At 44.6% G+C, this 107,500-nt stretch overlaps 5 protein-coding genes across 6 annotated transcripts; 2 read left to right on the forward strand and 3 right to left on the reverse strand.

The window, feature by feature from the left end:
• Positions 1 to 35,384: 35,384 nt before the first annotated feature.
• Positions 35,385 to 38,550, reverse strand: cUnh3orf38 (chromosome Un C3orf38 homolog). Its single transcript, XM_084180142.1, has 4 exons — positions 38,330 to 38,550; positions 36,956 to 37,131; positions 36,597 to 36,835; positions 35,385 to 36,451 (listed from the first exon to the last, which is right to left on the reverse strand). Exons 1-4 carry the CDS (start codon positions 38,454 to 38,456, stop codon positions 36,085 to 36,087), a joined length of 909 nt encoding a protein of 302 aa, XP_084036268.1. The 5' UTR covers positions 38,457 to 38,550; the 3' UTR covers positions 35,385 to 36,084.
• A 67-nt stretch (positions 38,551 to 38,617) lies between these two features.
• LOC311144145 (uncharacterized protein) lies at positions 38,618 to 44,855 on the forward strand. The gene is made up of 11 exons (XM_084180140.1): positions 38,618 to 38,823; positions 39,560 to 39,799; positions 40,007 to 40,130; positions 40,856 to 41,008; positions 41,113 to 41,292; positions 41,808 to 41,881; positions 41,973 to 42,170; positions 42,259 to 42,396; positions 42,565 to 42,654; positions 42,767 to 42,910; positions 42,986 to 44,855. Exons 2-11 carry the CDS (start codon positions 39,560 to 39,562, stop codon positions 43,112 to 43,114), a joined length of 1,470 nt encoding a protein of 489 aa, XP_084036266.1. The 5' UTR covers positions 38,618 to 38,823; the 3' UTR covers positions 43,115 to 44,855.
• A 98-nt stretch (positions 44,856 to 44,953) lies between these two features.
• On the reverse strand, positions 44,954 to 64,795 carry LOC311143791 (uncharacterized protein). Its single transcript, XM_084179673.1, has 14 exons — positions 64,667 to 64,795; positions 54,401 to 54,546; positions 52,376 to 52,457; positions 52,143 to 52,278; positions 51,821 to 52,023; positions 51,565 to 51,701; positions 51,307 to 51,448; positions 50,886 to 51,167; positions 50,112 to 50,702; positions 49,212 to 50,012; positions 48,268 to 49,040; positions 47,713 to 48,129; positions 46,497 to 47,461; positions 44,954 to 45,679 (listed from the first exon to the last, which is right to left on the reverse strand). The coding sequence occupies exons 1-14, from the start codon at positions 64,787 to 64,789 to the stop codon at positions 45,675 to 45,677; spliced, it is 4,803 nt and encodes a 1,600-aa protein (XP_084035799.1). The 5' UTR covers positions 64,790 to 64,795; the 3' UTR covers positions 44,954 to 45,674.
• A 177-nt stretch (positions 64,796 to 64,972) lies between these two features.
• On the reverse strand, positions 64,973 to 72,475 carry LOC311144144 (coiled-coil domain-containing protein 93-like). 2 transcript variants are annotated; one of them, XM_084180138.1, is made up of 22 exons: positions 72,375 to 72,475; positions 70,846 to 70,959; positions 70,628 to 70,722; positions 70,420 to 70,531; positions 70,226 to 70,324; positions 70,027 to 70,083; positions 69,476 to 69,576; positions 68,848 to 68,884; positions 68,498 to 68,599; positions 68,329 to 68,379; positions 68,135 to 68,221; positions 67,878 to 67,994; positions 67,615 to 67,751; positions 67,412 to 67,493; positions 67,177 to 67,251; positions 66,991 to 67,062; positions 66,733 to 66,841; positions 66,514 to 66,596; positions 66,366 to 66,403; positions 66,168 to 66,252; positions 65,891 to 66,004; positions 64,973 to 65,548 (listed from the first exon to the last, which is right to left on the reverse strand). In XM_084180138.1, the coding sequence occupies exons 1-22, from the start codon at positions 72,456 to 72,458 to the stop codon at positions 65,492 to 65,494; spliced, it is 1,908 nt and encodes a 635-aa protein (XP_084036264.1). In that variant the 5' UTR covers positions 72,459 to 72,475; the 3' UTR covers positions 64,973 to 65,491. The 2 variants fall into 2 exon arrangements, with proteins under 2 accessions (XP_084036264.1, XP_084036265.1); XM_084180139.1 differs by having other exon boundaries at positions 66,991 to 67,059; positions 72,375 to 72,473.
• A 10,025-nt stretch (positions 72,476 to 82,500) lies between these two features.
• On the forward strand, positions 82,501 to 90,976 carry insig2 (insulin induced gene 2). Its single transcript, XM_084180144.1, has 7 exons — positions 82,501 to 82,630; positions 83,418 to 83,685; positions 83,796 to 83,889; positions 86,373 to 86,497; positions 86,870 to 87,036; positions 87,457 to 87,556; positions 87,710 to 90,976. Exons 2-7 carry the CDS (start codon positions 83,512 to 83,514, stop codon positions 87,749 to 87,751), a joined length of 702 nt encoding a protein of 233 aa, XP_084036270.1. The 5' UTR covers positions 82,501 to 82,630; positions 83,418 to 83,511; the 3' UTR covers positions 87,752 to 90,976.
• The last annotated feature ends 16,524 nt before the right edge of the window (positions 90,977 to 107,500 follow it).

Consider the following 107,500-nt stretch of genomic DNA (forward strand, 5'->3'; position numbering starts at 1 on the left):
CTCTGCCTTTAATCAGAGACCAAAACAGATCAGGGTGTTACAGACCCAGTCACCTGTCATCACTATGGTCTATACCCCATGCTGCTGCCGCAGTACTAATACCAACCATTATGAGTGTTCCTCAAACTCTCCAGTATAATAACAGTAGTTGTCAAAGCAAGGAGTCTGTCAGCTACAGCTTTATACCAGTCTCTAGGCTTAGAGAGCCTGGCACCACAACATAATCTATCCCTGACTGAATCGAACGTGATTTGCCACATGCACCGAATACAACAGGTGTAGACATTACAGTGAAATGCTTACTTAAACAACAATGCAGTTTAAAAAAAAAGAAAATAGTAAATAAAGTGTTAAGTAAAAAAAATGTAAGCAAATAACTAAAGAGCAGCAGTAAGGTAAAAGAACAGTAGGGAGGCTATATACAGGGGGGTACCGGTACAGAGTCAATGTGCGGGGGCACCGGCTAGTTGAGGTAATTGAGGTAATATGTACATATATAATATAATATATAATATGCCATTCATGTGGTAGAGTTAAAGTGACTATGCATAAATAATAAACAGAGTAGCAGCAGCGTAAAAGAGGGGGATGGGGAAGGGTGGGGGGGCAGTGCAATTAGTCTGGGTAGCCATTTCATTAGCTGTTCAGGAATCTTATGGCTAGGGGGGTAGAAGCTGTTGAGAAGCCTTTTGGACCTAGACTTGGCGCTCCGGTACAGAGAGAACAGTCTATGACTAGGGTGGCTGGAGTCTTTGACAATTTTTAGGGCCTCTGACACCGCCTGGTATAGAGGTCCTGGTTGGCAGGAAGCTTGGCCCCAGTGATGTACTGGGCCGTACGCACTACCCTCTGTAGTGCCTTGCGGTCGGAGGCCGAGCAGTTGCCATACCAGGCGGTGATGCAACCAGTCAGGATGCTCTCGATGGTGCAGCTGTAGAACTTTTTGAGGATCTGAGGACCCATGCCAAATCTTTTCATTCTCCTGAGGGGGAATAGGCTTTGTCGTGCCCTCTTCACGACTGTCTTGGTGTGTTTGGACCATGATAGTTTGTTCGTGATGTGGACACCAAGGAACTTGAAGCGCTCAACCTGTTCCTCTACAGCCCCGTCGATGAGAATGGGGGCGTGCTCAGTCCTCTTTTTTTTCCTGTAGTCCACAATCATCTCCTTTGTCTTGATCACGTTGAGGGAGAGGTTGTTATCCTGGCACCACATGGCCAGGTCTCCGACCTCCTCCCTATAGGCTGTCTCATCATTGTCGGTGATCAGGCCTACCACTGTTGTGTCGTCGGCAAACTTAATGATAGTGTTGGAGTCGTGCCTGGCCATGCAGTCATGGGTGAACAGGGAGTACAGGAGGGGACTAAGCACGCACCCCTGAGGGGCCCCCGTGTTGAGGATCAGCGTGGCAGATGTGTTGTTACCTACCCTTACCACCTGGGGGCGGCCCATCAGGAAGTCCAGGATCCAGTTGCAGAGGGAGGTGTTTAGTCCCAGGATCCTTAGCTTAGTGATGAGCTTTGAGGGCACTATGGTGTTGAACGCTGAGCTGTAGTCAATGAATAGCATTCTCACGTAGGTATTCCTCTTGAACAGGTGGGAAAGGGCAGTATGGAGTGCAATAGAGATTGCATCATCTGTGGATCTGTTGGGGCGGTATGCAAATTGGAGTGGGTCTAGGGTTTCTGGGATAATGGTGTTGATGTGAGCCATGACCAGTCTTTCAAAGCACTTCATGGCTACAGACGTGAGTGCTACGGGTCGGTAGTCATTTAGGTAGGCTATCTTAGTGTCCTTGGGCACAGGAACTATGGTGGTCTGCTTGAAACATGTTGGTATTTCAGACTCAGTCAGGGACATGTTGTAAATGTCAGTGAAGACACTTGCCAGTTGGTCAACACATGCTCGGAGTACACGTCCTGGTGATCCGTCTGGCCCTGCGGCTTTGTGAATGTTGACCTGCTTAAAAGTCTTACTCACATTGGCTACGGAGAGCGTGATCACATAGTCATCCGGAACAGCTGATGCTCTCATGCATGCCTCAGTGTTGCTTGCCTCGAAGCAAGTGTAGAAGTGATTTAGCTCATCTGGTAGGCTTGGGTTAGAGTCCCACTCCTTGAAAGCGGCAGCTTTAGGATGTGTCTGAAATCTACCCTTTAGCTCAGTGCGGATGTTGCCTGTAATCCATGGCTTCTGGTTGGGGTATGTACGTACTGTCACTGTGGGGACGACGTCATCGATGCACTTATTGATGAAGCCAGTGACTGATGTGGTGTACTCCTCAATGCTATCTGAAGAATTCCGGAACATATTCCATTCTGTGCTAGCAAACCAGTCCTGTAGCTTAGCATCTGCGTCATCTGACCACTTTTTTATTAACCGAGTCACTGGTGCTTCCTGCTTTAGTTTTTGCTTATAAGCAGGAATCCGGAGGATAGAGTTTTAGTCAGATTTGCCAAATGGAGGGCGAGGGAGAGCTTTGTATGCGTCTCTGCGTGTGGAGTAAAGCTGGTCTAGAGTTTATTTTCCTCTGGTTGCACATTTAACATGCTGGTAGAAATGAGGTATAACGGATTTAAGTTTCCCTGCATTAAAGTCCCCAGCCACTAGGAGTGCTGCCTCTGGATGAGCGTTTTCCTGTTTACTTATGGACTTATACAGCTCATTGAGTGCAATCTTAGTTCCAGCATCGGTTTGTGGTGGTAGATAGACAGCTACGAAAAATATAGATGAAAACTCTCTTGGTAAATAGTGTGGTCTACAGCTTATCATGAGATACTCTAACTCCGTCGAGCAAAACCTCGAGACTTCCTTAGTGTTAGATTTTATGCACCAGCTGTTGTTTACAAATATACACAGACTGCCACCCCTTGTCTTACCGGAGTCAGCCGTTCTATCCTGATGATGTAGCATATATCCCGCCAGCTGTATGTTATCAATGTCATCGTTCAGTCACGACTCGGTGAAACATAAGATATTACAGTTTTTAATGTCCCGTTGGTAGGATAACCTTAATCGTAGGTCGTCCAATTTGTTTTCAGATGATTGAACATTGACTAATAGGATTGATGGAAGAGGCAGTTTATTCACTCGCCGTCTGATCCTTACAAGGCACCCCGACCTACGTCCACGATATCTCCGTCTCTTTCTCATGCGAATGACAGGGATTTGGGCCTTGTCGGGTGTCTGTAGGATATCCTTTGTGTCCGAATCATTGAAGAAAAAATCTTCGTCCAATACGAGGTGAGTAATCGCTGTCCTGATGTCCAGAAGCTCTTTTTGGTCATAAGAGACGGTGGCAGAAACATTATGTACAAAATAAATTACAAATAACGCGAAAAAACACACATAATAGTCAAATTGGTTAGAGGGCTGTAAAACAATGGAATAATGCATAGTCAAGAGCTTGTTTGGTAAAGAGTCGACTGCTCTAAAGTTCTCAGCTGCACTTCTCAGCTACGGGTCGCAATGCCTAGCTGCAGATGTTCCATCGATGTCCAATATATTCACCAGCTTCCGGTGGAGACTCTCTTAAAATGCCACCGTATTCTGCACTACTAGTATTACGGGAGGAATGATGAGAATGTGTTTTTAAGGACCAGATGGTTACAATCCAGGCTGTGTTAACTAAACTAGAGTCTCAGTGATTAAGTGGGATGATAAGTTGCCTCTCGTTAGTGAGAGTATCATTAGTGTGTTAATTAAAGAGGTAGCCAGGGTCTGTCTGTCTGTGACATGACTGTCTGCCAGCTTGAGAACAGATCCTGACAGGGGCCTGATTCTCTCTCACACCCTCTCGCTCTCTCTCTGATACACGGTTCACATGTGTGACACATGAGTCTCTTTATCTCCTCGTTAGGGTGCTTTACAGCGCACACACACACACACACACACACACACACACACACACACACACACACACACACACACGCACACCACACACCACACACACACACCACACACACACACACACACACACACACACACACACACACACCACACACACGCACACAGATGGCAGGCCCCCTGATCGGTACCAACGTCGCCCTGTGTGGTCGAGCGTCTAGACAAAAGCATGGCCTGATGGTGGCATTTACAGAAGCAGTGGTGTAAAGTACTTAAGTAAAAACACTTGAAAGTACTACTTATTTTCTTTTAAGGTATCTTTACTTTTACTCAAGTATGACAATTGGGTACTTTTTCAACTGGGTAGAGTGCTGTGATGTGCAGGGAGAAGAATTGGAGAAGCTGTTGACTGTGGTTCTACACAACCCTGCCAAGCTAATACCACACATATATCACTAGCACATTAGACGCTGCTGCTGCCTATTGAAATCACTGGCCACTTTAAGAAATGGAACACTAGTCACTTTAATAATGTTTACATATCTTGCACTACTCATCTCATATGTATATACTGTATTCAATTCTATAATATTCTACTGTATCTTAGTCCATGCCGCTCTGTCATTGCTTGTCCATATATGTATATATTCTCCAATTCCATTCCTTACTAGATTTGTGTGTATTGGGTATATGTTGTGAAATTGTTAGATATTACTGCACTGTCGGTGCTAGAAGAACAAGCATTTCGCTACACCCGCAATAACATCTGCTAAACACGTGTATGTGACAAATAGAATGTGATTTGATTTGATATGCTCATTATTAGGACTGGAAAATGGAAGGGCATTGTCATATTTCTAGCGTTGCACAGCACTTACTGCACTGTCCAATATTCATATGAGCATATTCTCAGCATTACACAATGTGTACCCATTGCCCAGTTTATAGTGCTTTGTCCCGAAGGCAAACCGAGGAAAATAGTAATTTTTCCTCTTCTAAATTGCTCGGAGGAACCCAATTTCTTTGCCTTTGTAGCAAGCACAAAAATACATTAATACAATGCACAGGCGGAGTGGAGAGGTACGTAACTGGTCTAGTGTTGGGGAGTGAGTGGATTAATAAAACATAGGATGTGTCTGAAATGGAACCCTATTCCCTATATAGTGCACTACATCTGACCAGAGCCCCATGTGCCCTTCGCCCTTAATGGGGAAGTTTGCTGTCTGCCAGCCAAGCCACAGACCGGCTCAAACATAGCCAATGGAGACAAGTCTATACTCATGGCTTCAGTGGGCTCCCTGCAAACATTTCACATTGGCACAATGTGGGCCCAATGCAGGCTAAAATATTGGCCCCACGTAGGCTGCCCACATTGGGCCAATGAGCCTTTGCGTATCGGCGCCACATTGCCTGAAATAAGTCCATATTTTCCCAGCAAACATGCCCACATTGGCACGATGTGGGCCCAATGCGGGTTAAAACATTGGACCCATGTAGGCTACCCACATTGGGCCGATGCGCCTTTGCTCATCAGCTTCACATTGGCCCCAAGGCAAGTGGCCCCAATGGCAGCCCTCACTTCACCTGAAATAAGCCCACCTTTTGGATTGGCTTCCAGTTCCATTGTATCAGAAAGACAACAAAGTTGTTGCTATCATATATACAGTGGGGGAAAAAAGTATTTAGTCAGCCACCAATTGTGCAAGTTCTCCCACTTAAAAAGATGAGAGAGGCCTGTAATTTTCATCATAGGTACATGTCAACTATGACAGACAAATTGAGGAAAAAAAATCCAGAAAATCACATTGTAGGATTTTTAATGAATTTATTTGCAAATTATGGTGGAAAATAAGTATTTGGTCACCTACAAACAAGCAAGATTTCTGGCTCTCACAGACCTGTAACTTCTTCTTTAAGAGGCTCCTCTGTCCTCCACTCGTTACCTGTATTAATGGCACCTGTTTGAACTTGTTATCAGTATAAAAGACACCTGTCCACAACCTCAAACAGTCACACTCCAAACTCCACTATAGCCAAGACCAAAGAGCTGTCAAAGGACACCAGAAACAAAATTGTAGACCTGCACCAGGCTGGGAAGACTGAATCTGCAATAGGTAAGCAGCTTGGTTTGAAGAAATCAACTGTGGGAGCAATTATTAGGAAATGGAAGACATACAAGACCACTGATAATCTCCCTCGATCTGGGGCTCCACGCAAGATCTCACCCCGTGGGGTCAAAATGATCACAAGAACGGTGAGCAAAAATCCCAGAACCACACGGGGGGACCTAGTGAATGACCTGCAGAGAGCTGGGACCAAAGTAACAAAGCCTACCATCAGTAACACACTACGCCGCCAGGGACTCAAATCCTGCAGTGCCAGACGTGTCCCCCTGCTTAAGCCAGTACATGTCCAGGCACGTCTGAAGTTTGCTAGAGTGCATTTGGATGATCCAGAAGAGGATTGCAAAGGGACCAGGACGACTGATCCGTGTAAAGGAAAGAATTTGAGTGAAAACCTCCTTCCATCAGCAAGGGCATTGAAGATGAAACGTGGCTGGGTCTTTCAGCATGGCAATGATCCCAAACACACCGCCCGGGCAACGAAGGAGTGGCTTCGTAAGAAGCATTTCAAGGTCCTGGAGTGGCCTAGCCAGTCTCCAGATCTCAACCCCATAGAAAATCTTTGAAGGGAGTTGAAAGTCCGTGTTGCTCAGCGACAGCCCCAAAACATCACTGCTCTAGAGGAGATCTGCATGGAGGAATGGGCCAAAATACCAGCAACAGTGTGTGAAAACCTTGTGAAGACTTACAGAAAACGTTTGACCTGTGTCATTGCCAACAAAGGGTATATAACAAAGTATTGAGAAACTTTTGTTATTGACCAAATACTTATTTTACACCATAATTTGCAAATAAATTCATTAAAAATCCTAAAATGTGATTTTCTGGATTTTTTTTTCTCATTTTGTTTGTCATAGTTGACGTGTACCTATGATGAAAATTACAGGCCTCTCCCATCTTTTTAACCCTCCCGTTGTCCTAGGGTCAAAATGACCCGCCACTGTGTTGAACCAACTTTATTTAATTTGTATATTTATATATAAAGAAAGTCTCACTGCCTCCTTCTCACAAATGATCCCAAAAATATACAAATTAAATAAAGTTGGTTCAACACAGTGGCGGGTCATTTTGACCCTAGGACAACGGGAGGGTTAAGTGGGAGAACTTGCACAATTGGTGGCTGACTAAATACTTTTTTCCCCCACTGTATATACTGAACAAAAATATAAATGCAACATGCAACAATTTCAATGATTTTACTGAGTTACAGTTCATATAAGGAAATCAGTCAATTGAAATAAATTCATTAGGCCCTAATCTATGGATCTGACATGCCTGGGCAGGGGCAAGGCCCACCCACTGGGGAGTCAGGCCCAGCCAATCAGAATGAGTTTTTCCCCACAAAAGGGCTTTATTACAGACATAAATACTCCTCAGTTTCATCAGCTGTCCGGGTGGCTGGTCTCAGGCGATCCCGCAGGTGAAGAAACCGAATGTGGAGGTCCTGGGCTGGCGTGGTTACATGTGGTCTGTGGTTGTGAGGCGTACTGCCAAATTCTCTAAAATGACGTTAGACAAAACTACACATTTTAAAGTTACTTTTTATTGTCCCCAGCACAAGGTGCACCTGTGTAATGATCATACTGTTTAATCAGCTTCTTGATATGCAACATCTGTCAAGTGGAGGGATTATCTTGGAAAATGAGAAATGCTCACTAACAGGGATGTAAACAAATTTGTGCACAACATTTGAGATAAATAATATTTTTGTGCGTATGGAACATTTCTGGGATTTTTTATTTCAGCTCATGAAACATGGGACCAACACTTTACATGTTACGTTTATATTTTTGTTCAGTGTAGGACAAAAATACTTCACGACCGGGTCGCGACTGCCCCCTGAAAGGTCTGTGCATGACCCTGCCTGTTTGGGCTGATGAGACAGTGGATTGTGCAGTAATAATATGCCATTTAGCAGACGCTTTTATCCAAAGCGACTTACAGTCATGCGTGCATACATTTTTGTGTATGGGTGGTCCCGGGGATCGAACCCACTACCTTGGCGTTACAAGCACCATGCTCTACCAGTTGAGCTACAGAGGACCAGTGAGATGGAACAGTAAATGGGCATTTCAACGTCATATCCTCCCACAGGGAACAGACATCAGTTACATGTCTATTCTACGTTGGTTCAACGTAATTTCATTGATTCAACCATTGATTCAATGTTGATTCAACCAGTGTGTGCCAAGTGGGATTAACCAGTGGTAACCGAGGCCACGTGTAGCTCAGTTGGTAGAGCATGGCGCTTGCAACAGCAGGGTTGTGGGTTCGTTTCCCACGGGGGGGCAGTATGAAAATGTATGCACTCACTAACTGTAAGTCGCTCTGGATAAGAGCGTCTGCTAAATGACTAAAATGTAATGTAAATGTAACTTGTGGAATAGACACCAGCTGGAATGAGGTTTAACCAATCAGCATCCAGGTTTATACACACCCGTATAAATAAATAAACGCATATGTAAGTATTTTTACAGACTTAATCATTGGCAGTGAACAACATCATTTTGTTTTTACATGACACAATAGAACAATTCAACTGGAACGACACTCTCTGTAACAGTTGCACAAAAATAACTATAAGGTTCTATCTGAAAAAAAGATGATTCCGAGATAATTGGCTTTAAAGTTCTGAATGATGTCAACAATCTTGTTTTATTTTTTAACTTAACAACATGAATTGGGGTAATTTCAAACCACGCTCCCAAATATTCTAATGAGCCCCCGCCTCTAGATTATGAAGTAGCTGGGCTTAGTGTGGGCTAGCCTGTGTTGGGCTGATGTGGGGTTGGTGTGGGCTAGCCCGTGTTGGGCTGATGTGGGGTTGGTGTGAGCTAGCCTGTGTTGGGCTGATGTGGGGTTGGTGTGGGCTAGCCCGTGTTGGGCTGATGGGGTCATGTTTGGGCTGTGCCTAGTCTGTCTTTTATATTAGGAATATATGTTTTTAACAAGAGTAGACATCCTGATTGGGGGCATTACTGCTTTCTGACCATTCCTTTCTCCGTCCCTCTTAGGCCCTCTCTCTGCCCTCCATTTCTGCACTCTCTTAACCAGCACTCAGAAAACATCAGGCACCTGACAGCGTCTTTATTAAATTAATCTACCGCTAAATTAAATGCCATCAATACCTCTAAATTGCAGGTGCTGTTTAAAATGTCAATCACTGTCCTTGAGGACTTGATGTGGATGGCCATTTTGATTACCCCTCACTTTGTTAATGTCCTGTGATTTACAGCGCCTCCAAGGACAGTTGACTTTATATCACCGTCTGATTTAAAGACACTACAAATAATACTGTGTGCCTGGCCTGGCCCCCCAGGATCCATTTATATAGCCTAGCAGCCATTTCACAACATCCTGTGGCCAGAGAGCCTTTCACTTAATCACTACAGCCAAACTCACCTTGAGTCTCCCTCATAGCGTGTCTCACCTCCATTGACTTCTCAGTTCTTCTGGTTGTTCTTAGATGCTGTTGACACCTGTTAAATGCCATTCCTCAATGTCCCTCTTGATTATTCTCTGGCTAAAAGAACAAGAAAACATTTCATTAACTGATTAGAACCTCTGGAGGGAAGGAGGGAGAGAGGTATGGAGAAATAAGCCTACATAGCACTCCTCCACTCACTCTACACATTTTACATTACACACTCCATTGTTATAATATAATAAATATAATATGCCATTTAGCAGACGCTTTTATCCAAAGCGACTTACAGTCATGCGTGCATACATTTTTGTGTATGGGTGGTCCCAGGGATCGAACCCACTACCTTGGCGTTACAAGCGCCGTGCTCTACCAGCTGAGCTACAGAGGACCAATTGTTCCAATTAGCGGTAGCCACGGTAAAGGCCTTTTAGCGCCTTACCTCTTTAGAATCCAAGTGTGAAATGTATTTTCTCACTCGACTCTACCTTATACAGCCAAACATTCCAAACAAGTCAGAATGTTGAATAAACTTCATTTGAACTTACGCTACCTGTTGTCCGTTGATTTCGTCCTTATTCGGGTGGAAATAATACTTTCCTGTGGATATTTCTTCTCAGATTTCGGAAGAGAAAACCAGAAGAGTAAGTTCAAATGTAATTTTATTCAACATTCTGGCTTGTAAGGAAACTTTCCACATTTCTCAAATGTTTTACACAAATTTGTTTACATCCCTGTTAGTGAGCATTTCTCCTTTTCCAAGATAATCCCTCCACCTGACAGATGTTGCATATCAAGAAGCTGATTAAACAGCATGATCATTACACAGGTGCACCTTGTGCTGGGGACAATAAAAGGTAACTTTAAAATGTGCAGTTTTGTCACACAACACAATGCCACAGATGTCTCAAGTTTTCAGGGAGCGTGCAATTGGCATGCTGACTGCAGGAATGTCCACCAGAGTTGTTGCCAGAGAATTGAATGTTAATTTCTATAACATAAGCTGCCTCCAACGTCATTTTAAAGAATTTGGCAGTACGTCCAGAAATCTGGGATTACAGTCTGATTTATTAGGCAAGTTAACGCCATGCAGCCTTGTACTGTTTGTTTGGTCAAAAGTTACAAACACTGTAGGCTATCAGTAAATAAACTTCACGGAGCCTGATCAACTATTGACTGTTTAGAAATACAACTGTTTACATTGTTTATAAATTAGGCCTACCATTAACTTGCATCTTGCTATTGTTGTTTGAGATTCTTGCTGAGTAGCAAACTGCAGGCACTGGGCTTCGTTCCAAGACGAATGCGCGCACGCCTGATCAAGTGCGTTTTCACTGCACAGTCCCTACATTTATCTGTCCTTGGAGAGATTTTTTTTGCAAGTCATGAAAACGATTGAATAAGTATTCTAAAATGCATATTTAACGCGTAAAGATTTTTTAAAATGCGTTCTATGCTTTCAAAATATTCATGTTTAAAAGATGTAGCCTAATCATGTGACTAATTTACCTACCTATAGTATCTTCCAAGTATGGGCAGGGCTATTTAAAACATTGCTTTTTGTGCAACTACTTTATTCATTTTAATATTTTTCTGGACTTGCAAAAAAAAAGAAACTTTAATTCCTGGTGCCATGACTCTCTCCTTCCACTCCACAAACACACACACACACACACCATGACATCTAGTTGCTAGTGCCATTCTTTAGACTGAGGCCTAGGTCTCTTTCTTACGAGAGGAGAAAGAGAGAGAAAAAGAGAAGAAAAAAGAGAGAGAGTGAGAGAGAGAGAGAGAGAGAGAGAGAGAGAGAGAGAGAGAGAGAAGCTTATACTCTACTAATCGTGTTTGATTGATGGATGTCATTCCAGATAGTTTTCTGTGATTAGGCCAGTTCAGTAAGTTACCAAACACTGCAAGCTGTTTGACTTGCTGTTATGGTGTAAAGTAATGGACAGGGAGAAGATGAAGACAGATGAGGCTCCCTTTGGAAAAAGCCACGCAATCCAAGTTGTATCATAGATCTAGAAAGCATTGTGAGCCAATGACATATCCATAACTTTATTAGAATCTATTTCACTAATATGTTGAACATGCATTGATGTCAATGGGAGATTTGCGGGAAACGCCTATCTCAAGCTGGATTGGACCATATATGTCTATACTGCTGTCTACCCACTACTGTAAGAAACATGGCTTCCATTACAACCACAATGTTTGAAAAACAACAGCGATGGGATTAAGTGAGCCAACTCGGCTAAGAGGAAGCAAACAAAATATATTCAATCCAATTGTTACTGACATTATCACAGTCATTACATTTTACATTTTAGTCATTTAGCAGACGCTCTTATCCAGAGCGACTTAGTTAGTGAGTGCATACATTTCCATACTGTCATCACCTCTGTCATCACCGCTGTTTTCCTCCAATGAAATCTACTATAATGTTCCTCCCCATTCAATGTGCATTTTCATCTATAGTCTACAGAGGCTGGGCCAACATGTGTGCTGCTCTCACTCCGTTCTCCTGAATACACAAAATTAATTCAGGAGAACAGCAGCAAAGTTGCAATTTCCTGTAATTTAGCAGGAAGGGGGTAGCTGCTGGGCATTCTGCAGGGAGGAGGGAGAATTCTCCAAGCTTCCCCTCGCTCTCTTCCCTCTCCTAATCCCTCTCTCTCTCTTCTCTTCTGAACTGTACAGTGAGGGAAAAAAGTATTTGATCCCCTGCTGATTTTCTACATTTGCCCACTGACAAAGAAATGATCAGTCTATAATTTTAATGGTAGGTTTATTTGAACAGTGAGAGACAGAATAACAACAAAAAAATCCAGAAAAACACATGTCAAAAATGTTATAAATTGATTTTCATTTTACATTTACATTTTAGTCATTTAGCAGACGCTCTTATCCAGAGCGACTTAATGAGGGAAATACGTTTTTGACCCCCTCTCAATCAGAAAGATTTCTGGCTCCCAGGTGTCTTTTATACAGGTAACGAGCTGAGATTAGGAGCACACTCTTAAAGGGAGTGCTCCTAATCTCAGCTTGTTACCTGTATAAAAGACACCTATCCACAGAAGCAATCAATCAATCAGATTCCAAACTCTCCACCATGGCCAAGACCAAAGAGCTCTCCAAGGATGTCAGGGACAAGATTGTAGACCTACACAAGGCTGGAATGGGCTACAAGACCATCGCCAAGCAGCTTGGTGAGAAGGTGACAACAGTTGGTGCGATTATTCGCAAATGGAAGAAACACAAAATAACTGTCAATCTCCCTCGGCCTGGGGCTCCATGCAAGATCTCACCTCGTGGAGTTGCAATGATCATGAGACCGGTGAGGAATCAGCTCAGAACTACACGGGAGGATCTTGTCAATGATCTCAAGGCAGCTGGGACCATAGTCACCAAGAAAACAATTGGTAACACACTACGCCGTGAAGGACTGAAATCCTGCAGCACCCGCAAGGTCCCCCTGCTCAAGAAAGCACATATACAGGCCCGTCTGAAGTTTGCCAATGAACATCTGAATGATTCAGAGGAGAACTGGGTGAAAGTGTTGTGGTCAGATGAGACCAAAATCGAGCTCTTTGGCATCAACTCGACTTGCCGTGTTTGGAGGAGGAGGAATGCTGCCTATGACCCCAAGAACACTATCCCCACCGTCAAACATGGAGGTGGAAACATTATGCTTTGGGGTGTTTTTCTGCTAAGGGGACAGGACAACTTCACCGCATCAAAGGGACGATGGACGGGGCCATGTACCGTCAAATCTTGGGTGAGAACCTCCTTCCCTCAGCCAGGGCATTGAAAATGGGTCGACAATGACCCAAAACACACGGCCAAGGCAACAAAGGAGTGGCTCAAGAAGAAGCACATTAAGGTCCTGGAGTGGTCTAGCCAGTCTCCAGACCTTAATCCCATAGAACATTTGTGGAGGGAGCTGAAGGTTCGAGTTGCCAAACATCAGCCTCGAAACCTTAATGACTTGGAGAAGATCTGCAAAGAGGAGTGAAACAAAATCCTTCCTGAGATGTGTGCAAACCTGGTGGCCAACTACAAGAAACGTCTGACCTCCGTGTTTGCCAACAAGTGTTTTGCCACCAAGTACTAAGTCATGTTTTGCAGAGGGGTCAAATACTTATTTCCCTCATTAAAATGCTAATCAATTTATAAAATTGTTGACATGCGTTTTTCTGGATTGTTTTGTTGTTATTCTGTCTCTCACTGTTCAAATAAACCTACCATTAAAATTAGAGACTGATCATGTCTTTGTCAGTGGGCAAACGTACAAAATCAGCAGGGGATCAAATACTTTTTTTCCCTCACTGTACACAAATTGGCACTTCTCTGTGTCCTAACCCTGACACATTGGACTCAGATGACAAACTGTGAGATTGATTCTGATTCGGTTTGTCACTCAGACTCAAATAAAGACCTAGAGATTCCTCTCAGCACATATGGCATACAGTAGCTTATAGCTCATATGCAGCCCTGCTATACTGCAGAAGACTCAATTTACAGTATGGTACATCACGTCTGGTTTCAATGAATGGATTATTATTGTTTACATGCACACACCATAACACTTACAGAATGTGTTGTTGAAAAACAGTACTAGCAAAGCTGAGTGCTGGCTGGGAAGTATTCTAAAAGAGCCATCGCAGCACATTCAGAGCAGAGTTCAAACTCACAACAAACATTTGTCTGTTTACAGTTTTTTACGATTGCTTACACACTAAAATTAAACTTTTCCCACAATTAGCAAAACCTTACACTCAAGGAGCAAAACACAAGGCTAGATTTGCACAACTGTAAGCACATTGTCAGCTTCACACTATTTGCAAAACATTACACACAGTGATTTACAAAACATTACACACACTTGTATACATCAGACACAGAAGTATATCATGATGTCACTCCCTTGCAATTCCAAAGCACTGACTGTCAAATTACCACACCTATGAGCCAATCTGTTAAACACAGCCATCAGGTGCACAAACACATGATTGCTAAATTGTAGACACACCAATCAGGTTTAAGCACTATAAAAATGCAGCAGGTAGGTTCACCTGCCTTCAACCAAAATGGAAGGAGTCAGAAGAAGAGTGAGGGTGAGAGGAGGAGTACACAGACGAGGAGAAGGAGGTAGAGGAAGAGGCAGAGGCCGAGCCAGAGGTCAAGGAAGACCTGAAGCAGGAGGAGAACGTGCACAAAGAAGAAGAGGACCAAACTTATCAAATGACATTCGTGCAACACTAGTGGACCATGTTGTGAACCACGGATTGACGCTGAGGGAGGCTGGACTGAGAGTTCAGCCAAATCTTAGCAGATATACAGTGTCATCTGTCATAAGGACTTTTCGACAGGAAAACAGGTAAAAGAAGATCTGTCTACAGTTACAGTAATCAGCCGCTTATTGTATGCACCATGTCAGCACTTGTGATACCCCTTCCTGTGACATTGTACAGTAAGTTACATGTATTATTCTCTACATAGGATTGAGGGTCGGGAACGACAAGGAGGAAGGGGGCCCATATTCACGCAAGAACAAGAGAGAGAGATAATAAACATAGTTTTGGCCAATAATGCTATCAGGCTCAGAGAACTACAAGCCAACATTATCGGTGACCATGCCATTTTCAATAATGTCCATCAGGTCTCTCAGTCAACACTGGCACGCATCCTGAAAAGACATCAGGTTCAAATGAAACAACTTTATCGAGTGCCTTTTGAGCGGAATTCAGAGAGGGTCAAACGGCTGCGGCATGAGTATGTGGAGGTTTGTATTGTTCACTTTAGCACTGTGGTGTTGCATACTGCACACATTACTTTTTTACATTGACTGTATACTAGACCTATCCTGAACTATACAATCTTGTCTTTCACTGTATTTCAGAGAGTTTTGCAGATGGATGCTGAGGAAATCCTGCATGAATTCATATATATTGATGAGGCAGGGTTCAACCTCACAAAAGCAAGAAGGAGAGGCAGAAATATCATTGGCCACAGGGCTATAATCAATGTCCCAGGGCAACGTGGGGGTAACATCACCCTTTGCACTGCCATTTCACAGCATGGGGTTCTCCTCCGTCATGCCAAAATGGGCCCTTACAACACACCTCACATTCTCGCATTTTTGGACCGATTGCACCACATCGTCACAGCAGGTAATGAAATGCACCAGATGCAATACACTGTCATCTGGGACAATGTGTCATTCCACCGCTCTGCTTTGGTCCAGAACTGGTTTCAACACCATCCACAGTTGACAGTACTATACCTTCCACCATACTCTCCGTTTCTAAACCCTATCGAATAGTTTTTCTCTGCATGGCGGTGGAAGGTTTACGATCTCCAGCCCCAGGCTCAGGTACCCCTCATTCAGGCCATGGAGGACGCCTGTGACCAAGTCGACGCCGCAGCTGTGCAAGGATGGATTCGACATTCAAGACAGTTCTTCCCGCGTTGTCTTGCTAATGAGGATATTGCTTGTGATGTTGATGAAATTCTCTGGCCAGATCCAGCTAGGCGAAGAGATAATGTATAGTATGTTTACTGTAGTATTTTCTGTACAATATTGTCAGTTTTTTGTTGTTGTTGTTATTTACAAAATTGTGCTTAAACAATCGAAAAGTGTAAATGTTTGGGGCTTGCACTGGATGCTCCTACAGGCCCTAATGTGTGTAGTTCCTTTCAGCATCCAAAGGGCTTGAGTGATGTTGTGAATAAAGATAAAGGATGAGTTTAAAGAGGCTAACACAGAGCCAACCCCAGCCTATTCCCTCATAGCAAGCTGCTGCACCACAAAGACACACAGGTGAATTATTGATATCCTACATTTCTATTGAAGAGGTATCATCTGAGGAATCCTCTGGTGCTCCTCTGCTAGCTGAAACACTGTTGTCAGCACACTTAGTTTAGGCCAGAAGTGCTTACTACTGCTGTATGCACCCACACAGCTCTCTGTGTCTTACTGCTTCCACACACACACACACACACACACACACACAGCTGTCTGTGCCTCAGATGGCCACATATCTGTTCATCACAAATACCTCTCCATTACAGGTACAGAGTTGCTGAACAGAGACAACCTCATCATGAGCGCAACTCCACCAGGACCCGGCTGAATTATATGTTGTGTGCTTGTGTATGTGTGTGTGTTTGTGTGTGTGTGTGTGTGTGTGTGTGTGTGTATGTGTGTGTGTTTGTGTGTGTGTGTGTGTGTGTGTGTGTGGAAGCAGTAAGACAGAGAGCTGTGTGGGTGCATACAACAGTAGTAAGCACTTCTGGCCTAAACTAGGTGAGAGAGAGAGATGAATAGATCTGCTGACACATCTCTGCTGCTTACAGCTTTGTTCCTCTCTCCTCCTCTCTGTTCCTCTTTGCTCCTCTCTGCTCCTCACTGCTCCTTTCTGTTCCTCTCTGTTCCTCTCTGCTCCTCTCTGTTCCTCTCTGCTCCTCTCTGCTACTCTCTGTTCCTCTCTCCTCCTCTCTGCTCCTCTCTGTTCCTCTCTCATCCTCTTTGTTCCTCTCTGCTCCTCTCTGCTCCTCTCTGTTCCTCTCTGCTCCTCTCTGTTCCTCTCTTTCCCTCTCTGTTCCTCTCTGTTCCTCTCTGCTACTCGCTGTTCCTCTCTCATCCTCTCTGTTCCTCTCTGCGCCTCTCTGCTCCTCTCTCATCCTCTCTGTTCCTCTCTGCTCCTCTCTGTTCCTCTCTGCTCCTCTCTGTTCCTCTCTGTTCCTCTCTGCTCCTCTCTGTTCCTCTCTGCTACTCTCTGTTCCTTCTCTCATCCTCTCTGCTCCTCTCTGTTCCTCTCTGCTACTCTCGGGTTCTCTCTGCCCTTCTCTGCTTGCGGTGCCAACTGGCTTATATGATGACATATTGACAGAGGCTTCATGGAGGCACACAGCTCCCTCACTGCTTGCTGGGGCGGAGAGGTCTGATTTTGGGGGTCGTCTGGGGAAATAAAGAGGGGGAGCCCAGGGATCTGGTGGAGGAGATGAGGATGAATGAGAACATTCCTGGATGTCAGCAGCAGCAGCATGTTGATGTATAGCCAGAGGAGAGGAGAGGAGAGGAGAGGAGAGGAGAGGAGAGGAGAGGAGAGGAGAGGAGAGGAGAGGAGAGGAGAGGAGAGGAGAGGAGAGGAGAGGAGAGGAGAGGAGAGGAGAGGAGAGGAGAGGAGAGGAGAGGAGAGGAGAGGAGAGGAGAGGAGAGGAGAGGAGAGGAGGCCCGGTGGGCAGCATTCTGGTCTCCAACATAAACACACAGCAGAAGACCAGAGGGAACACAACTCACAGCTCCCAGCCCAGCCAAGGGACGAGCTATAAATCAATATGACCATCTTCTACAACACAGAACACAGATCCTTCCTTCTAACTGGCTACATCTCCCAGTATCCCCCAGAAGGCCCTCCAGCCCTGAGGACCCCAGGGTAATGGAGTATTGTACTACCCACACTGCTGAGACAATCTGAGCTCATTATCTGGTGTCTTTTAGAGAGGTACTGGAGGGTGACAGATACAGTATGAAAACCCTTGAATCGATCATTGAAGTGTAATAGAGGTGGTTCAGTGGTGATTAACCTTGCCTGAGACCTGAAGAGATGCGTTGTCTCCCACTAAAACAGTTTTGTGGTAGGCAGGAGACCCGGGCTGTGTTCGAGAGGATCAAAACCGCAATGTATCCTTGATAAATTGTGACTGACTGACTGATCTACAAATAATAATGAGTCATTATTTATGATGCAAGGTGATTTGGAGGTCAGTCGCCTGCATTCGTTTTGATGCTCTCGAACACGGCCCCAGTCTAGGATGTCACCCTCACATCCACTCGCTAAGACATTCATCTGGTTTGTTGAGTCACTACATGGTGACATGCCGAAACAACCCTTGAAAATCACAAAGGGAAATGATTTAATAAACTAATATTGTTCTCTTGGGAAATCTAGAGCGGAACATTTTCATTTTTCCGTCCAAGCTCTGTTCTCTAATTGGCTTACAGTGCGTGGGTTGTGTTGTGTGAGGAAGTCAGTCAGGATGCAGGGGGTTTGAGCAGAAAGCACTGGCCCCTGAGGTGTCGCCCCCTGGAGGCCTGTTAGGGTACAGCTGCACAATAAATCACTCCTGCAGACTCATTTTCCCAGAATCCCCTAGGCTGTAAGAGGACTGAGTGAGAGGGAGAGGAGCAGCAGCTGGGTGGGAGTTGAGTCTTCCACTGCCCCTCTGGTAGGCCAAATACAGTGAGTAAGGTTCCACTGGTAGGCTTAGTAGAACAGGGCTGGGGCCTGTAGTTGAACAGTTCAGCAGTTGATGGTACTGTAGTAGAAGTAGCAAGGCAAGGCAGCTGTAGAAGAACAGTACCTACCCCCACACCTGAGGCGACTGGTGGCACCTTAATTGGGGAGGACGGGCTCATAGTAATGTCTGGAACGGAAGGAACACATCAAACACCTGGTTTCCATGTGGCTTATATCATTCCATACACTCCATTACTAGTAGCTGTCCTCCCCTCAGCAGCCTTCTGTGCCCCACACACTCTCATAGGAACTTCATCCTGCTTCTGTATCATCACTTTTATAACTTTCAGCTGAGTTATTTGTTAAAACCTCCAGAGTTTTCCCATTGTCCTAATCTCTCCTCTACTCAGCAGGAGAGAGCTGATGCTTTCTGGGTTTAGTCTCTCCATAGGGGTCTGAAAGAGAGAAAGAGAGCTATAGGGAGAGGGAGAGGGAGAGCTATAGGGAGAGGGAGAGGGAGAGCTATAGGGAGAGGGAGAGGGAGAGCTATAGGGAGAGGGAGAGAGAAAGGGAGAGCTATAGGGAGAGAGAGAGGGAGAGCTATAGGGAGAGGGAGAGAGAAAGGGAGAGCTATAGGGAGAGAGAGAGGGAGAGCTATAGGGAGAGGGAGAGGGAGAGCTATAGGGAGAGGGAGAGAGAGAGAGAGAGGGAGAGGGAGAGGGAGAGGGAGAGGGAGAGGGAGAGCTATAGGGAGAGGGAGAGAGAAAGCTATAACACTTCTGATTGCTTTACAGTGAATAGCTCTCTATGTAATCTAGATGAAGCATGGGACCAGATCTGATCCACCTGCTGGGTATCTGGAGGCTGGGCTATAGGCAAAGGGACATAAGGTCATAGGGTCAGTACCCACATCTTTACCCTTCAAACTGGCAGTCCACTTCCAGACAGACGGACAGAGGTGGGGAGTGGACATTGCTGCTATGAAGAGCTATTAATAGCATCCAAATGTGCAGACACTGATGTCATTGTGTGTGTGTGTGTGTGTGTGTGTGTGTGTGTGTGTGTGTGTGTGTGTGTGTGTGTGTGTGTGTGTGTGTGTGTGTGTGTGTGTGTGTGTGTGTGCGTGCGTGCGTGCGTAAAGTGGCGGCGGCTGGGTTCCCTGGGAATTGAAATTAATGAGTGTAATCAGAAGCAAACAGCGAGCAAGGCAAGGGCAATTAATACAAACAGGCGGGCAGCGGGCTGAGGGTTGGAGGCTGGAGAGAGATGGGGATTAAGATGCAGCGTGGACAGGCAAGCAGCTCTCAGCAGCAGATGTCCTGGAGGACGGTGCTGGGAGGCTGGAAGCAACACACATCCGCCAACTGGCCGCTCTGGTCGGGGCAGCCAGCAGGCCCAACGCGAGCTGACAACCTCCTGGCAACGTTCTGATAACGTGATCATCTCTATTTAGAGCCAAGCTAAGAGAGCTGTCAGGGCCTTGGGCTGCTTGGTGAAGGCCTGGCTATTAGAGAGTAACACTACAGTATGGAGGCTATACAGTGAGTATGTTTATAGAACTCTGCAGTTGTTCTAAAGGGCTGTGTGTTTATAGAACTCTGCAGTTGTTCTAAAGGGCTGTGTGTTTATAGAACTCTGCAGTTGTTCTAAAGGGCTGTGTGTTTATAGAACTCTGCAGTTGTTCTAAAGGGCTGTGTGTTTATAGAACTCTGCAGTTGTTCTAAAGGGCTGTGTGTTTATAGAACTCTGCAGTTGTTCTAAAGGGCTGTGTGTTTATAGAACTCTGCAGTTGTTCTAAAGGGCTGTGTGTTTATAGAACTCTGCAGTTGTTCTAAAGGGCTGTGTGTTTATAGAACTCTGCAGTTGTTCTAAAGGGCTGTGTGTTTATAGAACTCTGCAGTTGTTCTAAAGGGCTGTGTGCAATGTTCCCTCTAAGCTGTAGCCCGAGACTACCGCGCAGAAACATCAGCCCACAGAGAGAAGCACAAGATTGAACTTCACTCAACTTTCTAGAGTAGTGGTCAGCAACCGATCGATCGCGATCGACTGGTCGATCTCCAAGGCATTCCTAGTCGATCGCCAAACATTTCTGTAAAAAACCCAACGATAAAGCCTTCCTATTTTTTTTTATTCGTCTCGGGCTGTTGGCGGTAGGTGCACCAGATTCAGCTGCCCTGCGCGCCTGGTAGGCGAACAGTTGCTATTTTGAATCATTTCATGTGTCTGAAGGTACAAACTCTGCCTGCCCGGGGGGCCCCAGAGAGCAAATCAAGTGCACTATAGGCCTACCGTTGGCCAATCGGATGGCTCAGATGACCATGTCTGCAGTAATGTAGCAGGCATAAAAGAAAGCTAGAGAAAAGTTGATACTGTGAGATTTCAAAACGTTTAAAACCATGACCAGAGAGAGACTATCAACTGTCAAAAAATGCTGTTTTTATGAGTGAGTTCATGTTTAAGTTCTTACTCAGCACTGTCAACACTTTGTATTCAACACTTTTATAAGCCATAAAATGTGTGTTCTTCCTATTTCCACTAAGTGCTAAAACACGCACTGCAGCAGTAATGAATGAGTTGGAAAGTGTATCTATAGGCTTGCGTTGTTGTTATTTTTAGTGGCTTGGGTCTTTTTTAATATTGAGGAATATTTCACTTTCTCTGTTCATAGGAGTAGCAACATGAATTTGCGCATGTGGCAAACGGTGTCCCTTTTTGGTCAGTGTCAGTGGAGGAAAGGGAGAGCGGAGGGAAGTTGAGAGGCGGACCCTCAGTCTGTTCCTCTCTCCCTCAGCTGAGACTGACCATCAGATGCAGGCACCATCAGCCCAGTAAAATAAAAATAAAAAGCTACTTATTTAAATGTATGCTCACTCAGCTGTGCCTCACAAGTAATACAACAACGGATCTATTACTGGTGTGATTTTTTTTTAAATGGCCCCAACAACATAGCATTGGCAATTCAAGCAAAGCCAATATGCTGTGATAATGTATAGGGCCTATAGCTTACTGCACTAACCTCATTGCTAAAGTACTGTTTGTAATTGGTTAATGTTGCATTGGCTAACGTTTTTTAAGTACTGTTTTTAAAAAATCTGAGTGGTAGATCTCAGCTGGCATTTTGACTCAAAGTGATCTTGACTCAGAAAAGGTTGGTGACCACTGTTCTAGAGTTTTCCCTGTTAACACTATCAATGTTTCCCTTTACTGTGGCAATTGTGATCGAATCAACGCAACATTAGCCACTTTCAATGCAACATACCGAAACAAAACAAACTACGCAATAGATTTTATTGTAGGCAGAATGCATCGGAGTAGGATTCTATTGCATTGACACGCACTACTCAGCCCCTACTCTACACAGACCTATGCGGCATAAACAATCAGAGCTGCAGTAGGCCTATATGCAAATAGACCATTGCCATATATGGATCTGTGCCATTTACTTTGAACTTGACTGTGTTTACAGCATGAGCGGTTGTGTGTAGATTTACATTTACATTTACATCATTTAGCAGACGCTCTTATCCAGAGCGACTTACAAATTGGTGCATTCAACTTATGGGACAACCACTTTATTTTTATTTTTTTAATTTTTTAATGGGGGTGGGTGGGTAGAAGGATTACTTTATACTATTCCAGGTATTCCTTAAAGAGGTAGGGTTTCAAGTGTCTCCGGAAGGTGGTCAGTGACTCCACTGTCCTGGCGTCGTGGGGGAGCTTGTTCCACCATTGGGGTGCCAGAGCAGCAAATAGCTTTGACTGGGCTGAGCGGGAACTGTGCTTTCGTAGAGGTAGGGGAGCTAGCAGGTCAAAGGTGGATGAACGTAGTGCCCTCGTTTGGGTGTAGGGTCTGATCAGAGCCTGAAGGTAAGGAGGTGCCGTTCCCCTCACAGCTCCGATGCACTTGTTTTGAGACCAAAGCGAGAGCTGCACATTTTGTTCATTTTCTTTGCTAGTTATTGAGTTATAAGCAAGTTATAGCTCATTTGTAGTCAGCAATAGGGGAGTGATTGCTTCCTACAAGAGCACAAAACGTATAGACATCTTTGAAAAGCGAGACAGGTAAAGAGCTTGTTTTTGTCTTAAAGGGGTAGTGTTGTATTTTGAGACAGGCTTGAACAAGCTAAGTAGCCAATAGGCAGAGGGTAGCATAATATGTCTGATTCTCTGTAACAATGGTATGGGAATAATAATGCTTTTTATTTTGTAAAGTGGCTTATTGCATCAAACACCACAACAACATTTCCAGTCACCTCCTTGTCTGATAGATAAACAGGTTAATGTCAAGCCCTGCATGTTTTTTTTTTAAAGTCTCATGGATTGTAGGCCTACATTGAACACCACACATTGCCTGCTACTGTAGGCTGAATGATAGAACAGCATTTACATTTTAGTCATTTTAGCAGACGCTCTTATCCAGAGCGACTTACAGTTAGTGAGTGCATAAATTTTTCATACTGGCCCCCCGTGGGAATCGAACCCACAACCCTGGCGTTGCAAGCGCCATGCTCTACGAATTGAGCTACAGGAGGCCTATTTCCATGTTAAAAGGTTATGGGATGCATATCTCCATTGTTTCTGATGGTAGGCCACTCTGGTAGGCGTACAGTGCATTCGGAAAGTGACTTGACTTTTTCCAAAGAAAATTATGTTACAGCCTTATTCTAAAATAGATTAAATCGTTTTTTCCTCATCAATCTACACACAATACCCCATAATGACAAAGCAAAAACAGGTCTTTAGATATTTTAGCACATTTATTACAACTTAAAAACTGAAATATCACATTTACATAAGTATTCAGACCCTTTACTCAGTACTTTGTTGAAGCACCTTTGGCAGTGATTACAGCCTTGAGTGTTCTTGGGTATGAGACTACAGGCTTAGCAAACCTGTATTTGGGAAGTTTCTCCCATTCTTCTCTGCAGATCCTCTCAAGCTCTGTCAGGTTGGATGGAGAGCGTCGCTGCACAGCTATTTTCAGGTCTCTCCAGAGATGTTCGATCGGGTTCAAGTCCAGGCTCTGGCTGGGCCACTCAAGGACATTCAGAGACTTGTCCCGAAGCCACTCCTGCATTGTCTTGGCTAAGTGCTTAGGGTCGTTGTCCTGTTGGAAGGTGAACCTTCGCCCCAGTCTGAGGTCCTGAGCACTCTGGAGCAGGTTTTCATCAAGGATCTCTCTGTACTTTGCTCCATTCATTGTTCCCTCGATCCTGACTAGTCTCCCAGTCCCTGCCGCTGAAAAACATCCCCACAGCATGATGCTGCCACCACCATGCTTCACCGTAGGGATGGTGCCAGGTTTCCTCCAGATGTGACACTTGGCATTCAGGCCAAAGAGTTCATTCTTGGTTTCATCAGACCAGAGAATCTTGTTTCTCATGGTCTGAGAGTCCTTTAGGTGCCTTTTGGCAAACTCCAAGTGGGCTGTCATGTGCATTTTACTGAGGAGTGGCTTCCATCTGGCCACTCTACCATAAAAGCCTGGTTGGTGGAGTGCTGCAGAGATAGTTGTCCTTCTGAAAGGTTCTCCCATCTCCACAGAGGAACTCTGGAGCTCTGTCAGCGTGTCCATCGGGTTCTTGGTGTCACGCTCTGGCTCCGGGACTGTGTAGTTTGAGCCAGGGTGTATTCATTTGGTTGTGTTGGGTATAGGGTGTGTTCATTTGGTTGTGTTTGGTTTTGGTTGTAGTGTCTTGTCTCGTCATGTGACTCCCAATCGGAGGTAACGAGTGTCAGCTGTCGGCTCGTTATCTCTGATTGGGAGCCATATTTAAACTGTCAGTGTTCACCTTAGGGTTGTGGGTTTTTGTTCCATGTTTCAGTCTGTGTACTGAGGACTTCACTATCCGTCATTGTTTATTGTTTTCTCGTTCGTGCACTTTAACTTTAATAAAGTCATGTTCGCTACAAACGCTGCGCTTTGGTCCACTCCTTCCGTAGACGGCCGTGACAGAAAAACCCACCAAAAAAAGGACCAAGCAGCGTGTCCAGGAGCAAGGAGACTGGACATGGGAGGAAGCGCCGGGTAAGGAGATCGAGAGGCTGGCGATGGCCCAGGTGGGCAAATCGTGGTCCTGGGAGGACATGCTCGGGGGCAAGGGACCTTGGGGGAGGATCAAGGCCCTGGCGAGAGAGGAGCAACGGCGTCAGCAGGGCCATCGTCGGAAGGACGAGAGGCAACCCCAAAAAGTTTTTTGGGGGGGGCACATGGCTTGGGCGGCTGGGCAGCAGGAGGCTGCCACAGGGAGACGTGGAGAGAAGGCTACCGGATTACGGGAGCCATTGGCGAGTAGAGGGAGGGAAGTAGTGGAGGCACGGCGTGAGAGACTGAGGTGTGTTACCAGTCCGGTCCGGCCCGTTCCTGATCCCCGGTTAAGGCCAGTGGTGTGTGTTCCCAGTATGGACCGGCCTGTTCCTACTCCACGCACCAAGTCCACGGTGTGCGTCGCCAGCCCAGCCCGGCCTGTTCCTGCTCCACGCACTAAACCTACGGTGTGCGTCGACAGCCCTGTCCGGCCTGTTCCTGCTCCACGTACCAGACCTACGGTGTGCGTCGCCAGCCCAGCCCGGCCTGTTCCTGCTCCACGCACTAAACCTACGGTGTGCGTCGCCAGCCCAGCCCGGCCTGTTCCTGCTCCACGTACCAGACCTACGGTGTGCGTCGCCAGCCCAGCCCGGCCTGTTCCTGCTCCACGCACTAAACCTACGGTGTGCGTCGACAGCCCTGTCCGGCCTGTTCCTGCTCCACGTACCAGACCTACGGTGTGCGTCGCCAGCCCAGCCCGGCCTGTTCCTGCTCCACGCACTAAACCTACGGTGTGCGTCGACAGCCCTGTCCGGCCTGTTCCTGCTCCACGTACCAGACCTACGGTGTGCGTCGCCAGCCCAGCCCGGCCTGTTCCTGCTCCACGCACTAAACCTACGGTGTGCGTCGCCAGCCCAGCCCGGCCTGTTCCTGCTCCACGTACCAGACCTACGGTGTGCGTCGCCAGCCCAGCCCGGCCTGTTCCTGCTCCACGCACTAAACCTACGGTGCGCGTCGCCAGCCCGGTCCGGCCTGTTCCTGCCACCCGCACCAAGTGTACGGTGTGCGTCGCCAGCCCGACCCGGCCTGTTCCTGCCACTCGCACCAAACCTACGGTGCGCGTCGCCAGCCCGGTCCGGCCTGTTCCTGCCACCCGCACCAAGTCTACGGTGCGCGTCGCCAGCCCGACCCGGCCTGTTCCTGCCACTCGCACCAAACCTACGGTGCGCGTCGCCAGCCCGGTCCGGCCTGTTCCTGCCACCCGCACCAAGTGTACGGTGTGCGTCGCCAGCCCGACCCGGCCTGTTCCTGCCACTCGCACCAAACCTACGGTGCGCGTCGCCAGCCCGGTCCGGCCTGTTCCTGCCACCCGCACCAAGTCTACGGTGCGCGTCGCCAGCCCGACCCGGCCTGTTCCTGCCACTCGCACCAAACCTACGGTGCGCGTCGCCAGCCCGGTCCGGCCTGTTCCTGCCACTCGTACCAAGCCAAGGGTGCGAGTCGTCAGCCAGGTCCAGCCCGTTCCTGCTACTCGCACCAAGCCAGGGGTACGAGTCGTCGGCCTAGTCCAGCCCGTTCCTGCTACTCGCACCAAGCCAAGGGTGCGAGTCGTCAGCCTGGTTCAGCTCGTCCCTGCTACTCGCACCAAGCCAAGGGTGCGAGCCGTCAGCCTAATCCAGCCCATTCCTGCTACTCGCACCAAGCCAGGGATGCGAGTCTTCAGCCTGGTGAGGCCTGTTCCGGCTCCACGCACCAGGCAAAGGGTGCGTATCGTCTGCCAGTTCCGGTCCATTCCTACCTCACGCGCCAAGCCAGGGGTGCGCGTCGGAGGTCCTGATCCAGCAAGCTGGGTCAGATCGGACCGGGGGCACTACGGGGGGAGTGAAGTGGGGTGGTGGTCAAGCCCGGAGCCGGAGCCGCCTCCGAGGAGCAACACCCACCCAGCCCTCCCCTATTTTGGGGTGTAGGCGCGGTCGGAGTCCGCGCCTTTAGGGGGGGGTACTGTCACGCTCTGGCTCCGGGACTGTGTAGTTTGAGCCAGGGTGTATTCATTTGGTTGTGTTGGGTATAGGGTGTGTTCATTTGGTTGTGTTTGGTTTTGGTTGTAGTGTCTTGTCTCGTCATGTGACTCCCAATCGGAGGTAACGAGTGTCAGCTGTCGGCTCGTTATCTCTGATTGGGAGCCATATTTAAACTGTCAGTGTTCACCTTAGGGTTGTGGGTTTTTGTTCCATGTTTCAGTCTGTGTACTGAGGACTTCACTATCCGTCATTGTTTATTGTTTTCTCGTTCGTGCACTTTAACTTTAATAAAGTCATGTTCGCTACAAACGCTGCGCTTTGGTCCACTCCTTCCGTAGACGGCCGTGACACTTGGTCACCTCCCTGACCAAGGCCCTTCTCCCCCGATTGCTCAGTTTGGCCAGGCGGCCAGATCTAGGAAGAGTCTTGGTGGTTCCAAACATCTTCCATTTAAGAATGATGGAGGCCACTGTGTTCTTGGGGACCTTCAATGCTGCAGACCTTTTTTTGGTACCCTTCCCCAGATCTGTGCCTCGACACAATCCTGTCTCGGAGAGCTACGGACAATTACTTCGACCTCATGGCTTGGTTTTTGCTGACACGCACTGTCAACTGTGGGACCTTCTGAAAGGTTCTCCCATCTCCACAGAGGAACTCTGGAGCTCTGTCAGCGTGTCCATCAATTGCTCTGTCAGCGTGTCCATCAATTGAATTTACCACAGGTGGACTCCAATCAAGTTGTAGAAACATCTCAAGGATGATCAATGTTAACAGGATGCACCTGGGCTCAATTTCGAGTCTCATAGCAAGGTCTGAATACTTATGTGAATAAGGTATTTCTGTATTTTTTTTAAATATATAAATTAGCAAAAAATATTTTTTTTATCAATTTTAGAATAAGGCTGTAACATAACAAAATGTGAATAAAGTCAAGGGGTCTGAATACTTTCTGAATGCACTGTACATTATGATCAAATAGCCACAGTAGCCTACATGGCCACTGTTAAAACTGTAACTGAAAGCGGGTACAGCCTCAGTGTTCACAGTAAGAAGTTACGCTGGAGGTTGCACAGAATTTTCACAAAGTTCAAGTTTGTGCTCAGCAGACCTGAAATTTGCTCAGTGCAGAAAAACATTACAGGGAACATTGGCTGTGTGTTTATAGAACTCTGCAGTTGAACTAAAGGGCTGTGTGTTTATGTGTGTTTGAAAAATAAAGTTGTACACTCTTATCTTTAATACTCCATTGATATGTATTGTGGATGAACCAAGCAATAGAAAATCTGAGTTACTGGTTCACTGTACCAGCCCCATGTCAACCACTGTATAGGATGATGGAGAGCAGTGATTGTTTCCTGGTTTATTTTAAGCTCTTCTGATTGAAACATCCTAGTTGGCTTCATTTATGTAGGTGTGCTTATCCTTGTGTTTTCCCCTTGTATAAATACACACAGTTATTTTCCTGTAGAAAGTGTTCTGGTTGTTGTTTGGGTTAATTGATGCTAAACTAGACTGTCACAGCCACAGGATCCTATCACGCTCTGCCTGTTTGTTTCCTGGGATCCTGTGTATTCCCCTGTGGTATAATGTTTCCAATGTTTATGTGAGCTAATTATGTGAGTGTAAAACTACACCGGGCCGGAGCACAGAGCACTGTCAGAACCTCTGAAGCCTGCCTCTCCAGTCCACATCAATTTAGCTTGAAATGGAACAATGATGTCAGCTGTAAATAGATGCATTTAGCTTACGTAAAGGGAAGGAGGAAGAGAGAAGGTGACATCATGTGTCAATCGAAAGAGCCCTTGCCCAGAATCTAGTTTACCATTCCCCTCACTTTTCTTATACAAGTTTTTTTCTATATATTTTTTAGATAAGTCTACTCAACAATAGTAAAAGCTTGTATGTGTTAGAAATGCTCTGACTGAATAGCACTTCTGAGATTCCAATCACATTGATTGAATTGACCTCTTAATGTGTTTTGTCAGTCAATGTTGAGGATAAATATTATTGCCTATTGATTGATTATAGCTCCCAAACGTAAATCCAGTTTATATTGTCTTTCCTCTGTAACAGCTGATGCTGTCTCTGTCGCCTTCATGTGCAACCATAAATTACTGCCACTTCCATAACTAGTGAAATATGTGTTTTCATACCTTTGAAAGGGAATAGTTTAATGTGTCACTCTTTTAGAACACTATTAATTTAATGGCAGACAATTCACAGTAAACTACAAAATGTACTGTTTTGTTCACGACCTAGGCTACAAGAAACTGCCAGTTTACATAAAGTAGCCCAGGCTGTGTTTAGGAACTGACGACTTTCCTCACATAATTGCTTTAAAAGCTTTTCATTTGGCCAAGGATCAAAATATCACTGCTCCCTGATGTAGCATGCCTGCCCCCTTGTGGAATGATGGGACAATGTCACTTTGAAAGTCATAAAAACTTGAAATAGAGGAAAACAGATCAGTGTCATTCTTTCAGTATGAGATTATTTCAAATAATAGGAAATCATTATCTGGTATTTAACGTTTTATTATTTCATATAGTATACCATCATGAAACAGTAACCCAGTTCAAAAACAGACAGGATAAGTTTTACTATATCTAAAGAATAAACCTGGGTTTACAATGCACCAGTAAACCCATCACTTTTGGCAGAGTGTCTGAGAAGGGATGATGGTTCCACCATACAGACTTTCACCAAAATGTTCTCTCACTAATATGCTCATTCATCTCTATACAAAAGCAACTGTGTAACATAATGAGAAAAAAATAAAAAATAAATCTACTTGGCAATTAAAGCTGTTTCCATGGTTCACCACCCGAAAGCTATTTCAAAGCTCCTGGGATCCAGAGTTTAGAGTTTAACATTTCCTTTATGAGAAACACACTTCTCCATTAAAGAAAAACTCCAGAGTCACAGTGATCAGTAGACACCACACACACACACACACACTCAGACGCCAATGAGTCGTATTTTTGAAGCTGTGCGTCAGAGCTGTGCCATGGGCCAAACCGCTTATTAAACGGAGGAAAGCCAAGTGCCATAAAGGCAGGAGGCGGGCAACTTGTTATTATTCTTTCTGTGAGGTGAACAGCCAGAGATCAATGACCATGGTGGTTTCCTCTGCCACAACTATGGCCTAGTAAAGTACAGAGCCCCGACCTACAGAGACATATATTAACTAGCTCAGTTCCTTTGAAGGGAATGCCAAGAATAATTTCCCACATGTAACATTTCCCACCAAAACCACAGTCAGTGCTGCATTCTCTACCCCACCACACAGAGCCAGGCCTATAGGCTACACACACACAGAGTGAGAGACGAGAGAGTGACGGAGAGAGAGATTGAGGGCGAGAGAAAACCAGTGAAAAAGGGAGTTGACCCTTTTCATTTCTGTCATGAAATTGTCTTTGTGAAAGTACATACAGTGCCTTCAGAAAATATTCACACCTCTTGACTTTTTCCACATTTTGTTGTGTTACAAAGTGGGATTAAAATGTATTTCATTGTCATCTACACAAAGTACTCTGCAAAGTCAGTAGATCATATTTTTATGAATGGAAAATAAAACATGAATATATCTTTATTAGATTATTGCCCCTGAGTCAATACATGTTAGAATCACTGTTGGCAGCGATGACAGCTGTGAGTCTTTCTGGGTAAGTCTCTAAGAGCTTTGCACACCTGGATTGTACAATATTTGCCCATTATTCTTTTTAAATTCTTCAAGTTCTGTCAAGTTGGTTGTTGATCATTGCTAGACAGCCATTTTCAAGTTTTGTCATAGATTTCCAAGCTGATTTAAGCCACTCAGGAACATTCAATGTCATCTTGGTAAGCAACTCCAGTGTAGATTTGGCCTTGTGTTTAAGGTTATCATCCTGCTGAAAGGTGAATTTGTCTCAGAGTGTCTGTTGGAAAGCAGACTGCACTAGGTTTTCCTCTAGGATTTTGCCTGTGCTTAGCTCTATTACGCTTATTTTTTCCTAAAAAACTCCCTAGTCCTTGCCGATGACAAGCATACCCATAACATAATGCAGCCACCACCATGCTTGAAATATGAATAGTGGTACTCAGTGATGTGTTGTGTTGGATTTGCCCCAAACATAACGCTTTGTATTCAGGACAAAAGTTAATTTCTTTGCCACTTTTTTTGCCAGATAGGTCACCCGTGATGCAAGTCAGTATTCGACTTCCATTCACGCCTGAGGACTTCGGGAGATGACGTGGAAACCGGCCACTAGGGGCAACAATGAGCACTGTTTCCTTCAAGTAGGCTTTGGTTTTGCTAAGGTGTTGTGGAAAGGGGTGGTGGATGGTTGTAAGTTCCTGCATCTGGTTGCATGTTTGAATCCAGTGATAGAAAGTTGTTTTTGATATTTTGGTTTTAAGCCTTTCCCAAACCTTAACCTTTACCTTAACGTTTCGGAGTTAATGCCTAACCTTAAGAATTTGTAGTTAATGCCTAAACTTAACCTTTGAACTATACAGAGAAGTAAACCAAAACTTTGAAATTTGAAGTTTGAGAAACATGGATGAACGTCTCATTCTGACATGAGGCTGTGAGAGCTTGTTGTTGTTGTTTTTTTGCAGTATTATTTAGTGCCTTATTGCAAACAGGATGCATGTTTTGGAATATTTGTATTCTGTACAGGCTTCCTTCTTTTCACTATGTAATTTAGGTTAGTATTGTGGAGTAACTACAATGTTGTTGATCCACAGTGGCGTGTATTCATGGATGCCAAGGGAAGCCAGGCTTCCCAAAATAAAAATATTTCGTCTCTCTCTCTTTCGTCTGAATGTATCTCACAAGAGAAAGCATCCGAGCGAGCGAAACAGCGCCCCTCTGTCTCTCTACGTGTAGGCCATCTATCTGATGCTGTCTGGTCCAAACGAGTATGACATTGTTGCCCGTTGCACTGAAGGCAAGGCAAGCCAGCGAGCATCTAGCCTGCCTTGACAAAAAGTATACAAAATTAGCCAATCACCGTTGAGCTAAACTGAGCGAGCTCAACTGTGAATGGCCCTTGCGCTCCAAAAAAAAGTGTCAAGGGAAGCCATCTTGGATTTGGCCATCGCTCTTATATTTTAGTTGTCACTATATTAGACTAAGCAGAAGTGATTTGATAATGTTGAAATGTTGAAGTTGAAATGGTGCTGGAATACTGGAGGCAGCTCCTGTTTTCTTTGCGACTTGCGGTAACTCTGTGGTTCTAAATCAATAGCTGTTTAATGGTCCAAAACTGTCGGAAACATTAACTTGCTTGACCATGCTGTAGGACATGTAACTGTCTGTTACTGAACATGCAATATGCTTTGTGGACTTCATTGGACGAAGGTTGCTATCCGGTTTTATGATAAAACAAAGGTGTGGTTGAGTTTATTCTGCCACTGTGTCTTCTTAATGTCTCAGCCTATATATCACGGTCGCATGGCATATACATTAACAGGTTAACCCTCCCGTTGTCCTAGGGTCAAAATGACCCGCCACTGTGTTGAACCAACTTTATTTAATTTTTATATTTTTTGGATCATTTGTGAGAAGGAGGCAGTGATACTTTCTTTAAAGCCTCACTGCCTCCTTCTCACAAATGATCCCAAAAATATTAAAATTAAATAAAGTTGGTTCAACACAGTGGCGGGTCATTTTGACCCTAGGACAACGGGAGGGTTAAAGAGCAAACAACGCAATTATCACAACACATTGGCTTCCCCAGTGATTTTACCATCCTAAGTGTAATTAATAACTACATGGCCACTGTTAAAACTGTAACTGAAAGCGGGTACAGCCTCAGTGTTCACAGTAAGAAGTTGCCCTGGAAGTTGCACAGAATTTTCACAAAGTTGAAGTTTGCGCAATGTCATACCATGCTCTAAGTGATATTCAATGTCTGTTTTTTTATGTTTACCCATCTACCAACAGGTGCCCTTCTTTGCGAATCAATGGAAACCTCCCAGGTCTTTGTTTGAAATTCATTGCTCGACTCAGGGACCTTACAGATTGTTGTATGTGTGGGGTACAGAGATGAGGTAGTTATTCAACAAATCGTGTTAAACACTATTATTGTCCATGCAATTTATGTGACTTGTTAAGTACATTTTTACTCCTGAACTTATTTAGGCTTGCCACAACAAATGGGTTGAATGCTTATTAACTCAAGACATTTCACCTTTTGTTTTTTATTAATTTGTAAAAAATGTAGAAAAACATATAATTCCAAGTCAAGGACTGTGAATACTTTCTGAAGGCACTGTAGCTACCTAGACTATCTGCATTGACACTTTTTGCACTAATTTTGACTAATCACATGCGCTGCTGCTACTATTTATTATCTTTCACTTTATTCTGAATAATATGTACATGCAGTATCTACCTCAACTACCTTGTACCCCTGCACATCGACTCGGTACTGGTACCCTGTGTATATAGCCAAGTTATCGTTAATCAATGTGTATTTATTATTACGTGTCTTACTTTTGTATTATTTCTCTATTTTCTCTCTCTGCATCGTTGGTAAGGGCCCGTAAGTAAGCGTTTCACTGTTAGTCCACACCAGTTCACGAAGGCGAAGCATGTGGTGTGCTGAAACCTTTCATAGTAACTTGATGTCAGATCATGCCAGCAATATATGCCTATGTAACTAGTTCCATTTCAGCAGAGCATATCTGGGAGCTTTCGGTTTCAATTATGCAAAATAGAAACACGTGTAACCTCTGTAAAAAATCAAATTAAAACGATAAACATTTAGTTCATTAACCAATGTTTTGATGGTCTACTGCAAAATTATTGTGCAAAACATTGAAAAGTAATGCAACTTCAGTGAATTATAAGCCTGCACAGGTCGAAAGAGAACATATGGCCGGTGTAGGCCGTCATTGTAAATAAGAATTTGTTCTTAACTGACTTGCCTAGTTAAATAAAGGTAAAATAAAAAAATAGGACTAGGTAAATACAGTGCATACGGAAAGTTCAGACCCCTTGACGTTTTCCACATTTTGTTACGTTACAGCCTTATTCTAAAATTGATTAAATTAATTTTTTTCCCTCATCAATCTACACACAATACCCCATAATGACAAAGCGAAAACAGATTTTTAGAAATTTTTGCAAATGTATAAAATATTAACAGAAAAACCTTACTTACATAAGTATTCAGACCCTTTGCTATGAGACTCAAAATTGAGCTCAGGTGCATCCTGTTTCTATTGATCATCCTTGAGATTTATCTAGAACTTGACTGGAGTCCACCTGTGGTAGATTCAATTGATTGGACATGATTTGGAAAGGCACACACCTGTCTATATAATGTCCCACAGTTGACAGTGCATGTCAGAGCAAAAACCAAGCCACGAGGTCGAAGGAATTGTCCGTAGAGCTCCAAGACTGGATTGTGTCGAGGCACAGATCTGGGGAAGGGTACCAAAAACATTCTGCAATATTGAAGGTCCCCAAGGATACAGTGGCCTCCATCACTCTTAAATGGAATTAGTTTGGAACCACCAAGACTCTTCCTAGAGCTGGCCACCTCGCCAAACTGAGCAATCAGGGGAGAAGTGGTGAGGGAGGTGACCAAGAACCCGATGACCACCCTGAAAGAGCACCAGAGTTCCTCTGTGGAGATGGGAGAACCTTCCAGAAGGACAACCGTCTCTGCAGCACTCCACCAATCAGGCCTTTATGGTAGAGTGGTCAGACAGAAGCCACTCCTCAGTAAAAGGCACATGACAGCCCGCTTGGAGTTGAGCACCTAAAGGACTCTCAGACCACGAGAAACACGATTATCTGGTCTGATGAAACCAAGATTGAACTCTTTGGCCTGAATACCAAGTGTCACGTTTGGAGGAAACCTGGCACCATCCCTTCGGTGAAGCATGGTGGTGGCAGCATCATGCTGTGGGATGTTTTTCAGTGGCAGGGACTGGGAGACTAGTCAGGATTCAGGGAAAGATGAACGGCGCAAAGTACAGAGAGATCCTTGATGAAAACCTGCTCCAGAGCGCTCAGAACCTCAGACTGGGTTGAAGGTTCACCTTCCAACAAGACAACAACCGTACACAGCCATGACAATGCAGGAGTGGCTTCGGGACAAGTCTCAATGTCCTTGAGTGGCCCAGCCAGAGCCCGGACTTGAACCCGATCGAACATCTCTGGAGACCTGAAAGTAGCTGTGCAGCGACGCTCCCCATCCAACCTGACAGAGCTTGAGAGAATCTGCAGAGAGGAATGGGAGAAACTCCCCAAATACAGGTGTGACAAGCTTGTAGCGTCATACCCAAGAAGACTTGAGGCTGTAATCGCTGCCAAAGGTGCTTCAACAAAGTACTGAGTAAAGGGTCTGACTACTTATGTAAATGTTATATTTCAGTTTTTAGACAAAAATGTCTAAACCTGTTTTTGATTTGTCATTATGGGGTATTGTGTGTAGATTGATGAGGGAAAACATGTTTTAAATCCATTTTAGAATAAGGCTAACAAAATTTGGAAAAAGTCAAGGGGTCTGAATACTTTCCAAATGCACTGTAAGTCACATACCTGATCAATATCTGACTGTTGAAGCTAGGAACACAATAATTTCGCTACACCCGCAATAACATCTGCTAAATATGTGTATCTGACCAATAAAATTTGATTTGATTTACAGTTAATATAAGCCTAACAGGATGATACAGAGAAGCAAACAGTACACAGGCAATGGTCTAAATTGGTTTTCTTTTTAGTACAGGTATGATACATATTTACAATATAATATACTTCAAGTTTCACCCATATACAGTTACCGATGATAGAGGCATGCTTCTGCTTGCTTAGACTATTCTACATAAGGCACAGTCATTGAGGGGAAAACGCCTCAAATGAGAGAACGAAAGAATCGTGAAAACCACACATTCCTACACCAACCAATAACTTTTCGCATTACATTAAGAGTAAACCTAAACATACCTTGGAATATGGTATTAATAGCAAAATGTTACATTTGTCTTCTTGATACAGCAGTAAATAATACCTCACTATATAGTATTGAAGAAAACAGAGCATGAAATGTATATTTATCCCATCGTGACAATTCCATTACTTGCATAATGTATTGAGTGCACTTTGTCTTTCATTCTCACATCTATCACAGGTATATCTCTAACCACTGCCCCCTTATGGTCTACAGAGCAGAGCCCTTCTCTTGGTGACACCAAGTGTGAATTTCAATAATCTGAAGTGGCTCTCTCTCTTCTTCATCTGCACTGACCTGAGAACCGAAGATAGGTGAAAACAATATGGTGGATGGCGACATTGGCAATGTACTTTCACCTGTCCATGTTTTTCATGAATGCAGATAAAGGAAAGGAAGCAAGGAGAGGAAGCCCCTTTAGACTATTGGGATACACCTCAGGTCCCTCATCTGCAGAGCAGCTGTAGTTCAGAGGAGCTGCAGGTCAGTGCAGGCGAGGCCAGCTCCTCTGCTCCTCCCAGGGCATCCTGACCCCTGATCTTCAGGTTGACAAACTTGATCTTCCAGCTGTTCTGTTCCAGCGGTGAGCGGATGAGGCCAAACACCTGTTCATAGACTCCTAGGCAGATATCGTCTCTGTGGATGGTCCCTGCCACTGCCACCAGCACCAGGCCGTGGGGGGAGGACAGGACCTTCAGGCCAGGAGGGTCAAGGTTGGGGCTCAACAGGAGCCTCTCGTCCCTCGCCAGGGCTAGGAGACGCAGGCTGGTCAGCTCAGAGCCATGGAACTCCTCCATCTGTTGGCTATCAGCACTGAGACAGAGAGAGGTCCTATGAATTAATATGGTATTTAATACTGTATGTTCATTACAAAATAAAATAGTTACTCAAGTTACTCAAAAACAATACTTAGTCCCTAAGAGAGTAAAAACTATATAATTTGTGTCCAGATTATTACCTGGAGAAGAGGCGTAGACGGACGTCCTCCCAGAAGTGTTGTGGTCCCCAGTCCTTAGGAGGCTGGCCCAGGGAGGGGTTCTGACTGTTGAGGAGCTGGAAGAACCACTGACAGAACTGTCTGGCCAAGGCCAGGTGGTCAAAACCAGGACTGTACCCCGCCTCAGAAGAAACAGAGACACTCTCAGCTGGTTTCAGACTCAGGCTGGTCTCAACTGCTGGAGCTTGATAGTCCAATTCCTACAAAGAAGATGACAGACACAAGATGACAGACATGGTTAGATGTTCTTGCCAAATTCAGCCTCTATGAAACACAGAAACAAGAATGTGAGGTGAGATGTTGACTGGCTGTGTCTATACCTTCCCCTTAGACCAGAACTCTAGAGTCCGCTTCACTAGCTGGTGTTTCTCACTGTTGGGGGGCATCACCACCCCCTCCTTTGCCAGGTACTTGAATATGACATCACGGTGCACTTTTTTTCGTTTCAGCAGCTCCTCCGTATCCTTGGTGTATGAAAGAATGGCCTCGACTGCTTCTGTAACAGACAAAGACGACCCCAAGATTTTACTATGGTATCCCATCTACAGATCAAAACTTGCAATGCATCCATTGGTTGGCAGCTAGCTAGTTAGCTAGCCCAATAATGGACTAAAGGAGCCTAATGTTACTCCTTATAGTCCAAGGACCTTACATGTTCTGTTTAGAGGCGAATTGGCTGTCAGCCAAATACCCCATCTAAATGTGAATCGATTCTCAATTGCGGTATGGTTCTAGAAACATAAAGCCCTTTACTTTCATATCACAAAATAATTTCACAAATGCAAAATATACACTTACTGTACACTGTTTTAACACAGTTGCAGCCAACAGTGCTGTAACTTGGAATTATGTGTGTAGTAATTGAACCTTTTATTTTTTGAAAATTATTTCTCGATGATATGAAAGATGTTTCCAAAACCGTACCACAAGCGATGCGTTTAAACGTTCAGAACAAGCGTCGGGCCTCTTAACAAAATGCCCTGGCCAGAAGATAACGTTACTATCATCAATAGGCGCTAAAGGTAGATAGCGTCTATGAGTGGGTTAGCTAGCCCTTGGTCATGACTCTTATTACACATAAGAGTCATTGGATGAAGGCGTCTTCTGTATGGGGGTGTTTTGTTTTTCAATCTGAACATTAACAGCATGGCTTGCGGTATGGGTTTGGATGCATGAAAGGTCCTTATCTTTCATATCTGGGAGAAATCATAAAAAGGGGATACATTGATACACACATTTATAGGGATTGGGTTCCCACACATATTTCCATGTTACAGCGCTTGTTTGCGGAAAATATACGGAAGACAGTGGATGGACTAGCTACATGTGCTAATTAGCTATCTGCGTCTCCGAACACCTGTATGTAAATAAACTGAAGACTGACGCCAAAAACATGTTGTCACTGAAACATACGGCAGGCTGCAACTGTATTAAAACAATATATAACAATGTGTGTATTTTGCATTTGTGAAATTATTTCGATGTGATATGAAAGTAGAGGGATTTATATTTATAGAACTGAACCGCAATTTAGAATCGATTCACGTTTAGATGGAGTATTTGGCTGTTTTTGCTTCCAGAGCCAATTCGCATTTAAACAGAACATGTAAGGTCCTGGGACTATAAAGCCGTAACGTTAGGCTCCTTTAGTCCATTTTTATTGGGCTAGTTAACATTAGCCGCTAAGTTCTCACCTGTCATGTTTTCCACTGCAATCATTTTGTTGGTGACTGTATCGCTAAGCGAGAGTATGTCGCCCCTTGACATGATACCCAACATCTTTTTACAGCCCTTACGCTCTGTATCGGACAATACAGGCATATTTAAAACAATAACATACAACTTTTCACCCAGTAAACACCTGCAACGGCTGTGGTTGTACTTCCGTCATCCACCACTCGAAGGTACCAAAGGGAACGTCCGGCAGGAAACAACGCATCCTTCATCAAAGCACAAAGGTTCCGCGCGTGTTTGCAAGCTGCAGACAGAAGCAGAAGTGACAGCGCAACAATATAGAGAACGGAACGGACAGTGCCATCTATAGTGAGCTATCTAATCATTTGCAGGATGTACTAGGTAGTAGTTTTATCTTAATAATGCATACTAAGGCATTATTATCGCGACAGAAGAACATAATTTATTCCGTGCATCTCTGAGATTTGGCAATAACGGTTGTGGCTTAAACAAGGTAGGCAACGATGATAGCTAATTTAACTAGCTAACGTTACCTAGACTATGCTATGGTAAGTATCATTAGCTATCTATGTCAAAGCATATGCATTTTATATGATAGCTTATTGTAGGTCAGTGTCCAGGTGATAGTACACTATTGTACTGCTGGGCTTCGCAATCATTTAGCGATTCAGTAGCTAGCTAAATGGGACTTGCTAGTACAGTATGATGACGTTCATTAGCTAAGGGTGTTCCTAGCTAACGGTATGTTAATAGCCCTAGTAACCCAAACAACCCCAACCCTAAACTAACCCTATTACCAGAGAGGATGAATCTCTTTGCAGTAGCGTGGACAAAGTGGACGTAATCAGTAGCTAAGTGTCCCATACACTAGCCTGAATGACAAATGCACACGCAATCACCAATAGTTTTTTTTTATTTCTCATGATTGCTCTACCTTGTCAGATTTATTATCAGGAAGTTGTTGACAATGTTTAAACTACAAAGTCCTTCAACAGTGTGTTAAATGTCATAATGGAGGTAAAAATATACTTTATCCAGTATTGATTAACTCTTCAGGTAAGCTTGTTTTGAGGAGGAAGTTGATAGTGTACCATGATTTCATCAACCCAGTGAACCCATATTGCAAATCACTGTAATTACCCCACAAGGAACTTGGTACATAATTATTGCTACACCTCCTCAAGGAAGTGTTGTCTCTTCTCTGTTTCTCCTCTCCGGTGGCTGTTTAGATGGGGGAGACTGAGGGCAGGGTGCTGGGCAGGGTGACGGTGTACTCTGTGCTGGGCTGTCCCCACTGTGTGCAGGCTAAGACAAGCCTGGGCGGTCTGGGCCTGCCTGTGTGTGATGTAGACATGGGGAAGCACCCAGAGCTCCGGGGCAGAGTGAAGGAGCTGACCGGTCGGAGCACAGTTCCTCAGATCTTCTTCAACAGTGTCCACGTCGGGGGGAATGATGACATGCAGAAACTGGTGAGAACACTGTCTCTCAGATGGATGGATACATTGTCTCTTTGACTGCTGTATATTCAGTCACTCACTTGAGTCATTCAGTTGAGTGAGCTTTAGGCACTTTACCAAAACATTTACAAAAGGCGGGTTTGTTATTGTAGGAAGTAGAGGCTTGCTTCTGAATGCCTTGCCTGGAAATATAGGTGAAATAAACACTACTCTCTGCAGCCTCCAGAGGAGTTGGAGCGTCTGGTGCGTTTGGTGAGGGAGGAGCCTGTCTCGTTAGACGCCCTGCCCCTGCCCAAGGAGAACCAATCAGATGGCTCAGACACAGCTGGAGAGGCTGATGGAGGTCAGTGGACACACACAAGAAGCCATGTGCCTGATTAGATTACGGTCAATTTAGAGTTGGGCCCTGCTCTATAGAAATGTTTGCACCTTAGAACTGGAATGGGTAGACTGGAATGGCTGCAAAGACACATTCAGTCAAATGTGTTTATTAGTGGGAAATAACCATTTTCTCCTATTGCAGTTCTAAGACTCTAAAAGACAGACCTCCTGTAGCGAGACTAATCTAGTCTTCCTCTAGTTATAAACATGAGCTCTGATTCGACAGGGTTATTTGGACATGCTACTGTTGGAATACCAGCTGGAATATCAGTATCATAAGACCTGGGGAAGAAGTGTCTGTCTGTCTGTCAGTGTGGAATGTTGGCGTCTGCTGCATGAGAGACAGGCTGGTTTTGTTTCACTGTGGGTGTGTGTGCGTGCGTGCTCATCTCCTGTCACCACGGCAGACAGAGGCCCATGCAGAGACAATGGATCAGTGTTACCTGATAGCCCCAGACCAGCCAACACCTGGCCTCTCTGCCCAGCTCCAATATGTGTCTCTGAGTTATAGGCTCCTCTGCTACCACTCAGGTTCATAAAATACATTCATATGGACTAGAGTAAGAAATAAATATTGTCAATTGCTCCAAACATTTTCTCTTACACATTCCTGTAGTACTGATGTCTGGTGAGTGGCATCCATTCACACAGTAGATGATTGCCAAGCCTTATGTGCATTCTCTGCAGAGTTTAAGTGTGAGAGGGATGCATTAGCGGACGTGGTAGAGGATCTCAAGCGGAGCGATGTGATTGGATGTCAGTGGAGGAGACTGAGCATGTGCAGAAACAGCTTCACAGGAGCACAGCTGGTTGGCTGGCTGCAGAAAGAGAGGGGCATGGGTAAGGAATGAGAATGAGTAAACAGACATTCCTAAATTCTACATACAGATTCTAATTCTATTATTCTATGATTCTAACTGATTCTAATTCTCGGATTCTGGCAGAGATGACTAAGGCATGCGAGACTGGGCAGGTGTTACTGGACAGGAAGTACATGGTGGGCGTGGCTGGGGCAGGGAAGGGGGAGGGGTTTGGAGTGAGTGACAGGCTGTACAGGCTGATGGAACATGACCCTCACTCGGCCCTGAACGCAGGACAGACCGCTGCATGCTCCCCTTTACAGGGTAGGTAGGGAGGACTCCCTCTTCCGAATCTGATTCTTCTTAAAGTTTCTTCCTACTAGAGAGCTTTTCCTTGCTACTGTTGCCTCTGCTTGCTCTTTAGGTGGTTTAGGCACTTTCAGATAAATCCCACTGTGTAGGTGGGGGCTTTCCTGCTTGGAGCTTCTCTTTCTACTAGTTAAACACACAAGTGTAAGAGGCAATCCCACACCTGGTGTGGGCTATTACATTAAATCCCTGATACGATTAACTGGGATTGCAGTAGGTGTCCTTAAAAGCAGCTGATCTGTCTGTGTTTGTGCGAACGTGGGTGGGTGTGTGTGAATCTCTGTCATTGCATGAGTTTGGCCTTTCTGCAGGCCTCTTCTTGTCTTGCATAAGAAGTAACCTGGATCAGAATGTCTTTCCTAGTTAGGACATCTGATCATTATCTGGTAAAAATAGATGATTAATGATATAATTATGTCTGTATTCTGTCGCTCCCTCTGTCTCTCTCTGTCTGTCTTTCTCTCTCTCAGCTGCTGAGTTGTCTGCCATTCTAAGGGATATGATCCTGAAGTTGTTCTCTGAGTACCTCTCTTCTGATGGAAAGGTAACAGTCACACTGAACTAACTGAACCCTCCACTACAGCAGATCTATTATGACATGACAGTTGTACTACAATATGTGTGTTTCCGTACAGTGTGTGGACTACAAGGCCATGTCCCTGAGCCCAGTGTTTGAGCGCTACTGTGAGCTAGCTGTTCAGCTACAAAGAGTGGAGCTGCTGTCGCTGACCAGAGAGGAGAAACTAGCCTTCTTCATCAACACCTACAACGCTCTGGTCATCCACGGAAACCTTCGGATGGGAGCCCCAACCAACATGTGGCAGAGATACAAGGTAAGGGAACCATCTAGGATTGTGGAAAGACAACAAGTAATACTCTGTTTAGTAGTGACATTAATTTGTTCCTGTGTGTTGTTTGTAGTTCTTTAACTACGTGAGCTACCTGATTGGAGGAGAGGTGTTCACTCTGCAGGACATAGAGAATGGAGTTCTGAGAGGGAACAGAAAGGGCGTCGCACAGCTTCTCAGGCCCTTCTCTAAGACTGACCCTCGCCTACAGGTAGACTACTCCTCTGGACATGGAAAGCTATTCAACTTATTATATTTTTTGGTTGTTTATTCACATCTCTAATTTACTGGTGCAAATGTATGTTTTTATCTGAAATGGAGCGCAATCTGTGGCAGTGGTTGAAGTGGTGATAGTGGCTGTTCTCTGTTTGTCCACCAGGTGGCTCTCCCAGACGCTGAGCCTCTCATCCATTTTGCTCTGAACTGTGGAGCTAAGGGATGTCCACCCATCAAAACATACACTCCACAGGTAACACACTGGGTTTTTACACTGCAAATACTGCACATGTAGTGACACAGTATTTTCTGAATCTGGAGTTGTTTGAGTAAAGTCACATGATGTGTCCTCTCTGACCGATCAGGACATCGACAGTCAGCTGCGCACCGCGGCCGAGTCCTTCCTGGAGAACGATGACGGCTGTGTGGTGGATTCTGAGAAGGGGGAGGTCTGTCTCAGCCAGATATTTAAGTGGTACAAGGCAGACTTCGGAGGCACAGATGAAAAGGTACCTCAACACTGACCTTTCACTGAAGAGTACTGTCTCCTGTCCTAACCCAGCCTTGCCCTTTCTCTCCTTCAGCTGCTGAACTGGATCCTGGAGCACATGGGGGAGTCTCCCAAGAGGTCCAGCCTGCAGCGTGTTCTCTCCTCTGGGAAGATCAAAGTCAGCTACCTGCCCTATGACTGGAGCACCAACAGCTCTCACTGAGGCAGAGCAACAAGCCATAGGAACACACTGTTCTGTCAGCAACACAGAGAAACACACAGCTCAGCCTGCAGACATGTCTATCCTCAGTAAAGAGGTCTGTGTGTCTAACTCTAATCCTTTCTTCCCCCCTGCTCCCCTACTCTCCCACAGCATGTGAACCTATACTTTTAACCTGGTTTTACTTTCTCTTCTAACTGGGTCTTCCATTTCAAGCCTTGAAAGTGCTAATGATGCATTTTAGCACGCACCTACTTATTATAAATTTGTTTTATCATTGATTATGAATATTTTTCTTAATACTGTATGTTAGGAAGGCTTAATTAATTCCATGCATGTTTATGATCCAATTCAACACGTACAGGACACATTTGTACTTTTTCTAACAAAATTTAAAAAGTTAGCTATTTATCTATAAAAAAAGATCTAAAACTGTTTAGTAAAACTTTTATCCCAAATTGTTTGTTCATCTCCTGTTTTATGCACACCACATTGTGCTGGTCTCTGTATAGCCAGGTACCAGTTCATTGTCAGAAATCTGCTCTCCAGAAAGAGCTTTGCACTGTGTAGCACACCAAGTCTCTTCTAGCCCATCTGTTTCTAGAACTCTCCCACGGTATGACAACAGAGGGGTATGTCTCCCTCTTTACCCATAATGCACTTGTGTGTTTATCTCAGGTCAGCTGCCCCATGATGCAATGGGAGGAGAGGACTTCTTGTATGAGCGAAATCTGGAAAACTGTTGTCATATCACTATAACATGTACTATCTGTACCATTCATATACCTGCAGAGTGTAGTGTACTATTTTTGTCAAATCCTGATGTAGCTTAACCATTTGCTCTGTCTCCCACTCCTATGTTTGGCTTTGTTTGTTGGGTTTCTGTCTGTGAGAGACTGGCTGTACCTCTAGTGAAGCAGATTCTCCAGTGAGAGGAAAGCGCTCCTGCTCCAAAGGCTAAGCCAACCTTAGATACTGTTTATAAGTATTACTAGGCATTACTATGTTTACTGTCTCATTCACTGAAATGCATGTTACAATGACTGGAATGCGTTAGTTTGATGCATGTACTACTGAATGCCTGGGATACTGTATCCTCTGATCCTGAAGCCTGTAGTTAGAATATGATATGACCCTGTTCTCTAGCCAGTGCCTTCTAACCCTGCATGAGAGAGAGTACCTCAGACCCTGGCCACATCTATAGCTAGCACTCCTATTACAACTACTCCTAACCCCTACTGCCAACCACAGGGCCTATTGTAGCACAGGCACTAGGACTCCATACTACCAGTTATAACTACTAGTAAGTAATACACTGGTAGACAAGTTGCTGGGAAATTCCAGTTGGGCAGTGTTCTTTACTCCTGTTCCTGGATAGTCACAGTATGTGCAGGCTTTTGTTCCAGCCCTGCACTAACATACCTGTTTCAGACCTTGATTAGCTCCAGGACCAGTAATGAAGAATACTGCTTTAGTAAGGTTTCATGCATCTGCAACAGTAAGAGCTTGTACTCTGAATGATACCCTAAAAGTTGGAGAGAGCTCAGTCTGCTCTGACGACTACTGTACTTCCCTAAACTTACCTCATTTCTCTTTGTAATTGTCAGGAAGAAAAAACATGTCATGCAAACCTGTAGAGAACAACACTGTCATGGCTTTTGCCTGGATCCAACTCTGAAGCAATACTTTTGTTATGATGGAAATTATGCAATTTGTCATCTGAAATAAATAATTTCTTATAGTTCACTGGTTGCGCTCTCCCTTGTTGACCCATTGCAGTAAAGCACTACATTGGTTCATACTGTAAATTGTTTATTGAAAACAAAAGTCTGACATTTTTCTTTAAGAAAAATAGAGCTGAATTGAGGATATTTACATTGAGTACAAACTTAAATATATCAACATTTGTACATATAAATAAACGACCAATGCAGGTAAGTGCACATCGCTATATTCATCCCATTATGGGCTCAACAGTGATTTTTATTCTCAAATGCATTTTGATTCTCTTTTACAAAATATTTATTTTAATTAAATGCATAGATGATCAATTTCTAATACATTGTGAAACCGTTTCATTTGTCATTAGAACAAAATCAGTTAAAATACTGAACTAAAATATACATTTTATGTGCCAACTAAAACTTATGCCAAACAGAATATAATTAGAAGTACTTTTGAAACACTGTACCTACAGTGTGATTCTTCATACTGATTTTAAAGCAAATAAGAATTGAACAAAGTATTGTAATGACTGAAAGGCAGTACTGTTCGGTCCAGACTTATGTACAGTGATTCCAGAGGATTGTGTGTGTTGTATTTTTAGTGCCCGGCTCTTTAGTGCCATGAGAATCTGGCCCTACAGCTCTCAGAGCTGATTGTCTGTTAGTAGTGCCTGTATTAGGCCCAGTTCAGAGAGTACAGATAAAACACAGAAGTGGAGACACCTGTCTGAGAGGAGCATTGTGGTGCTTCATATGGTCTCTGTAGTGCTCGAACTTTAACAGAAAATCATTCTCCGCTGGCACCATGAAGAACATTTCACTCCCATTCCTCTTCACCACTAACCTGAGAAGGAAAATATCAACATTTATATTTGCATAAATAAATACTTGCTTTACAAAACAGCTGTCACATTACTATGCAAATGTTTTTTGTATAAGCAGCTGGGACAAATGAGAGAACATTTTGAAAAATTGTTGATCAAGTTCATGTTGTTTCAAAACATTCTCCCTTTTGATATTCAGTTGTAAAAATGTTGATTTCTTGTGCAGAGCCGTGGTGTAGAGGTAACGTAGGACTGGCACAATAATTGTATAATTGTGTAACCAACAATTACACATGACTGTCAGTCGCTTTGGATAAAAGCGTCTGCTAAATGGCATATTATTATTATTATTATTAACAGTCATAATCGTCTTAATACTTTGTATTAGATCGTTTACGCAATAGCAAATTATATATTTTTTTCATACAGAGGGTAAGGTTTGTAATCATTTTACGAGCAGAATGGCATGGTCGAGAGGAAGAGCTTCATTTGTGTTGAGCTGTGCTGTATTCATTAAGTGTAATTTTCAAAGATGTATTATGGTACATTACAACCTCAAAACATGTTTCAACAAATTACACTTATGATAATAAGTTTCCATTTGCATGACAATTAATCGTTACCCAAAATGTAATAATCGTCACAGCCCTAGCTCCCCGTTACATTTGCAACTCCCTTCCCTCTGTTTCTCCCACTTCGCCCATCTCCACATGTCATTTCCTTACTATCTGAATAAAGTGTTAAAAAAAAAAATATATATATATATATATACACTTTTAAAAATGAATTTAGATTTGACAAATTCAGTGAACACAAACTCCCATGTCCGCTACTCACTGTCATCATCTGAGTCGAAGCTGAAGAGGGAGGAGCAGGTGTTTTGGGAGAGGTGTTTCTCCAGTTCCTCTGGGCTAGTGAAGGAGGAGAAACACTTGGAGCAACGCTGTCTTTGAGGAGGGGGGGCCTCCTTCTCAGCCAACACCTCCTTCTTCCCCACCACACTCCTCTTTACCGCAGCCTTACTCTTTTTGCCAGGCCCGCGGGAAGTGACCTCGCTGGGCTTCCTGCGCTTGCGCATGCTGAGGGCTGCCTCGGTCAGGTATGTAGAGGGGGGCGGGCGGATGAGGGGGGCTTTGGCCAGTGGTAGGTAGGAAGGATCCTCTGGTTTGAAAGTCTTGTGTTCCGCGATGACTGGTTCCTCTCCGCCTGGCATCACCTGAGCCAAAGTGACGATATTGTCCACGTCCCTCATGGTCATTGGCTCAGTGAGGTTTTGGAGGATTCTGGGATGGGGGTGTGTGGGTGTGGTGGTTTGGGATGGGGGTGTGGGAGAGGTGGTAGTAGTGGCAGGGACGGCTGTCTGGGGGGCTTGGTCTTTCCTATCCTTTTCATCATGGCCGTTGATGAGTTTCAGTGTGCAGTCACTAGGAGGGGTGGTGACAGCACCATGAACAGTGTCTGGAGTCTCCATAGGGCCGTCATAGTTGTTACCGTTGGTGTCTGACTCCGGAGTCTGCCCCTCCTCTTTGGTAGCACTCTGCTTCTCTGTCGGCTCGTCTTTAGGCTGGCCCTGGATGTAATGCCTCCACTCGTGGTCGTGGAGAGAGGGGAGGCGGGAGAAGATCAGGTCACAGCCGGAGTACCCACAGGGGGCCTGGAGAGGCAGGTGCGTATCCATGTGCTCCCAGAGTAGTTGGGTTCTGGAGAAGCGCTGGCCACAGTTCAGGTGGAGACACACCTGTTTCAGAGGAGCATCATGGATCTTCATGTGTTCTAGGAAGTGCTGGTGGTTCCACAGGTACCTGGAACAGAAAAGGATAGGGACATAAGCAACACCATTTACACCAGGCCTTAATTAATTTACCAGCTCAACCATCTACGGGCTGGTTCCCCAGACCAAGATGAAGCCTAATCATGGAGAGCAGTAGATTTGGTGTCCTCACTAGCTTCTGCAAGTCGTGTCTCAGGCCTGGCCTGATGAACACCTCATGGTTGAAATGTTGTTTTGATAGAAATAATTTGACAGCAGTGTGTGGAGTCTCCCTCTTTTCACCTGTTACAGTGAAGGCACTTCTCATGAGGATCAGAGCGCCTGCTTTTGGGAGTAGGCATTTCCCTCTGCCCCCTCCACCCGTGCACTGGCACATCCTGGCTCTTCGCCCTCTGTTTCCAGGGGGCCTCGCCCTCAGGGCTCAGCTCTGTGGTAGCGCCCTGCTCCAGCTCGTCTTTAGACTGGGGCTGGGTGTAGTGCCTCCACTCGTGGTCGTGGAGAGAGGGGAGGGTAAAGAAGATCTTCCTACAGCCAGAGTAACCACAAGGGGCCTGGAGTGGGCAGTGGGTGTCTATGTGGTCTTTGAGCTCCTGGGCAGTCTTGAAGCGCTGGCCACAGTTCATATGGAGACACGCATGTTTCAGAGGAGCATCGTGGAGCTTCATGTGGTCTCTGTAGTGCTCAAACACCAACAGGAGCCTGGGGCACAACAAGAAACAGATGGAGACATAAGTGACACCATAGTACAGTCGGAACCCCGCCCCACCTAGATACATTTTGGTCTAGGTGGGGCCTAACTGACCTGGGAAATAATCTGTGGGGAAAGAAACTTCTTACCTCTGGCAGATCTGGCACTTCCCCTTCCCCCACTGGAAGGTCTTGTCCAGGACGGCTGCGTCCTCCATGTGGTAGGTGACAGCGTGTCTCAGCAGCGATGGGCCGATCTTCATAAAGATGCTGTCACAGCCCTCTGAAGGACACAGGTGGTACTGCTTCTGCTTCCCCTCCTCTCCTCCCTCACTCTCTTTGTCCTCTCCTCCCTCGGTCTCCTTCCCAGGCACCACCTCTCTCACGATCACCACTTTGTCTCTCACAGTCACCTGTTCATCAGTCACTTCCACAGACTTCAGGTTGTCCATGTCCGTTTTACACTTCTGGTTCTGGGTCTTTCTGATCAGGTTTCTCAGGTTCTGGATGATTCTACTCTGCTTGCTCACCACCGGCAACACTTTAACACGTTTGGGTTTAGGAGGCTGGTCCGTCAGAGTCGAGGGCTCGGTCACGTTCTCACTGGGTTTCGCTTCGTTCTCTGAGGGTTGATTAATATTCTTTGAGGGATCTGTGTCTCCATTGACAGCGGGTTTGACCTTAATGTTGGCCGTGGAAGTTCTCAGTTCCTCTATGTGCTCTAGAACATGTTCCTTGGCGCGGTTGTACCTTTGGAAGTGTTTGCCGCAGAAGACACAGCTGAGCCTGGTCTTTCTCAGCTTCAGGTGGGCCAGGGTGTGTCTCACCACGTTACCTCCCTTGTAGAGCTTCTGGCAGTGGCTGCAGTTGAAGCGCAGGTGTTTGGAGCGTACTGGAGCCTTGCCTGGCTCTGTGTCCTCACCCTGCAGGAGCAGAAACAAGCTGTTATGCTGTCAAAGTGGAGAGGTGACATTCACAGAACCGGGTGTACTAGATAAACACTAAAGAACTCTGGAGGACAGTTATGAATACATTATAGATTAACATTATAGATTAATGAATCACTAGATTTGTTTGCTCTATATAACACTAACCTGAGTGTTTGAGTCTGGTCCCACCTCTGTCACTGTGAATTTACTCTCTCTCGAAAGTAGTTCCTTAGCAGCCGTCCCTTTCGAAAGTTTGGCGTAGATGTGGAACAGTTTCAGTGGACACTCCTCCATCTCCAAGGCTGGACCATCCAGCTCTGGGTCAGTCTGCTCACTGGGACCTTCTAAAACCTTCACATCTGAAGGATCCACGTCTAAAGGCTCCACGTCTAAAGGCTCCACGTCTAAAGGCTCCACGTCTAAAGGCTCCACGTCTAAAGGCTCCACGTCTGAAGGCTCCACGTCTGAAGGCTCCACGTCTAAAGGCTCCACGTCTAAAGGCTCTATTTCTAAAGGCTCTATTTCTAAAGGCTCTATGTCAGAAGGCTCTACTACTGAACGTTTGGAGTCTAAAGGCTTTACGTCTGAAGGCTCCACCACTGAAGGCTCCACCACTGAAGGCTCCACCAGTGAAGGCTCCACCACTGAAGGCTCCACCACTGAAGGCTCCACCACTGAAGGCTCCACCACTGAAGGCTCCACCACTGAAGGCTCCACCACTGAAGGCTCCACCACTGAAGACTCTACATCTGTCTCTGGTTTATACTCAAACGGTCTCTCACCATATACACCATTAGGCTGTCCCATGTTAACATATTTCTCAGACTCACTGTGCTGTTGTTTAATACGAACACTGGGTTCTAGATGATTCTCTACCATTTCCTGGTCAACAGGCACTTCATTTTCAGGGAAGGAGAGCTCCATGCCAGGTATAGTCCTATGGTAAGGTCTCTTACTCCCCCTTCCCTGCCTCATCTCTCTCTTATCCTCCTTTTCATGCCCCCCCTCTTTCCTCCTCTCTTTGCCCTCCCCTCCCTGTCTCTTACCCTCTCCTCTCTCTCTCATTCCCTCCCGTCTCTTCTCCCTCGTTCCCCCCGGGGACACATTCTCCGTCTGTCTGGTCATCTCCAGAAGCAGCCATCTTGGTTTCCTGCTGCGTCTCTTCAGGATCTTGTTCTTCACATGCCTGGCCAGGTATTCCCTCTGCCGATTGGCCGGTAGCTTGGTGGAGCTTTCAGAACTGTGATTGGGAATGAGGGAGTACTTAATGTCTGGGTCGTCAGCATACTCAACATCTGACCTACACTTCCTTCTCCTCCACCTCCTCTTCCTCCTCCTCACAGGGAAGTCTGTCTGTGACTCAGGAGCATCCCCATTCAATCCCTCTTTAGGTTCCTGGCCTACAGTCTCAGAGCTCTCCAGTGCTGTGTTGGTGTGTGGGTGGAGGTGGGAGGCGTCTGTGTGTATTCTGCATGTCTCCTCCTCCATCCAGTAGCTTGGTATCCACTCCTCCTCCACCTGCTCCAACTCCTCTTCCTCCTTCAGGTCATTGAGAGCATCCCTCATGGCCTTGTCAGTCATCAGCTCCAGACAGTGTGTTCTCAGGGTCAGCAGATTCCAGAACTCTGGGTCAAAGAACAGACCTTCCTTCAGCACCTGGACCAGGACAGAGTTTTCAATTATAAGTATTACATTATTATTACAACATGTATCCTCAATGAGGAAATCCACCATTTCTTACATAGAAAAAAATGTAATAGCCCTATGGGCTTTCATAATGCCATACAGTACAATTAAATACTTTTTTAACAAACGTACTCCCTGGTGCCCTTCTCTGACCTGTAGGATATAGAAGCGGATGTTGGTTCTGACATGGGTGTGGTGGGGGTGTGGCTCCTCATCAGGGTGTGTGTAGAGCAAATACATGGTCTTGTAGGCCTCCATGCTGCGCTCCAGACAAAACACCAGCAGGGCACAGAGGCGACACACCTCCAGGTCCCTGGGGAGCAGGAAGGCGATGGTCTTACACAGCAGACAGCGTGTTACAGGGTCAGACTGGAGGTCTGTCTGTAACGCTGCAGCACAAAGCTCCACACACAACGGCACTCCCTCACTACCCATCTGGCAAAGAAATAAGAACAATGTGTTACATTTAATTATGGAAATAGCAGAACAACAAAGTTGATTTCTAAGTCAGGGTAAACTAGGACTACAAGCAAACAAGAGTGTCATATTTGTTGGTGGTTGGCTGTACATCCACCTCTGCTGTGATGATTTTGATGAAGGGGAAGATGGCGCTGGCGTTGATGGCGGAGAGCATCAGCTGGCGACACTCAGACAGGAAGCCCTGCTTAGAGGGATGGGCCCTGAAGTATAGTCTGCTCCACAGGAACACCAGATCCCTGTATGAACACAACATTCTATTATGTTACAGTCCTGTATTATTATGAAGCCCTGTTTATAGTGGTGAGCCCTGACCAGATTTAGCACATTAAGTATATATCACAGTGTTACTGACCAGATGTAGTACATGTCTCCGTTGTGTAGCTGCTGGCTGAGGAAGGCTTTGCACAGAGACAGCAGCAGCTCATCTTTCTCCTGGCTCTCTGCGTTACAGATTATCTCTACTGCGCCTCTACCATCTATCTCAGCCATCTGAGGGAGGAAACAAAACCATGAGTCCACACTGATGATGCTCATTGTCCATCAATCTACTCTAATTAGAGAGTCTGTCTGAAGATAGAGTGAAAGGTAGTTATAGATGGTTGCTGGACCTCCTTGTGCAGGTGTTGGTGTAGTGAGGCCTTGTACAGGCAGGTGAGGTAGGCCTGGTGGAAGAACAGGTGCCTCCACACCTCTGGGTGCTCCAGGCAGCACTTAGCCAGGGCCATGGCCTCCTGCACTCGCTCACAGGCCTGCAGGTAGCGCACACGCAGCTCAAAGAACACTGGCTTCTCCGAGCTCAAATACTTCTCCACTGTACCATGGAGAGAGAGAGGGAGAAGGAAGAGAGGAGAAGTAAGGCGATAAGAGACAATAAGAAATGCATAGGAACCTCACAAACAAAACAAAAAAACAGAGAATGTGTGTGTGTACCTTCTGTCTGTGTGAGGGCTGTGTCTTTCAGGATGGCCTGCAGAGCGGGTCTCTCCCAGGGACCGCCATCTTTGATGACCTGCCTCACCTGCAGCAGGTAGACGTTCCTGTGTCTCAGAAGGCGGCGGTGACAGGCCTACAGAGGAAATGGAACACACATTAACACACTTTACATGGATCATCATGATGATTGCACTCAGTGATAATAAATACATGACACTTTCTTGCCTCACCTGAAAAGAGGCTAATATGTCCTTCAGGGGGGCCTCCAGGAACTCCTCTTTCCCAAAGAACAGCATAAGCTCAAAGAAGCTCCTGAAAATGACATTAATACATACATACAAACGCACACATATAGTGCATTTGGAAAGTATTCAAACCCCTTCCCTTTTTCCACATTATGTTACAGCCTTGTTCTAAAAAATATTAAATACATATTTTTACTCATCAATCTACACACAATACCCCATAATGACAGGTTTTTTTATTTTTTGTGTGCAAATGTATAAAAAATGTAAAACAGAAATACCTTATTTACATAAGTATTCAGACCCTTTGCTATGAGACTCAAAATTGAGCTCAGGCGCATCCTGTTTCCATTGATCATCCTTGAGATGTTTCTAGAACTTGATTGGAGTCCACCTGTGGTAGATTCAATTGATTGGACATGATTTGGAATGGCACAGACCTGTCTATATAAGGTCCCACAGTTGACAGTGCATGTCAGAGCAAAAACCAAGCCAAGAGGTCAAAGAAATTGTCCGTAGAGCTCAGAGACAGGATTGTGTCGAGGCACAGATCTGGGGAAGGGTACCAAAATATTTCAGATCCTCTCAAGCTCTGTCAGGTTGGATGGGGAGTGTCGCTGCACAGCTATTTTCAGGTCTCTCCAGAGATGTTTGATCGGGTTCAAGTCCGAGATCTGGCTGGGCCACTCAAGGCCCTTCAGAGACTTGTCCTGAAGCCACTCCTGCGTTGTCTTCGCTGTGTGCTTAGAGTCGTTGTCCTGTTGGAAGGTGAACCTTCGCCCCAGTCTGAGGTCCTGGGCGCTCTGGAGCAGGTTTTCATCAAGGATCTCTCTGTACTTTGCTCCATTCATCTTTCCCTCGATCCTGACTAGTCTCCCAGTCCCTGCAGCTGATAAACATCCCCACAGCATGATGCTGCTTTACCGTACGGATGGTGCCAGGTTTCCTCCAGTTATGATGCTTGGTATTCAGGCCAAAGAGTTCAATCTTTGTTTCATCAGAACAGAGAATCTTGTTTCTCATGGTCTGAGAGTCCTTTAGGTGCCTTTTGGCAAACTCCAAGCGGGCTGTCATGTGCCTTTTAGTGAGGAGTGGCTTCCGTCTGGCCACTGTACCATAAAGGCCTAATTGGTGGAGTGCTGCAGAGATGGTTGTCCTTCTGGAAGGTTCTCCCATCTCCACAGATCAACTCTGGAGCTCTGTCAGAATGACCATCGGGTTCTTGGTCACCTCCCTGACCAAGGCCCTTCTTCCCGTGATTGCTCAGTGTGGCCAGGCGTCCAGCTCTAGGAAGAGTCTTGGTGGTTCCAAACTTATTCCATTTAAGAATGATGGAGGCCACTGCGTTCTTGGGGACCTTCAATGCTGCAGACATTTTTCGGTATCCTTCCCCAGATCTGTGCCTTAACACAATCCTGTCTCTGAGCTCTACGGACAATTATTTCAACCTCATGGCTTGGTTTTTGCTCTGACATAAACTGTCAACTGTGGGACTTTATATAGACAGGTGTGTGCCTTTCCAAATCATGTCCAATCAATTGAATTTACCACAGGTGGACTCCGATTAAGTTGTAGAAACATCTCAAAGATGATAAATGGAAACAGGATGCACCAGAGCTCAATTTCGAGTCTCATAGCAAAGGGTCTGAATACTTATGTAAATAAACTATTTGTTTTTATTTTTTATAAATTTGCAAAAATTTCTAAAAACCTGTCTTTGCTTTGTCATTATGGGGTGTTTTGTGTAGATTGATGAAAAATGTAATTTAATCAATTTTAGAATAAGGCTGTAACGTAACAAAATGTGGAAAAAGTAAACAGGTCTGAATACTTTCCGAATGCACTGTGTGTATATATAAAAAATTTAAATTAAATAAATAAACAGGCCAGTTCAGCTCATTTTCAGAGAACAGAGTCGTGCTGGATAGTGCATTGTAGAAAGATAATATTCAATTCAGCACAGTACAGTGTGGGTCAGCATTACATAATGAAAACCATACAAGTACTTACAAAGCCAGGCTGCTGAGAGCATAACAGACGTGCTGACAGTCATCGGGGTAGGCAACAGTGGCTCTGGTGAAGCAGGTCAGAGCCGTCCGCAGCAACTTCAGCTGGGGCAACGGCACCTGCCATCTCCCTGTGTGCACCTCCACCAGCTTTACAGGGAGACAGTCAGACAGAGATAAAGGGGGTGTGATTGAGATACACAGGCCTGTGCAGATTATTGGATCCGTATGTCATTACATTTTACATTTTAGTCATTTAGCAGACGCTCTTATCCAGAGCGACTTACAGTTAGTGAGTGCATACATTTTTCATACGTTGTCATGTCATGTGTTGATCTGGTTCCTGAATCCTGAAATGTTCAAACCTTTTTCCAGGTGAAGTATTGTAGAGATTTCAGCATCTGTGCAGTCAAGACTTGTGTAGCTGGCTAGCTATCTACATGTTAAACCATATGGCAAGGGAATGATTCAGGGAAGAGTGGTGCTCATCTGAAATGTTTTACAGTAGCTAGCTGAAATTGGGTTTCATTGCTTGTTGCTCGTTAGCTAGATAAGTGCGGATGTCAACCGGTCCTCCTGAGTGCTGAACTCATAACTAGCTAGCTACACAAGCTAGTTAGCGCTCTTTAGGGTGAATACATGTCCCAGATTGTGCGAGACAGTCCCGCATTTTGGCACTTCGTCCCGCAACCAAACAATCATGTCCAGAATTGTATCAACAAATTCAAACACAACTAATTTAGAAAAAAGGTTGATTTGTCCCATATTTCAGTCAGACATTCCAACCTGTCTCTTGCAGTCACGTTGGCTTATGCATATATATATACAGTGGGGGAAAAAAGTATTTAGTCAGCCACCAATTGTGCAAGTTCTCCCACTTAAAAAGATGAGAGAGGCCTGTAATTTTCATCATAGGTACACGTCAACTATGACAGACAAATTGAGGGGAAAAAATCCAGAAAATCACATTGTAGGATTTTTAATGAATTTATTTGCAAATTATGGTGGAAAATAAGTATTTGGTCACCTACAAACAAGCAAGATTTCTGGCTCTCACAGACCTGTAACTTCTTCTTTAAGAGGCTCCTCTGTCCTCCACTCCTGTTACCTGTATTAATGGCACCTGTTTGAACTTGTTATCAGTATAAAAGACACCTGTCCACAACCTCAAACAGTCACACTCCAAACTCCACTATGGCCAAGACCAAAGAGCTGTCAAAGGACACCAGAAACAAAATTGTAGACCTGCACCAGGCTGGGAAGACTGAATCTGCAATAGGTAAGCAGCTTGGTTTGAAGAAATCAACTGTGGGAGCAATTATTAGGAAATGGAAGACATACAAGACCACTGATAATCTCCCTCGATCTGGGGCTCCACGCAAGATCTCACCCCGTGGGGTCAAAATGATTACAAGAACGGTGAGCAAAAATCCCAGAACCACACGGGGGGACCTAGTGAATGACGTGCAGAGAGCTGGGACCAAAGTAACAAAGCCTACCATCAGTAACACACTACGCCGCCAGGGACTCAAATCCTGCAGTGCCAGACGTGTCCCCCTGCTTAAGCCAGTACATGTCCAGGCCCGTCTGAAGTTTGCTAGAGTGCATTTGGATGATCCAGAAGAGGATTGGGAGAATGTCATATGGTCAGATGAAACCAAAATAGAACTTTTTGGTAAAAACTCAACTCGTCGTGTTTGGAGGACAAAGAATGCTGAGATGCATCCAAAGAACACCATACCTACTGTGAAGCATGGGGGTGGAAACATCATGCTTTGGGGCTGTTTTTCTGCAAAGGGACCAGGACGACTGATCTGTGTAAAGGAAAGAATGAATGGGGCCATGTATTGTGAGATTTTGAGTGAAAACCTCCTTCCATCAGCAAGGGCATTGAAGATGAAACGTGGCTGGGTCTTTCAGCATGACAATGATCCCAAACACACCGCCCGGGCAACGAAGGAGTGGCTTCGTAAGAAGCATTTCAAGGTCCTGGAGTGGCCTAGCCAGTCTCCAGATCTCAAGTAGTTGATACACTGCCGATTTTGCAGGTTTTCCTACTTACAAAGCATGTAGAGGTCTGTAATTTTTATCATAGGTACACTTCGACGGTGAGAGACGGAATCTAAAACAAAAATCCAGAAAATCACATTGTATGATTTTTTAAGTAATTAATTTGCATTTTATTGCATGACATAAGTATTTGATACATCAGAAAAGCAGAACTTAATATTTGGAACAGAAACCTTTGTTTGCAATTACAGAGATCATACGTTTCCTGTAGGTCTTGACCAGGTTTGCACACACTGCAGCAGGGATTTTAGCCCACTCCTCCATACAGACCTTCTCCAGATCCTTCAGGTTTCGGGGCTGTCGCTGGGCAATACGGACTTTCAGCTCCCTCCAAAGATTTTCTATTGGGTTCAGGTCTGGAGACTGGCTAGGCCACTCCAGGACCTTGAAATGATTCTTACGAAGCCACTCCTTAGTTGCCCTGGCTGTGTGTTTTTCGGGTCGTTGTCATGCTGGAAGAACGAGCCACGACACATCTTCAATGCTCTTACTGAGGGAAGGAGGTTGTTGGCCAAGATCTCGTGATACATGGCCCCATCCATCCTCCCCTCAATACGGTGCAGTCGTCCTGTCCCCTTTGCAGAAAAGCAGCCCCAAAGAATGATGTTTCCACCTCCATGCTTCACAGTTGGGATGGTGTTCTTGGGGTTGTACTCATCCTTCTTCTTCTTCCTCCAAACACGGCGAGTGGAGTTTAGACCAAAAACCTATATTTTTGTCTCATCAGACCACATAACCTTCTCCCATTCCTCCTCTGGATCATCCAGATGGTCATTGGCAAACTTCAGACGGGCCTGGACATGCGCTGGCTTGAGCAGGGGGACCTTGCGTGCGCTGCAGGATTTTAATCCATGACGGCGTAGTGTGTTACTAATGGTTTTCTTTGAGACTGTGGTCCCAGATCTCTTCAGGTCATTGACCAGGTCCTGCCGAGTAGTTCTGGGCTGAACCCTCACCTTCCTCATGATCATTGATGCACCACGAGGTGAGATCTTGCATGGAGCCCCAGACCGAGGGGTGATTGACCGTCATCTTGAACTTCTTCCATTTTCTAATAATTGCGCCAACAGTTGTTGCCTTCTCACCAAGCTGCTTGCCTATTGTCCTGTAGCCCATCCCAGCCTTGTGCAGGTCTACAATTTTATCCCTGATGTCCTTACACAGCTCTCTGGTCTTGGCCATTGTGGAGAGGTTGGAGTCTGTTTGATTGAGTGTGTGGACAGGTGTCTTTTATACAGGTAACGAGTTCAAACAGGTGCAGTTAATACAGGTAATGAGTGGAGAACAGGAGGGCTTCTTAAAGAAAAACGAACAGGTCTGTGAGAGCCGGAATTCTTACTGGTTGGTAGGTGATCAAATACTTATGTCATGCAATAAAATGCTAATTAATTACTTAAAAATCATATAATGTGATTTTCTGGATTTTTGTTTTAGATTCCGTCTCTCACAGTTGAAATGTACCTATGATAAAAATTACAGACCTCTACATGCTTTGTAAGTAGGAAAACCTGCAAAATCGGCAGTGTAACCAATTCTTCTTCTCCCCACTGTATATATCATAAGGATGTGGTACTGGTGATGTTAAAGAGTAACTTTAATTGTAAAACTTTTTTTTTTAAGATGGTTTAGGCTTAGTTATAGTCAAACATAATTTCTAGTCTTCATTTTGACAGTTCGTTACAAAAGTGATATAGTTTGGTCTTTTAGTAGTAAATCTAGATATTTTTGCTCCTAGCGCGACGTAGAGGCCTCTACGTCATCTCAAGGGAGGGGTCAGGTATGAAATACGCTCCCTTCTAGATGTGCAGGGTGGTACCACCTCAAGGCTTACTATAAAATCAAGTGACAGCGCGCCTTATTTGTCAATGGTATTGGCAGGTGGAGTGTGCCAATATAATTTTGCATTATGCTTATTTGACTAGACTACTGACGTTACACAAAATTCAAAAGGCAGTAAGTCACATTTCCGCATATGAACAAATTCAACGTTTTTGCTTCCCGTTTCATACACATCTATGTGCTTTTACGAAGAGAATAACCATGTAGGCTATGAGGATTATACGTTTATATTCGTAACTACATCCATCATAACAAGAAATAGATTACAATCGTGGTCATCATGTCAACTAGATCTATTTTTTCCCACCCGTTATAACTGATTGGTGGCGCAGTCCGTTGAAACAGTTGGCTCATAGTTCTATGGTTGCGAGTTCTAATCACACTTTATTTACAATATTCATCCTGTGCCTACACACTTCTAATTCTGAAAAGTAAACACATACCTGTGAGAGGGGTCGCCCTGGTAGTAGTTGTAGGTTTTTATACAGTACCAAGCCATATCTCAGACTGTCCATCTTAATCTTTTATTTTTATTGGCCAGTCTGAGATATGGCTTTTTCTTTGCAACTCTGCCTAGAAGGTCAGCAACCCAGAGTCGCTTCTTCACTGTTGACATTGAGACTGGTGTTTTGCGGGTACTATTTAATGAAGCTGCCAGTTGAGGACCTGTGAGGCGCTTTCTATTCTGGTTAGAGCCAGTTTGTGCTGTTCTGTGAAGGGAGTAGTACACAGCGTTGTACGAGATCTTCAGTTTCTTGGCAATTTCTCGCATGGAGTAGCCTTCATTTCTCAGAACAAGAATAGACTGACGACTTTCAGAAGAAAGTTATATGTTTCTGGCCATTTTCAGCCTGTAATCGAACCCACAATTTCTGATGATCCAGATACTCAACTAGTCTCAAGAAGGCCAGTTTTATTGCTTCTTTAATCAGCACACAAGTTTTCAGCTGTGCTAACAAAATTGCAAAAGGGTTTTCTAATTATCAATTAGCCTTTTAAAATTATAAACTTGGATTAGAAAACACAACGTGCCATTGGAACACAGGACTGATGGTTGCTGATAATGGGCCTCTGTACGCCTTTGTAGATATTCCATTAAAAATCTGCTGTTTCCAGCTACAATAGCCATTTACAACATTAACAATGTCTACACTGTATTTCTGATCAATTTGATGTTATTTTAATAGACAAAAAAATTGCTTTTCTTTCGAAAACAAGGAAATTTCTAAGTGACCCCGAACTTTTGAACGGTAATGTACCTCTGCTGCAGAGGATACGTTCATTAAAGTTACCAGCCTCAGAAATTGCAGCCCAAATAAATGCTTCACAGAGTTCAACTAACAGGCACATCTCAACATCAACTGTTCAGAGGAGACTGTGTGAATCAGGCCTTCAATGTCAAATTGCTGCAAAGAAACCACTACTAAAGGACACCAATAAGAAGAAGAGACTTGCTTGGGCCAAATTAGAGATTTTTGGTTCCAACCGCTGTGTCTTTGTGAGATGCGGTGTGGGTGAACGGATGATCTCCACGTGTGTATTTCCCACCGTAAAGCATGGAGGAGGAGGTGTTATGGTGTGCGGATGCTTTGCTGGTGACACTGTCTGTGATTTATTTAGAATTCAAGGCACACTTAACCAGCATGGCTACCACAGCATTCTGCAGCGATACGCCATCCCATCTGGTTTGGGCTTAGTGGGACTATTGTTTTCAACAGGACAATGACCCAACACACCTCCAGGCTGTGTAAGGGATATTTTACCAAGTAGAGTGATGGAGTGCTGCATCAGATGACCTGGCCTCCACAATCCCCCGACCTCAACGCAATTGAGATGGTTTGGGTTGAGTTGGACGGCAGAGTGAAGGAAAAGCAGCCAACAAGTGCTCAGCATATGTGGGAACTCCTTCAAGACTGTTGGAAAAGCATTCCAGGTGAAGCTGGTACTGTATGTGTACATTTATTTTGCGGGCGGTGTGGTCGGTGGTGGTGTGGTCAGCATGTTACACAGCAAGTGGCAATAGATTTCAGGAACTCAACGCCTTACCACTGTGAGGTAACTGTCCAGAACCACATTTGTACACGATGGACATTATGTTATTATGAGAGTGTGCCAGTGGACTTCTGGTAAGTATGCTTTAGTGAGAAAGTGTTGAAACCACCCACAACTTCTCACCTGAATGCATTATTATTAATTTTTTCTTTAAGGGGCAAAAGCTTAAATTGGGGTTGAGAGTTAACCTTTAAACATGTCTCCAATCGTTGTTGAGATCTGATTCTGCGCAGCGCAAGATGAGACATTGGCCAATGTCATAGGCATATCATCAACCAATCACATTTCTCAAATCCTTTTGTGCTAAATTCCAGCCAAACTTTGGAGAAGGTTGCAATTGTAGCCTGCAATTCGGGGCGTTCCTACATGTGGGCATTCCTGCACAGTGTTGCCAACTTAGCAACTTTGTCGCTATATTTAGCGAGTTTTCAGACCCCTCTAGCGACACATTTTCAAAAAAGTGACTAGTGACTTTTTCTGGTGTTATTGGAGACTTTTGGAGACTCTGACGTGAAAGCACGTATCGTTCTTACTCTTCTCAACGAGCAGCAGGTGCTGCCGTGGGCCCCACCCGGGCAACACCCCCGTCCCAAAGCACTCACAGGCGGCCCAGTCCTCGCGCAGCAGTCCCTCCCAGCTGCAGTCAGAGCAGGAGATGTTCACCCCTCTGCGTCCAGACTGCAAATGAATCGCGCATGCGGGAAGCTGCCGCTGGCTGTTCCCGCCCTGGCTTACATTCAGGGCGGGGTGTAAATGTAGGGTGTTTTTTACTCACTTTTTGTCTCTCCCATGACTTTATTCCTCTCTCCTCCAGCGTCCATCACAATTACATGCACATGGCCAATTATGCAAATTAGGTGATGACAGCCAATAGCTACTTTCCTTACTGAGGAGTTGGCAACACTGTATCCTGCATCTGCAGGAACCCGTCTTTATACTTCTATTGGTAAATGTTTAAGTTAGGATAGGAGGGAGCGCTCAAGTGCAGTATGTAGTGTTAATGCACAATAACGTTGGATGCCAGCTGCATTTAAACTCCACTGAAGAAGGGGCGGGGGCGACAAAAGTAGCTCGCTAGCCATACACCAGTAGACAGTGTCCTTCACCCCCGCCTGTCGGGCATTGTTTTCTCGCAGTTCTGTTAACGACAGCGAGGGCAGGTGTTCGGCAGGCTGGAGCAAAGCACACTGTGCTAGCTTAGCCAGCTAGTCCGGTACACAGCAGGCGGGGGCTACCCCTTCTGTCTGTGGCTACACCGTGTGCTAACTAGCTATGTGTGCTAGCTAACTAGCAAGCTAGCTAACAGCAAGCTAGCAAACCTCTACCTTACCTGTCACCCTAGACCCACTTCAATTTGCTTACCGCCCCAATAGATCCACAGACGATGCAATTGCCATCACACTGCCCTATCCCATCTGGACAAGAGGAATACCTATGTAAGAATGCTGTTCATTGACTATAGCTCAGCATTCAACACCATAGTACCCTCCAAGTTCATCATTAAGCTCGAGGCCCTGGGTCTGAACCCCGCCCTGTGCAACTGGGTCCTGGACTTCCTGACGGGCCGCCCCCAGGTGGTGAAGGTAGGAAACAACATCTCCACTTCGCTGATCCTCAACACTGGGGCCTCACAAGGGTGCGTGCTCAGCCCCCTCCTGTACTCCCTGTTCACCCATGACTGCGTGGCCAAGCACGCCTCAAACTCAATCATCAAGTTTGCAGACGACACAACAGTAGTAGGCTTGATTACCAACAATGACGAGACCGCCTACAGGGAGGAGGTGAGGGCTCTGGGAGTGTGGTGCCAGGAAAATAACCTCTCACTCAACATCAACAAAACAAAGGAGATGATCGTGGACTTCAGGAAACAGCAGAGGGTGCACCCCCCTATCCACATCGGCGGGACCGCAGTGGAGAAGGTGGAAAGCTTCAAGTTCCTTTGCGTACACATCACCGACAAACTGAAATGGTCCACCCACTCAGACAGTGTGGTGAAGAAGGCGCAACAGAGCCTCTTCAACCTCAGGAGGCTGAAGAAATTTGGCTTATCACCTAAAACCCTCACAAACTTTTACAGATGCACAATTGAGAGCATCCTGTCGGGCTGTATCACCGCCTGGTACGGCAACTGCACCGGCCACAACCGCAGGGCTCTCCAGAGGGTGGTGCGGTCTGTCGAACGCATTACCGGGGGCAAACTACCCGCCCTCCAAGACACATACAACACCCGATGTAACAGGAAGGCCAAAACATATGCACTCACTAACTGTAAGTCGCTCTGGATAAGAGCGTCTGCTAAATGACTAAAAAAAAAGAAACAAAGAAAAAGAAGATCATCAAGGACATCAACCACCCAAGCCACTGCATGTTCACCCCGCTATCATCCAGAAGGTGAGGTCAGTACAGGTGCATCAAAGCTGGGACCGAGAGAATGAAAAACAGCTTCTATCTCAAGGCCATCAGACTGTTAAATAGCCATCACTAGCACATTAGAGGCTGCTGCTGCTGCCGCCTATTGAAATCACTGGCCACTTTAAGAAATGGAACACCGGTCACTTTAATAATGTTTACATATTTTGCACTACTCATCTCATATGTATATACTGCATTCTATTCTATAATATTATTCTGTATCTTAGTACATGACGCTCTGTCATTGCTTGTCCATATATGAATATATTCTTAAATCCCATTCCTTACTTTTTTGTGCGTATTGGGTATATGTTGTGAAATTGTTAGATATTACTGCACTGTCGGAGCTAGAAGCACAAGCATTTCGCTACACCCGCTAAAACATCTACTAAGCACGTGTATGTGACAAATAAAATTTGATTTGATATGTGACAGCTAGCTAGCTTTAGCTAGCTTATCATTAGCCAACTGGCTAAATGTAAACACTGTATAAGCATGTTAACGAAGAAAAACGTATTAGAGCACAGCTAGCTACATGCCCGCTTATTGTCATTTTAGCTAAACTTGTGGACACATAATCAGTAACATTGGGCTTCTTCACACTGATAGACAGACAGTTTTGCATGGGCATGCTAGCTAGCAATCCTAGGTTGTGTTCGTAAATTCACTCTAGAGTGCCAGAGTGCAGAGTGCGCCACAGCCAGAACAATGAGCCAGATATTTTACCTGATGTATAAATATGAAGCATCCGGTTGCCGTTTCCACTCACTACCAAATATGACGAGACGAAGCCCAGTGGCTGGCAGTGGGAGAAGATGGAGCGAGATGGATTTTGGCCGACATTCTGCACATTTTCTCATCGATTAAACATTTGATCTCCATACTGTTTTGTGTTTCCAAAAATGTAATCTTTAACAAACAAAGTGGACTGCGTTTTGTATACTATTTTTTTTTTAAAGGAGTGCAAGGGCGAATCGAGTTAATACACAAACGCACTTTAGAGTAGGCGTTCCCTAACGGAAATATGCAAATAAATGTTAGAACGCGCCAATAGGATCTCACTAGCTCGTTCTTGGCTCTGCCCAGCTCCTCGCTTGTTCTGCCCACTAGGATTTATTTGCTCCCATTGGAAACGACAGGTCTATCTTGGGTTAGTTATAAAAACATCTTTGGTTTCGCTCTCGCAGCGTTCACTGGATGCTCTGGCCGAGGAGTAGTTGATCAGAGCGTTCTGACCTCACAACAACAGCAGTCAAGCTAAGTTAGCTTGCTAACTAGCTACTTCCAGACACAAATGAGAGAACACCTCACTCTGACCATTTTAAATCACCCTAACAGAGCTGGTTAGGCTATTTTCATGTTATGTAGAGCGTTGGTGACTAATTGTGCTGCTGGCAACAATTTAATTGCCGACGTTTACACTACTGACACCGGTCATATTCAACGGGTGTTGCGCGTTCGTAAATTCCTCATGTATTCTTCGCTCTCCCAGACGAGGGTGCTCTGAATTCGGAGTAGATAGCCAGAGTGAATTTACGAACGCACCCATAGTTACCGTGCAACTTCACATTGTGGTAGCTAAAGTTAGCTAGCTAGCCAACTCAAAGAGTAACAAAAGGTCTGTGGAGTAACGTTATAGTTAGCTAGGCCAGTATGGGCTGACTGCATTTGTGATGAATGCTAGCTAGCTAATTAACGCAATGCAATGTAACGTTAGCTTTTAACTAGTAAGTTAGCTAGATAGCTAATAAATTACTTTACTAGCTATCTAACGTTACAGTAGCTGTCCTGCCTTGCTTTGTACTGCAAGCAACTGGCTAACTAGTAGCTAGCAAGCTTGGCGTAAGCACTCGCCTCTCTCCCAACTAAAACCAGGAATTGGCGTGATTTAGCTTACCTTACAAAACTCAGAACAATATTCTTTGCTTTGTACCGAACAGTTGTCGTTAGAGTATATGTACAAAGTCTCCAGTTCCAATTCTAGCCTGTCTGTTTCCAAATCACTTTTCCCCTCCGCCATACTGGCAAGTTTACCTTGCACATATCAAAGGGCCTACTAGCGGATAGGTTGACATACTACAACAACTCATATCCTGGATCTAGATGGGATAAAAGCTACATCAATATGAAGGGATATGAGAATGCAAGAAAGTTGCTCATAAGTTTTTTTTTTTAATGACCAGGCATTAAACAGCAGAAAATCTTACGGAATGTGCATGGTTTATTTTATTAAGTGCCAAATTGATGGTAAACTGCTGGAATGGGTAGACAACAGAGATCAATACACATGGGTAAAGCCAGTGCTTGACTTGAGCAGGAGCTCACTGGAACCGAGTACCAGCACCTCAAATGTTTTTCTGCTTGAGTTCCTGCATCTCCTAGCAAATTAGCTCAAAAGTATTGAGTTCCTGCACCTAAATATAAAATGGTACGTAGAGAGAACATTCCTCATGTCACCGTGCACCGTGCAAAGGGCAGTTGATGTCCCTCTCAAGAATCTCTCTAACCTGCCAGGAGTGACATCACTACCCACATACTGCAAAGCAACGTGAAATGTCAAAGCACAATACAACAGGTAGAATAAGGCAATACAATGCAAGTGACCCCAAATAGAGGAGAATACATTATTAAAACAGCAAGACATCCAGTCGTTGATTGATGAGATTTGTTTTGAGATTTGTTTTTATAAACAGTGAGAAATGATTTGAGGCAGTGATTTGGGTTATGAAGCACCCTTGGTTCTCAGCTTGGATAGCAGCATTTCATTCTTCCGACACTCCTGTAAGAAAGAGTATTGGATTAGTAAAACAACGTCAGTGATTTACATTTACATTTTAGTCATTTAGCAGACGCTGTTATCCAGAGCGACTTACAGGAGCAATTAGGGTTAAGTGCCTTGCTCAAGGGCACAGACAGATTTTTCACCTAGTCGGCTCAGGGATTAGAACCAGCGACCTTTCGGTTACTGGCACAACGCTCTTAACCACTTCTTTATCAGTTTAGAAAACAAAACAAAAATCAGCTCTGGGAGACAACAGTAGAACACATTCATAAAACAGTTAACTAGTTCCATCATGTTTTACCATACAGACCCAGAATGCGGTTCTCTCTCAGGCCTCACCTCTTTGAAGTCCTTGACAGTTTTGAAGTAGAGCCTCTGTTTGTCCAGCAGCTCCAGGTACTCATCATTCAGCTGGTCTCTCCTCATCTTATTCTCCTGCTTCTTCTTCTCCATCTGTAAACCAGGAGAAGACATCACCAATATGCATCACACATCACTGTCATTTTTAAGTGTTTTTCACTAGGGCCAGGGGGTAAGCACCTGGCGTCTTCAGCTCAAGCTGTCATTAGGCAGCAGACGGTGAAGATAATAAGAGATGGTTAGTTACTGTACTCACCTTGATGCAGCTTTGTTTGATTCCCTCCACTATCTGCTCCATCTGTCTCAAGAACTGCTCCTTGGCCCCCAAAGACGCCATCGCCCTGAGCAAGACAGGAGACCACAGCTTAGACAGGAGGTAAACCTGCTGGACTCCATTACCCATAATACCAAAAGCAGGATATGTTTAGAAAGGGTAAATTGTGAAAATACTCACTGTTGGAAGTTGTCATGGATAGAATTCAGCAAGTTCACCTACAGAAACAGATCAACACAGAGGAGGATGACTATCATGAGTAAACCAGCTGATTTCAGCTGCAATGGCTCTATGAAACTGATTGACATAGTATGCCCTCTCCTCTTACCTCCTTCTCCAGGTAAACCTTCTTGTCATCTAATGTGTTATACAAGGTGAAGAACTGCTTTGTCTCTTTATGTGTTGCTGAAACTAGGGGACACACACAAAATGAATGTTTCTTTGATGCAATAACTTGTTAACTTAACAATTCAATAAAAACAAGTGATTGGGTTACTATTATAGAAAACAATCACTGTCTCCAGGTGGTTGAGGCTAAGATACCTACCTTGGCCATAGAGCTCAATGAACCTCTTCTGATACTGGGTCAGTTCTGCCCTGCTCGGCACCTCGTCTATCTTCCTCTGCAGGATGGCGATCTCACGGTTCCTCTGAGCCTATCAGAGAGTAGACCTCAGGTCATGAGCAAATAAAGGACGTGGTAAGAGGACCACTATTTGCATGCTCAAAACAGAATGCCTAAGTGAATTCAAATTGATTAAGCAGGAATTAATCCTGCTACAGCAGTGTGCATTGGCGCTTTTACCATCAGTAGTCTGATCTTCTGTAGCTTCTCTCTGTCTGTGTTGTACTGCTTGTCGATTAGCTGACACTTCTCCTTAGGGAGAGAGAGAACGAGAATGAGAGAAAGAGGGAAAGACAGTGAGTCACAGTGTAACATTTGTTAAACACAGACATAGAAAATAGTTAGTTGGTCTTGGGAGTGTGTTACCTTCTCGTCCTCCGTATCATCTCCTGACTCCATCTTCAGGTCCTCAATGTTCTGCTGCAGGCGAACCATCTCCTCCTGGAAAGAAATTGCGCTCCATATTAGTTGTGGTGCTCTTACCAGGAAATAAGAGAATTACATCACAAATACACCTGTGAAGTAGGTCCATTTCAAACTTAAATCTTACAAGTCATATATGGATGGACTATGACGTATTGGGGAAAGTATGCAGACTCACTCTACAGTGTGTCCGGAACTCCTGCTCCTGGTGCTTCAGGTTCTCATTCATGCCTACCAGAGCCCTCAGCTTCTCCAACAGACTGTGGCACACACAGGGAGGATGAGAAAAGTCCAAAACACCTGTATAATTTCAGGGGTTTTATATACTAACAACCGCTGAATGAATGCCCTAATGGTTTGGTCTGTATGTGCAGCACTCACCCAGTGTCAGCCTGGCTCTCAGCCTCTTCCAGGGCACTCAGCTCTTTCTCCAGTCTCTCTGTCTGCTCTGTGGCCTCCATCAGTTTGCTCTTAGCTTCCTCACACCCTGATTTTACCTCCAAGTGTTTGGCTTGTAGCTGAAAACACAAAATGCACATACTTTTAGTTACTTCTGACAGGAAAAGAAAGTGCATCGTATCCTTAAAGAAATGCATGGCTATTTTACACAAAGTTCTGTGAAGTTCACAAAGTCCAGTCGTCACCTCCTCCAACTGCTTGGTCTTCTGTTGGATCTGTTTGTTCAGAGAGGTCACTATCCTACGGTGCTGCTGGACTGGCCCGTACCGCTCTGGAAGATCCTCTGCAGACCGCTCCGACTGCTGGAAATGTGTGTGTGGAAACACATTTAACTACACACTGTGGCATTGACTTATCCTTTAAATTATGACAAACATTTTATTGATTTATTTATTGATTGCAGTTAACCATTTAGGTGAACCCTGAGGTGGGAGTCGCTCACCTTCTCAGCGTACTCAGATGCTATCTGTTTAATCTCCTCAGACTGCAGGCCAACTATCTGGCCCACGGTGCTAGCCATTAGCCTCCCCTGCAGGTAAACACAATATATTGATGTTACATATTAAATAAAAAACCTTTACATAAATCAACCACACAGTAAAGGCTGGCAAAGAGAAGAACTAAAGTCATGCCTACCTCCTCAGTCGCCATGGCAGCCATGCTGGTCATCAGTGTTTTAATGCGCAGCTGAGAGGATATATGACAGGGAGTCAGGGACATCATCACAAAGAGGGATGCATTTCTGAAGTATTGGACATGGGGCTACGGTTGGGTTTAGAGCGATACATGTGTGATGTGACCTCACCTCCTCCGCTGCCTGCAGGTCCTCCTCCTCCAGCAACCCCTCTGTCATCCCTGGGGGTGTGGCCTGAGAGCCTGGGGTCAACAAGGCTTTCCGCTCCTCTGCCTGTAGGGAACAGGGGGATACAATCTTTCATCATGGTTTCACTTTCTACTTTCTACTATAGCAACAGTTCACAGAACACCTATGATCCACCAGTCTCCATCTCTGTAATAATGGTTATAATGATCAACCTCCTGTCCCCATCTTTCTGTAGAAGGCTGTAGTTATAGGCTTTGAATTCATATAATTCTACAATTAACTTCACATAGATGACAGTAATGAAATATATTTTTTATTTCAATAAAGCTCACCTGGTCCTGTTTTGTCTGCTTGCTGAATCCATAGCGTCTAAAACACAGGAGTAATAAGTACTTAAGTCACTGTTAGGCACAGGAGGTTGGTGGCACCTTAATTAGGGAGGACGGGCACATGGTACTGGCTGGAGTGGAATGATGGAAAGGTATCAACAACATCAAACACATGGTTTCCATGTGTTTGATGCCATTCCATTCGCTCTGTTCCAGCCATTATTATGAGCCATCCTCCCCTCAGCAGCCTCTACTGCTGTTAGGATACTGGTCCATGAAAGGAGCACATAACACATGCATGCACCCACCCACCCACTCACTCAATGCTTATTTGAAGTTTTCTTTATTAAAACACACACATAACAAGCATTCATGTGAAACACTCCTTGCAGTGAACAAGTCCATTCACATACTTACAGAAGGTAATCTGACATTCTAATACAAGGATGGATGAGACGCAGGAAAAGGATAGGAAAATGAAAGGGACACAATTGTCAAATGGGATGAGATCACATTGGTTCTGATTCTCAATGTGAACATGTAACATGAACTGTGGAGAAAGTTGGATATGGAGGACTGAATATGGAGAGATGGAGAGAAAGAAAGAGAGAGAGCGAGACAGGCAGCCTACCTTCCGTACTCCAGCAGAGTAGAGTGAACCCTGGACTCCTCGTCCAGCAGCTCTCCTGCTTCAACCTGTCTCTTGTATTTCCTCTGAGGTTTATACACTTCCTGTCAATACCAGAGGAGAAAAACAACATGCTGTGTGCTTTGAATGTTTCTATACTATTACAAAGGGGGCCTTTAAATCAAATCCAATTTAATTTGTCACATGCTACGTAAACAACAGGTGTAGACTAACAGTGAAATGCTTACTTACGGGCCCTTCCCAACAACGCAAAGACCAAAATAGAAAAATATTAGAAAATAATAACACAAGGAATAAATAGACAATGAGTAATGATAACTTGGCTATATACACGTGGTAACAGTACCGAGTCGATGTGCAGCGTGTACGAGGTAATTGAGGTAGATATGTACATATACGCAGAATTGGTCAGGAGCCCGTAAAATGTCTGCTATCCACTGCAGCGCCATCTTTATGCCATCTTTATTGTAAAGGCTCATGGAATAATTTGACCCAGACATAGCATGTCAGCTTCATGTCACGGAGTCACTAACCGATACATCTAGGACTGCTTTCACAGCCTTCTCCTTCCTCTGCAGGAAGTCTTCATCCTAGGATGGAGGAACAATACAGGGTGCATAAGACAGGGGTTTATTCAGCGAAAAGTTCAGAACGTTGCACTTAGAAATGTAATGAGTAGAGTTGGAGTTGAATATCCCTGCCATGTAGCCACCCTACAATAACAGCACTCACCTCAGGGAAGCTGTGTGTCTTCTGGAACTGAGAAACAGAGTAGGCTCTCACAGAGTCTCCCATCTCCTCCCTCGTCTCTATGGCCCTCTTCACTAGCCACTGAAGATCATACAACACAGGCAATGAATCAGACATGAGGTCACAAACCAAATACGGTACTCTACTACAAAACTCTAATGTCTAGGAATACACACCTGTATCACTGGAAATATATGGATGAAATCCAGCCCTTGGATCTGATGGGGCTCCAGGCGATGAGGGCACTTCATTTTGGGCAGAACAGACACAATCTTCTCTGTGAGAGCTCTGCAAGGAGATTCACAAGGTCATCCGACATCAGTTACACTGGTCCAGCAACATCACTAACAGTAAACACAATAATGCTGTCTGTTAGCTACTTACATTTTCTGTCCAATTGTTGAATTCTCCTGGAACAGCAGATCCACGTCAATGTCAAAGTTACATGTTGTAATGCACCATGTCATCCCTCCAACCACCTATGAAAAGACATGGTTCAGGGAATGGAATTAGAAAGGGTAACTTAGCAAGGAGATGGTAAACCAGGAATCAAAAGCCTGCAGATCTTCAGAAGGAGGGTTGTAATGTAAGTTGGTTCTCACCTTGTCAAAAGGTCCCAGTCCTTTGATTCGGGCTCTGAAATATCCAGCAGCAAGCAGAAGTTCCAGGATTTCTGCTAGCTTGACACTCTGCTCCTCATCCTCCCTTGTTTCAACCTGCTAGCCACAGTTGCTAACATCAGTTGCTTTACAGTGCCTTCGGAAAGTGTTCAGACCCCTTGACTTTTTCCACATTTTGTTAAGTTACAGCCTTATTCTAAAATGGATTGAATAAATAAATACCCTCAGCAATCTACACACAATACCCCATAATGAGAAAGTGAAAACAGGTTTTTAGAATTGTTTGCAAATGTATATATATATTTTTTTAAAGGCACACACCTGTCTATATAAGGTCCCACAATTGACAGTGCATGTCAGAGCAAAAATCAAGATTGTGTAGAGGCACAGATCTGGGGAAGGGTACCAAAAAATTTCTGCAGCATTGAAGGTCCCCAAGAACACAGTGGCCTCCATCATTCTTAAATGGAGGAAGTTTGGAACCACCAAGACTCTTCCTAGAGCTGGCCGCCTCGCCAAACTGAGCAATCGGGGGAGAAGGGCCTTGGTCAGGGATGTGACCAAGAACCCGATGGTCACTCTGACAGAGCTCTAGAGTTCCTCTGTGGAGATGGGAGAACCTTTCAGAAGGACAACCATCTCTGCAGCACTCCACCAATCAGGCCTTTATGGTATAGTGGCCATACAGAAGCCACTACTCAGTAAAAAGGCACATGACAGCCCGCTTGGAGTTTGCCAAAAAGCACCTAAAGACTCTCAGACCATGAGAAACAAGACTCTCTGGTCTGATGAAACCAAGATTCAACACTTTAGTGAATGCCAAGCGTCACGTCTGGAGGAAACCTGGCACCATCCCTACAGTGAAGCATGGTGGTGGCAGCATCATGCTGTAGGGATGTTTTTCAGCCGCAGGGACTGGGAGACTAGTCAAGATCGAGACAACGCAGGAGTGGCTTCGGACTTGAACTCGATCAAACATCTCTGGAGAGACCTGAAAATAGCTGTGCAGCAACGCTCCCCATCCAACCTGACAGAGCTTGAGAGGATCTGCAGAAGAATGGGAGAAACTCCCCAAATACAGGTGTGTCAAGCTTGTAGTGTCATACTCAAGAAGACTCGAGGCTGTAATTGCTGCCAAAGGTGCTTCAACAAAGTACTGAGTAAAGGGTGTGAATACTTATGTAAATGTGATATTTATATAAATTAGCAACAATTTCTAAAAAGCTGTTTTTGCTTTGTCATTATGGGCTATTGTGTGTTGATTGAAGGGAAACATATATATTTAATCAATTTTAGAAGAAGGCTGTAACCTAACAAAATGTGGAAAGTCAAGGGGTCTGAATACTTCCCGAAGGCACTGTATTTAGCAAACAGTGAATTGGCTAGCTCCAGTACCTAGCGAACTGGCAAACAAAGCAATGTTTACATTGCAGTGTTGTTATATCATGACACAAACTGCACCATATTTGGAAAAACGACAGACTAAAACGTATTAAAGAAAATTATGTTACCTGAATAAGATTGCCCTCTTGATCATATTGAGCTCCTATTTTAGACCCTGTTCTCACACTGTGGAAAACAGAAATGGCCGCCATGTTGGACTGTGTATAGTGTTGCCAACGCCTCAGTAAGGAAAGTAGATATTGGCTGTTCTAAAAGTCACTAAATTACGTCATCACTTAATTAGCATAATTGGCCATGTGTGATGGACACTGTAGGAGAGAGGAATAACGTCGTGGAGAGACAAAAAGTGAGTAAAAAGCTGCGCGAGGATTGGGCCGCCTGTGAGTGCTTTGGGACTCCCACGGCAGCGAGTAAGAACGATACGTGCTTCACATTTACATTTTGCAGACGCTCTTATCCAGAACGACTTACAGTTAGTGAGTGCATACATAAAAAATAAAAAATAAATCACACTGGCCCCCCGTGGGAATCGAACCCACAACCCTGGCGTTGCAAACGCCATGCTCTTCCAACTGAGCTACACGGGTCCCTGCTTTCACGTCAGAGTCTCCAATAACACCAGAAAAACTCACTAGATTTGTCGCTAGTTGCTTTTTTGAAAATGTGTCACTAGAGGGGTCTGAATACTCGCTAAATATAGCGACTTGGTCGCTAAATTGGCAACACTGTCACATGACGAAAGCATATGACTTTGGTCATTCCATGAAAAATTGTGCGTTCAAGATGTTGTTGTAATTTTTATACAAAAAGTAAGCTAACCACACGTAGATGCAGACTGCACCACGGCCACGGTCGAGAAATGAGAGTCGATAAAGTGAGTATTGAGTTAACATTTAGAAAAACTAAAGGTCACAATGTTGCATGTGAATTGCTGCAGCGGTTCTAAACGTTGCAATTCCACTTCTGTCCACTGGAAGGAGCTCTAATGCCACTAAAGATTATATGGAAAGGCTAAAATGATGAAGCTCTCTAGGTCTGAAGCCAACATCATTGCATCTTTCATTTGAACAGGGTTGTAAATCTTGTTGGCGACAAAGAAATCATGCAAGTTCTGATTAATGATCCTCAATTGTTGAAGTGATGCAAGGAAGCAGCACCATCAAGTACACATCCAGTCCAATGATCCTGCCATAGGCCTATAATGCAAACCATCAGCCAATCACATAAAACGTGAAATCTATTTGCAGTGTGTGTGTGTGTGTGTGAGAGAGAGAGAGAGAGAGAGAGAGAGAGAGAGCAAGTGTGAGAGAGAGAGACACTAGAGCGCTCCCATTTAACAACTTGTGTTTGAATTCCTTCTGCCTTTGTCTTAAGTGTGCTTTTTGTTACAAATAATATAATCACCATATTTCTAAGCAATACTGCGCCATTGTTTAAAAGAAAAGCCATTACAGAGCGGGTTAGACCTTCACATAAGTGCGAGTGCTCTGGCAGGCACCTGATGTCTTTGTATTTCACATGATGGACACTATTAAAGTGGAGGATCCCATAATGGTATATGCATCAGTGCAGGTAATAGTTGCCAGGTTGAGCACCCAGGAGGCAGTGGAGGATTCCATTAGAGACTCACAGTTCCTAAATCAGTCATTCTCTCTCTCTCTCTCTCTCTCTCTCTCTCTCTCTCTCTCTCTCTCTCTCTCTCTCTCTCTCTCTCTCTCTCTCTCTCTCTCTCTCTCTCTCTCTCTCTCGCTCTCTCTCTCTCTCTCTCTCTCTCTCTCTCTCTCTCCCCCTATGTCTCTCTCTGTGTGTGTATTGAACTGCCTCTTTCAGGTAATTACTACAGCTTCATAAACTCTCTACTCCTCAGCCTCCTCAACAATGAAAAGAGACCTAGTCCTTGGACTTATCCATGCCCACCTGGCTGAAACCATTAGACAGTGGCTCTCACTCAAACCTAAGAGGCTTACAACAGTACATCACCTGACAAGAGTGATGGGCTATAGATTTTTCTTATAGGTTGAAGCCATATTGCAAGGTTTTTCTTAGGGTGATTACAATATTTTTATTACAATATTATAGCTTACTGTGACCCCTATTGTATCATATATGTATACTATAAATACATATATATATAACCAAAAAAGTGTTAAACAAATCAAAATATATTTTATATTTCAGATTCTTCAAAGTAGCCACCCTTTGCCTTGATGACAGCTTTGCACACTCTTGGCATTCTCTCAACCAGCTTCACCAGGAATGCTTTTCCAACAGTCTTGAAGGAGTTCCCACATATGCTGAGCACTTGTTGACTGCTTTTCCTTCACTCTGCGGTCGAACTCATCCCAAACCATCTCAATTGGGTTGAGGTCGGGTGATTGTGGAGGCCAGGTCATCTGATGCAGGACTCCATCACTCCCCTTCTTGGTCAAATAGCCCTTACACAGCCTGGAGGTGAGTTGGGTCATTGTCCTGTTGAAAAACAAATGATAGTCCCACTAAGTGCAACCCAGATGGGATGGCGTATCGCTGCAGAATGCTGTAGTATCCATGCTGGTTAAGTGTGCCTTGAATTCTAAATAAATCACTGACAGTGTCACCAGCAAAGCAACCCCACACCATCACAACTCCTCCTCCATGCTTCACGATGGGAACCACACATGCGGAGATCATCCGTTCACCTACTCTGCGTCTCACAAAGACATGGCGGTTGGAACCAAAAATCTCAAATTTGGACTCATCAGACTAAAGGACAGATTTCCACCAGTCTAATGCCCATTGCTTGTGTTTCTTGGCCCAAGCAAGTCTCATTTTCTTATTGATGTCCTTTAGTAGTGGTTTCTTTACAGTAATTTGACCATAAAGGCCTGATTCACGCAGTCTCCTCTGAACGGTTGATGTTGAGACGTGTCTGTTACTTGAACTCTGTGAAGCATTTATTTGGGCTGCAATTTCTGAGGCTGGTAACTCTAATGAACTTATCCTCTGCAGCAGAGGTAACTCTGGGTCTTCCTTTCCTGTGGCGGTCCTCATGAGAGCCAGTTTCATCATAGCGCTTGATGGTTTTTGCGACTGCACTTGAAGAAACTTTCAAAGTTCTTGAAATGTTCCGTATTGACTGACCTTCTTGTCTTAAAGTAAAGATGGACTGTCATTTCTCTTTGCTTATTTGAGCTGTTCTTGCCATAATATGGACTTTTTTACCAAATAGGGCTATCTTCTATATACCACCCCTACCTTGTCACAACACAACTGATTGGCTCAAACTCATTAAGAAGAAAATAAATTCCACAAATTAACTTTTAAGAAGGCACACCTGTGAATTGAAATGCATTCCAGGTGACTATCTCATGAAGCTGGTTGAGAGAATGCCAAGAGTGTGCAAAGCTGTCATCAAGGCAAAGGGTGGCTATTTGAAGAATATCAAATATATTTTGATTTGTTTAACTTTTTTGGTTACTACATGATTCCATATGTTTATTTCATAGTTGTGATGTATTCACTATTATTCTACAATGTAGAAAATAGTGGGGGGAAAAATAAAGAAAAACCCTTGAATGAGTAGGCGTTCTAAAACTTTTGACTGGTAGTGTATATATATATATATATATATGTACAGTGCCTTCGGAAAGTATTCAGACCCCTTCACTTTTTGTTACGTTGCAGGCTTATTCTAAAATTGATTAAATTAATGTTTTTCCTCATCAATCTACACACAATACCCCATAATTTCAAAGCAAAAGCTGTTTTTATTTTTATTTTTGCAAATGTATTAAAAATAAAAAACAAATACCTTATTTACATAAGTATTCAGACCCTTTGCGATAAGACTCAACATTTCCAAACGCCTGAGGGTACCACGTTCATCTGTACAAACAATAGTACGCAAGTATAAACACCATGGGACCAAGCAGCCGTCATACCGCTCAGGAAGGAGACGCGTTCTGTCTCCTAGAGATGAACGTACTTTGGTGCGAAAAGTGCAAATCAATCCCAGAACAACAGCAAAGGACCTTGTGAAGATGCTGGAAGAAACAGGTACAAAAGTATCTCTATCCACAGTAAAACGAGTCCTATATCGACATAACCTGAAAGGCCACTCAGCAAGGAAGAAGCCACTGCTCCAAAACCGCCATAAAAAAGCCAAACTACGGTTTGCAACTGCACATGGGGACAAAGATCGTACTTTTTGGAGAAATGTCCTCTGGTCTGATGAAACAAAAATAGAACTGTTTGGCATTAATGACCATTGTTATGTTTGGAGGAAAAAGGTGGTGGTTGCATGCCGAAGAACACCATCCCAACCGTGAAGAACGGGGGTGGCAGCATCATGCTGTGGGGGTGCTTTGCTGCAGAAGGGCCTGGTGCACTTCACAAAATAGATGGCATCATGAGGAAGGAAAATTATGTGGATATATTGAAGCAACATCTCAAGACATCAGTCAAGAAGTTAAAGCGTGGTCGCAAATGGGTCTTCCAAATGGACAATGACCCCAAGCATACTTCCAAAGTTGTGGCAAAATGGCTTAAGGACAACAAAGTCAAGGTATTGGAGTGGCCATCACAAAGCCCTGACCTCAATCCTATAGAAAATGTGTGGGCAGAACTGAAAAAGTGTGTGCTAGCAAGGAGTCCTACAAACCTGACTAAGTTACACCAGCTCTGTCAGGAGGAATGGGCCAAAATTAACCTAACTTATTGTGGGAAGCTTGTGGAAGGCTACCCGAAACGTTTGACTCAAGTTAAACATTTTAAAGGCAATGCTACCAAATACTAATTGAGTGTATGTAAACTTCTGACCTACTGGGAATGTGATGAAAGAAATAAAAGCTGAAATAAATCATTCTCTCTACTATTATTCTGACATTTCACATTCTTAAAATAAAGTGGTGATCCTAACTGACCTAAGACAGGGAATTATTACTAGGATTAAATGTCAGGAATTGTGAAAAACTCAGTTTAAATGTATTTGGCTAAGGTGTATGTAAACTTCCGACTTCAACTGTGTGTATATATATGTATATATATATATATATATATATATATATATATATATATATATATACAGTGGGGAGAACAAGTATTTGATACACTGCCGATTTTGCAGGTTTTCCTACTTACAAAGCATGTAGAGGTCTGTAATTTTTATCATCGGTACACTTCAACTGTGAGAGACGGAATCTAAAACAAAAATCCAGAAAATCACATTGTATGATTTTTAAGTAATTAATTTGCATTTTATTGCATGACATAAGTATTTGATACATCAGAAAAGCAGAACTTAATATTTGGTACAGAAACCTTTGTTTGCAATTACAGAGTTCATACGTTTCCTGTAGGTCTTGACCAGGTTTGCACACACTTCAGCAGGGATTTTGGCCCACTCCTCCATACAGACCTTCTCCAGATCCTTCAGGTTTCGGGGCTGTCGCTGGGCAATACGGACTTTCAGCTCCCTCCAAAGACTTTCTATTGGGTTCAGGTCTGGAGACTGGCTAGGCCACTCCAGGACCTTGCGATGCTTCTTACGGAGCCACTCCTTAGTTGCCCTGGCTGTGTGTTTCTGGTCGTTGTCATGCTGGAAGACCCAGCCACGACCCATCTTCAATGCTCTTACTGAGGGAAGGAGGTTGTTGTTCAAGATCTCGTGATACATGGCCCCATCCATCCTCCCCTCAATACGGTGCAGTCGTCCTGTCCCCTTTGCAGAAAAGCATCCCCAAAGAATGATGTTTCCACCTCCATGCTTCACGGTTGGAATGGTGTTCTTGGGGTTGTACTCATCTTTCTTCTTCCTCCAAACACGGCGAGTGGAGTTTAGACCAAAAAGCTCTATTTTTGTCTCATCAGACCACATGACCTTCTCCCATTCCTCCTCTGGATCATCCAGATGGTCATTGGCAAACTTCAGACGGGCCTGGACATGCGCTGGCTTGAGCAGGGGGACCTTGCGTGCGCTGCAGGATTTTAATCCATGACGGCGTAGTGTGTTACTAATGGTTTTCTTTGAGACTGTGGTCCCAGCTCTCTTCAGGTCATTGACCAGGTCCTGCCGTGTAGTTCTGGGCTGATCCCTCACCTTCCTCATGATCATTGATGCCCCACGAGGTGAGATCTTGCATGGAGCCCCAGACCGAGGGTGATTGACCGTCATCTTGAACTTCTTCCATTTTCTAATAATTGCGCCAAACAGTTGTTGCCTTCTCACCAAGCTGCTTGCCTATTGTCCTGTAGCCCATCCCAGCCATGTGCAGGTCTACAATTTTATCCCTGATGTCCTTACACAGCTCTCTGGTCTTGGCCATTGTGGAGAGGTTGGAGTCTGTTTGATTGAGTGTGTGGACAGATGTCTTTTATACAGGTAACGAGTTCAAACAGGTGCAGTTAATACAGGTAATGAGTGGAGAACAGGAGGGCTTCTTAAAGAAAAACTAACAGGTCTGTGAGAGCCGGAATTCTTACTGGTTGGTAGGTGATCAAAAGCTTATGTCATGCAATAAAATGCAAATTAATTACTTAAAAATCATACAATGTGATTTTCTGGATTTTTGTTTTAGATTCCGTCTCTCACAGTTGAAGTGTACCTATGATACAAATTACAGACCTCTACATGCTTTGTAAGTAGGAAAACCTGCAAAATCGGCAGTGTATCAAATACTTGTTCTCCCCACTGTATATATAGTATACTATTACCTTAACTATAATGAAAACAGAAGACATTCACAATGGTGTCCTACATATAAAATAAAGCCTGTTTCATAGAAGAGTCTTTCCTGTTTGCCCGGGATCCAAGGCCCTTGCCTGCCCTGACAGTTGTAAGATTAACTTAGTTAGGTGCTAACCTGCTCATGCTCACCAAATTAAATTAATGGAACAAATTTCCCTCCTAATTAAGATTAAAATTTGTGTCAGTTGTAACCTTGCTGAGCACTAATTATGTACAAATGATTTGTCATCTGTTTGGTCCTGAATAGCAATGGTCTCACCTCACTGATAGCCATGGCCGCTGTTTAAGAGATGGCTGCTGATTAACACTGACAGTTTTGCTACCGAGGAGCAGCCAATGAGAACAGATGCACTGAATCTCCCTCCTTTCAATTCACCTATATTGGATGTGTAGATGAGTTTCACTGGGCTCAGCTCTGACATGTTTCTCTTTCCTGAATGAAAATAAAGTGTCTGCTGACTGATATTTATGGATGAGTGTCTCTCAGTTTGTAATTGATCGTGAATCCATGTAGGGCATTTCAAATTGAGAGTGCACTGATGATACCTGTATGATGACTGATAAATATAGGTAGCGGTGAATAAACATCCTGGTTCGAATCCAGGCTCTGTCATAGCCGGCCGCGACCGGGAGACCCATGGGGCGGCGCACAATTGGCCCAGCGTCGTCCAGGGTAGGGGAGGGAATGGCCGGCAGGGATGTAGCTCAGTTGGTAGAGCATGGCATTTGCAACGCCAGGGTTGTGGGTTCGATTCCAGTATAAAAAATAAAAATGTATGCACTCGCTCTGGATAAGAGTGTCTGCTAAATGACTAAAATGTAAATATAGCACTCCTAATATATTCTCTTCACTTTCCTCCCGTTAGAAACAATGGGTTCCATAAAGCACATCTGAGCTTGTGCATTTGACTTGAAAGGTCTGACCAGGCTAGTTCTATGATGATGCCAGTAGATGGTGCAATAGGTTAAGATTGGCAGTGAACAAGTGGGGTATAAAATGCAGTAGGGCTGAAAATGCCAAAACACTCAGAGCTCTGTACAATAGTGTAACTGGTGTACTCCATTTTATTTCCCTGCTTTAGAGCTACATGGGAAGATACATTTCAATGGGAGCCAACAGTGATTAGCATTAGAATCCTGGTCCTCATGGGGGTGAGGACACACTGGCCAATCTGTAATCAGCGTTCCGCAGACTTGCTCACAAGAGATACAGCGTGCTTTGTCATTATCATTCAAGATGCCACACACATGCTGGTATTGGTGCTTCCGTATGGCCAGCTAAATTACATTAGCATTTTGCCTCATAGTCTTAAGAATTCTCATAGACAATGATGAACTAGTAGACTTGGAACCACAAATATCTACCCTCTGTTTCTAAAGCTCCAGTATATATTATTTTCCATACTGTGTTTCTTTCTAATTTATTTTGAATTATAGACATAAGTGTGTGTCACTGTGTGCCTGCATGCTGTGCTCCTTAAATACCACACGGAATGTCTAATCATGCAATTATGGACCATTTGCCTTTCCATTATTACTCATTGAGCAATACCATGAATGTGATGGTTGGTATTATATTGTTGTGGTAAATGCCAATGTACTTTCTGAGGGAGGTACTTGCACGGTTCTTTATTCATTCTTGGCTTGTCTTCTGCTTGGCCATCCTCTGCTGCTGTAAACACAACACATTACAGATGTTCATGCAGATTCACAGCATGTCAGTCAGTCACAGAGAGAGAATAAATATGTCAAGCCCCCCTGATCCACCCTGTGAGCCCTGCGGACCTGGGGGCACACTGGAACGTGCAAACATGTAAAAAATATAAATAATAAAAATAATAACATACAAAATATCATTTTCTGGAATTTCAAATAAGGCATTTCATTAATATTATGAGTTTATGTTAGAAAACTATTCTTAATTCTCTATGGCATTTAGACAACAGCTTTAGTAATGTTATGTTTTAAATGATTGAAGACTACCACCGTCGTCCCCCACAGAAATGACACGTAACGGCATAAAATATGTTACAGGTATTTATTGGTCATGATGTACAGGCAGCCCCAGTGAAACACATACTCAGCCATTTTCCTTTGTTGGCCTCAGTGGTTGTCGGTTTTAAATAACACCTCTGAGAGGCTGAGAGTTCCAGTGGCACTGCAAAACGCATCTATTATCCCTGTCTGGGGATTGGTGGGCGAGTCAGAGAGGGGAGGGGTTTAGGGGTTAATTAGAGACAACAGAAAGGTCAGGGGGCCTAGTATGTGTGAGCTGAGACCTGTAACAGGCCAATAGGGGGTGACTTTAACGAGAGCCCACCTCACCCTGCACCTTCCCCATCAGTCACATTTATACCAGGGTTGTGTCTGACTGGGACACACAGGGCTGGTAATGAAAAGGCCCTTAACATTGAGCCAGTCAGGATGATGAATTGGGTCCCCGGCCATTTTCTCTTAGCGTCAGGGGGCCTCCAAATAGTCCTTGACAACTAATTGAAACCCCCTCTGTATCCTGCCTGTACCTAGCAGGTTCCCTCTACCATTCTGATTATTAGGGTTAAGGACATCTCCCCTGGGATTATTGGTACTGCTGTAGTGGATGGGATTCGCAGAGTGTCCAGATTGAATCCAGAAACAGTTCTAACTTAATTCACCACCTCTCTTCTTCTTCTCCTCTATGTGATTTTATGTCCTAGCCATCCAGTGTAAATGGATACTAAGGTGTTTTCACTGGTGTGTTGGAAAGTAGTTTAGTGACAGTTCTTCCTACTGTATGTCAGAAGAAATGGAAATATCCCTTATTAGTTTAACTATCTCTGTGCCAAATAATTGTCCCTCAAAAGTACAGCTGCCCAATATCCCTGTCCTGCTTCTCACTGTATACTCAAACAGAAAGGTGACCCCATTCTCTCTCCTGTCATCTTTCATTCATGATGGCTGCACAGCTTCTCCTCTCAAGTCTCTTACAACTGTTCAGTCAAGACATTCCATTTGCTCCAGCATGTGGTCTAATAGGCTTATGCTATGGAGGTGAGGCAGTTACAGTGTGGAGTAGATCACAGATCATCCCCATTCCCATTTACACTTGATTTGGTATTCAGTATTCAGACTTTTGCCTTCTCAAAGTCTTACAGACAATCCACGCTCTCTCAGTCTATTAGGATTTGTTGTTATGTTTACAACAACTCTGGATTTCATCCAATGGATAGACCAAAAATGACAATAGGCCTACACTTTGACAGATTTGATCCATATTAAAGACATTCTTATATAATTATCACTGCTTTGATATACAAATCCAATTATGCCTGTTCACAATCAATAGCCAAACAAGTCAACCATTTTATCAATGTGTTTATAAATTAATGTATTTTAATTTAAACCACTTTTGTGCATTTTATAATGTTTTACATTAAAGTCAATTATGCATTTATTCTACTTGGGCAGAGCGTGGGCTTTGTGCAATGAGGTTACGTCAGGGTTTAATAAGCTGATTGGTTGGCCACGTAGCCAGTGCATCGGAAGTTAGCGATAAGGGTAGTTTTCATTTTTTTGTCTCAAACTCCTGCTACTACATTAAAAAAAATAAGCGAAATGTGTCTTTTACAGTTTTAGAAAGGGACTTTATAAACATTGAAGGTAATATTTATTATTTAATTCAAGGCAAATAGTGTGTGGCTGTCAATATCAGCTGACGAAGTTTGCTGGCTAGCTAGCTAGGCTAATAAACAAGATGTGTTTGTTGATTATCATCAGTCAACTGTTGCTAGCCTATATTTAAAAAAATGCTAATTCGTTTTATGTAGCACTACACTATATAGTTAGATAACGTTTGGTAATTATTGTTTGTATTCAACAGTGTATTCAAAGTATTAATGTTAGCTATTATGCTAGCTGGCTGGCTATCTTCTAACGTTAGCTAACTAGTGTCAATGACCTTCGCTAGCTAGTTAGATAACGTTACGCTGCTCTGGCAGTGCCAATACTGCCACACGTTGCTATTATATCAGCTCCCAATCTCGAAGTAGATGACACGTCACTGTAGATAGATAGCTCGCTACTTTTGACCTAGTTATCTGGCAAATGTGATGTATTCATTTGCTGAGGCTGAGCATAACGTGGTTTGGTCAAATGACTGAAGAGTTATTGTTTCTTCCTGAGACAAAGAAATCAACATTAGACATAGCTAGCTACTCTTAATTATTTTACTAGTGTTTGTAAGCTGAGACATGAACATTGACTAACTAGTTAAGGGCTGGGGCAAAAGTGTGACACCAATCAGGCCCCAGAGGACTGGAGATGCCCATCCCTGAACTAGACAAACATATATGTGGTTGTCCACTGACTTCACACCTCTGGGCTGTGGTTGTTTGTTGGATGATCATGTAGCCACACTTGTATACCTAAATATATTATTGTGTTTCAGGGTATAAGTGATGTCAGTGGACAGCGCGATCACTGGAGGATAGAGTTAGTGTTTCCCCTTTCCTTCTGTCCTGGCGTCCACGGTTGCCGCAGCCATGGCCGACTCCACAGTAGTCAGCGACCAGCAGCGTTCTGGGTCCGGTCAGACCACTCCTTCCAGAGGACCATACATCGCAGTGATCACCAACAGAAGCACCACCCTGGTGATCCGTGGGTTCATGCTGTTCTCTATAGGAGTTTTCCTGGCTCTGGTGCTCAACCTGCTGCAGGTGAGCTATGTTTGTCTTTTAATGATACATCTCTTGAATGGGAAAACATTTAAGGGGTAGATATGACTAAGAGTACTGAAGTAGCTAATGTTTGTTTTCTCTCGCTGCAGGTACAGAGGAACGTCACTCTGTTCCCGCCTGATGTCATTAGTAGCATCTTCTCATCAGCCTGGTGGGTGCCGCCCTGCTGTGGGACCGCCTCAGGTAGGACACACATACATTTACATTTTAGTCATTTAGCAAACGTTCTTATCCAGAGTGACTTACAGTTAGTGCATTCATCTTAAGATAGCTAGGTGGGACAACCACATCACAGGCATAGTAAGTACACTTTTCCTCAATAAAGTAGCTATCAGCAAAGTCAGCGCTAGAAGGGACACACACACACAGGTTTTTGCCGCCAGACTTGACTACTAGCATTATTGAATTGTTGTCCCCTGGGTCTACAGCACTGAGTGTAGATGTAGCTGCTGATCCCTAGTGGACCAGTAGAAAAGCACAACAGCCCCAGGCCTGTATCCCCATGAGACTGAGACTGCCGTGCTCCACTGCTCAGCTTGGGGGAGATGGACGTTTCCACTGTTACTGCACACTGGGCTGTTTGCATCATGCAGTAGCTACAGTTGAAGTCGGAAGTTTACATACACCTTAGCCAAATACATCAATTCCTGACATTTAATTCTAGTAAAATGTCCCTGTTTTAGGTCAGTTAGGATCACCACTTTATTTTAAGAATGTGAAATGTCAGAATAATAGTAGAGTGATTTATTTCAGCTTCTATTTCTTTCATCACATTCCCAGTGGGTCAGAAGTTTACATGCACTCAATTAGTATTTTGTAGCATTGCCTTGAAATTGTTTAACTTGGGTCAAACGTTTTGGGGTAGCCTTCCACAAGCTTCCCACAATAAGTTGGGTGAATTTTGGCCCATTCCTCCTGACAGAGCTCGTGTAACTGAGTCAGGTTTGTAGGCCTCCTTGCTCGCACACGCTTTTTCAGTTCTGCCCACACATTTTCAATATTATTGAGGTCAGGGCTTTGTGATGGCCACTCCAATACCTTGACTTTGTTGTCCTTAAGCCATTTTGCCACAACTTTGGAAGGATGCTTGGGGTCATTGTCCATTTGGAAGACCCATTTGCGATCAAGCTTTAACTTCCTGACTTATGTCTTGATGTTGCTTCAATATATCCACATTATTTTCCTTCCTCATGATGCCATCTATTTTGTGAAGTGCACCAGTCCCTCCTGCAGCAAAGCACCCCCATAGCATGATGCTGCCACCCCTGTGCTTCACGGTTGGGATGGTGTTCTTCGGCTTGCAAGCGTTCCTCTTTTTCCTACAAACATAACGATGGTCATTATGGCCAAACAGTTTCATCAGACCAGAGGACATTTCTCCAAAAAGTACCTGTTTCCTCCAGCATCTTCACAAGGTCCTTTGCTGTTGTTCTGGGATTGATTTGCACTTTTCGCACCAAAGTACGTTCATCTCTAGGAGACAGAACGCGTCTCCTTCCTGAGCGGTAGGACGGCTGCGTGGTCCCATGGTGTTTATACTTGCGTACTATTGTTTGTACAGATGAACGTGGTACCTTCAGGTGTTTGGAAATTGCTCCCAAGGATGAACCAGACTTGTGGAGGTGTACAATTTTATTTCTGAGGTCTTGGCTGATTTCTTTTGATTTTCCCATGATGTCAAGCAAAGAGGCACTGAGTTTGAAGGTAGGCCTTGAAATACATCCACAGGTACACCTCCAATTGACTCAAATGATGTTAATTAGCCTATCAGAAGCTTCTAAAGCCATGACATCATTTTCTGGAATTTTTCAAGCTGCTTAAAGGCACAGTCAACTTAGTGTACTTCTGACCCACTGGAATTGTGATACAGTGAATTATAAGTGAAATAATCTGTCAATAAACAATTGTTGGAAAAATTACTTGTGTCATGCATAAAGTAGATGTCCTAGCCAACTTGCCAAAACTATAGATTTTTAACAAGAAATGTGGTTGAAAAACGAGTTTTAATGACTCCAACCTAAGTGTATGTAAACTTCCGACTTCAACTGTATTTAAGCAATAAGGCATGAGGGGCTGTGGTATATGGCCAATATATCATGGCTAAGGGCTGTTCTTAAGCACGACTCAACACTGAGTGCCTGGATACAGCCTTTAGCCGTGGTATATTAGCCATATACCACAAACCCCTGAGGTGCCTTTTTGCTATTATAAACTGGTTACCAACGTAATTAGAGAAGTCAAAATATTTTGGGGGGCATACCTGTGGTATACGGTCTGATATACCACGGCTGTCAGCCAATCAGCATTCAGGGTTTTAACCACCCAGTTTATAATGGGTTTTATTGACTAGTCAAGACCAGAGCAGCACTTCTTGTTTACTGTACGTAGTTACCTAAACTTGCACAGCAATCTGTATAGTTATTGTATAATATTGAACCTATAGCTTTCAAAGGAGGCAAACCTCAACAACAGTGTCATCAGAATAGCATTGATGCTATGTGGTGGGCTGACATGGCAGCCTTTCTCTCCACAACCATACTAACAGGAATGTACGGCACGGGTTGTGCTACTGCAGCAATAAAGCTGATTGTTGATCTCTGATCCCCTCTCCCTATTTCTGCACCCTCAATCCCCTACCTCTATCTCCATCTACTTCGCTCTCTCAGCAATGATCGGTCTGTTGTATCCGTGCATTGACAGTCGGCTCGGCGAGCCCCACAAGTTCAAGCGGGAGTGGTCCAGTGTGATGCGCTGTGTGGCCGTGTTTGTGGGAATCAACCATGCCAGCGCTGTATCCTCTATGTCCCTCAAACTCAACTGTAAACCATGGGGCAAAAGCATTCCATGTTGACATTTCTACGTGCAAATCAAACTTGATTTAAATTGTATTTATAATCGCAACACACTTTACAATAAAATGAAAGAATCTGTAGATGTGCCTATGAGCAAGGCACTTTACCCTAATTGCTCCTGTAAGTTGCTCTGTATAAGAGCATCTGCTAAATGACTCAAATGTAATGTGTAAAACAATAAGATCAGAGACTAAAGGCTCAGCTAAAACGGTAGTCTGTTTACAAGAAAGGACCTTACTGAGTAGAACCCATGGTTCCTGTGTGGACTATCCTACTACATGATCAGCTGTCCTTAACCCAGGCCCTCTCAGAAAGTGGACTTTGCGAACAACGTGCAGCTGTCCCTGACGCTGGCGGCCCTGTCCATCGGCCTGTGGTGGACATTTGACCGGTCCCGCTCCGGCTTTGGCCTGGGAGTGGTCATCGCCCTGCTGGCCACTCTGTCCACTCAGCTCCTGGTCTACAACGGAGTCTTTCAGTGAGTACTACTATAATACCATTTACAGGACATACATGTGTTATAATTAAGCAATAAGGCCTGAGGGGGTGTGGTATATGGCCAATATACCACGGCTAAGGGCTGTTCTTACGCACGACGCAACGCAGAGTGCCTGGAAACAGCCCTTAGCCGTGGTATATTGTCTATATGCCACAAGCACCCAATGTGCCTTATTGCTATTATCAACTGGATACAACATAATTAGAGCAATAAAAATAAATGTTTTGTCATAACCGTAGTATACAGTCTAATATACCATGGCTTTGAGCCAATCAGCATTCAGGGCTCGAAACACCCAGTTTATAATATTTTTCAAGATACAGGAGGGATTTCTGTAGATTTTCATGCTCATTTGGGGATTGTCCTACGTTTAATACCTGTTCTATTGTTTTGTTTCAGGTATACCTCTCCAGATTTTCTGTACATTCGCTCCTGGTTACCTTGCATCTTCTTCGCTGGTGTGATAACCATGGGGAACATAGGACGGCAGCTAGCCCTGGTGAGGATAACTTTATTATGCTGAATTAAAGTGGCATAGGTTTATAAATGTCCTACATACGTGCATGTATACATTCATTCCAACCAGAGCTTTTTACTGAATATTCAACTGGCACATTACATTATCCCTTGTCTCCTGTGTTCTCTTTTCCAGTATGAATGCAAACTTATGTCAGAAAAGACTCATCAAGACTGAGAGAATTTCTGGCTATATCAAACTTTCGCTCAAAATTACATTTTTGTAGCAACGAAAAGCCAAAAGGGGATGTAAAAGGACATCTGTATGCAGCGTTGATGGGGATTGGTGAACCTTGGAGGAAGCAGAGCAGTCACCCACAGACAACAAATTATGTGCTTCTGCTTTGCTGACGAGTGCTTTGCTGTGGAAAAGACAGTGTTTTGATTGGTTCTTATGTGCCCATTCTGGGCCTAGGGGGACAGACACCAGCTCGCTTTATTATAAGCATTCAATGGATGGTCTAAGGAGAGGAATAACAAGAACTGCCAATGTGATGTCGTGTGTGGTAGGTACACTACTGTTCAAAAGTCTGGGGTCACTTAGAAATGTCCTTGTTTTCGAAAGAAAAGCAATTTTTTTGTCCATTAGAATAACATCAAATTGATCAGAAATACAGTGTAGACATTGTTAATGTTGTAAATGGCTATTGTAGCTGGTAACGGCTGATTTTTAATGGAATATCTACGTAGGCGTACAGAGGCCCATTATCAGCAACCATCAGTCTTGTGTTCCAATGGCACTTTGTGTTTGCTAATCCAAGTTTATCATTTAAAAAGGCTAATTGATCATTAGAAAACCCTTTTGCAATTATGTTAGCACAGCTGAAAACTGCTAATTTTAAATAGGCAATAAAACTAGTTGAGTATCTGGAGAATCAGCAATTGTGGGTTCGATTACAGGCTCAAAATGGCCAGAAACGAGTAACTTTCTTCTGAAACTCGTCAGTCTATACTTGTTCTGAGAAATGAAGGCTTTTCCATGCGAGAAATTGCCAAGAAACCGAAGATCTCGTACAACGCTGTGTACTACTCCCTTCACAGAACAGCACAAACTGGCTCTAACCAGAATAGAAAGAGGAGTGGGAGGCCCCGGTGCACAACTGAGCAAGAGCATAAATACATTAGAGTGTCTAGTTTGAGAAACAAACGCCTCACAGGTCCTCAACTGGCAGCTTCATTAAATAGTACCCGCAAAACACCAGTCTCAACGTCAACAGTGAAGAAGCGACTCCTGGATGCTGACGACCTAGGCTGAGTTGCAAAGAAAAAGCCATATCTCAGACTGGCCAATAAAAAAGAAAAGATTAAGATGGGCAAAAGAACACAGACACTGGACAGAGGAAGATTGGAAAAAAGTGTTATGGACAGACGAATCGAAGTTTGAGGTGTTCGGATCACAAAGAATAACATTTGTAAGAAGCAGACCAAATGAAAAGATGCAGGAGGAGGGCTTGATGCCATCTGTCAAGCATGGTGGAGGCAATGTGATGGTCTGGGGGTGCTTTGGTGGTGGTAACGTGGGAGATTTGTACAGGGTAAAAGGGATCTTGAAGAAGGAAGGCTATCACGCCATTTTGCAACGCCATGCCATACCCTGTGGACAGTGCTTGATTGGAGCCAATTTCCTCCTACAACAGGACAATGATCCAAAGCACAGCTTCAAACTATGCAATAACTGTTTAGGGAATTTGTCTATAATGGAGTGGCCAGCACAGTCACCTGATCTCAACCCTATTGAGCTGTTGTGGGAGCAGCTTGACCGTATGGTACGTAAGAAGTGCCCATCAAGCCAATCCAACTAGTGGGAGGTGCTTCAGGAAGCATGGAGTGAAATCTCTTCAGATTACCTCAACAAATTGACGGCTAGAATGCCAAAGGTCTGCAAGGCTGTAATTGCTGCAAATGGAGGATTCTTTGACGAAAGTAAAGTTTGAAGGACACTTATTATTTCTTTTAAAAATCATTATTTCTAACCTTGTCAATGACTACAATTCCTATTCATTTTGCTATATTTCCTATTCAAACTAATTTCATGTATGTTTTCTAAGTGACCCCAAACTTTTGAACGGTAGTGTAGGTCCCATCTTCAACGCAATCTGTGATTGCAACTCAACGGGCACCAATATTAGTGTAGCTGTGCTGTTGTTCAGAGCACCATGGTGTGAAACCTTTGGCTCCATCGTGCCAAACAGGATCATCGAAATTCTTTTCTTTCTTCATCCATTCTTTATATTCTTTATATATTGGTAGAACCTACAGTATATAGCCCATTTCATATGTACAGAGATACATGTATTCCATGCTTTTACAATGTACAATTATATACAAACATATAGTCGTTTATTTTTATGTCGATAATGTCTGATTGCTGGCAGTCATGAGTAGGGGTGAAGTGTTCAGTGTTGCACTTATTTGTGCCATCCCAGCGTTATATCAAGGCAACCAGCATCCTGGGTCCAGTTGGTATTTCATCCAGCCTTACCAGACCCTGCTTTTCTACACCTGGCCATTATGTGTACATTCAATGTTCAATTAAATGTCATTTAAAGTAACCTTTTTGTAAAAAATAAAATAAAAAGCTCATAGAAGTTTATGGGAAAATTTCACTTCATTAACTTAATTTTGGTTAATTTCCTGAATTGAAAACTGAATTGATCCAATCAGAGACCAGGCTTCCCATTTCATTGTCCAACCACCAGGTGCACACAAGTATCCACATCATCAGTGGGTCCTTGGGTCAGAGGTGTCCTTGGGTTTGTAATGCCAGATCTGCATTTTTTTAAATAGAAAAATTAGATTCATTATAAGGATATAATACAGTGTTACATTCCTGGGTGCAGTTGGACTTACATACTGTTGGGTTAGGAGGAACCTCACTTCTCGTCGTAAAGATGGTCTTATTGGAAATAGAGGCCAAGATAAAGGGATGGCTTTCTATATCTAGAAAATGTTGCAGGACTGCTAAGTGAAAGGAATTTTATTCAGATGTTTTTTAAAAACTTTTGCTAAACTTTAACATTCATAAATTAACATGACTTGTTGAATTAGAGGAAGCTCAAAATGTGTTTAACTGTCTCAAGTGTTTTTGTAAAATATTGTTTGTCATTTCACTGTGCATGATAAGGCAAACAAACTGCCAATGACAGCAGAGGAAAGAAAATGAAGAACCTATAATCAATATTAAAATAACTAACTTGGATATCCTAGCATGTCAGTGTTATAGCTATTGTGAATTATTCTAGAAATATGATGAACTAGTTTTATTTCATGCATCTCTTCAGGAAGTAGAGGATTTAACTGGTTGAACTGGGACATTTTCATCCTCTCACTATAACAGAAACTCTGGAACTTGAACATGTGCAATCTCTTTCAAAAAAATAAAGAACATGCCTTTTGTTGATGACAGGTTTATGTTGTTTCTCCCTGGTCACACGCACACAGCTCTGAAAGATTTTAAGGAAAGACATTGTACATTTTGTTGTTAGAGAGCCTCTTGGTCATGATGCTTAGGCTACTCTACATGGTTAGATTAACGTGTATTGGCATGAATATACCAGTGCTGCAGTCCAAATGTGCAGTGCCTGTTATGGCAGGTTTGGCCTATCTAACTGGTGTATTCTACTAATGTGGATTAATGTTGCCCGTCTTCACCTGCCTCCCACAATAACAGGCTTCTATAGACACATAATTAAGATGAATAATTTGAAGTTGACTCCTTTGTTTGCGTGGTTGCTAAATTCCAGGATATGTGGATGTTTTTTTCTTTGGTTTTACGGTCCTGTATGAGGCAATTTACTGTGTGAATGTTATTGTTCAAGACTAACTAGCTAAAACAATAGGCGTGATGTGTCATAGCAGGAAGTGGTGCTGCGAAGAGCTAAACTCCCTCCTGCTAATGAATTCATTAATCTCTCTATTTATTCCTGACAAGTAATTATCTCCTCTTAGAGACTGAGGGTCCGGAGGCAAGGTTGAGAGCACTCAGATACACTGCAAGGAAAAACTAAGATGGGCTCTTTTCCCAACCAGCCAACCATTCCACAGGCTCCTTAGCATAGTCGTGGATTGTGGGTAGTAGAGATGGTTGTTGTCATAACACGTTCCTTTGGAACATTCACCTTGAGCGGCCCACATGTTTGCTATCCCCACTTCTGACACCAGTGTAGCAGGTAGATAGCTAGTATTGAACCCAGTAGTACCCTATCGGTACAGTTGTGTCCAACACCTCTCAAAGCAAGTCTGCTGTTAACTGTGGTCACTGCATTTGCTCATCACATGAAAACTCTGGTAGGAATTTGACCTTGCCCACTGAGGTGTTTTCACACATGGCAGGGCACAAAATCCATAAAGTCTCAGTGAAATTGAAAGGGAGGTGGGTCTTCATACAATGAAATGGATGCTCCACTGCCACGTTGCCTGCAAGTCTCTAAGGAATGACCATCTAAATCGGAGCAAAATCCTGTTAAACGGTGTCAACATGAATCACAGACTCCAAAGACATCCATCAGGGCTAAGAAGTTGACCACAAATGACCTGTGAACCACTATATGTTGATTACTCATGTACGGCCAGTGTCAGGTTTAATGTTGTGGCTGCCTGAGAGTGGTGCCTCTGACAGCCCCTGCCCTAACTCTCCTCTAATAGATTTTAATGGTGAGATATTGATTTCTCTGTGGCCAAGGTCTCCCATTGAGGATCATTTGTTGGGGTAATGCAGAACAACCCATGCATCCGTCACAATCTATCACTTTGACAGGGAGCACCAGATATTATCCACGACTGAGATGGTTGAGCAGAGAGCTACAGTACATGGCTGAGAGCTCCTGCAGAGAACTGAAACTCCAGCTAGATAATATGAATACTAAGATGTGTTTATTGAGTGGGAATGCTCATCAAATCAGCGCTGACGTGAAAGCAGCTAGTCGGAGTGCCTGGAGCAGAGAATGAGGATCTCAGTGAGAGGGTCTATATTTTATTTCAACGTCTGAGGCTGCTGGAGACTGCAGCAGGGAATGTGTTGTGTTACAACCCAGTGGCTGTATGGTTCTCTCCACCCACAGCGATAACACACTAGCAAATGGGAGCCCATCAATCACAATCACACTCCTATTCCACCAGTGTCTCGATCTGCTCTTCCCTCCTCCCTACCAGCTCTGTAGCAGGAACAGCACAGGTAATAGTGGCGTTTTGTAGCCTAACACATTCCAGGATCATATTTACAGCTAAGGAATAAAACGGCTTTGCCAAGTCAGCATCTCTTTAACAAGGTAACAGAAAAGTCAGTGAAAGAATCATGAGACCTTGAACCAGAGGAAGGAGATGATGAAAACCAGCCTTGTGTAAAGTGGGACATTATAGGTGGATGTTTGGTGCTGAATACAGCTAGTTGTTTTGGTTTCATTACCCTGCAGATGCAAGGGTGCTAATCAGTCAATCTGAGCACAGAATGGACAAATGAACACATTGTTAGGATGATTTTCTTACAATATTCTACATCGGTTGATATATTTTAGGGCCTTCCATTAGTATTATAGTGATATATTTTGCTATCACAAAGGCTGCGTATAGACAGGCAGCCCAATTCTGATCTTTTTCACTAATTGGTCTTTAGACCAATCAGGTCAGCTATGAAAAAGAGCTGATGTGAAAAGATCTGATGTGATTGGACAAAAGACCAATTAGTGGAAAGAATATCAGAATTGGGCTGCCTGTCTAAACGCAGCCCATGTGTTGTGAATGGGACCTGGATGACCAGAAGGGGGCACAAAATTACAGGACTGTTACAAGAAACCTTGATCTGTGTAAAACTAAATTGCTCTGTGATGGAGTTCCTGTATGTATTATTGTTTCCCTGTAGATATCGTTTTTTATTATAGATGTATATATGTATAAAAATGTTAACTACATTTATTTTTAAATGGCACTTAAAATTGTTCAGCGCTACACAATTTTTACTTTGGTAAAAAATAAAATAAAATAAAAAGCTTAGGTGACCCAACTACCTACCCTATTGCACCTTTAACATATTTCTCGGTAAATATATTACATAACAAAATGTATATTTAGAACGTATATGAATAACAATTTCCAATGGTGTGTGTATTGAAATATATAAAGTCATTCTCCCTCTCCTTCCCCTCACTGTCGTCAACATTATCAATGAATTTCACATCCACTCTGGTATTTGGGCTGATGTCATATAATATAGCTTACCAAAAAGTCTGTGTTGCTCTTAACACACACACACACACACACACACACACACACACACACACACACACACAAACATAGCTAGACCTAAACATTGCATCCCCAGAGGGATCAATAAAGACTTGTAACCAGACTAATGGCTGACTTCCTCCCTGTATTGTTTTGTGGCTTCTAAGCCGTCGGCAGGGAGCATGTCTGTCAATCAAAGGTTTTCTGTGTGTGCCAACATGTTGTCATGGCAACAGGGTAGCATCTGGAACGATGTAGGGGAGAGGGGGGCCCTAGCTACCCCACCCCTGTAGCTGAAACCAATCAGAGGCCTTTGAATGAATTGAATGTGTTTGCCCAACACAAATCAACATAGATGATCCAAGTTGAGTAGCTCTTTGGTGTGTGTGTTTTTTTTAATCCACCCTAACATTTCACAGAGAAGCAGCCCTTTAATATCGATTGAATTACCTTAAGTTCAGCAGGGTCTCAGCGTAGCATGGAGAGCCCAGTTGGTTTTGAGAGGGACACTGAGCAGAGAGGATCGCACATCAAAGTGAGCACTTTGTGTGAGAGGAACAATGGTGGAGTCACACATGAGGGGCTGTGTATTGTGCTGGATGTGAATCTGGATGTGAATCTCCACGGGAACCCAGTCACTAGAGGCCAACACTTTGACTAAGATCAAGACCAAGGCTAACAGTCGTACTAAGATGGGAAACCAGTCGTACTCCTTGGGAAATTCACAATCCAAACACTTTACACTTACTCTGTAACCAGGAGCATGTAAATCATTATTTATACTATTATTTTAATGTGTTAATAAAAGACACATACCACCCATGATAACAGTCAATAATGTTACAGTCTGAGGACAAGGCTGTATTCTGTAGCTCAGAGACAGTGAGTTTATGTGTAATCACATATGGCGTTGTCATCATACAGTGATTTCCTGCTCTGACACAGACTCTACATTGATTCTGTCACGGGGTCAAACAGAATTTTCCGAAGAAGGGTCTGAAGATTCAAATCACTGTCATGGTCCCCTTGGTGATATGACATCTCCCTCAGGAAAGATCCAAAATACATTTCAAAGGAAAATAAAGCTCTCCATTGTAGGAAAGGCATGTGGGGTAGTGGTTAGTTTAGTCTTAAAACCCAATAGGTCGACATGAGCAGAGGGATATTGGAACCGAACCACACATGACAAACTAGAATTACAACACCATTTCAAATTATAATTTTTTCCACACCAGACACTTACAATATATCCTGTAAATTGATGTATATTTCTAACTTCATCTTGACACTATATTGTTGCTTTCATTCCATCTTTGACTTTTTTTCGGTTAGTAATTAGCACCGCCTTCAGGTATAGGCTTTCATCATGAATCGGTATCGCTAACTGTCTTCGATATAGCCTACTTGTCACACCCTGGCTCTGGGACTCTATATGTTGAGCCAGGGTGTGTTCATTCTATGTGTTCTGTTTCTATGTTGGGAGTTCTAGTTTGTTTATTTCTATGTTGGCCTGAGTGGCTCCCAATCAGAGACAACGAGTGTCAGCTGTGGCTGGTTGTCTCTGATTGGGAGCCATATTTAAACTGTCTGTTTCCCCTTAGTGTTTGTGGGATCTTGTTCCAGTTGGTTGTGTTTAGACTTAGGACGTCACGGTATCATTTGTTGTTTTGTTATTTCGTGTGTGCACTTTAATTAAAGAAAGTATGTTCGCTCAACACGCTGCGCCTTGGTCCTCTACTCGATACGACGAACGTGACAGAAGATCCCACCATACAAGGACCAAGCAGCGTGTCCAGGAGCAGGCAGCCTGGACGTGGGAGCAGATCTTAGACGGGCAGGGGTCCTGGACCTGGGAGGAAATCCTGGCCGGGATGGATCGCCGGCCATGGAGTGAGACGGTAGAGGCGCGACGGAGAGAGGAGCAACGGCGTGATCAGTGTCGTCGTCGGACGGTCGAGAGGCAACCCAAAAAAAATTTTTTGGGGGGGGCACACGGCATGGGCGACTGGGCAGCAGGAGGCTGCCACAGGGCGATTAGGTGAGGAGGCCACCAGGTTAAGGGGGCTATTGGCGCAGAGGGAGCAGGAGTTAGTGTTGCAGAGGATGGAGCTATTGGAGGCGATAAGGGAGAGGGTGAGAATTGAGGCACGGCGAGAGGAACTCGGTAGGCAGCTGAGGGAGCGGAGGGTTATGACGAAACCCAGTCCCGCTCCCCACACCAAGCAAGTGGTGTGCGTCACCAGTCCGGTCCGGCCCGTTCCTGCTTCCCGCACTAAGTGTACGGTGCGCGTCGCCAGCCCGGTCCGGCCTGTTCCTGCCCCTCGCACCAAGCCTACGGTGTGCGTCGCCAGCCCGGCCCGGCCTGTTCCTGCCACTCGCACCAAGCCTACGGTGTGCGTCGCCAGCCCGGCCCGGCCTGTTCCTGCCACTCGCACCAAGCCTACGGTGTGCGTCGCCAGCCCGGCCCGGCCTGTTCCTGCCCCTCACACCAAGCCTACGGTGTGCGTCGCCAGCCCGGCCCGGCCTGTTCCTGCCACTCGCACCAAGCCTACGGTGTGCGTCGCCAGCCCGGCCCGGCCTGTTCCTGCTACTCGCACCAAGCCTACGGTGCGCGTCGCCAGCCCGGCCCGGCCTGTTCCTGCCCCTCGCACCAAGCCTACGGTGTGCGTCGCCTGCCCGGCCCGGCCTGTTCCTGCCACTCGCACCAAGCCTACGGTGCGCGTCGCCAGCCCGGCCCGGCCTGTTCCTTCCACTCGCACCAAGCCTACGGTGCGCGTCGCCAGCCCGGCCCGGCCTGTTCCTGCCCCTCGCACCAAGCCTATGGTGTGCGTCGCCAGCCCGGCCCGGCCTGTTCCTGCCACTCGCACCAAGCCTACGGTGCGCGTCGCCAGCCCGGCCCGGCCTGTTCCTGCCACTCGCACCAAGCCTACGGTGTGCGTCGCCAGCCCGGCCCGGCCTGTTTCTGCCACTCGCACCAAGCCTACGGTTCGCGTCGCCAGCCCGGCCCGGCCTGTTCCTGCCACTCGCACCAAGCCTACGGTGCGCGTCGCCAGCCCGGCCCGGCCTGTTCCTGCCACTCGCACCAAGCCTACGGTGCGCGTCGCCAGCCCGGCCCGGCCTGTTCCTGCCACTCGCACCAAGCCAGGGGTGCGAGTCGTCAGCCTGGTCCAGCCCGTTCCTGCTACTCGCACCAAGCCAGGGGTGCGAGTCGTCAGCCTGGTCCAGCCCGTTCCTGCTACTCGCACCAAGCCAGGGGTACGAGTCGTCAGCCTGGTCCGGCCCGTTCCTGCTACTCGCACCAAGCCAGGGGTGCGAGTCGTCAGCCTGGTAAAGCCCGTTGCTGCTCCACGCACCAAGCCAGGGGTGCGAGTCGTCAGTCCGGTGAGGCCCGTTCCGGCTCCACGCACCAAGCCAGGGGTGCGCATCGTCAGCCCGGTCCGGCCCGTTGCTGCTCCACGCACCAAGCCAGGGGTGCGAGTCGTCAGCCCGGTCCGGCCCGTTGCTGCTCCACGCACCAAGCCAGGGGTGCGCATCGTCAGCCCGGTCCGGTCCGTTCCTGCCTCACGCACCAAGCCAGGGGTGCGCGTCGTCAGTCCGGCACAACCGGTGTCTGGGTCACCGGTGCCTAATCAGGTACCGGTCAACTGCTCCACAACGGAGCTGAAGCTATCCGCTCCTACGACGTCCAGTTCAGCTCCAGCCAGCGGGGCCAGACCGGACCAGAGGCGCTATGGGGGGATTATTGGAGGGTGGTGGGCAAGCCCGGAGCCAGAACCGCCGCCGAGGAGGAATGCCCACCCAGCCCTCCCCTGTTTTGTTCTAGTTGAGGCGCGGTCGCAGTCCGCGCCTTTAGGGGGGGGTACTGTCACACCCTGGCTCTGGGACTCTATATGTTGAGCCAGGGTGTGTTCATTCTATGTTTTGTATTTCTATGTTGGGAGTTCTAGTTTGTTTATTTCTATGTTGGCCTGAGTGACTCCCAATCAGAGGCAACGAGTGTCAGCTGTGGCTGGTTGTCTCTGATTGGGAGCCATATTTAAACTGTCGGTTTTCCCTTAGTGTTTGTGGGATCTTGTTCCAGTTGGTTGTGTTTAGACTTAGGACGTCACGGTATCGTTTGTTGTTTTGTTATTCGTGTGTGCACTTTAATTAAATAAAGTATGTTCGCTCAACATGCTGCGCCTTGGTCTACTCGATACGACGATCGTGACACTACTGTCAGTAGCCTGTATGAGTTTTTCATACTGACTCTGTCTTCGAGCCACATCACTACATCTGGTGTCAATATTGAACTGAAGACCAAACCAGACCAGAGCATTTTAACTCGACCTCCCTCAGATTTAGTTCATATTTCTCCAGTTGGTCTCTCTCTCATACAGTAGACAGTACACAGTCTCTATCTATCCCACCCTGTTGGTTTACATGCTGACAGACATGCTAAATCACCCCACCATTAGCCATGGTCGCTGACCAAACGGATGACATGCTAGAATCCTAATCCTGGGTTTGAATTGCTGTGCGCTCCGTGACTAAATGCTTTTGGTCAAACACAAATCATCAGTGTGTAATCCACTTAGCTGTGTGTGTGAGACTGTGTGTGTGGTCCCACATAACACAGCCTAGCAGAGGTACTAAAGCAGCCATACATGAGCAACCGTGGGTCATGGGACAAGTTAACCCACAGCAGAGAGGAGCAGTCAAATCAAATCAAATCAAATTGTATTTGTCACGTGCCGAATACAACAGGTGTAGACCTTACCGTGAAATGCTTACTTACAAGACTTTAACCAACAATGCAGTTTTAAGAAAAATAAGAGTTAAGAAAAATATTGACAAAATAAACTAAAGTAAAAAATAAAAGAGCAACAATAAAATAACAATAACGAGGCTATATACAGGGGGTACCGGTACCGAGTCAATGTGCGGGGGTACAGGTTAGTCGAGGTAATTGAGGTAGTATGTCCATGTAGGTAGGGGAAAAGTGACTATGCATAGATAATAAACAGCGAGTAGCAGCAGCGTAAAAAAAGAGGGGGGTCAATGCAAATAGTCTGGGTAGTCATTTAATTAGCTGTTCAGCAGTTTTATGGCTTGGGGGTAGAAGCTGTTAAGAAGCCTTTTGGACCTAGACTTGGCGCTCCGGTACTGCTTGCCGTGTGGTAGCAGAGAGAACAGTCTATGAATAGGGTGGCTGGAGTCTTTGGCAATTTCTAGGGCCTTCCTCTGACTCCGCCTGGTATAGATGTCCTGGATGTCAGGAAGCTTGGCCCCAGTGATGTACTGAGCCTTACGCACTACCCTCTGTAGCGCCTTGCGGTCGGAGGCCAAGCAGTTGCCATACCAGGCGGTGATGCAACCAGTCAGGATGCTCTCGATGGTGCAGCTGTATAACGTTTTGAGGATCTGAGGACCAATGCCAAATCTTTTCAATCTCCTGAGGGGGAATAGGCGTTGTCGTGCCCTCTTCACGACTGTCTTGGTGTGTTTGGACCATGATAGTTTGTTGGTGATATGACACCAGGGTCCACAGTAGTAGTTGAGCTCGTGTACATTTGATTAGGTCTGCTTATTTTGCAGTCAGAGGCCTGCAATTTACAGTGCAACACTGATTTGAAATTCATAGTTATATTTTCTTAAAACCTCTAAATGAAAAATATGGACAATGTTACTATTGCAGTAGTAGTCTTATTTATTGCTTACTGTGACCATGTTGTTATATGCCATTTAGCAGACGCTTATATCCAATGCGACTTAAAGACATGCATGCATACATTTGTACATATGGGTGTCCCCGGGAATCGAACCCACAACCCTGGCATTGCAAGTGCCATGCTCTACCAACTGAGCCATACAGGACCATTCTATTATTACATAGTTATAAACTAGTAATTAGCTGTGTATAATCCAAAGGATTACCCTCTATAGTCCCCTGTAGCTCAGTTGGTAGAGCATGGCGCTTTCAACGCCAGGGTTGTGGGTTCGTTTCCCACAGGGGGCCAGTATGAAAAATGTATGCACTCAATAACTGTAAATCGCTCTGGAATAGAGCGTCTGCTCAATGACTAAAATGTAAAATGTATTCCATTCATACATTCCAATCGGATGGAATTATATTATTAAGAGCTACTAAAGTGTGTGGCTCACCCTCACAACAACTAGCAATATTTTAAATACGTCCCAAGATTGGAATTCCCAGAAAATTAATTTTCTCAAATACAACTGTGAATGTGTGTCTGTGTGCATGTACATGTTTATCTGTGTGTGGATATGTATGTCCTGCATTCATGAATATCATGGTATTCGTGAGCATTTAAAGGATTCATCTCCCATAATCCTCCAGGAAAACAAATGTAGCTTCCCTAAAAGAGCTGCCTTTACCTTTCTGTATCCACACGCACACAAACACACATGCATGCACTCGTGCGCAAACACACACACACACACACACAGACCCTCTGATAATGGAGATTGGGTTATTAGGATAGTTTTTTGTCTGTGGTGTCATGGATACCAAGTGATTACATACCCCATGGCTGCTCCTCCTCTGTTCAGGTTCAAACCTCTGGGGTATCTTTCGCTGCAAAGTCAATGCAATTATTTTTCACATTCACCTCTGATATTGTGGTGCAACTATGGTGCACTGTGCCATCGACTAAAGATATGGTGCACTGTGCCATCGACTAAAGATATGGTGCACTGTGCTGTCAACTACAGATATGGTGCACTGTGCTGTCAACTACAGATATGGTGCACTGTGCCATCGACTAAAGATATGGTGCACTGTGCTGTCAACTACAGATATGGTGCACTGTGCTGTCAACTACAGATATGGTGCACTGTGCTGTCAACTACAGATATGGTGTGGTACACAAAATATTGGAGGGACAGAAACATGGTGAAAGGTGGCTTATAGTGGACTTTGAGAGGTCATATTCTATAAACAAATATAACAGACATGTAGCCATGACCAAATGTGCAGGGGTAGATTATGGGCCACACATTGGGAATCGATGAAGGAGTTTCCCCCATCAAATCTAAAGCACTTTGAGCATCTAGTGGAAAAATGCTATATATATATATATATATATATATATATGATCATTATTATTTGTATATAATCTATTGATATTGTCCAAAGAGTATTTAAGTAACCCATTGACAGACAGGGCTATAAAGTAGGTGGTGATTTGTGTTCTCCTGGAAGCTCCATGCAGTCCCAGCAGTGTTTCTAAACCCAGGACATTAAGCCCCATGTGTGCCTCTGTACCGTCAGGAGATCCACTGGTCTTGTCCCAGGGGCCCGAGGGCTTTAGATGTTCCCTTTGCAGCTATGGCACTTGACCATGGCTGCCCTGAGAGCACCGGTTCAACAGTGATGTCATGTCACACTGTTTTCAGTACTGTGAGTATTTCAAGGAGGCTGAGACTTAGAGGGCAATAAAACAATGAGCGCAGAAGGCCTTGAATCCAAACATATGGGAGAGCAGTTTGGCTTTAAGTCTCACTTGGCGTCCAAACACCTTTTGCAGGTCCCACAAATCATCAGGCGGAGAGTGAAATTATCACAGGGTCAAAATAGGTCACATTTTCCAGGATTTAGTTGTTGTGTGGATGCGTTTGTTATGGTAACGTATGTTCTGTATGTGTGGGAGGTGTGGGATGGCCCACATTTGCAGAGTCTGAGTCAGCGTTCCTAATCCTCTGGAACTACTGCAGCGCCTGCTCTAGATCCCCCTCACACCAACCAGGTGCCACCGCAGCCATAACTTGTCCACATAAATGTGAGGTATCTGAAGGGAACAGATTGACTGACATAGAACAATGAGCTGTGGGCTGTGAAACCCCCAACACCTCAAGTAGCACACATTTGTGTAATAAAAAGTGTAATAAAATCAATAGCTTCTAACTGTGAGCTCGGGCGTCAGGGCTCTAAAGTGCGACCAATTTGGTAGCATATGCGACAAAATCTTTTGCTGTGTAACCAGGAGTTTTATATTGGGAGCACTGTGCTACTATGAAATAAATCTCCCAGATAATAATTGTTGTAATGATAAGGCTTCGCGTGTACCGTTGTTTCCAAGTGTCCTAGGGAAACAAGCGAGTGCAGATTCGTTAGCGTCATGGTTACACCATTACTACAGCGAAAACGGCTTGCTTCTAACCCGACCAGGTAAAATAAATCGGGGGCAAAATTTTTATCTTCCTATAGCGGATCTTTACCAGTATATCCATACATTTGGGGGCACATAAAGTGTTACATATTAGTTTCTAGGGCACACCATGTTCTTCAAAAGTAACTGGAATTCATATAGGCCCAATATAGGCTGTATCTCAATCAATTTAAAAAATCTTATTTTCTGGTGCTCCTAAATTTAATGTGGTGCTCCTACCTTTTTAAAGTCGGGAGCACCAGTGCTACCAATGACATTTTTTTTATTTAGAGCCCTGGAGGGTGTCATGCCGATCTTTACTGATGTTCTTGTGATTTTTGGCTCCACCTTGACTGCACCTCGTTGGTTGAAATGCTGTCTACACCCCTCTGAGAAATGAACAATTAAGAATGTTTGTTGAGATAGGAGAGAGAGAATCTGTATAATTGAGGTTATGACAGAGACAGGTTATCATCTCCAGTCAATAGATCTCCAACACAAAGGTGCTGCTCTGTATGTGTGAAAACAGCAGCGCCAGGGGACTTGGGGTGCGACCAGACAGGGAGGTCTCTAGCATCCAGAGACCAGGCCACTGATAGGCTGATAGGCACTAAGCAGGCCTCTTCAGCCGGTTAGCGTTGACATAATTAAAAAGATAAACCTTTTGAGCAAGGCTCAAAGATAAGGCTGTAATGAGAGGGAGATGTGGGATGAGACAGTGGAGAGGAGGATTGGGGGGTAAGAGGGGGCTTGGAGGGGGGTACCAACCCCCAGGGAAATAAAGACCCAACCTGTCAATCATTTTCTCCAGATAAGTGTGGATGGATGGATGAACGGACAGACCTGTCCCCGAAGAAGATCTCTGTCTGCTAACTAGGCTTGATCTGTACCTTGACTCACAGAATGTACGGATGATTGCAATGCCTAATTTTGAAACAAATCAGCTAATCTTGGTGCCTGATCATACCTAAGACATACACCCTTCAACAGATGTTGCCAATAACGAGGCATGAGATCAGATAATTTGTTCAAAATGGCAGATGACTCAAGAGCATTGATTCGCATGATATTTTGAACAACAACATAATGTAGTTTACAGGACTATAAGCGTCAATACAGGACTAAGATCGAATCCTACTACACCGGCTCTGAAACTCGTTGGATGTGACAGGGCTAGCAAACTATCACGGATTACAAAGGGAAACCTAGCCACGAGCTGCCCAGTGACACAAGCCTACAAGATGAGCTAAATATCTTCTATGCTCACTTCGAGGCAAGCAACACTGAACCATGCGTGAGAGCACCAGCTGTTCCGGACGACTGTGTGATCATGCTCTCTGTAGCCGATGTGAGTAAGACCTTTAAACAGGTTAACATTCACAAGGTCACAGGGCCAGATGGATTACCAGGATGCGTATTCAGAGCATGCGCTGACCAGCTGGCAAGTGTCTTCACTGACATTTTCAACCCTTCCCTGACCCAGTCTGTAATACCTACATGTTTTAAACAGACCACCAAAGTCCCTGTGCCCAAAAACGCCAAGCTAACCTGTCTAAATGACTAGCACGCACATCTGTAGCCATGAAAAGCTTTTAAAGGCTAGTCATGGCTCACATCAACAACATCATCCCAGACACCCTGGATCCACTCCAATTCGTATACAGCCCCAACAGATCCACATATGATGCAATCTCTATTGCACTCCACACTGCCCTCTCCCACCTGAACAAAAGGAACACCTACATGAGAATGCAGTTCATTGACTAAAGCTCGGCGTTCAACACCATAGTGCCCTCGAAGCTCATCACTAAGCTAAAGTCCCTGGGACTGAACACCTCCCTCTGCAACTGGATCCTGGACTTCCTGACAGGCTGCCCCCAGGTGGTGAGGATAGGCAACAACACATCCGCCACGCTGACCCTCAACGCAGGGGCCCCTTAAGGGTGCGTGCTTAGTCTCTTCCTGTACTCCCTGTTCACCCATGCGTAGCCATGCACGACTCCAACGCCATCATTAAGTTTGCCGACGACATGACAGTGGTAGGCCTGTTCACCGACGACGATGAAACAGCCTATAGGGAGGAGGTCAGAGACTTGGCAGTGTGGTGCCAGGACAACAACCTCTCCCTCAACATCAGCAAGACAAAGGAGCTGATCGTGGACTACCGGTACATGAAACAGAGGGCCGAGCACGCACCCATTCACATCAATGGGGCTGTAGTGGAGCGGGTCGAGAGCTTCAAGTTCCTCGGTGTCCACATCACTAAGGATCTATCATGGTCCAAACACACCAACACAGCTGTGAAGAGGGCACGACAACGCCTCTTCCCCCTCAGGTGGCTGAAAAGATTTAACATTCTCGCTCAGATCCTCAAAAGGTTATATAGCTGCACCATCGAGAGCATCTTGACTGGCTGCATCACCGCTTGGTATGGCAGCTGGTTGGCATCCGACCGCAAGGCGCTACAGAGGGTAGTGCGTACGGCCCAGTACATCACTGGGGCCGAGCTCCCTGCCATCCAGGACCTCTATACCAGGCGGAGTCAGAGGAAAGCCCCAAAAATTGTCAAAGACTCCAGCCACCCAAGCCACAGACTGTTCTCTCTGCTACCGCACGGCAAGCAGTATCAATGCACCAAGTCTGGAATCAACAGGACCCTGAACAGCTTCTATCCCCAAGCCATAAGACTTCAAAATAAGACTGCTAAATAGCTAATCAAATGGCTACCAGGACTACCTGGTTGATTTAGGTGTAATCTTACTAGCAGCAATATCCTTGCCTGTGAAGCTCTTTTTGTGCAAAGCAATGATGACGGCACGTGTTTCCTTGCAGGTAACCATGGTTAACAGAGGAAGAACAATGATTTCAAGCATCACCCTCCTTTTAAAGCTTCCAGTCTGTTATTCTAACTCAATCAGCATGACAGAGTGATCTCCAGCCTTGTCCTCGTCAACACTCTCAGCTGTGTTAACGAGAGAATCACTGACATGATGTCAGCTGGTCCTTTTGTGGCAGGGCTGAAATGCAGTGGAAATGTTTTTTTGGGATTAAGTTCATTTTCATGGCTAAGAGGGACTTTGCAATTAATTGCAATTCATCTGATCACTCTTCATAACATTCTGGAGCATATGCAAATTGACATCAGAAAAACTGAGGCAACAGACTTTGTGAAAATTTATATTTGTGTCATTCTCAAAACCTTTGACCACGACTGTAGACACTTTACCCCTACCTATACAGTGGGGAGAACAAGTATTTGATACACTGCCGATTTTGCAGGTTTTCCTACTTACAAAGCATGTAGAGGTCTGTAATTTTTATCATAGGTACACTTCTACTGTGAGAGACGGAATCTAAAACAAAAATCCAGAAAATCACATTGTATGATTTTTAAGTAATTAATTAGCATTTTATTGCATGACATAAGTATTTGATCACCTACCAACCAGTAAGAATTCCGGGTCTCACAGACCTGTTCGTTTTTCTTTAAGAAGCCCTCCTGTTCTCCACTCATTACCTGTATTAACTGCACCTGTTTGTACTCGTTACCTGTATAAAAGACACCTGTCCACACACTCAATCAAACAGACTCCAACCTCTCCACAATGGCCAAGACCAGAGAGCTGTGTAAGGACATCAGGGATAAAATTGTAGACCTGCACAAGGCTGGGATGGGCTACAGGACAATAGGCAAGCAGATTGGTGAGAAGGCAACAACTGTTGACGTAATTATTAGAAAATGGAAGAAGTTCAAGATGACGGTCAATCACCCTCGGTCTGGGGCTCCATGCAATATATCACCTCGTGGGGCATCAATGATCATGAGGAAGGTGAGGGATTAGCCCAGAACTACATGGCAGGACCTGGTTAATGACCTGAAGAGAGCTGGGACCACAGTCTCAAAGAAAACCATTAGTAACACACTACGCCGTCATGGATTAAAATCCTGCAGAGCACGCAAGGTCCCCCTGCTCAAGCCAGCGCATGTCCAGGCCCGTCTGAAGTTTGCCAATGACCATCTGGATGATCCAGAGGAGGAATGGGAGAAGGTCATGTGGTCTGATGAGACAAAAATATAGCTTTTTGGTCTAAACTCCACTCGCCGTGTTTGGAGGAAGAAGAAGGATGAGTACAACCCCAAGAACACCATCCCAACCGTGAAGCATGGAGGTGGAAACATCATTCTTTGGGGATGCTTTTCTGCAAAGGGGACAGGACGACTGCACCGTATTGAGGGGAGGATGGATGGGGCCATGTATCGCGAGATCTTGGCCAACAACCTCCTTCCCTCAGTAAGAGCATTGAAGATGGGTGGTGGCTGGGTCTTCCAGCATGACAACGACCCGAAACACACAGCCAGGGCAACTAAGGAGTGGCTCCGTAAGAAGCATCTCAAGGTCCTGGAGTGGCCTAGCCAGTCTCCAGACCTGAACCCAATAGAAAATCTTTGGAGGGAGCTGAAAGTCAGTATTGCCCAGCGACAGCCCCGAAACCTGAAGGATCTGGAGAAGGTCTGTATGGAGGAGTGGGCCAAAATCCCTGCTGCAGTGTGTGCAAACCTGGTCAAGACCTACAGGAAACGTATGATCTCTGTAATTGCAAACAAAGGTTTATGTACCAAATATTAAGTTCTGCTTTTCTGATGTATCAAATACTTATGTCATGCAATAAAATGCAAATTAATTACTTAAAAATCATCCAATGTGATTTTCTGGATTTTTGTTTTAGATTCCGTCTCTCACAGTTGAAGTGTACCTATGATAAAAATTATAGACCTCTACATGGTTTGTAAGTAGGAAAACCTGCAAATTCGGCAGTGTATCAAATACTTGTTCTCCCCACTGTATGTACAGTACATAGCTACTTCAATTACCTCGTACCCTTACACATCGACTCGGTACTGGTACTCCCTGTATATAGCCATGTTATTTATTACTCCCTACAGCAATGTTATATTTACTCTTTATTTTAATTAGTTATTCACTGTGTTACTATTTATTTTTATTTTTAGTGCATTGTTGGAGTAAGCATTTCACTGTTACTCTGCACCTGTTGTCTACTAAGAATGTGACAAATAAAATTATATTTGATTTACGTAGATTAGATTTTTTTTGTTATACTGGCGCCGTCTTTTTAGGTGATGAATGAAAGACACTTCTAAAACCATAGTTAATTGGGGAATCGTGATTGTATGTGTAGAGCTTGGAGATTGGCCACACACTAAATATTGATTATAATGTAGGGCTATCTTATTATTGCCTTGCTAATTTCAGTCTTGATGAGAACTGTCTGTTTCCCTGCTCGCTCTCTGAGGAGATGTGGTGAAGCTCTCCGTTGAACTTTGTTAACTGTTCCCTCCTGTTATGTTTCTACTTTATTTAGAAGTCTGGTAACGTTGAACCATGAAGGACCTCTGCATAAGACCAACCCTTTGTGTGAACCACGGATGCCATGACCTAGCTAACTGATTCAGAACAAGGTCTGAACTAGAGCAGCACAGCAACAATGGCTGCTACTGCTACTGCTACTTCTACTACTGCTACTACTACTAATACTAC

This window comes from Coregonus lavaretus, assembly GCF_964263955.1.
Source record: "Coregonus lavaretus genome assembly, chromosome: 16".
Lineage (NCBI taxonomy): Eukaryota > Metazoa > Chordata > Actinopteri > Salmoniformes > Salmonidae > Coregonus > Coregonus lavaretus.

Excerpts from the sequence above, each read along its gene's own strand:
- LOC311144145 (XM_084180140.1), top strand. The coding sequence starts at position 39,560 with ATGGGGGAGACTGAGGGCAGGGTGCTGGGCAGGGTGACGGTGTACTCT. Across the intron at positions 40,131-40,855 it reads AGCTGGAGAGGCTGATGGAG|AGTTTAAGTGTGAGAGGGAT; the intron begins GTCAGTGGACAC and ends CATTCTCTGCAG. Across the intron at positions 41,009-41,112 it reads GCAGAAAGAGAGGGGCATGG|AGATGACTAAGGCATGCGAG; the intron begins GTAAGGAATGAG and ends GGATTCTGGCAG.
- cUnh3orf38 (XM_084180142.1), bottom strand. The coding sequence starts at position 38,456 with ATGCCTGTATTGTCCGATACAGAGCGTAAGGGCTGTAAAAAGATGTTG. Across the intron at positions 36,836-36,955 it reads AGTTCTGGTCTAAGGGGAAG|GAATTGGACTATCAAGCTCC; the intron begins GTATAGACACAG and ends TCTTCTTTGTAG. Across the intron at positions 36,452-36,596 it reads CGTCTACGCCTCTTCTCCAG|TGCTGATAGCCAACAGATGG; the intron begins GTAATAATCTGG and ends TCTCTGTCTCAG.
- LOC311143791 (XM_084179673.1), bottom strand. The coding sequence starts at position 64,789 with ATGGCGGAGGGGAAAAGTGATTTGGAAACAGACAGGCTAGAATTGGAA. Across the intron at positions 52,024-52,142 it reads AGCCCTCACACAGACAGAAG|TGGAGAAGTATTTGAGCTCG; the intron begins GTACACACACAC and ends TCCATGGTACAG. Across the intron at positions 50,703-50,885 it reads TCCGCTTCTATATCCTACAG|GTGCTGAAGGAAGGTCTGTT; the intron begins GTCAGAGAAGGG and ends GTCCTGGTCCAG.
- insig2 (XM_084180144.1), top strand. The coding sequence starts at position 83,512 with ATGGCCGACTCCACAGTAGTCAGCGACCAGCAGCGTTCTGGGTCCGGT. Across the intron at positions 83,686-83,795 it reads TGGTGCTCAACCTGCTGCAG|GTACAGAGGAACGTCACTCT; the intron begins GTGAGCTATGTT and ends CTCTCGCTGCAG. Across the intron at positions 87,037-87,456 it reads GTCTACAACGGAGTCTTTCA|GTATACCTCTCCAGATTTTC; the intron begins GTGAGTACTACT and ends GTTTTGTTTCAG.
- LOC311144144 (XM_084180138.1), bottom strand. The coding sequence starts at position 72,458 with ATGGCGGCCATTTCTGTTTTCCACAGTGTGAGAACAGGGTCTAAAATA. Across the intron at positions 70,084-70,225 it reads AGACACACAGCTTCCCTGAG|GATGAAGACTTCCTGCAGAG; the intron begins GTGAGTGCTGTT and ends CCTCCATCCTAG. Across the intron at positions 66,404-66,513 it reads AGGTTTACCTGGAGAAGGAG|GTGAACTTGCTGAATTCTAT; the intron begins GTAAGAGGAGAG and ends CTGTTTCTGTAG.